This window comes from Podarcis vaucheri (assembly GCF_965113315.1).
Source record: "Podarcis vaucheri genome assembly, chromosome: 4".
Classification (NCBI taxonomy): domain Eukaryota; kingdom Metazoa; phylum Chordata; class Lepidosauria; order Squamata; family Lacertidae; genus Podarcis; species Podarcis vaucheri.
Window position 1 is genome coordinate 26,916,250 of NC_138762.1, and position 121,756 is coordinate 27,038,005.

At 44.2% G+C, this 121,756-nt stretch overlaps 2 protein-coding genes across 2 annotated transcripts; one reads left to right on the forward strand and one right to left on the reverse strand.

Annotated features, from left to right (window-relative positions):
* The first annotated feature begins 1,196 nt into the window (after positions 1-1,196).
* LOC309531038 (uncharacterized protein) lies at positions 1,197-100,807 on the forward strand. The gene is made up of 5 exons (XM_082220363.1): positions 1,197-1,635; positions 12,536-12,760; positions 28,525-28,632; positions 51,582-51,654; positions 100,784-100,807. Exons 1-4 carry the CDS (start codon positions 1,584-1,586, stop codon positions 51,608-51,610), a joined length of 414 nt encoding a protein of 137 aa, XP_082076489.1. The 5' UTR covers positions 1,197-1,583; the 3' UTR covers positions 51,611-51,654; positions 100,784-100,807.
* AMER2 (APC membrane recruitment protein 2) lies at positions 70,560-83,874 on the reverse strand. The gene is made up of 2 exons (XM_082220287.1): positions 80,939-83,874; positions 70,560-80,761 (listed from the first exon to the last, which is right to left on the reverse strand). The coding sequence occupies exons 1-2, from the start codon at positions 81,807-81,809 to the stop codon at positions 79,878-79,880; spliced, it is 1,755 nt and encodes a 584-aa protein (XP_082076413.1). The 5' UTR covers positions 81,810-83,874; the 3' UTR covers positions 70,560-79,877.
* Positions 100,808-121,756: the final 20,949 nt, after the last annotated feature.

The window sequence follows — 121,756 nt, forward strand, 5'->3', positions numbered from 1 at the left end:
TCTCCCAGCTACATCTGTACTATGGTCTGGGTGCCACATTTTAAGAAGGACATTACCAAACTCGAGTTTTTCTGGAGGAGGCTTGCCAGGATTGGGTATGTGTATTGGGTATTGAGGGACGCGGGAGGCGCTGTGGGTTAAACCACAGAGCCTAGGACTTGCCGATCAGAAGGTTGGCAGTTCGAATCCCCGCGACGGGGTGAGCTCCCGTTGCTCAGTCCCTGCTCCTGCCAACCTAGCAGTTTGAAAGCACGTCAAGGTGCAAGTAGATAAATAGGGACCACTTTGGCGGGAAGGTAAACGCCGTTTCCGTGTGCTGCTCTGGTTCGCCAGAAGTGGCTTAATCATGCTGGCCACATGACCTGGAAGCTGTACGCCAGCTCCCTCAGCCAATAAAGTGAGATGAGTGCCGCAACCCCAAAGTCGGCCATGACTGGACCTAATGGTCAGGGGTCCCTTTACCTTTCTTTTATGTGTGGAGTTCAAAGCAGAACAATGGAAAGGACTAGGTATGCTTAAGCTGGGGAAGAGTAAGGGGAGACATAATAGCAGTTTCCAGGTATCTGAAGGGCTGTCAATTAAAGCACACTGCTACCCTGCAAATAATCCTGAGCTTTAAAAGTGTCCAGGTCAGGCTTGGGCTTTATTGGTCAACTGTCAGCTTGGCCTTGCCTATCAGGCTCTTATCTGTCTAGACTATAATTCCAATGCCAGCTGATCACCATTAGGTTTCAGTACCACAGTTTCATGTCTCCCACTCCAGCTGACTCCAAGGCTGCCTATAAGCCAGCATCACAACACCTGTGTTTGAGACCAGGCCTGTAAGTGCACATCACAACAAGGACCAGAGCAGATGACAGGCCCATTTTATGCTTCAGATGGAGATTTAAAAGCCTATGTGAGATGGCAACTCTCCCTCATGCTTCAGACAGGCTGGTCACCCCCTCTTTTTGTTCATTTGTTTAAGAGCTGCATTTACACTTAAGCATTTCCAATGACTGCACAAAGTATGCCTTAGAGAGAAGCAATAAGAGGAGCTTTTAGGAGCAAAGCAGAGCTCTGTATATAGTGCTATAAAGATAACAGCTATTCTTATAGAACTACAGAACCATCCTAACCATGCCTATTCACAAGTGAGTCTTCTTCAACGGGGCTTACTCCCACGAAGTAAGGTTAGGACTGCAGCCTTTGGGATCTGCCAAATCTACACAACTCTATCATGTTCAGCATCAAGGGATGGGCATTAAAACAGTCAAGGGGCAGAAACGGCTCGAGAGACTTTGGTAAGGAATAAGTTGTTCCCTTGTTCTCTTTTCCTTTCATAGCTAATGCTTTTGTTTCCAGGACAGGATGCAAGCCTTTCCACCTTTTATTGCAACCTGCTGCTGCATCAGTCTTAAACAATAGGCTTTGAAAGGCGTAACTTCTCATTCCTAACGGTCCTAACTGTCAAACACACAGAGAGAGACTGCTTTGACACCAGGCACTGCATATATTTAAAAGCTGGCAACAAATTCGTATTACGCTCCAGTTGCCTATCAGGCAGAGGATCTGCTTTGTCTGTTTCACAGGAACGAAGAGTGATGTTATTTTGGCAAGGCATTTCAGGATTTATGCCAGGAGAACCGTCATCAAGTAAGATAACATATATAAGCAGCCTCAAAAGCAGCCAGTGTTCAAGGCCATCAAACCAAGGCTATGAGCACATTGTCGGCTTACAACACAGCTAGGTTGTTCTTTTTCTCAATTTGGATCAAAGCTGGTTTGGGGAGAAATGCATCAAAGCACAGTGTTTCATAAGAAACGACAGGATAGGTGTGGATCGCGGCTAATATCACGTGTACACCAATTCCCAAACTGAGAGCACTAGGATGCAGAGTAAACAGGGTTGTGAACACAGCCCAAGACACTATGAGTGCCACTTGCAGCTGCTCAAACTGCTGCCTGATAGATTTACTCATCATTTACCATGCCTTTTGCACTTGTGTTTAACTCTCAAATACAGGTTGAGCCAGAAGTCTAGGAATAGAACTCTAGACTTAGTGGTCACCTGTCCTCAGCGGTGTAGCTTGTCCTGCAGCAGGGGGCGGGATGAGCCACCCATGGGAGCGGGGCTATTCATGCCCATGGGGGCGGGACGAGCCTCCCCAACACTTAGAGCATCTCCGCTGCCTCCCCCTCAGCTGCTGGGCGGGCGGCTGAGGGAGAGGCAGTAGGCAGACGCAAGTCCCATGCTGCCGTTTCAGTCAGCGCGGAACCTGCAGGCACCTAAGTCACCACATCACTCCTAAAAAGTTCCATTAGCCCATTTTTAAAAAAAAAAACTCATTTTGTCACTCCCCCTCAGTGATGACACCTGGGGTGGACCCTTCCTCTTCCTCCGCCACTGCCAGTCCTGCCTCAACCTTCAGTTGCTTCACATCTTGTGGCGGGTGGGGTGGGGTGTTCCTGCTAATTCTATTGAGTGAGGCCTTGGACTTCTTCCCCAAAGCTCTTGTAAGTAAAGGTAAAGGGACCCCTGACCATTTGGTCCAGTCGTGGCCGACTCTGGGGTTGCGGAGCTCATCTCGCTTTATTGGCCGAGGGAGCCGGCGTACAGCTTCCAGGTCATGTGGCCAGCAGGATCAAGCCGCTTCTGGTGAACCAGAGCAGCGCACGGAAACGCCGTTTACCTTCCCGCCAGAGTGGTACCGGTTTATCTACTTGCACTTTGACGTGTTTTCAAACTGCTAGGTTGGCAGGATCAGGGACCGAGCAACGGGAGCTCACCCCGTTGCGGGGATTCGAACCGTCGACCTTCTGATCAGCTCTGTGGTTTAACCAACAGCACCACCCGCTTCCCCAAAGCTCTTGTGGTGGGGCTCTAATTACTAGATGAGTGGCAGCATAGCAGGCTGAGCGATCCTAATACTTCAATATGCTGGGGAGAGAGAAATACACCACTGCTACACTGACAGCCTATCAGGACAGTTCTGGCACAGTGTGTGTCGTCGTGGCACATTCTGGGTTGCTTCCAAGATAGTGCCAAGGACATTGTTCCATTGGTGCAAAGATTTCTCCCTGCTCAACAGGAATGTTTTCCCTCTCCACTCCCCTTGATGCCACAGAAGATCCTACGGCAGGAATGGAATAGAAGCTGTTTTTGTTTTAAATGTGAAAGAAATTAACAGAAAAGTCAATCAGGCTGCTATTATTGTTGGAGATGCAACTGCAGATATCATTGTGGGTGTGACTTCAGGGTTATTTCTGTTAGTGAAAGTTACAGTCAACTAGCTGGGGGGGGGCAGGTGGAGGTGTTGCTCAGCAAACCATGCAGAGTGGCATGATGCTTGCCAATGTGGCACTGTGCCCTGATTGGCTTTATAGCTCTGAAGGAGTTTTCCTCTGCATGTTTGGTTGAATGCTTCCTTGTTATGTACAAGGCCTGATGTAAGAAAGACAAAGACCCTCTGCTGCTTTCTCCCTCAAATTATACAGTTTTTGTTCAGGTTCTTCAGTAATATGTAACCAGGATTTATTTTCTTTCTGAACTCAGATTGTGTTATTTGCAAACAATTGTAGGCACACTTACTAGGGAGCAATGCCCAGTGACCACAGTGGGACTTCCAGAGGACACATGTTTGGTTTACTTAACTATTTTCATTGAGAATACAAAGAGAAAGGTGTAAAGCTTGTCTGTTTTGCTGCAATGTTTGAGAAATGTATTATCACGTGGTCAAATTTTTTCACTGCCTCCTAGCACATTGCTGGAATCTGCTGCATCATGATTGCTAGGTTATAGCTGACAGAATGGCACAGTATGGTGGAAGAGGGGGAATCCAAGCACTTCTATTAATTTACAGCTCTTCTTGTTGAAATTTCTATTCTCTCGAGTTAGATATTGACAAATGCACACTCTCGATCAAAACTGACAGCAGGTTCCACAATCAATCACAAAGTGACCAGAACACTGAAATAGGTAACGGTGCAATCCTAAACATGACTAGTCAAAAGCAATTTCTACTGAATTCAATTAGGCTTACACCCAGTGAAGTGGGGTTAGGATTGCAGCCTAAGGCACTATTCCATATTTGGTATAACTTGTGCATTCTTGTTGCCTAAACAAACCACATCCATATTTAACATCAGCACTGTTGCCTACAACTAAAAGCCACAACTATGACCCACTAAGCTGTGTACAAACAAGAATAGACAGTCATTGCTCTCAGCAGTATGTTCTCCCAGAATAAAAGTGACAGAGAACACAGATTCACCAGGAATCTCTCCTATACAGTTCCCAGTTGGAATAAAAGTGGGGTGGAGGGTAGTTGTGTAGTAGTGTAGATAGATGTGTGTTTGAGCTCAAAGAGATTGTTGCTGACTGGTCTCCTGCATAAAGTAGGTTAAAAGTTATTTAGTGTGTTCAGTCATATATTTTAAAACATTTATAGCCACAGATGTACTAATATTCATTTATTTAATGAGAGTACTTTTAGCTTGCACTTCATCATACGATCCCAGAGGGGGTACATGCAATTAAAAACACTAAGAACTGTTCCAGTGCATTAAAAAGAGCTGGTAAAAACAAAACAAACTCAATATCAATGCAAAACACTATTATAATTACAGGGGGGGAACCTACAGCGCACACGAGTAACCAAGAAACGGCAAACAAATGGGTACGTCTTTACCTGACGCTAAAACCCAAAATATTCCCCTTTCTACTGTATTACCAGGAGCTGGCTGACTCAATCTACAAAAGAAAATTGGCTTCACTTAATACTCCTACTTACAATGTATTTCATGCTAATTGCATACAGTGTACGACATGATGCACATATATGCTGTGGGTTATGCCAAAATATTATTTGTCAGGCATGCATTATGTTATTCCTGAAACAAGTTTTCAACCACAGTTTTTAGGTAGCAGAAATTCTACTTTCTAGTAGAAAGCAATATTATAGAGTACTGGATAGAAATAAAGCAATTTTAAAAATGAAATGCAACGAAGACAGTTATTTAAAATCCTTTTCTTTGCAATGTAGCGAGAAGCCGGACCATATTACCCATGTATTCCAGACAGCTCCTCTCTTATTAACCTTTTGAAATGGCAGTCCAAAAGCACAGCCTCCATTCTGCTTTGCACAGTGAAAAGACCCCCTTTTTCGATTTGTACTATCGTTTCCTAAGACGGAAACCCGCCCATATGGGGCATCTGACGTTAGGAGCTTGGAAAAACAGGCTTCAAAAGTAAGCAGACAATGTTAGGTCCCTTTTTTTCACATTTCTGGCTTTTGCAAATTGGAGGGCTCTTTTCATCTTCCATTTCAAGGGAGACAGTTGTGGCCTGTTGCTTTGTTTAAACCACATGAATAAGTCCCATCCTCCGCAAAGGAAAAACCAGACCACTCAGACAATTTCCCAAAACAAAGTGCATACAATCCTTTCCTGCAAACCAGAACATTATTCTTGAACGGGCAACCTTCCGCTGTGATCCACTTCAGCCTAGCTGTAAATACCAATGCTGAAAAAGCGACCTTTTCTGACAAGCCCTTCTGCTCTCTGCCTACCTTTTTGGAGCTTACCTTCCACGCGATGGAGGGGCAGGCTGCCAAGGTGAAGGTAACTTTCTCTGTCACCACATTGAATGTGACACGAAACATGACGGCTCATACTCATGTGGTCCCGAGGCCCAGGTCAGGGGAAAAAGACAGCAACACTTGTCTCTCCCTCGAGAGCAGGCTGACTGTGCACTTGTGCCACACTGCACTCACGCATTCGGCAACCCCCTAACCTATTGATCGAAGCAGGAGCCTCAGAGTGCTGTGTAGGCCCCACTATTCCTCAGCAGCCTTTCTTCGTGTGTGTGTGTGTGTGTGTGTGTGTGTGTGTGTGTGAACGAACTAATCAGATTAGCTGGTTTTACCAGTCTGAGTGGAGACTAACAGGTTAGCCAAACAGTTTGCATGGGGGAAGGGAGGAGAGATCCGAGTACAGAAATCAAACTGGTGCATTTATTGAAGCAGGGGAAAACAGACCTCCTTTGAGAATCGCTCCTTTGTCTCTCCTCTCAGTGTTGACACAGAGCCATGACATGCATTGTACATTTACACATGCTCTGTGGGGAGCTGGGCTTCTCTATGGGCCTTGTCTCAAAATCTGAGCGGCTGCTCAGCGCTACCGAAGTCTCCTGAGGGGTGACCTTTTTTCTCATGGGATCTGGCTCTTGAAGGTAGGGAAGGGCACCTGTCAATTTGGGTTTCTCTTATGTTTCTCATTTTCCCAGTCTTGAGTTCTCTACATTTCCACTTCAGTTTGGGATTAAAAAAAAAAGTCCTCATGAGAATCCAGTGAATTTCTCCTAATGTTTACTTGCAATTTTGCCTAATATACACATTTTAGCAAAGTGAATTCCTCTAATATATATATAATATACACATTTTTGCAAAGTGATTTCCTCTAATATAATGCATTTTAATGCTATTTTCACTAAAATAAGCATGTTTGTTTGTTTACATCCATACTCCATCTTTTGTCCAAGGAGCACAGGGAAATGTACACATTTTCATCCCCTCTTCATTTTATCCTCACAACTATCTTGTGAGGTAGGTTAGACTGAAAGCTAGTGACTGGCCCAAGGTCGCCCAGTGGGTTTCTTAGTTGTATGGTGATTTCGACCATGGTCTCCCAGGTTCTACTCCAGGACTGTAACTACTACGACATACAGGGTCTTACACACACTTCAGCCCAGTATATTCAGGTTTGTACACTACTCGGTTGGAGAATAGCACTGCAAAACTCAGAGAAGTGTGAATTTCAAAGGATGGCTGCATTTCAGTTCAAGAACTGTTTTGTGAATTACGTAGGTTCACCTTTGAATGTGAACCAGATGAAATTTCTTTCCCCTCCGTCCTTACAGGAGACCTTTAATCTTGGACCTTGGGCACTTGCACAAATAAATCTGTGTTAATATAGTGAGAATGAGAAACACTCTCTGTGCAGGAATATTGGAAATGCCATGTGATTAGTTCTGTTCAGTGCTACAAAGCATTATTCACAGCTGGTAAAAATGTACATGAGAATATCTAACTGACACTCACTCCAGGCATTGACCCCCTCATATATCATTTGTGGAAAACTTACAATCATTCCTTAGGGAACGTGTTAGAATATAATTATACTGATAACAACATGCATTTTGCCCAACTAGTTAACCTAGTCAGACAATGACTTTTAAACATGCATTGTATTGTGGACCATTAATCTGGTTTCCATTATTCTTTTTAAACCAAAACATCTACTTTCATTAGGAATGTGGCTAAGAGACTTAGTAAGGAAAAATAAATTATTTGGTTCTAATCTCACCTCTGTCATGTGGGCCTTTTTGGCTGAATAGCACAGAAATTTTTAAAAAATTAACTTTAATAATGATCTCACTAAGTGCCCTTTGTCAAGCCACCACCCTCTCAGCTTCGGTCCTCTTAATCTCTAGCATAGGGATAATAATACTAATTAACAATATCCAAGTTGCAGTGAGGATTACAAAATACTGCATGTAATATTTAAATACCACAAAGCCTTGGATAAATGCTAAAGATTATTATTTTTCAGTGGCTTTCAAATTATATCCATATTATATTATTAATGCACATGTCTTCCCTTAAATAATCCTTGGAACTACTGTTTTACCCCTTGAGGAGCTACAATTCCCAACACCCTCAAACTACAGTTCCAAGAATTCTTTAGAGGAAGCCATGTGCTCTAAATCAGTGTTTCCCAACCGGTGTTCCGCGGCACACTAGTGTGCCGTGAGACACCGGCTGGTGTGCCGTGGGAGGGAGGCGGGCGAGTCGGGCGGCGAGAGGCGGCGGCGGCGAGGATCCGCGTCGAGCCGGGGGCGGCTCCGCGGTGGTGGTGCCGAGCGGCGGGGCAGCGCGCGCAAAAGGGAGGAGCGCGAGACAGCGGAGGAGGAGGAGGCCGGCATGTCCGGGCAGCAGCAGCAACAGCAGCAGCAGCAACTCCCGGCGACGGCTCCTCCTCCGCCCGCTATCGCCGCCACCACCACAACAGCCGCCGCCGCCTCAGCTGCCGCCGTCCCTCAGTCCCTCGCTCTGCTGCCTCCTCCCACCCCGGCAAGGGGAAGGGAAAAAACGTTCATTTTGTGCGTCCCTCCCGGCGTGACGCTGCGCGCTGACGTCACGGGGCGGGGCTTTAATGGTGGTGTGCCGCGAGATTTTTTTCCGGTAAACAGGTGTGCCGTTGCCCAAAAACGTTTGGGAAACACTGCTCTAAATGGGCTACCTTTCCAGGTTGGCGAGCCCCATCTGCTCCTCACTTCCCTCTACAGCATGTGCAGAAACCACCTTCTTGACCATGGGACCCACTACTGGTCTTGCCCACTCATGCATAGATCAGGAGAAAACCTTTTTCAACCTGGGGGGGGGAGCACATTTCCTTGCAGTCAATCTTCCTGGGGTCATATACCACTAGTGAGTGGGGTAAAAGTGGATGTGGCCAGACACACACCACTCTCCATCCCCCTTCTGGCCAAACAGGAAGCATTATGGCAGTTCAAGGACACATTCCACCAGGTCAACTAACTAGATGAGGGTGCAGGACAAACTGTAGCCTCGGAAGAGTCCAAGGGCCAGATAGAGGGGCTTGGAGGGCCACATTTGGCTCCCAGGCCTGGGGTTCTGCGGCCCTGTTTAAGACAGCTGCAGGTTACTATTTTATTATGCATCTTATTTATACATAGGCAAGCCTGTAGTTCACAGAAAGCTCATCATCCTCTCCTTACTCTTTGCCTTCTATGCTCACCTGTCCTACTCTATCCCTCTGAAGATGGTATAATAAGGCTCTCCGGCTGTTTCCAGCCTTGCGAGGAGTCCACCTGTCAGGTTTCCTGGGCTGCCTGCAAGGGAGATTTTCCTTGCTGCATCTCCCAGCACGCTGGAACCGAAATAGCAGCTGAACACCCTGGGATGCCACAGTAATAGCTGAATGTGTCTTGCTGAATATCCTTTGCCCATCCGTATGGATTAAGCTACGCTGTTTTTGTCATTACATGTTTAAGTACAGCTCCCAAAGTCTCCCTCCCTCAAGCAGTTTAATCTTTGAGAAATCAATTTGGATTAGCACAGAAATGTAGAACAAGGTTACCAAGTAGGGGAAACCCACTAACCCATTTTCAAAGCAAATTTTCAGAAATCACCTAAGATACAAGGAGCAAGTCAATCCCTTAAGGGAAAGCTGAATGTCATAGGTTGCAGCCAGATCTCCCATGTATCTTCCTTTTCTTGAGTCATTTCCTTATCATCTTTCCTTCCAGGAGCCATTGTGGTGTAGTGGTTAGATTGTTGGGCTAGGACCTTGGAGACCAGAGTTCAAAACCCTGCTCAGCAATGAAGTGCACAGGGTGACCGTGGGCCAGTCACCATCTCTCAGCCTAACTTACCTCACTGTGTTGTTGTGGGGGTAGAATGGATAGGCGGGAGAACCATGTATGCCACCATGAGCTCCTTGGGGAAAAGGTAGGATAGAAACATAATACATAATTAATTAAATAAACATTCATCAGTTGAGGAACTAACAGGAAGTGCTGTGACAGACAGTCTACAGAAAGTTAATGCCATGCAACTGATCTGCTCCTCTTTAAGGTATGCTGACTGGGGCTGATGAGATCTGTAGCCCAAAACAACTGGAGGGCACAGGTTGGCAAAGGCAGGACTAGAGGTTCCAAAAAGATTGCAAATAGGTGTGGTGGAAGAGGGAGCCCCTGCTTCATTGCTTTGCGCAGTGCCACCACTGGTCACGAGTTCAAATAGTTAACACTCACCACTGCTTCCAATTACACTGGTACCTCGAGTTAAGTACTTAATTCATTCCGGAGGTCTGTACTTAACCTGAAACTGTTCTTAACCTGAAGCACCAGTTTAGCTAATGGGGCCTCCTGCTGCCACCGCGCCACCGGAGCACAATTTCTGTTCTCAACCTGAAGCAAAGTTCTTAACCTGAAGCACTATTTCTGAGTTAGCAGAGTCTGTAACCTGAAGCGTATGTAACCTGAAGCATATGTAACCCAAGGTACCACTGTACTTGTAAAGGTATGGCTCTGCAGTTATTTGTATATTTCCCAAACCCATTTTTTCTCCAGGAAGTCTTGTTAGGATCCCTCATTTCAATCCAAACTTTCATTTTTTATGTCAAGTGCAAGAATTCACAGGATGCTGCTAATAATAATAATAATAATAATATCATCATCATCCCCCTGAGGGGACTCAAGGCATTTTACAGATAAAAACAGGAACAGCTAAAAACATAGAAAAACTAATCATTAAAATGCAATTAAACATGGATAGAATAAAAACCATATACATATATAAAATCATAGTACCTTCTAGGTATTGTTGGACTCTAGCTCCTATCAGCCACAACCAGGTGAGAAGAGTTGTAGTCCAGCAACACCTGGAAGATGACAGGTCACAAACTTCTGTACTAATTCAATCACCCTGTTTGACTCAACCACCCTCTGCTTGGGTATCACCATTAATCCTGAAGCCTTCCACAAATCTGGAGGTACCCCCAAAGCCAGCATGCTTTTCAAGTTCATTAGATAAAGGATCGGCGGGTCTCTCTCTCCCTCTCTAATAGAAATCCCCCACAAAACCATCTGGCCTCACAGATTTCTAATTCTTGAGCTTTTTAATCACCTGAGATACCTCCTCCATGGAGCCTTCTTTGCTCAAAAGAAGTCTGTGCTACACTGTGATCTGACAGACTCCCACTCTATTTAGCTGTCGCTCAACAGCTTCAGCTACAGGCTTATCTGTAGCACATAAAGAGATACAGCAGACGGCAAATCAATGGCAGATGTCTTTTGCCTATAGATATGGTTCCCCATTTCATTCAAGTTATTTTGCATATTCATTCAAGTTATTAATGCAAGTTCTTTTGGCCTTATTCATGTCATCAGACATGTCGCCACTTCACCCTTTCTGCACATGTATGCTTATGCTCACAGAATTCACAGCATATTGTGCCAAACTAGTGTCTGAAATGTTGTCATGTTAACACGGTTTGGGCAGGGCGGGGGATATTCCATGTAAACCACAGGAAACTTACAGTGCATAAGTCAGGTGACTTTCCGAGACTGGAAACAATTTTTTTCTAGAACCAATATGAGCACTAAACTTCCACAAGATTTCAAGAAGAGAATTTTTCATCGAGGGGGGAAAATGCAAAACGGGTAAGGAAACGTTGGGAAGATGGAATAAAGTGATGTTTGAGTGCAACTGTTGTGTAAGACACCTTCATACGTTCATATACTTTGAGAGATAACATAAAGAAAATTCAAGTCTGAATTGCTAGAATCAACTCTACTGTGAGCAAATCCTGTTGTAACTCCAAAGCATACATAACCCTAAACCAGCAAAAGCTGGTCAATTAAAGTTATTACTTTATCGCCTTAGTATAGTCTCCGAGATCAACAAAGCAGCTACTTCCTCTGCCAATCCAACCAACTGTTCTGCACCCAGGAGGCCAGTCAGATTCTCAGATAATGTTCTGATTAATTACATTCTTGAGTGTGCAGCCCTAACTGTCTGAAATCAACAGATGTAGCACCACTGTTTGATTTAGGTAGATAAAGACTTCAGCAGCGAGCTGTAACTTTTCATATACATGAAGCAGCACATTTCAACTGCTAAATGTATTGTAGGGATAGAAGCTTTAAAACAAAACCATGGTGGCCTATGGTTGAAAACTCCTAAGCACTAGAAGGGAAATACTGAATGAACTTCCTAAAGCAATAGTCATGGCACTTGGGAGCATTTCATCCTAAAAGGCTTTGTTAACATCTTTTCCTTTGAAAGTTACCGTTACTTTCCTACTGTTGCATCTATTGCCCCAAGACAGCAGGAAGCTGACTACAAAAAGTAAAGGTAAAGGTAAAGGGACCCCTGACCGTTAAGTCCAGTCGCGGATGACTCTGGGGTTGCAGCGTTCATCTCACTTTACTGGCCAAGGGAGCCGGCGCTTGTCCACAGACAGCTTCCGGGTCACGTGGCCAGCATGACTAAGCCGCTTCTGGCGAACCAGAGCAGCGCACGGAAACGCTGTTTACCTTCCCACTGGAGTGGTACCTATTTATCTACTTGCACTTTAACGTGCTTTCGAACTGCTAGGTGGGCAGGAGCAGGGACCGAACAACGGGAGGTCACCCCGTCACGGGGATTCGAACCACCAACCTTCTGATCGGCAAGCCCTAGGCTCTGTATATTCTCAATAGCAAAAGCATGCCTGCATGAGTGTACGGGTTATGCTCATCTGTCATGCTTAGTTTTCAGTGCACTGGAAGAATCAAGGTCATAGTAGCACAGCCAATCTAGTCTCTGGTACAAATGCTTGTAAGTTGACCTGGCAGCCACCTGGTGCAGCCAGCGCACATGTTTGCTCTTGCTGGGTTACTCTGTACCAAGAAGAGAATTTCCCTCAGGACTTGACGGTTTCCCCAGAAGCATTATGAGAGTAACTGAGAAGGATTTTGCCTTGCTAGATTTTGGAAAAAGAGAACCTCATCACAGTGATTCAGAAGAGGGGACTCCCTGCTCTCTGTGCCAGTACTTGGGCAGCAAACATCATCATGTCTTTAGGAGCAAGAAGCAAGAGAGAAGCATGTGCTACAACCAGCAATTACCCATCACTGTTCGGATGTGGACACCCATCTCACTTCATTCAGCAAAGGTCCTCAGAGCAGGGACCTCGAAGATTCAAAGCTTTGGTAGGTACATCATATGGGAGGTGTGGTCTTCAGGGCCGGCACAGCTATTAGGCAGGGTGAGGCTGCCAACTCAGGCAGCGAGAGGCCCCAAGGCAGTGCTCCCATGGGTGCCCTGCCTGCCCCACTACTGACAGAGAAGCAGTGCTGGTATCGGTGCTGATTTTGGGTGAGATTGTGACAATTTCCATCAAGATCTCGCTGAAGTCACGCATGACTTCTTGTGCAATATTAGTGTGATCTCACCCCAAATCAGCGGCAGGTCAGGACTTCCCATTTCACCTCAAGCAGTGAAACAGGACACACTGCCCCCGGTGGTCTTCCACGCTTGCCCCAAGCTATTTTAAGGCTGACTTCAATCTGGTGTCCTCCAAGTGTTTTGGACTACAATTTCCATCAGCCCCAGTTAGCACAGCTCAGTTGGCGAAGGCTTGCCTAGGGTTTTAAAGGTTAGAACTAGCACTTTAAATTGGGTTCAAAATTTACTTTTCATTAGCAAATTCAGTGAAACCTATTTAATAGTTAATCCGCTGGACAATTTTGCTGCACTATACAGTGCAAGTGCCACAGTTCTTCTCTATTAACGTATGAAAACAATATACGTGTCGTCTGATGCCATCTATGATTACTCTGAAGCAAACATTAGAAGCAGAAATGCCACAGCTCAGTGGCAGAGCATCTGTTTTACATGCAGGCGCTCCAAGGTGCAATCTCAGGTGGGCGTAAGAATAACTCCTGCTTGGAACTTGGGAAAGATGCTGTTGGTCAGTTTAGAGTCAGATTATTCTAAGATAGCTGGATTAATGGTCTGGCTCAGTATAAGGCAGCATCCTATGTGGCTAAACATATCTCACTCATTTCAAAAGTAAAAGGTAACCATGTGGTCTATAAGTAAAAAAACAGCAACCCCAAAATCCGTATTAGGACAAGACCTCTGTTAGGACAACCCAACTATCACGAAGTAGTATGCAATATTTTGAGTTCTCCAGAAGTATTTATCAGGCTAGATGGTAAGCAAAGCAAATTTCGGAGAGGAGAGTTAGATGATGGTTTGCTGATTTCAGTGGTGCTTACATAGCATTTAGCTCACATTACAGAGCATGCTGTCTAGATTTGTGTGATGCATCTCTCTTACTGTACCCCCCTTGCACTCTACCCTCCCTCCACCAGCCTGTCTGAATATGAAAGCCGATCAAAGCCCATATGCTAGGGTTTAACAGCTAAATGAAGTGAGAAAAACCTTCAATTAGCTGAACACGATTTCATCTCAGAAGGCAAAATATTTCTTTCCTGGAGCTTAAAACTAGCAAAAGCTAATTCAACATACATTATGCATTACAATTAAACTTTAGAGACGAACATTACTATCAGCAAAATGAATTGGGGAAAAATAATTGAATCAGTAAAACTAATAAGGGGGGATGGGGAAAACTAACATTAATACAGTCAATTGACTTAGTTGATATATGTCCTGAGCTGAGCCCATAGAAAGAGGAACGAATGGCTTCCCTTTAATTTATTTGTGATCCTCAGTTCAAAAGTGCAGATGGAGTGTAGGAAATTTAGAAGGCAATGGGTGGGCAAGCAGGGCTGATGGGGGTCTCCATCCATGGTTAAAAAAAAAAAAGTTCCATCCCTCCCACAAACTTCTGAAATTGCTGTCGGGCAAGGGAAATCACTAATATCAAAGAACAGAAGGATACTGTTGGATCTTGAAGTTCAAGTTGCTAAAGGCATGTACGAGCATTAACAGTCATCACAGAATTGTAGAGTTGGAAAGGACCCTGAGGGTCATCACGTCCAACACCCTGCAATGCAGGAATCCCAACTAAAACATCCAAGACAGATGGCCATCCAGCCTCTGCTCAAAAATCTCCAATGAAGGGGAATCCACAACCTCCCACTTTAATTTGTTCCCTCAACAGAAGCCGAGGGAACAAATTACAGATAATGGGATATAACACCCCCTACTTTAAATTAATTAGAATTTGTTTAAATGATGACTTTCTGAACTGTTTTTATTAAGGATTTTCTTGTTCTGAAGCAACACAACTTTTAAAGTTCAATCCAAGCTATTAGCACCAGTAAGACTGGGGGGGGGGGAGTTGTACATCCATCCTCACCCCTTGGCTCGCTTGTTTTGTTTTTTAATTTTCATTGCATGGACTCATGTTCATGAGGGCTAAGCCCCTTTGGTTTGACAGCCTGAACAGTGTGCTGACACATGTCAGGTGTTTTTGTCTGCGAATATTTAACCAGATGCAGGCTCTAATTCTTTTTCCCTGTCTCCTAGCATCTGTGCACTGAGCCATCTGCTTTCATGCAAAGGGGTTGTTGTTGTTGTTGTTGTTGTTGTTGTTGTGTGAACTGTCACAGCTAATAGAGTCAAGCAAAAATTCAGACAGATTTCTAAAAGTTTACTAATTAAACTCTGGATTCATCTTGAAAAGTAGTTGAAATTCGAGTAAAACAAAACAAAAAAGGTCAAATCCTTATTAAAGGTAAAGGTAAAGGGACCCCTGACCATTAGGTCTAGTCGTTGCTGACTCTGGGGTTGCGGTGCTCATCTCGCTTTACTGGCCGAGGGAGCCAGCATACAGCTTCCGGGTCATGTGGCCAGCATGACTAAGCCGCTTCTGGCAAACCAGAGCAGCGCACGGAAACGCTCTTTACCTTCCTGCCGGAGCGGTACCTATTTATCTACTTGCACTTTAACGTGCTTTCAAACTGCTAGGTTGGCAGGAGCAGGGACCGAGCAACGGGAGCTCACCCCATCGCGGGGATTCGAACCGCCGACCTTCTGATCGACAAGTCCTAGGTTCTGTGGTTTAACCCGCAGCGCCACCCGCGTGCTTATTACTACTTCATTAATCATCAAATCACATGTTTGTAAAAGAGGAGCATTTCACAACTTGGGAAGAAGGAAATTGGGTGTTTTAAATGGAGACTAGGACTCCAAATAAGCAACAGAATACGCCTTTTGAATAATCAATATTATCCTATCTTAATATTGAAATATGATTTTAATAATCATATTTCAGTCAACACCATTCATAAGTGCATTTTCATCTAAGACCGGCTCTGTATGTGTGTTTTAAAACTGGTTACTAACTACATTTTAAAAGTTCCTGATTTTGGGATTACAACCATTTTATCAAGAAATTGATTATTTATATTATACATTGTAGTGAGAATGCAAGAGAAAACAGAAACCCACACTCATTGCAGTGGGTGCTCTGATGCTATATATTTGATTCATTTAATTCTAAAAGAATTAAAGTAGCTTTGAAAAAATACACACACACACACAAATGAAAAAAAAGTCCTGTATTTTTCTTTTGTACTATTGAATTAATGAAAATTGTACTAATGTTTTCTTCTTTTCTTTCTGTTCTTTTATTTCATGTAGTATGTTTTTGTATTAGCAATGTAAAAGGTTAAAAAAAAGTTCCTGATTTCTAATTGCTATGATCAGACTCCAGAGGAAGATACAGATGAACAATATTGCTTCCACAACAGAAAACCATTTTCATTACCGCAGAGAGCATCACAGTATTTATATACTAAACAATCTACTAAATCTCTTACATCCCATTTACTCTCCACCTGTCTCTCAGACTGAACAGCCATACTTGTAAGTAACACATAGAGTAATTAGGTAGCATACTAGAATTCAAATGGTTTAACACATTTGCTCTAGGAAGCTTGCCTTTCCTTGGCAATCAGAGCATGTTTAATCAAGGGAGGAGGAGCGCAAAACATATGCTAGATTAAGTAAATAAGAGGGAGATGTATTTGTGCTGAACCAATATTTGCTTTGAATCTCTGGGAAGCAACTGCATCATTTACCATGTTATCTGTTCTAAATAAACTAGGGGAATGCCTGTTGATATGATGAGTCAGGTTTGGTGTGTTTGGAGGAAGGGCATGTATATGGCAGCAAGCATATTGTTGAACAGAACACAGAGATCTTACATTCCTCACTGGGCCCTTGCTACTAGTCACTAGTAACGTGTCACCTTGTTACTTGTAAATAAATAAACAACTATCGGACTTTTAGAAGACATCTGAAGGCAGCCCTATTTAGGGAAGCTTTTAATATTTGATGAATCATTGTATTTTAATATTCTGCTGGAAGCTGCCCAGAGTGGCTGGGGAAACCCAGCCAGATGGGCAGGGTATAAATAAATTATTTATTTATTTATTTATTTATTAATTTATTATTATTATTATTATTATTATTATTATTATTATTATTATTATTATTATTATTACTACTTCTTTTAGTTTTGGCTACAGGACTCTGAGACCCCTCACACCTCCTTTCCAAAGCAAGAGCTTACTAGGCTTTGGAAAGGAGGCAGGAAGGCAACCCCTTGGCTTGGCACCCTGTGCAGGGAAACTGGTCACACTGCCCCTAAATCCACCTTTGAGACCAGTGAGGGGTGGGGCTTTGGGAGAGTCCGAGGACTGGACAGAGGTGCCTGGAAGGCTATATTTGGCTCCAAGGCCTGAGGTTTCCCACCCTTGAATTAGCATCCAAAATCTTTCTGAAGGTGTGCATGGCAGGTGAGATTAAAAAAAGGGAAGCCCTATGAAATCCAATCTTTATCTGCAATTGAGGTTACCTATATTTGAAATATAATCAAATATTGAGTGCAATCATTCACCACTAAAATGTATGTTTGTGTGGCAGATAAATTCTGAACAATATGATATTCATTCTTCCAAACAGGAAGCTTTTTTAAAGAAAAAACTCATTGTGGGCTCTACAATTTACAATTGACACATTTGAAGCTGGGGTGCGGTGGGAGAAACCTGTCAGAGAGCCAGAATTTAGCAATTAGCACTGAAAGAAAGTTTTTAATAGCTTGGAACAAAGGTCTTGTGTCACAACACAGCTCTGCAGCCTGGTGCAGAAGAAAGTGACTTTAAGGATGCCATACAAAATCCCCTCTTTTAATGGCTGGCTCACTAAAAGAAGCATTTGTGTATATTTGTCTTGCTTAAGAAGTAATGATGTAAAGAGGCACCAAGTGGTAAACTGATCAGCCATGACAGTAAAACCCAAGCTAATGAAAAATACTTCCCAATATTACTGCAGAACTTTAATAGTGTAGTCGGAAGTAAACCCCATTGTGTCCACTGATGCTTACTTTCCAGTAACTGTATTTAGGGCTGCACTCTTAAAGGACGTCTCCTTTGAAATTGTTGATAATTTATTTACAGATTGCAATGTAATGTAAGAACATAAGACGAGGTTGCTGGATCAAGCCATTGGCCCATCTAGCCAAGTATCCTGTTCTCACATTGGTCACCAGATGCTTGTAGGAAGTCTGCAAGCAGGGCATGAGTGCAATAGCACTCTGCCCATCTGCAGTTCCCCACAACTGGTATTCCGAGGCATAAAAGGGCATTTTTGACCTTGAGAACCTTCAGCTAGGAGCATAAGTATTTCACAGTGGGGCACCAAGATTGGCGCTTATAACTGAATATGAATACACATCATTCTGCTAGTGGAGCATGGTGGGAAGAACCTTGGGACTATGGGCAGTTGGTATTTTGGAGTGGAATTCAGCCACAAATTCAGGTTGTGCAGTTATAGCCGATTGACAGGTCTTGCACAACAAATCCACTTCCCCCAAAAGATCAAAACTTTTGAAGTAAAGAAAATGATGGGGAAATTTACTGGGAAGTGCGGGATATCAAATCAAATCAAATCAAATCTTTATTACGGTCATAGACCAGCATAAGTAGGGTGGAGCACAATCATTTAGAATCTATAAAACATTTTGGAAAGTTAAACAGTATTAAAACAGAGGGTATATCTAAAGAACTATAAAAATCGAAAAGAAACTAAAATAATTTGGTACTGGTATCAGGACAGAGTTCTGCTTCATGAAAACCATGCTGTCCTTTTCAAGTTTCAAGTTTTATTGCGGCCAAAGCCAGTGACACTAAACCCCACAAGATCAGACAAGAAGAAATCAACAACAACCTCAGAAAAGGAAAATGGTTACGCAAGGGAACTTCGCAGTGTGCCATTCAACAGAAGAGATTTACGCTTCCTAATTACTAAAGTGCAAAATTTAGCCACCTCATATGATATTGAGCTTGAGGAATCTTCCAGGAGGTATTTTCGGAGAATTTCAGGGCAGGATTCCAAATAATATTGAAGGGGTATAAATTTTGATAGAAGCGGTAAAATAAGTTGAACTCGTTCTTCACTATAAAATTCGCAGAATAGAAGAGTGTGTGTGACAGATTCTACCTTATTAGACATACAAGGGCAGAGACGCGCATGCATTGGAACCCGCGTGAATTTGCCGTACAGCACTGCTGAGGGCATTGTCTCAAAGCGGGCTCTAGAGAAAGCCCATCTATAGGCTTCGTTAGTGATGTTGGTTAAGTAAGGGGCAGCTGCAAAATTAGGCCAAGCTTTTAAACATCTATACGTCTCCGGGAGTAGGGCGCCTTCTTGTTGTAATTCGATATCATAAAGTCTCCGAGTGACAATAGCTTTTGCCTTGTTCAGAGTTCCAATAAAAAGATTTTCAGGGTTTAGACCAATTTGTTTGATCTTGTTAGTTATTTGCATAAGCCAAGGAGGATAGGGAACTGCGGCCAGGAAACAAGGTAATAGACCCTTAGGATTGTAGTGGATTTTCAGCCAGAGGGATATTGCTTGTACCCAGACTTTTAATTCCACTCTGGGCAGTCCTGCCTCTTGCCTCAAGACTGCATTAGGTGTACACTTAGGAGTAGCAAATAATGATCTTAAGAATTTAGATTGTACTGTTTCAAGGGTCTTAAGGTTGGCAGAAGGGTTAATTTGAGAGCCATATAGAAGTTGGGCTAAAGATTTTGCTTGGAAGACTGTTAGGGCCATCGGGAGGAAGCCCGCACCTTTCCTTCTGAATAATCTAAGGATAGCATTTGCACTTTTTTCTGCTGATATAGCTGATGTGGTCAGGTGTGTTGACAATTTGGCATTATAAGAGAAAGTAATGCCTAAGTATTGGAAGGTCTTAGTCTGTTCAATGGCGTTTCCCTTTACGCTCCAATTATCCTTCCTGAAGGAGCGGTTAAAATGTACAATTTTGGTTTTGGCAAAGTTGATTGTTAACAGTTCAGTGTTACATTGGTCGCTAAACTTTCCTAGGGCACGTTTCAGACCCACTTTGGTTTGAGAGAGAAGAACAGCATCATCCGCATACATTAAGACTGGTACTTTTCTGCCGTTAGAGAGCACAGGGGGGTGGGTTTCAATTTCACGGCAGCATGTGGCCAGGGAGTTAACATAGATGTTAAATAGGAGTGGGGCTAATAGGCATCCTTGTCTAACTCCTCTTTGGACTGGGATTTCTCTGGAGAGTCTGCCGTCCTGTGCAAGTCTTATCTGGAGGGTATTGTTCTCATGAAGCTTAATCATCAGAAGTAATAACCTTCTGTTGATACACATATTGGCCAATTTGGCCCAGAGCCTACTCCTGGATACAGAATCAAATGCTGCCTTTAGGTCCACAAAGGTGCGGGATATGAATATTAGCAGTGACCATTTGTCTGTCTGTCTGTCTCTGGTTTCTACCACCAAGGCAAGTAGCTAGGCCTGCAACATAGAAACAGCACAAGGCCTTGAACTTTGACAGTTACACTCTGACATCAACAGAAGCCATGAAAATCTTTTTCAAAGCATGAAATTTAGACAGCCCTATACACAGCATTTCTCCACAGATAGGTTTGTAGTTTCCTCTGTGTGTAGTAAAATGACACCCATCACCCCCAGAGGGGTTGTTTTCTGTTGCTTCTTGTCCTCTCAAAGGCACCCATGGTGCTACCTTGAGTGAGCGAACAGCAAAATAAGGGATCAGGTGAATGAGTGGACAAGTCAGTAGCTTCAGAGCTAGTGCCAGGCTATTTGGCACCCTAGGGGAGGCTAACCACTTGCACCAATAATGCTCTTCTTGCAACCTGGGGATAACACTTGTTTTGACACAACAGCCATGTACTCCCCTGCAAACAAATCCGGATGAATGCTCAATGAACAGGTTGAATGGAAGTGCCCTTATACTAGGAATACTCAGTTCAAATCCACAAAGCATACTTGGTGATCCCTGTAAGGTAGCTTAGTATAAGATTTATGCCAGTTGCTTGCCTCTCAAAACTAACCTACTTCAAAGATACAGCTGTTTTGAAGATAACATTGTGAAGGAACCAACTCCTAGGGGCTGTTGGGGCTTCGGCCCCCACAATAAAATATTTGAGGGGGCTGGGCCTGTGCGAAGTTGATGGGCATTCCCATTCAAATGGTGTGTGTACACTGCGCCATGTGATTAAGTATGTAGGGCGGGACTTACCTGCACCCCCATAATATTTTATTCAAATTGGTACCCCTGACACCAATAGCCTGGGAATTGGGTTCCACTATTACCAGGAGCACAAATCCATAGTGTTCACTTACCAGGATATGCTGCCTATGGCTTTCTCAGTCCATGTGATTCTGCATCACAGCTGCATGAGAGCAAAAGCAAATACTGAGCACAGAAGATAGCAGTCTGTGGTCAGTTTTTCAGTTTGCTTTTTATATGGTACGATGTAAATACCATGCTACTGCACTTTTGGGTTATTAGTAATGTTCATTAAATATATAGAGATCAACTGGAGATTAATCTAGTAAAACAGTTAGCAACATTGCCAGTGAAAAGGAATGCCACACAGCTGTGGCACCAAGGTGTGTGGGGGGTTAACCTTAAAGAGCAACAAACACAGGGCCCCTCCAGAGGACCTTTATTATTCAGCATCCATCCTGATTTGCTTGCACAATGCTTATGCGGTGGTTACACTATGTTTGGTACTTATTGAGCATTCATTCCAATTTATTCAGCAAAGAGCATTCATCCTGCATTCACCTTGATTTGCTTGCAGGTGTTTACACATCTTCGCATTAATCACTCATTCATCCTATGCTTTTCAGTCCATTTACCTATCACTTTCCAAACTGCAAAATGTCTGGTTATTTATGGAATGGGAAACAACGGTGGCAGGGGAAGGACACCAAGAACAAAGGGATGTTTCTGACCAAACCACAAAGCTCAACCTCCAGGGGCAACAAAGTGCAACACCAGAATAGTTTTTGTATTACCAAAGGTATCCTGCCTCGGTTCCCAGGCTTAAGCACAGCTGTGAAACTTGAGCTTTGCTGCTACAGAGATGCAGGATAAACAATGAAGAAGAAGAGTTTGGATTTGATATCCCGCCTTTCACTCCCCTTCAGGAGTCTCAAAGCGGCTAACATTCTCCTTTCCCTTCCTCCCCCACAACAAACACTCTGTGAGGTGAGTGGGGCTGAGAGACTTCACAGAAGTGTGACTGGCCCAAGGTCACCCAGCAGCTGCATGTGGAGGAGCGGAGACGCGAACCCGGTTTCCCAGATTACGTGACTACCGCTCTTAACCACTACACCACACTGGCTCTCAATGCCCCATAAATAAGGAGGGGAGGGGACCACTATGGGAATGAGCAGATCTGTCAGTTTTGGTTTCTCTCAGTTTCTCTTTCTCATTTTGCCAACCTCAAGTTTAATTTTCCATACTACCACATCAGTTTGCATTTTTTTAAGTCCACATGAATATTCATCAACACTTTACTGCAAATTTCTTCTAATATGCATTTTTTCTGTTCAATTTTGCCGCATATAAACAATTTTGCAAAGCAACATGCCGTAATATGAAGCGTTTTTGTATGTTATTTTCAGCTGTACATAATGCATTTTCAGCACACTTTAGTATATGCATTTTTGTACATATTACTTAGCTGGAGAAATGCATCACAAAATCTGGAGAAGAGTGAATTTTGAAGGGTGGTTATGTTTCAGCTTGCACCTTGTTTCGAAAAGTGTAAATTAGGTAGGCTCATCTAGAAAACAAGTCTCCTTCACATAGAGTTGTCACTTTACAGAGGCTGGTACTCTGTTTGAAGGGCTCTGTCCAGTCCAAATCCCATTTAAAGTTAAAGAACCACAATTTTAAGCTGGACAGCAGACTGTGCAGGCACACAACCACCAGGAAAGCTCTGTATTACATTCTATTTAAACTGAAGTAATTATTTCTAAATTAGCACCTACAGACATAAATGAATACAAGATGGTCGTTGTTGTTTTGCAAATCCGCCCCCTCCTTTGCCCTCTCTTTTTTTGATGGTTTAGTGGTCCCCCTTACAACCTGAAGAATTGAAAACCAATCCCTCTTTGTATTCTTAAAAAAATAATAATAAAAAAGCACACACAGAGAGAGACACTGGGATTATTCTCTTTTTCATTTAACTAGGTCTCATTTTGTTTTCCTGAAAATCAGTTGAAAATTTGTTTCCAATTGCACAATAAGATTTCTTACCTTATGGCTACTGATGTTTGTAATGGGTTGTGTCAAAACTGCTTCAAGATGCTTTTTGTTTTTCAGAGATGGAAGGCGCCAATGTTCTGATTACTTTGTAATGTAAAAAGCACAGAAGAGCAGGTGCTTTGGACTAGCTGGCCTGTGGACATGATAATTAGACATCCCTTTGGCAGCCTAACTTCCTGCACGCCACACAAACAGGCCTCAGTAGGGTTCAAGTAAATTAAAAGCGTTCACTAGGCCTTTTCATATATAAATACGGTAACTTTTATATATTTCTTCTAAACATTATCCTCTTCCTTTGGGCATTGTATCATTACAATGCAAGATATCTGAGGACATAGATCTATTCTATTTCCCTTTTATATATATATTGCAGGAGTTGGTCTAGATGACCCTTGGTGTGCCTTTCAACTCTACTATTCTATGTGTACATATTTATTAGCACTGTTACACTGATTTTTTATTTTTTGCTATTGTACGTTTTTCTCACGGCTTTTGCTAATTTTGTGCTGCTTTTATATCATGGTTCTCTTACTTTTATTATTGTATAATATTTTTTTCATGTGTGAGATGCCCAGAGGTGACAAATGATTGGGCAGGATAAACATGTCGAAATAAAATAAAACAAACAGGATTCAACAGGGTGGAACGTGAGACTACTACAGAAGGGCATAAGCTGGCAGAAGCCTAAGCAAAATGTAGTCAAAAAAATTGTCACTCAAGCTTTTGTGTGGTTTGTTGTGCAAATGTGGAACTGGAAGATAATGTCTATTCCATTCAACCCATGTTTACTCTGTGAGATCTCTCCCATCCCAAGTGCATGTGTATGGATTTGGGCTGCTAATGTTTCCCACTGAATCCTCACCTCACAGCCTCCTGTGGTCTGAGCTTAATTGGTTCATGAGTTAACTCTTTGATCAGAGAGCAGCATTGCACTTGTAGTGAATCAATCTATGTTCCTACGTAGGAACATAGGGAGCTGTCTTATATCAGCTGTCAGCCCATTGGTCCATTGTATACAGCAGCAGGTCTCCAGGGCTTCATACAAGGGTCTCTCCCAGTCATACCTGGAGTCTGAAGCTGAGACCATCTGTGTGCAAAGTAGATGCTCCACCACCAAGCTGTGACCCCTTTTCCAATAGTCCATACCTCAGAACATGGCCCATCTAGTCCAACATCCTGTTCTCACAGGGGCCAACCAGATATGTACCTGTGGGAAACCAGCAAAGAGGACCTGAGCATGAGAGCATTCTCCCCTCCTGCCATTTCCAGCAACTAGTTCAGAAGCATTGGTACCTCTGACCTAGTGACAAGTGCACATGATTGTGGTGGCTCCCTGAAATCTGTTAGTGTTTGAGAGAGGGACTTCCCATCTGTGACCGCTTGTTTCTGTACAACTGTACAACTACAGCTCATGTGCCACAAAATCCTTGTTTGTGGCAACAGTATGCAAAGCAGCTAGCTCTTATGGCATTTCAAGAAGCCGCAAGTCCTAAATGTCAGGCCCTATCCACAATACCGAGGGACGCGGGTGGCGCTGTGGGCTAAAGCCTCAGCGCCTAGGGCTTGCCGATCGAAAGGTCGGCGGTTCGAATCCCCGCGGCGGGGTGCGCTCCCGCTGCTCGGTCCCAGCGCCTGCCCACCTAGCAGTTCGAAAGCACCCCCGGGGGCAAGTAGATAAATAGGTACCGCTTACCAGCGGGAAGGTAAACGGCGTTCCGTGTGCGGCTCTGGCTCGCCAGAGCAGCGATGTCACGCTGGCCACGTGACCCGGAAGTGTCCCCGGACAGCGCTGGCCCCCGGCCAATAGATGTGAGATGGGCGCACAAACCCCAGAGTCTGTCAAGACTGGCCCGTTCGGGCAGGGGTACCTTTACCTTTACCTTTATCCACAATACCAAGATTTACGTTCTTCCTAAAGCTGTGCGAAAATCAGTGGTTCTCAACCTGTGGGCCCCCAGATGTTGTTGGACTACAGCTCCCATCACCCCTGAGCTCTGGCTTTGCTAGCTAGGGGTGATGGGAGTTGTAGTTCAACAACATCTAGGGACCCACAGGTTGAGAAAGGCTGTGCTAAATGCTTATAACAGTAACTTTTTTCCCAAACACACACACCCCAAACTGTTTCCGGTATCAAGCACGTTTTCTAAAACAAAATACCAAATTACTAAATAGAGGTAATATAAAATTTAGCAGGTAACCCTGCCCCACAAACTTTTTTGCCCTGCCAGGAAAATCAGCAAGTAGAGAGGCTGTCCCTCGCCCCTTCTTCCTCTTTCAGAAAAATCTGGCTACATAATCAACTATAGTAGGTTCGCACTGGAGCATAGAGCTTTGAATACTTAGAGGAGCAAACACTACACAATATCCTTGGAACAATATTGTCACCCAGGCAGAGAGAGGCAATTGCCCCAGATGCCCGGGGGCAGCACCCAGCCATATCTCCTGTGCCATTCCTTTCCATTAGAGATCAGAGCTGTGTGGCCTGCCATACTAGCCTGCTGCCCTCAGGTGCACCAAAGGGCACTTAGGTCACATCTACACCATACATTTCACACACATTTAAAACACATGGCTTCCCCCCGCCCCCAGAGAATCCTGGGAACTGCAGTTTGTTAAGGATGCTGGGAATTATAGCTCTGCCATAGGTAAAACTGCAGCTTCCAAGATTCTTCAGGAAAAAATCATGTACTTTAAACGTTTGGTATGGATGCTTCTCATATCCCGTTGCTGAAGCAGCATTCAATCAGCAGTCCAATCAGTTTCTGCACACATGAAATTGTTTGCTCCTGCCTCAGGCAGAACAATGTCTTGGGCAAGCCCTGACAAATCCATGGTGTGGTTCACTGGGGGAGCCCTGACGATGCCCATGTACATTTGACAGGAAGGCCAGCAGAGGACAGGATGGCTGGGATGCAGGGCAAGCATGCACAGCCCCACTCTCTCAAACATTGTTTGAGAAGCCTAGGACATCTTCTGAGCAGGACCCAGATTCTGCCATTGTCCTGCCTAGGAGCGGAAGCGGGTATATCAGAGCCCAGCATAGTATTTGCAAGATTGGAAATGGTCCACGGAGACTGGATTAGAAGGAACAAGCTTTGCTTACCAGTGGGCTGCTTGCAAACGACATATTGCACAAAAACGACAGTGGCCAGATCTCTTCCATGATGACTCTGTGACTCTTCTTAGCTTCCTTTTCCCGCTGGTTTCAACCTCAGCTGATCCCACTCCCTCATTCTACCATTTCTAAATCACTTCAGCTCCTGCTCACATTACACACACTATAGCCACCCCCGTAGCAGGTTTTGTGGGCTTTTCATTTTTGAAACCTACCGATTAAACAGCATGGTCCCCTAAACACAATGCCAAAGTCTTCTAAGGAAGGCAGGGACATGCAAGGGAAAAAATGGTCCCCCATCCTCTTCCCTAATTAGTTAAGCAGGAAGACTGAGCTGAAGGCTGAAAAAATATGACTTGTAAACTAACAAAGCCAACAGCTCTTTAGGACCCTCTCGGCCTACTAACAGCTCTGTGGTGATATCCCTTGAAGAGGTTGGTAGCGTTTTTGGAGGGAAATTCTCTTCACTTTTCCTAAAAGTTTTTGAGAAGTTGTTGAGAGAACCGCCTTTTGGTTGTGCCCGTTGGGGAACCTGACAGAAAGTTAACTGAGTGGAGTAAAGTTTGAGGCCCAGGCCATTTCAAAGGCCTCCGTTGCCACAGCAACCGGCCCCCTCCCCCACCCAGCACCACCAGGGCTCCTTGCCGTGTGAGCTTTGCTTTTAACGGCTTGGAGGGGTGCGTAAGTCACCCACCACCACAGCTCACAGTCCTTTGTACACACTGTCTGTCACTGGTCTGGTGAACTTCTTGCATCACCAAGGCTTCTTGTGCCACTGCATGCAAATGATGCCTCTTGGGAGAAGAAAGTAACCCTAAAGGGGACAGCCATTACAAAACCAGCATCCTGAAAAGTCGAAAAGCCATACCTACCTCTGGCAGGATCCTTCATGCTGCAAAGCGGATGATGAGCCTTAAAACGACAGGGGGGGGGGGTAAAGAGACAGACCTCTGCAACAGGCAAGGCAAATCCACAGAACACAGCAGGGATGGGCTACTAGTTTGCCTCTCCTACTTTTTGAAATCTGCATCCTCTGAGTGTTGCACAAAAACCTCAGGAGGGACCTGCCCCCCCCTCCAAAACAGATTCTGGTAGGAGTACCCCAAAACCAGATTCAAACTTGCCGGCCTAGCACACTCTAAAGCCAACGCCATTAACTACAGAATTTAGAAAAGAGAAAGACAAGCAAACTGAAATCCTGATTCCCCTCCCCTTTTCTTTTGCCCTTCCTGTTCTGAGCCAATACCAATGCATTGAAAAGGTGGAGCTTGCCTTTTATTCCCATTAATCCCCTAACAATAAGAAATCAGAGGGGGATTTAGAATTTTAAAAGATGGAGGCTTTTGAGAGGCACTGTCAACGATCATGCTAAACAGAGAAAGCAAGGTTTTGGATCTCTTTATGCTAAGTAACCAACACTGGTGGCTGGCAGGAAAAGAAAGCTGGCTAACTGCTGCATGTCCTCAGCTTTTACAAGTGAAGGCAATTTATCTTAATGTTCAAAGACCAAAATATAAGCATTCCCCGCCCCCCAACTGTGCTTGCATCACAACAGTGCTTGCAACACAAGGGGTTGCTAATGCTGTGTCCAAATGTTGGCTCATCTCTGGTGCTTCGGAGGTTGCTGGAATGCCAGCTTTGACTAACTGGAGTCACTCCACCAAAAGCCTAAAGCTCCAATGATGAGCCACTCCAGACATATAGCAACATGCATATGGTGGATTGCAGTAGCAGCTCCCCATCACTATTCAAGTCTTTAAGGCTAGGATGGGAGGTCTGTAGCCTTTGAGATGTGACTTTGATTCCCAGCAGCTCCAGCCAGCAATGCCAATAGAGGGAATAGGGCTTGTAGTCCAGCAACATCTGGAGGGCACTAGGAGTAATGGTTAGAGTGCTGAACTATGACCTAGGAGACCAGGGTTTGAACCCCGACTCAGCCATGATGGTGACCTTGGGCCAGCAACCATCTCTTAGCCTAACCTACCTTACAGTGTATCTGAAGAAGTGTGCATGCACACGAAAGCTCATACCAAGAACTAACTTAGTTGGTCTTTAAGGTGCTACTGGAAGGATTTTTTTTATTTTGACTATGGCAGACCAACACGGCTACCTATCTGTAACTGCTACCTTACAGGGTTGTTGTGAGGAGGAAATGGGGAGGAAGAAAAAACATATACACCACCTTGAGATCCTTAGAAAATAAAGGTGGCATATAAAGGAAATGAAATAAATAAATATGCCATTATTTACAGATGACAGACCTCAATTAAAAATAACCATGAGAAGGGAAAGCAGGGGCCTTGAAGTGATCAATCAGCGCTGGGCACTTGAACAAGCTGGTTACTGTCTTTTCCACCATGGTGAGATATATGGTTTTCTATTTCTGATTTCATTCTTTTATTTGCTGTGCTTTTTGTTTTATTGCATATTTTAATTGAGAATGTTTTAATGCCCCAGTGGAATGCTATTGTGCATTTTTATTATTGGTCAAATAGTTCTAAACAGCTTAGAAGCTATTTTGGCATATAGGTGTTCTATAAATTAATAAGAGATAAGAATTGTTTACATTAGAGTAATTGGTTGAAATGCAATTGTCATACTCAAAATTAACAGACTTGTTGCTTAAGTTAATTAATTTCAGTAAACTCTGAGTATGACTAATTGGGGCATCAACTATTATTTCTAAATGTGCAACTCTCTATATAAATGAGTAGATTCCGTGCAAATATGTGTCCCTTTTTTTTTAGTGGTGAGACAGTGCTTTTTCCTCTTAAAAATGTTTAGGGGTACTCTCATTTTCCTACTCATATTGAAATACTGCCCCTCAATGAGGCCAAACTTAGATTCACAAAATGTTTAGGGGTATACGTACCCCTGTGTCCCCCCAGAAAAAAGCACTGGGTGTAGATAAATGCAGTTAGCAGCAACTTGGTAGAGAAGTATTAAAAGCCACAAAGCTAGCCAGACAGGGAAACAAGAAAGATGACTGCTTTAATATGTTTTGTATCAGCTTGACTCAATAGTAAAGGGTCCCAGAAACACTGGCTGCTGTCCATATAAAAACTGCAACCTGCTTAAGAACAACTGAACTGTAGTAAAGAGAATAAAAGCCAGGAGCTTTGTTTGAGGTCTCCTCAGACTGCACCTCCTTTATTGAGTATGTTCTGCTCTGCTCATTGTCCTCGCTTTGTTGCATCCACTCTGCTTATTCTGTTTCTCCTTGTGTGTTCCCGAAAAGAAAAAGGAAAAAAAGTGGGGGTGGAGAGAGACAATGCAGTGAATGTCTTGGAGAGAGAGGTCAAGCCTTCTTAAGCAGCTGAAGCCTGAGAGATTTTCTCTTTGATTCCCAACTGGGGCACAAAAGCATCAGACTGCTCCCTCTTCCAATGACACTCCCACTGGCACTTTCACACTCTGCGAAACAAAACCAAAGAAATAAAAGGCTGTGGTGAAATTGCCAGTTGTTTAGTTTAGAGTTGGCGACTTCCAGCCTTTTTGCATCTTGAGGTTCATTTATATGCTTACACTCAACCCACGCTTCCAGGCAGTGATAAGTTCCAAGGGTGCACTAGGAATAAGGGAGAAATTTAGTGCTGTTTGCATTGTAATGAGAACCTCTGTCATTTGCAGTTTCCAAAACAATACACAAACAGATTTACCCTTCAGAAGTCATACTTCTCCAAAACCTGCAGTGCAATTCTCCACCCCCTGCCAAAAGTGTACAAAAAAGCGTATATGCTGAGAAAATGTACCTAAACATTAATATATTGGTGAAAATATCAAAATACAGTGTATTAAGGGAAATTCTTTGCAATGTGTGCTAAAATACAGACAAATTTTCATGTGGTTTTCTGTGGGTTTTTGAAAGTCACAAACTGCTGTGGAAATGTGGTGAACCAAACTTTACATTGGAAAAACAAACTCAGAAAAGTAAAAATGGGATTGAAGGGTGCACGGTTGCTGTGTCCCCAGACTACCCTCCATGAGCAGCCTTGCAAGGCTCGGGAGGGTGCAACAGCCACACGCCCCTCAGGTGCATGGCCTGCCATGTCCCCACAACACATCCCCCCAGCAGGGGCTTGCAAGGCTGGAATCCGGGCGGGGTGCTGCCACCTGGAGCCCAGCCAGTTAACAGTACTTGGGTGTGAAGCAAGTGTTCCCATGCCAGCACCCACAGCACAGCCCGACCCATGGTCCTTTCCATGAACATTGGTTCCTCCAATGCTGGGAGAGGAGCACTGGCATAGGCCTGTGGGGGGACCCCTGCTTCGCACCCCCTTCAAAATCCATGTCCAGCACCATGGCCCCTTCTGGCACCCCCCTTACTACGCCACTGGCTGGGATTGGTGGTTAAGCGCTCTCCCCACTAACCACTACTGTTTGTGGTTGGTTTGCACTGTCTCCCCAAGTCAAGGTTTGGTTTAGCATGTTTTGTGAACCAGCTCAGTGTGGCTGAGTTCCGAGATGAGCACAGTCTTGAGAGGATGAAAAGTCACTAAATAAGAAGTTCGATTTTCCTCAAGTGAACACTGCTCCTTAAAACACAGAGTGACTTGCAGCACAGGACAGCCCTGGGGACACAACCGTTCAGTTCATCCATTGCAAAACCAACACAGGCAGCTAATTCACTGCCTACCTCTTGAAAGGGACTTGAGGCTTTGAAGCTGGCGTCACCTGTCCACGATGTTGACAGCCATTCATCTGAGCCCACGGAACCACTTTGAAGTCTTCTTATGCCTCTGTTCACAAAAAAGCCCTTGTAGAGGAAAGAGAAGGGATCACAAAACGTGTTTTCTGTGGGTGTCCACATAAATATTTAACAGCAGTGCTCATTTCTTACCCCTTTACATTTCAGTTTGCTAACCAATATCCATCCCATCATCTAGGAATAGAAGCATTTTGACAGGTTGTTGCCCCGGTCTTGTTGCTGCAGGTTGTTCTACTTAAGCTGTGTTTGTGTGTGATATTTGTTTTCCGATAGCTGGTACCGTCACTCTTTGCTAAGTAAAGTGCTATAAATACATAGAACCCTAATGAAACATTCATCAGTATATAGCTGTTTTGATAATAATACCTGTTAGGAAAGCAAGATATGGAGAAACTCTACAGTTTTTTTAAAACAACACAAATCCAGCCAGGTGTTTGCTGATGGAACCTCACTGCTATCACTTCAGCCAGGAAACCTGTGCTGGCATTCATTGTGGCACAACTTGTGCCACTAAGGTCCTTTGCAGTCCAAGCCTATATGTTGACTCAGAAAACCCAAGGATTTCATTTATAGAGTCCCAGTCCCTGTAGCACTGCTACCAAAGGACCTTCAAGTCAGGAGCTTCCTAAAGCAAAACATTCTGGCAGCTAAAGAAGGCAAAAGAGAAACATTTTGCTTCACAACTTTAATATCTGTTATGTAAGTCACTGTAATAAATGTATAGTTTTAGTGATGAACTACATCCTTCCATGATCTAGAGCAAACTTTTTCTCACTCTTTCCAAAAACACATTAAGCTACAATTTCAGACTGTCAAAACTACACAAATACAGTGATACCTTGGTTTACAACCATAATCCTTTCTGGAGGTCCAGTTGTAAACCAAAACAGGTTGTAACCCAAGGCGAGCTTGTGCCAATGGGGCCTCCTAAAAAAATTGGTTGCAATCCAAAAAAAATGGGTTGCAAATCCAAAAAAAGGGACACACACTTCAGGGTTTGACATGGTTGTAATCCAAAACAGTTGTAATCCAAAACGGTTGCAAACCAAGGTACCACTGTATACGGTAGTGTGTAGAACATTCATCTGAACAGAGTTGTATTTTACCAGCAATATATACAGTACTTATATATTGGTTCTTCCAAAAGTCAATAGAAGGGCATTGTTCACTCATATTTTTAAAAAAATTCTTTTTGTCTTCCATCTCTCAGTATAACATCACTTGGCTAACTGTCCTATATGCCATACTTTACTTATCTTCACACATTAAAATTTTCCCAGTTCTCAGCTATAACAAGCTTGGCAGCTGTTAGAAATCATTGCAGGATATTCTTTCATTTTAATGACAATACTTTTGAGCTCATCACACACACACACCAATGCCACAGAACAGCACTCTTTCAGGGCCTTTGAGGGGGTAGGATGGGGCCCCCAACGTTTATTTTATACTAGTGCCAATGATATCTCCCCATAATGGGGTTGGAATAGTTTTGCATCAATGTTGTAGCAGTGCAGTGGACATTTCAGGTGTGGGGAAGAAGCCGTTCTGCTCCCCGACAGGGAATGCCACTAAAAAGAAAAAGAATTACAGCCTAGGTGTGCTCCAGGGCCTCAAATGCAACAAAGAAGGAATCCTCCCCCTTTGCAAGCCAAAATTTCAAAAGCATCCCAGGGTCACTCAAATTTTCCAGATATGATCACAAACAGGGTAATGAATGCAGGATTTATGCTTGAACAAAGAGGCTACTCTACACATAGGAAACGTTATTATTCTGCGAAAAAGGGGTGTTTCACTTTCCATGTTTCTTTTTATGGCTTAGATCCAGCCCCATGTTATGAACCTTTCAACATTACTACATTCAAGACAATACTCCACTTGTAGAGAGATGTCCGTGTAGCTCTCCTCCTATGAATTAAGAATTTCCTCTTATTTCTCTCTCCCTCCCTTAGTGACTGAACTGCACATGGAAGCCTTATTAACAGAATGCAGCCACGCCGAGCTGTCTCTGTACCAGCAGCCACTGATTTATTGTCCATACAGTTTTATTATTGACAGCAACCTTGCCCGGACCTGCTGCCCTCCAGATGTTGTTTCATTCCAGCTCCCACCATCCCTGACCACTGACCTTGATGGCTGGGGGGGTGATGGGAGCTGGAGTTCAGCAACATCTGGAAGACACCAGGCAGAGGGAAAGCTGATCCAGACCATATTTTGCTTTGCACCTTTGTTACTATCCCACTAATACCTCCATCTGATAGACATGGAGCAGGGAATAAGATACAGTTCATGGTCATACGTAAGGAATATATGGCAGAAGTAGCAGTGGCGTGTTTGGGAGGATACTTGGGCAAGATGCTCTCCATATATGTATGCTTACAATCCCTGTTTGAGCAGATGGAATAAGATGAGGGTAGGTCCGTAGACCCCATGGCTTGGAAAGTTAGTTTTAAAAAGGAACTCGTTCTAGTTCAGCATGCACACAAAAAGGAACTCATTCCAGTTCACATTTATTTCTTTACAAAATGAACTCATTTGATTCACATTCAATTCACAGTTCAATTCAAGTTCATCCAAATGATCCTCAGCATTCAGACGGTTACATGCCTCTGTGATGGAGTATAGATTACTGTATATCAAGAGGACCTCAAAACATACACAGAGAATGGAATGCAACATGTCTGATTTACTTTGCAACAACAATCACTTTAAGCCTGAAAGGTCCAAGAATCTAGAAGATGAACTTGAAATTGTTCACAATACCACCCTGAACTAATTCATTCCAAATACTGGAAGTCATACTGCTGTGCCACACTGACAATATTTCTGAGAATGCAGTATTTCTAACACATACATCAGGTAAACAATGTGGTTTGGCTCTTAACTAGGCTTCTGATGGAAGAAGCATCCCATGAGCAAAGCTCCACTTATGGAATGTTCCCATCAGCAGAAGGGGAGAAGGGGACGTTTACTGATTTATTCTTGTGTCAAGCAGAAAACAACAACAACAACAACAACAACAACAACAACAACAACAACAACAACAACAACTTTATTATTTATACCCCACCCATCAGGGATATCCAGTAGACCAGCTTCAGCTTGATGGTTAGCAATGGATATTAGCAAAAATTACCTCTCCCCTGCCTTCTGCTAGTGGGATCCTCTTCTGCATCTTGTTCCCAGCCATTAAAGGAAGGAGCCCTGCCATTCATAGCTGCCTAGTTAGGAACTAAGCCTATGTGTTCTGAAATGTGCTAGAAATAAAAGTAGCAATGAAGTACGCACAGGTGGTAGGTAGCGTGACAAAATTTGCAGAAAAAGCAAAGGAAAAGAACAGCAGCCACATTTGTTGCTCCCCAACCTCCATTTGCCTTATGGAAAAATCAGAGGACGCCCTTATAACCTTTGTTTTGCTAGCCTGGTTAAACAAAATGTGATTAGACACATCTATTCAGCAGTCCTAACCAGACTGACAAGACTCTGATGAATGAGAATGGCCTCAAGCATAGCACCCTTTCTTTTCATTGTCTGTGACTTCCCACATAAGCTGTCTTTCATGCCCTAATTCTCTATGCTGGCCCACAAGCATTTTGGGCTGGAGTATTTTGACAAGTTAATGAAATTTGTTGTGCACTGGGGTAACCTGGACCTAGCTGACACCACCCACCAAATTATACAATGCTGTCAATGTCACCCCTTTGGCAGGGTCTGATGGTCGTGCTACGCTGATGGAGTAATTTTGGCCTTACACGGACATTTCACCAGTTTGATTACATTTGTGTGACTCTTTCTGTTGGTATTTTCTCGCTTTTCCCAGGACATGAATGACCTAGACCATTTAACAAATCCCGGAACACAAAACAAATCTACATTGCAATTAGGAAGTTCACATCTTCATGATGACGGGAGCTGGATGATTCTGGGAGATCTTAAGAGGATGCTTGTTATTTTATTATTATTATTATTATTATTATTATTATTATTATTATTATTATTATTACTACTACCGTATTTTAATTCCCCATTCCTTTTTTCTGAGCAGGAGTCAACTGAACTGACAGCTGTATTTCAGAGCAATGAGACGGTGTCTTCCATTGCACATGAATGCAGGGCAGGCCAAGTGGGCAATACTCTGTCACCCAACACATTACCACTCCTTGCCCAACACCACATGTCTCAGCACCACTGAAACAGATGCTGCAATGCAATGCAGCATGGGGGTGACAGCATGTATCATGTGAGCTGAGAAATGCAATAAATGCCTCCTCAAGTATGTGGCCTAGGCTGGCTGTATTTCTGGCATGCCACTCATTCAGGGGCCATTTCCAGTGTCACTATCTGTGATTCTTTGGAAGAACGCATCTAGCAAGTACAGACAGCCACTGCCTCTGGCCAGTAACAAGTAAGTACCACTGGGGCACCCCTGCCTCCAGAAGGATGGGACTTACGCAGGGGGCTCAGCAGAACAGCCACTGCTGCCGCACCCTCACTACTTGCTGCCCGAGTCAGCCACCTTTCTTTGTCTAATGATAGAGCTGGTCCTGTAAAAGGCTTCATTGGATACTGCAATACATGCAGGGTGTGTGCATGGGAAGAGCTTGTTGCTTTACCTGAGTACAGTGATTCAAATTGTGCTTACTGAGACTGATCTCTTGCATGCCCCACCTTGCCCCTGCTCAAACGCAGCTCATGCCATGAAATAGGCAGGTCAAACATGATCTAAAAGAACAAAAATAGTATATTAACTGTAGGAGAATATGGGAAATGAGCTTTCCCCACACACACCAGTACCCATCACTTCTGATACAGCTTTCATCCAAAAGATGTCAGGCTTATTACCATAATATATGTTTTGTGCCCAGGAGATGAAAGTCTGGCAGGAAAAAACAAAAAAACCAAACCAAACAGCTGCTAGCAAGAAAATCTTATGATCAAAATGTGTTTATTTTTTAATTTAATTTTTTATTTTAAGTCTGAATGATTCATCATGTTTTTGTAAACTCCAGATGAGCTCTTAATTCAAAGCACATGGAGATTTTAGGAGCTGAGCTATTGTGAGTTCTATGAACAGAAGCTAAGCTTAGAGTTAGTAGCACTTAAGCTACGACTTAAGGGCACCTAATTGTTGGACTGTGGCCAGAATCTTTATAATATAAAATACATCTACTTCTGCTTTCTTACAACCAAACCCCTCCCCTGGACTTTTGGATAGGGTTGCTACCAGCATTTCCTGAAAGAGGCTCTGTGACTTCGACACTTTCATGTATGCCTACCTGGACCTTAAGAGATCATCTTCTGAGGCCGTTTTCAGGTCCCACCCCAAATGAGGGGTGATGGGTGGCTAGTGGAGGACTTCTCAGTGGTGGCATCTTGCTTGTGGAAGGCTTACCTTGTGCCAACATTGTGGTCTTTTCAGTGCCGAGTGAAGACCTTTGTATTTTCCTGGACTTTCAGTGTGTGTGTTTAGATCATTTGTACTGAGGGACCATTCCCTGATGCTGGTTTCACTCTGGTTTTATTCTGTTTCTGGTCTGGTTCTGTTTTAGATTTCAAGTTTATGTTTTATTGTTGTAACTATACAGTAGTACCTCGGGTTACATACGCTTCAGGTTACAGAATCCGCTAACCCAGAACTAGTGCTTTAGGTTAAGAACTTTGCTTCAGGATGAGAACAGAAATCGGGCTCCGGCGGAGCGGCAGCAGCAGGGTGCCCCATTAGCTAAAGTCGTGCTTCAGGTTAAGAACAGTTTCAGGTTAAGTACGGACCTCTGGAATGAATTAAGTACTTAACCCAAGGTACCACTGTAGTTTTAAATCCTTACTTGTATACTAGGTATACAACAAACATTGCAAAACAAATAAAGAGACACCTGATGTAACTGGACTTCTTGACAGGATTGCTGTTGACAAAAGGTTGCCCACTTTAGTATTTTAGCAAGAGAAACCGTCTCTCATGTAGGTGGTCTCCTCCACAGGATGCCATTCGCTGTCCATCACATGTCAAATGACAGCTACTTTGCACACAAAACAGCAAAAGCAGATGGCACATCCTATTCCCAGCACCAAGGAATGTGAGACAACCAATATCCTAGGACCACTTGCTTAATGACAGAGTACTTTTGAGCCAGCACTGGTTAATTCCAACCATTTCCCCAAAGCAGTGAATGGCAGCAAGCTCATCCAATCAGATGGCACTTCTGGGATTGTAAAAGGCTGAGGGAGGTTGCCCTTCCTCTTCACTGTTCCAGCATCACCCTGAATTGCTTGTTAGACAATTGCTTGTCTGAGCTCACTGCTGTTAATCTGGACATTTCTAGGCCTGCAGAAGCCTTGATTGATACCCAGATTAACAGCTGCCGCTCTTGACGCATTGTGGGAGTGAAGGCTAGCACAGCGCTTTGCATCTTTGCATGTTGTCAGAGTCACGCCCAGCAGAGAGGAATCTCCAGAGAAAGAGGAATTGGTTGCACCTGAGTCGCCAAGAAGTAGGAGGTGGAGCAAGTGATTAGAGCAGAGGCAGGGGAGGACGTGGCTTATATCTGGCCTTGGGAGGGGTCAGAAGCCAGTCAAGTCAACTGACTCCAATGGCAAAGGATGAGTTGTGGAAGCTTGGACTGCTGTAAACCTGTTATTGAGAAATAAACCTCAGCTGTTATGTACTGAAGTTCTCACCCTGGGCCAGCAGGGGGATACTGTAGATAGTTTTCACTCAGGTCCACATATGCAAATAAGGGATTGAAAGTGACGTTCAGTGATTGGATAGTTACAGAAAATTGTTACAGTTGCGTTGTAACGGAGCTCTATGTAAGCAGGCTGGCTGAACCCTTCAATTCAGTTCTGTTCTGGCCTGTGAATAAACAAGAGCTGTTTGAAGAATCGCTGTGTCGTCTGATATGTTCACCCACAACTTAACATCAGCTACTTAAACTGCCAGCGTTCCGTGCCTTGTGTAGGAGAAGTGCTAAACCTGACACATGTTATGCTGAGGCAGTTTGCAGCCACCACTGTCGCTGCCCCTCAGCATTGTTTAGGGGCATCTCAGGCTCCGAGGTCCCAAACTTAGATCTCATAGTCTGGCCCTAATGCAGGGGTGCCAATTTGAATAAAATATTGGGGGGGGGAGTTAAGCCCCACCCCACATAATTGAACACAAGACACAGCACACAAACCATTTGAATGACAATGCCCATCAGCTTATGGCAGGCAGCCCCCTCAAATATTTTAAGGTGGGGCAAAGGAACCTCAGCCGCTAGGAGTTGGCTCATATGGCAAAACCAGGGATGCTATTTACCAGTCAACAATGGACAACAAAGGGTGAAGCTGGGATACCGGGTCCATGCTTTTAATTAGTGTCAGAAATGTCAGCATCATTAGTCTTGTTCCGGACATTTCCCAATGTATCTTTGTAAACCTATACTTGATCCTAACATTAGATTACTGTATTTGCCAGACTTAGTTGACTTGGCTTTGAGAGATTTTGGGAAATGTCAGAATGCTTTCCTTCTGAAATGTTACCAATAATGGATAGAGCTCAACATTTATTCGGAGTTTCTCATGTTTACTCTACTGTATAAAGATATGATGCCCATTGGTGGGAATGGAAATCACATGTGCACTGGTTGGAAATTAGACACCAGCATCTTAAAACAAACAAACAAAAACACTACAAAACTGTGTGTGCATGTGTGTCACACAGGATAATACTTCATGCAGTTTACAAAACTGACTATAATCCACAAAAGCCTATGCCCTTAAAAAACAACAACTTGTTAGCCTTTAAGGGGGCTAATTTGTAAGTCAACAAAGAGTCTTTATTGCTTTTGCTGCAACAGACTGACCCAGATAACCCTCTAGAAACAGATGATAACTGGCCTCCATAATTGTCTTGCAGTTTAACAAGATCTGCACAAAACAGTAGTTTAAAACACACACACTATCTTAGAGGAAAGCCTTGGGGGGGACCCTTAGAAGTTGTATTTTACTACTGCCATCTTCTGGCAATAATAATAATTGCAGATTAATTAATTCTATGGGGCGGGGAGGGGGAGCAGCGACGAGCTTAAATATAGGGCACACCCTCACGATGCTCATTTGGGAGCAGCTACACCCATGCAGCACATATAGCCCCCCACAGGCCAAATGCAGAGAGGACTTCAGTCTGAATCTGTTCCCTGCCTGCTTAATTGACGGAGAGAATGGCAGGACCAGCGTGGGCAATTTGTGAAGGGCTGGGTGCCTGCTGCTAGTTCCTGCCTTTGAATGAGCCTTTCCACTACTTCGTATTGCAAACCAGGGACACCGGAGGCTTGTTCTAATAGCTGAAAATCCACGCAAAGCATTTTAAAATAACTTTCATCTCCACATATCTAGCAATTTGCTATATTTGAGGATGGAGTGGGATTCACAACGCTTAAAGAGAGTGAGCTGTGAAATCCCTGTGAAATGTTACCTCAGCCATGAACTCACTAAGTCGCCTTAGGCAAGCTGCCGTCTTGCAGGCTCAGCCCCCCTCGGATCATATTACAGTCAGGAACAGTCGGAGGCACCATGCCACCAAATACCAGTTGCCTGGGAACAGCAGCAGGAGGGGCTATGGACCTCATGCCCTGCCTCTGGACTTCCCAAAGGCATCATCATCATCATCATCATCAATTTTATTTTCATACCGCCCTATACCTGAAGGTCTCAGGGCGGTTCACATAAAGGATCACATACATAAAAATCAAAATACAAACGACAACCCAATAGAACCCCTCCTAAAAAGGGGTATAGGATGTAGATCAGGTCAGGCAAAGGCCTGGTTAAAAAGGAATGTTTTTGCCTGGCGCCCAAAGGTGTATTGTGAAGGTACCAGGCGAACTTCCCTGGGGAGAGCATTCCACAGATGGGGAGCCACTGCAGAGAAGGCCCGTTCTCATGTTGCCACCCTCTGGACCTCTCGAGGAGGAGGCACACAAAGAAGGTCCTCAGAAGATGATCTCAGGGTCCGAGTAGGTTCATATGGGAAGAGGCAGTCCTTGAGGTATTGTGGTCCTGAACCATTTAAAGCTTTATAGGTCAAAACCAACACTTTGAATTGGGCCTAGAAACTAATTGGTAGCCAGTGCAGTTTGAGCAGGATCGGTGTAATATGCTCAAACCGTCTTGCTCCGGTTAGTTTCTGAACCGTCTTTAGAGGCAGCCCTATATATAATGCATTGCAGTAATCTAACCTTGAGGTTACCAGAGCATAGACAACAGTAGTTAGGCTATCCCTGTCCAGATAAGGGCATAGCTGAGCCACCAACCGTAGCTGACGGAAGGAACTCCGGGCCACTGAGGCCACCTGAGCCTCAAGCGACAGCAAAGGCATCCAGTTGGCCACTGTGAGAAACTGGATCCTGTTTTAGATAGGCCTTTGGTTTCATCCTGCGAGGCTTTTCTCCTCTGCAATACACTGTGCTACCTTCCAAGGCTGCTGCCAGGATGACTAAGACCATGTGAAGCCAAGGGTGGCTAAGCTTTTTCAGCCTAAGGTTGCAGACCCTCCAAGAATCCCTATTTTCCAGGGACAGTCCCAGATTTACAGAACCTGTCCCAGTTTCTGATTTGATCCCAGAATGTCTCATTTTTCCTTAGAACATCTGTTTTCATCGGAGAAATGTTGGAGGGTGTGGTAGGACACCCCTCTTTTCATTGGAGGGTATGGAGTTATGCGACTCGAGCTAAGGAGATAAGAAACAGTAAAACTTTTACAAGACATCTGAAGGCAGCCCTGTATAGGGAAGTTTTAAAAAATGTTTAAGGTTTTATTATGTTTTTATATACTTTGGAAGCCACCTAGAGTGGCAGGGGCAACCCAATCAGATGGGCGGGGTATAAATAATAAAATTATTATTATGGAATAGGACGTCCCTATTTTCATGGGAGAAATCTTGAAGCGTATGAGGTTGGCATTCAAGGTTGGCCAAGTCTCAGTCCAAGCGCCATGTGCCGGCAGAGATTATGGGCCATATCGGTCACCAAACACTCACCTGCTCCCATGTGCACATACAGCACTCAGTATACATACAGACAACACATGTCACATAAACCACACACGTGTAAATATAGCACGTGCATTCCTCATGTATGCAGACCACATGCATGCAAGCCCGTAAACACACACCAAACTCACTCCCCATAGTTCACACTTCTCCTCCTCCTCTCAGTCCAGCACCATGATGTGGCGATCACAGTGCGAGGCTTGGTGGAGAGGTTCAAAAATCTCTAGTCTGAGGCTGGAGCTATGGTAAGCATAATTGTTGTCTCTGTCGTAGAATCATAGAATTGTGGAGCTGGAAAGGACCCCAGTCCAACCCTCCTGCAATGTGGGAATCTCAACAGGCAGCCCCCCACCCAATTAAAAACCACCCTTTCCAGTCCCTAAATAGAAGATGCAGCCATTCCCCCCCCCCCATCAAAGTGCTGCTCTGAGAAGAGAGGAACCTCTCCTTCCAGTCCAGTGCTGTAATGGGAAGGAAGATGGAGGCTAGTGGGCAAGCTTTAGCTGCCTCATGGCCTGTGGGGTTTCCACCCCAGCTTTAAAAACTCCAAAGCATTATAGAAATGTTTCTGTGAATGTTTAGTAACCTAGGAAGCCTTATTCCAAGTCCTCTATACCTGAAGGAGCGTCTCCACCCCCACTGTTCAGCCTGGACACTGAGGTCCAGCACCGAGGGCCTTCTGGTGGTTCCCTCCCTGAGAGAAGTGAGGTTACAGGGAACCAGGCCCTGCCCTGTGAAACGCCCTCCCATCAGATGTCAAGGAAATAAGCAACTACTGTATCTTACTTTTAAAAGACATCTGAAGGCAGCCCTGTTTAGGGAAGTTTTTAATGTTTAATGCTGTATTGTGTTTTTAATATTTGGTTGGGAGCCTCCCAGAGCAGCTGGGGAAACCCAGCCAGATGGGTGGGGTATAAATAATAAATTACTACTACTACTACTTACTACTACTACTACTACTACTACTACTACTACTATAGATTATTGGTCTATCTTGTTCACTATTGTCTACATCAGTGTTTCCCAAACTTGGGTTTCCCAGCTGTTCTTGGACTACAACTCCCATCATCCCAAGCTAGCAAGACCAGTGGTCAGGGATGATGGGAACTCCAAAAACAGCTGGAGACCCAAGTTTGGGAAACACTGGTGTACATGGACTGGAAGCAGGTATCTGACTGGGATCTTTCCCAGCCCTGCCTGAGGAACACCAGCGACCTGGGACCTCCTCCCTTCCCAGAATGTGCTCTCCTGCTGAGCTATGGCCCTTCCGTTCCATTGCCCACTGCACCATATCCCATGCTGCAATTCATTCTATGGGGATGATTGACATTTTCCACCGAAACGCTTCACACAGTCTCTCTCTATCGTGCTGGTGCAGATTTTTACTTTCCATGCCTGTTCTCATTGTGCTATCCCCTATGGGAGAGGTTTGCCGTCTCTCAAAACTGACCACTTTTGATTAAATTTAAGCTCGCCCTCCAGCTGTAACTCTCTTGGGCTAACCGTCCCTAATCAGTTTAGACAGGAACCATCTGTTAAACCCCTCGGTTACAGCGAAAATGCTAAAATCAAAGCACTAAGACCCAGTAGCCTTGCTGCCTGTGAAGTGTTCTGTAAGACCCAGTAGCATTGCACCACGAGAACCAGCTTCCCAGAAGTACCGAAGCACAAATCCTAAGAGGGGCACAAACTGTTTATCACCCTCATTTCATTCTACTTAGGACCTAGAACCTAGGTTCCCTTTTGGGGTAGAAATATATAACCTTCCTTAGCCTTCAGAATATAAAAGCAAAATTTTAAGGAAGTGGGTATTGTTTGCTTTGAGAAAATAATGATGGGAGCTGGGCTTAAAATGATGCCATAAGCAGATGGAGAGAGAGCGCATCTCTCTTATTTCCAATAATGGTTGAACTTTTCCAGAAGCTGGTAGCCACTGCAGAAAGTTGGATCAGTTTCAGTCCCCGTTTGTTAAAGCCAGTTTGCTGAATTGCACTCATGTTTCACCTTGCGTTCAGGTTACTCAGTTGTGTGATTTCCAAGGAGACTCCCATCCCAGTAACGGACATACGTAGCTTCAGCAGAAAAACTGTCTAATATTCCTTCAGACTGTTCTTTGCTCTTGGGGTTGCTGAATGCAGCTGATTGCTTGCAGGAGGATCAGCACACTTTTTAAAAATATGCAAGTAGCTTCCTTTGGTTTTAGGATCTGAGTTTTCCTTCTCCTAGATGGGCAACCTTCCCATGCTGATGAGACCCATCCACCCCTCATATCCCGCTATGGCATGTGCAGAAACCGCCTGCTTGACACAGCCAGAGGTGCATGCCATTGTCTCTTGAGACAGACAGATGCCAACAATAAGAAGCTTCCTTTGAATGACTTAAAGTTTAATTGGTTTACTCCTTACTTGCCTAGGGCATATGGAGGTAAATTAAGCCACCCACTCCTGGACAGACCAGCGTAGCAGTTACCCGTAATCATAGAGTTGTAGAGTTGGAAGGGACCCTGAAGTCATCTAGTCCATCACCCTGCAATGCACAAATCCCAAATAAAGTGTCCATGACAGATGGCCATCCATCCTCTGCTTATAAACCTCCATGGAAGGAGAGTCCACCACCTCTCATTGGAGTCTGTTCCACTGTTGAACAGCTCTTACTGTCAGAAAGTTCTTCCTGATATTTAATCAGAATCTCCTACCTTGTAACTTGAAGCCATTGGTTCAAGTCCTGCCCTCCAGAGCAGGAGAAAACAAGTTTGCACCATCTTCCATGTGATGGCCCTTTAGATATTTGAAGATGGCTATCACCATCGCCTCTCGGTTCCTCTTTTCCAGTTCCTTTAACCATTCATCCCCATCCTCCCTTCCTCCTTATTGCAATCAGGATGGGCTGGGCAGGAAGATGCAATTTACGTGGGGAAGAAGGTGCAGCAGAGTTGATTCTCCCTGCATGCCTTTCTGCCTATCATAATTCCATTCCCCCAGGCAGCAAAACAGAGAGCAGAGACAGCTCCAGTGTGTTCTGCTGCTGCTGCACCTTCTCCTGAGCTCACTTTGCTTTAGCAGGTCTCCTCTTGGAGAGAAAGAGGGTGGAAGAGGAGAAAGTAAGGAGCTGGCACCAGTGCTGAGCGGGGGGGAGGGGGGGAGAGAGACACTCTACACACCGCAGGGTATTACCTCTCTGGTGTCTCCCCTTCTGGGGCACCACTGGAGACCAAGGATTGCACCCCGCTGTAAGTGGCAGGTAGGTGATGGAAGGACCCTGAAATATACTCGGAGTCAAGTGTGGATTTCATTCTCTTTATTCAGCTCATAGTAGTGAGGAATGGGAGTTCCCCTGGAATGTCTGCTTTATATACATTATTTACACAATGGGCCCCACGTGATTGGCTAATTCCTGGATTCTCCTGTAGGCCATCAGGTTGCGGATTCACTTCCACCCGGAGTTGGATTGGGTGGCTCCTGTAGACCACTCTGACTGCTGCATTCTGAATCCTATTGTTCTAGGACCAATCAGACTGCTGTATTTTGGATCCTATTCAACTCAGTACATAACAGCTCCCAAGAGGCAGGGTAGCAAAGACCTCCCAGGGTGAGAGGGAGGAAAGCTCCCAGGTGAGAGCTGGGAAGGTCTGTCATTTTCTGTGCAGACCAGGATTAAGAGCTACTTTGACTAGAGAAAAAGATTCTGATTTTTTGCAGTTTCCCCCTGAATTTTTGATACTCTGCTCCTGATTTTCCCCGTCCCTCCTTTTTTATGTTGCTGTTATGAGAACCTGCATTTTATTATGGCTTTATTATGATCACATTTGTAGTCATATAATTGTTTTGGTGCTTATGCTGACATTTGTGTTCTGTGTTGCAAACTGCCCTGTAGTCTTTTGAGGAAGCAAATATATACAGAGAGAGATCTTTAATAAACAAACAAATTAAAGAGTGGAGGAGAAACTGCTTAGGGCTCTCTCTTTTTCTCCCTCCTCCCCCAGAGCAGAAAGCAAGGGAGGTTTGAGGAGAGGAGGAGGGGAGGTAAGATAAACCTTTCCAAGAAGAAAGCATCTGTGAGGAATGCCAGCACTTCCAGCATCCTCTCATTAAGGGTGGGGTGGGGCCCCCATGAATTTGCATTCACAACTCATCACTGAATGTTACAAAGAAGAGAGCAAGAGAAAAGGCTGTTCTTCCGCCTAACTTCCAGCCTGCAGAAAGCAGCAACTTTTCCACATCACTCGGTTGGCCTTGAACCAGTGCAACTTCAAATAGAGGGCTCCTTTAAATAGAGGACTGCCCTCTGTAAACTGGGACACATGGGGTCACTCTACTGTCACGGATGCTTTAGTTGAGATTCCTTCATTGCAAGGCAGAAGCATCGTGAGCCCCGCAGGGTGCCTGGGAGGTAGGCAGTGGCTCGGGTGCCCTGACTGCAGGGGGTTGAACTAGATAACTCTCGGGGTCCCTTCCAACTTTACAGTTCTATGATTCTATACTCTTTAAGGGTACAATGGGCCGCCTGTGATCCTCTAGTAGCTTGCCAGATTCCAAATCGCATCATCTCATTGGCCCTGCTGGTTGGGGGTTGATGGGAGCTGGATTTCAAGGACATTTTGACGGTGACTGGTTTCTCATCCCGCTTCTAGAGAGACCGGATTTTGGAGTGACTGTATTAAACAGTAGCAGCGTTCATTCATTCATTCAGATTTCTGGATTTCCACCCCTCCTTTTCTCAAATGAGCTCAAGCTGACGTACACACTTCTTGCCTCCCCTCCATTTTATTCTCACAACAACCCTGTGGAGTTGGTTAGGCTGAAAGATAGTGACTAGCCTGAGGTCACCCAATGGGCTTCATGGCTGAGTGCGGATTTGAACCCTGGTCTCTTGGCCCTTGACCAACACTCCTATACAGGGGGAGCTCCCTTTGCTCTGGCCCAGCTCCTGCCAAGCTAGCAGTTCGAAAGCATACCAACGCGAGTAAATAAATAGGTACCACTGTGGTGGGAAGGTAAACGGCGTTTCCATGCGCTCTGGTTTCCGCCACGGTGTTCCTTGCACCAGAAGTGGTTTAGTCATGCTGGCCACATGACCCGGAAAGCTGTCTGTGGACAAACGCCAACTTCCTCGGCCTAAAAGCAAGATGAGCGCCAGAACCCCATAGTCACCTTTGACTGGATTTAACCATTGAGGGATCCTCTACTTTTTTTTACCTAATCACTACACTACGCTGCTTCTTTGTAAAAAGAGTAAAACAGGGAAATAGCCTTAATGCAGTGTGTGTGGGGGGTGTCAGTGGAATCTTGAAATTAAGATAAGTAGAAGGCACATCTTCATTTTTCTGCTTAAAAGGTTTTGTTTTCCCCTATTTTCTTCTTGCTCGTGAACTGCCTGGGTTCTCTCAGGGCAGCAGGGGAGTTTGTGTTTTTTAATGGCCATGTTGTATGTATTCTGCTTAGTAAAATGCAGAATATATGTATATAACTAAAACCACTGGCGGAGGAAGAGTGGGGCGGGGGGAGTGCACTGCTCCCAGCAGCGCGATCCCGGTGGGGTTCCATCACGGCTGCCCCCCTGCCTGCGCTGGGTGCCCCGCCCCTGCAGGCGGCGCACCACGCCCCCAGAACGCGCACCACGCCCCTTTGGGCGTTGCACCCTGTCCCCGGGACGTGCACCAGCCCCTCCCCCACCTGCTCTCCGCCCCCGGTGCCAGAGCATGAAGCTGCACTACTGTCTAAAACCATGTATCCTCAAGACACAACAGTTTCCGCTCACCTTCACTGCAAGGAAACCAAAGCCTGGGTTAAGAGCCAGTGTGGCATAATGGTCAGAGTGTTGGACTAGGACGTAGGAGAGCAGGGTTCAAAGGGTGAAAATAAAATGGAGGGGATGTTTGGGAGCTGCACGGTCAGGGAAAAAACAATGCTGTCCAGGGCTGTAAAGACTGCGGAGAGAATAATTGGGTGCACTCTTCCCTCCTTGGATCAAATCTATGCTTCCAGGTGCTATAAGAAAGCTGCAGAGATAGTGCAGGATAGTGCACATCCCAGAAATGATCTCTTTCAGCTTCTGCCTTCTGAAAGAAGGTACAGGGTTGTAAAGACTAGGACTAGCTGCCTGAGAAACAGTTTCTATCCAAATGCAATTTTGGTTTTAAATGCAGTGTAAGGAGTCTCTATGGGAGTGCATTGTATTTTAAAAATGGGGTATCAGAGTTTTTAGGGAGCTAACCAGGTTGGGATAGCTTGGATAGCAGGCTTGTTGGTTTTGAATGTCTTATGTACCGGTAGATTTTTTCCCCCAATTTCGTTGTTCTATATGGGACAATGACAATAAAGATTATCGTATCGTATCAGCCATGAAGCTCACTGGGTGACCTTGGGCCAGTCACCATCCCTTAGCCTAATCTACCTCACAGTGTTGTTGTGAGGATGAAATGGGGAGGGGGACAACTGTGTACACCACCTTGAGATCATTGGAATATAAAGGTGGTATATACATGTAATCAATAACTAAATAAAGCACCACTGGGGTCTCTCACCACTTGGCTGTTAGGGTTGTGCACCACACTATGTTGTGTGCACAGCCCAAATATATAGAGAGGGCAAAGTTCACCTATGAAGTGGGTAATGGTAAAGTAAATGAGAAAGACTGCCCAGGGCTCCCTTGTCCTTCCACCCTGTATCACTGCACACTTGACTCAACTGAGCTCACGTTGTCTGGCATCAGCTGGAGATCCGGCCTGCAGACACTTTTCCAAAGCAGGGAGACAGATGGGTTATGTAAATAAGAACAACTCAAACGCAACAGATCTGTAGAGAGGAGTAGACAGAATTTCCCCTAGAGCCTCTGGAACTAATGGGCCGGTGACAATCATCACATAAAACTTACCAAGTGAGCTTTCAAACAGTACAGGAGAAAAGAAAAAAAAGTAGCCAGGATGAAAGAAAAACACAGACTTGTTTTGAAATCCATGCAGTGTAAAATTCTACTAGATTTGTATCTTAATTATCTAGCTGTTTAGAAGTGTTAACAATTAAGGATCATTATAGTGTAGTTTCCCTTTTTGTAATACTGTAATACACAAATATTTTGCTTTTCTGGGAAGAGGGTGGCTGGTAAAACCTGGAATGCAAACTTTTCTTTTTCAATAATCTTTATTCATGCATTCTCAATAGTAAATGCAGATAAACCGTCTCATTCAAAGGAACCCCCTATCCCCCCCCTTTCTCCCCATTCATCCCATATGTATATATCATCCACACAAGCTTTGTTCTTAATGCATTCTTGCCACAGCCCAGAGAATAGGCAGAGCTGGCATAACATTGCCAGGGTGTTATTCTGCATACGGATGCATATTGCCAGATCCATCCTCACTCCCAAGCATGATCAAGCCAATGCTAGGACCCACAGGTTGATGTTGGTCTCCTTCTTTGGTTGGAAGGGGCCCAAGGGTCATCTAGTCCAACCCCTGCAACGCAGGAATTTCAACTAAAACATTCATGACAGATGGCCTTTCATCCTAGGGCTGGAGGGTGGGGCACGGCAGGTGGGAAAAGCCATCGCCTGACAGGCAGCACAAAGTCTCTCTCCCCTCACCAAGATGCCCTGGCTGGTGGTGGTGCAGCACTGTGTTCCATGTGCTCTAATGGATGAGCCACCACTGCTTGTTAGGATTCCTTATCGCTGGGAAGGCCTCAGGCAAACATGCTTAGAAGCTTCCTTCAGACCTTTGGGCTGTATGTGTGAAAGTGGAGGGGTCACAGGGGGGGACAGGCATCTAGTGTAACAGGACATGTGGCCTCCTTGCCTGACATTGAAACCCAATTATCTGAGGAAATGAAAATGCACCGCACAATAACATGGTCAAATCATGCGTCGTGCTATGCTTTGTGTTAGTGGGGCACACCCTCTGACATTTCTCCAATGAAAATAGGGACGTCCCATTCCATAATGATTAGGGACTGGGTGGCACTGTGGGTTAAACCACAGACTTGCCGATCAGAAGGTCGGCGGTTCCAATCCCCGCAACGGGGTGAGCTCCCGTTGTTCGGTCCCTGCTCCTGTCAACCTAGCAGTTCGAAAGCACGTCAAAGTGCAAGTAGATAAATAGGTACCGCTTTGGCGAGATAAATAGGTACCGCTTTGGTACCGCTCTGGCGAACCGTGCACTGCTCTGGTTCGCCAGAAGCGGCTTAGTCATGCTGGCCACATGACCCGGAAGCTGTACGCTGGCTCCCTCGGCCAATAAAGCGAGATGAGCACCGCAACCCCAGAGTCGGTCACAACTGGTCCTAATGGTCAGGGGTCCCTTAACCTTTATTCCATAATGATTATTTTACTATTCATACCCCGCCCATCTTACTGGGTTGTCCCAGCCACACTGGGCAGCTTCCAACATATATAAAAACATAATAAAACATTAAACTTTAAAATACATTTAAAAATTAAAAAAATCCTTCCCTATACAGGATTGCCTTCAGGCGGCTCAGGGGTTGGATAAATCCTAACCAACATTTCTCCAATGAAAATAGAGACATCCTAATGGAAAACGGGACATTCTGGGATCAAATCAGAAACAGGAATGGTTTCCCTAAATCCAGGACCATCTCTGGAAAATTAGGGACACTTGGAGGGTCTGCTGGGGTAAAGGGAGAGAATGTGAGCTCTGGTTTCTGTTAGTATCTAATCTCCGCTGGGGGGGACACGGGTGGCGCTGTGGGTTAAACCACAGAGCCTAGGACTTGCCGATCAGAAGGTCGGTGGTTCGAATCCCCGCGACGGGGTGAGCTCCCGTTGCTCGGTCCCTGCTCCTGCCAACCTAGCAGTTCGAAAGCACTTCAAGTGCAAGTAGATAAATAGGTACCACTCCAGTGGGAAGGTAAATGGCGTTTCCATGTGCTGCTCTGGTTCACCAGAAGTGGCTTAGTCATGCTGGCCACATGACCCGGAAGCTGTACACCGGCTCCCTTGGCCAATAAAGCGAGATGAGCGCCGCAACCCCAGAGTCGGCCATGACTGGACCTAATGGTAAGGGGTCCCTTTACCTTTTAATCTCCGTTGGGATGTGTGGGAAAATCTAGAGGTAGGCCATCAATCTATAATGTCGTTCTGTTCATTGGTTCATCAGCAGCTGACACCTGTGAGAAAAGGGCCTGGTGTGTGTGTGTGTGTGTGTGTGTGTGTGTGTGTGTGTGTGAAAGAGAGAGAGAGAGAGAGAGAAATTTGAGAAAGTTGTCAGCCTGTGGTGCCTGACTGCTTCTTAACGGCTGACAGAGCATGTGACAGTTCAGTGAGCTGACAAGCAGAGAGTACAGGGGAGATTAATTACTTCTAATGAGTAGCAATGTGGCTTTGTTGAAAAGCGGATTCTGGAGCTAGCTCATAAAATGAGAGATACTCCAGCCCAGATTCATTATGATTTGGTTCTCCTCAGTGAAAACTTAACCAATCTTTGGTCTCTCTCTTTCTCTCACAAACACACAAAAACACACTGCTAGGGAATTTTATCTGGCTGATTATATAAAACACAGTAGAGAAGGAAGTTGATTCCAGATTCAACTTGATTCCATATTCAACAATCAACCAATCTGGCTGAAATTTGTTGTATCCTGGCTTTAGTTTCCTTTCTAGGATTGTCTCCTTGATTTATACAAATTAAAATTGTTATGTGCTGAAGTTCTCACCCTGGGCCAGCAGGGGGATACTGTAGATAGTTATGCAAATAAGGGATCGAAAGTGACGTTCAGTGATTGGATAGTTTTAGAAAATTGTTAGTTACATTGTACTGGAGCTCTATATAAGCAGGCTGACTGAACCCTTCAGTTCAGTTCTGTCCTGGCCTGTGAATAAACAAGAGCTGCTTGAAGAATCGCTGTGTCGTCTGATATGTTCACCCACAACTTAACAAAAATGGCTGTTCTAGGTACTCAGGAACTCCTTTACAGCAATGTAAATCAAGAGGAACCTCAGACCTTGCTGGGTCACGCTAGTAGTTAATGTCGCCTAGTCCCTGTCTTTAATACTGCTAGTAAATGCTTAAGGAAGTACAACACAACACAAAACACTCCAAACACAACACTTGCAACACAAAACATTCCAAAATCTGCAACATACTGTATTTTGACATCATTGGAAGATCTGATTTTCACTGGGAGGAACTTCTTCCTGTTTCTTCATTCAATATTAGCCACAGCTAATATTCCCTCTTTACTCCCAAAGCTCTGTCTCAGTCTGTGGTTTATGAGGACCAAAGAACACATTTACATTGGAGTTCTGTAATTTTCACTTAAAAGTAATTAACCGGGGGAGGGGGGGTAATTGACTAAGAGGAGCAGGGCAGAGGAAGGGAGTTAACAGCCATTTCCCCCAATCTAAATTGCACCTGAACCTCAAAACTACCATGCCCCCCTTAGGAATCCAAAACAGGTGCTTCTGTTTCCCCCTCAGCTGATCTCAACCCCAACAGCTCAGAGTGAAAAGGAATGAAATCCTTTGGATATGTTGCTGTGCTCCAATCCACACAGAGAGAGCCATGGGGAGAAGAGACAGCCAGTGTTCAGATCTGAAGCTCACCTTACTCTGTTCTTTCTAGGAAAGAAAGCTGCACTTGTGATCAGCTGAGCCTGATGCTCACAAGGAGATGAGGACTCACTGAATGGACTCAGGTGAGTGATCTTGTAGAAGGCAGAGGGAAAATCAGATTTTTGTATGTGTTTACTTGGGATTTTAAAGAGCATTTTTCTTTCAGGAAAGAAAGTTCAGGGCTGTCTTTAGCATATGCGCTGCTGGGGTGCAAAGATCTGCCCAGCACCCCAAAATTAACTTTTATTGAGCTTTTTTTGGGAGGGAAGAAGCCGAAACTGTTGATTTTTTTTTAGGGGGGGGGAATTCGCTCACCTGTTACAATGACACAGCAGAAAACTGCTTGACTCGTCAGGAATATTTGACGCTACAGAGTAACAGAACCATGGGGGAGGGGGACAGGGACTTCCACTCCCTTGCTTTTTGTTGCTGCCGATCGAGAGGCGCCCCCCAGAATTCGGCGCCTGGGTGCCCCGCACCCCTTGCACCCCTGGGTAAAGACAGCCCTGAGAAAGTTGGCAATCTTTTGTTCAAAGCAGGGACAGCCAATGTAGTACCTTCCAGAAGATGTTGGACTACAACTCCCATCATCCTGAATCACTGGCTATGTAAGCTGGGAATCATGGGAGCTGTAGCCCAATAATATCTGGGAGGCGTTATGTGGGCAAACTCTGGCTTAAACAATAATCCAAAATGGTTCGTTATAATTTTGGTCTCCAGCGCTATCCAAAAGAAAAACAGTGCTCACCACAAAAAGTATTCATCGATACATGCTATTTTATTTCCCACCTTTATGGTTTTTTCACCTGTTGAGTAAAAATGTTAGAAAGATACTAGATTACTAGCAAATCTTTCATTATTATTTTAATAGATAAACGACATGTAAATATTAAGCAAATTAAGATTGTCTTAAAAATAAACGTGTGAATATGTGTAATGATTAATGTACCATGAAAAATCTTCAAAATGTGCCTTTCTCCATGTGCTGAGGCCCATAATTGCTTGTTACACCTCTCCTGAATAGCAAAAGAGGTAAGATTAATTCCAGGGAAGGACCATTGTTTTAGGTCTCTTAGCACGTTAACGCTTATACATGTACTTCTGAATATTTTAAGACAGAAGATTTATTCTGTCTTGAAAAATCTTTGAGAAGCAGGACATGATGAATGTCGTCTAGAAACATTATTGATATTATCACACCTGTTAGAGACAGGATTAAACTTCAACTCAGCTCAAATGGCTGTAAGAATCAGTCCTCGGAATTGAACTTCAAGACTTATTGCAAGACCCAAATCATTCCTGAAAGGTCAATTTCACAACTACCATATTTTTCGCTCTATAAGATGCACCAGACCACAAGACACACCTAGTTTTTGGAGGAGGAAAACAAGAAAAAAAATATTCTGAATCTCAGAAGCCGGAACAGCAAGAGGGATCGCTGCACAGTGAAAGCAGCGATCCCTCTTGCTGTTCTGGCTTCTGGGATAGCTGCGCAGCCTGCATTCGCTCCGTAAGACGCACACACATTTCTCCTTACTTTTTAGGAGGGAAAAAGGGAGACTTATAGAGCAAAAAATACAGTAAGTTACAAGCACATGGAAATACCCACTTACCCACTTAGTAACATTAAATAACTGATTTAAAAAGCCACCCTTGTGTTTATCTAATAGCCATTGAAAAATGACGTTCTCACAGATCTATTTATTAAAATCGTGCTGGTTGTGGGATAACCAGCCTCATATAACCAACATGTGGTATTATCATATCACACAGGAAGCTGGAATTTGGAATACTCAGGGTTCTTTATACAGTGGTACCTTGGTTTACGAACTTAACCCATTCTGGAAGTCTTAAACCGAAACTGTTCTTAAACTGAGGCGTGCTTTCCCTAATGAGGCCTCCCGCCACCTGTGCCCTTCCACCATTCGGATTCCGTTCTTAGACTGAGGCAAAGTTTGCAAACTGGGACACTACTTCCGGTTTTGCGGAGTTCGTAAACTGAATCGTTCGTAAACAGGACTTTTCTTAAACCGAGGTACCACTGTACCATGTTTACTAGAGAAGCATAAAAGTCTGATATTTTTTACCTTTCTGCCTCAAGATGTAATGTATGAAATCTGCTTCATAACAGCTGTCAACCCAGGCCTGTGAGGTTTATTTTTTTCATAGCGCAATCCAATGCATGGCGACTCAGTAATGCTCCCTGATTTCAAAGGGGTTTGCTCCTGGGTAAATGGATCTAAGTATGGCGTCTCATATGGGACGTGGGTGGTGCTGTGGTCTAAACCACAGAGCCTAGGGCTTGCCGATCAGAAGGTCGGCAGTTCAAATCCCCGCGACGGGGTGAGCTCCCGTTGTTCAGTCCCAGCTCCTGCCCCCCAGCAGTTCAAAAGCACATCAAAGTGCAAGTAGATAAATAGGTACCACTCCAGCGGGAAGGTAAACGGCATTTCCGTGCGCTGCTCTGGTTCGCCAGAAGTGGCTTAGTCATGTTGGCCACATAACTCGGAAGATGTCTGCGGACAAACACCAGCTCTCTCGGCCTATAGAGCGAGATGAGCGTGCAACCCCAGAGTCATCTGCGACTGGACCTAGCGGTCAGGGGTACCTTTACCTTTACCTATGGCGTCTCATGTACTTGAAGCATCCTCAGACTGGAGTGAAGGGATGTGATTTACAACAGCAGTCAGAAATGGGTAGTATTCAACTAAGTTTTTCTCCGAGTAGACCTAATGAAATGAATGGCCGTGACTAAGTTAGGTGCATTAATTTCAATAGATGTACTCCGAGTAAATACACAGTTGAATACCACCTTGTATTTGTTAGGACAAATATAAATGTTTTCCCAAGTGGTAAGCAGAGAAGAGGGAAAAAGGCACAGAAGCCAGACATCAAGAGTTACAGTTATTCTTAACTAGTGTTCAATTATTTATTATGTCAATCTTGTAAAATATTTAAACCCATTTCTTCAGTGATTAAAAAAGGGGGGGGGAATCAGAGCACTGTTGCAGATAATGGATGAGATCCTTCTGCAAGGCACAGATGGAGCATTCCTTGTTTGCCTTCATTTCATTGGACAGAGGGTGGAGGAGACGCGTGAGCAGTGTTGCACTGAAACAGGGGTGTGTTATAAATAGCTTATGATAGAATTGCAAACCCAAATGAAAAATGAAAATATCTTTTAACTAGGAGAGGATTTTCCTAACTCTACATCACAATTAATTCTGCTCCAGCTTCCATTAGTGGCTGAGCACAGAATTGGATGTCAGCATCAACTCCCTGCATGCTTGCTACCTTTGCAAAAGCATTCCATATTACCCCCTGTTCCTAAAAGCATTGCTGTCATGCTACATAAATACATTTTTAAGAATTCTAGGCAGAGTTCTGCTTTGAGAGCATGGTGCTAAAAATAGCTCCTCCTCCCACAATGTTTTCATTACAGAAATAGGTGCAAGGCAATTGGATTGTGATCACTGGCATATACTCTGCCGGCAAACTCTACTGCTGGACGAATGGTAGGCAAGATGAGTACCTTAAGGATAAGTCTCACTCTTTATAAAATTGAGAGTTGCGGCTCCAAAGAGCTGGTTCATGGCTGAATTAAGCCATTATAAGGGTCACCAACTCCATTCGCCTTCGTGACATTAATGCAAGGGTTTGTGGTGGGGGCGTTTTCAGAGTAGACTGGCAGGCAGGAGATGTTCAAGCCTCTCCCTGCCTGCAGATTCTCACCTGCATGTCCTCATCTCCTCCAAACAAATTTGAAGGGCTTTGCCCAACCAGGCCAGGAGCAGGGAACCGTTTTCAATCCTAGGGCTGAATTCTCATCTCTAGAACCTTCTACAGATTCAGCCTCCTAACCTTTCCCTCTAAGTCTCTCTTCTGTGATGTATTGACACATGTGGGTATGGGACCACACATCCTCATTTTTACATCCTTAAAATATCAGTGACTTCTTCTCTTTCCATGGTTCATCTTGCATAACATAAACCCCTGCATGTTTTTCATAAACTAAACCATTCAGTATCCCATTATTACATCCATCAAAACTTATTTACACTGTTGAATTTATCTTGATGCTGCCAGCGTTTTCAGCTGTACACTGTTATTTCCCATTTATTCAATAAACGTTTTCCAATCTTCTCAAACATATGTTCTTCCTGCTCTCTTATTCTATATGTTAAGTCTGCAAGCTGCGTATATTCTGTCAACTTGGGTTGCCATTCTTCTTTGGTTGGGACCTCGCTTGTTTTCCATTTTTGGGCTAACAAAACACGGGCTGCAGTAATAGCATACATAAATAACCTTTTTTGACACCTGGGAATTTCAGTCTGAATTATCCCCAACAGAAAGGACTCCAGGTTTTTTGGGAATGTACTTTTAAACATTTTTTCCAATTCATTATGGATCATTTCCCAATACTCTTTTACCCTTTTACAACTCCAAGTTATCATCTGACTTGCCTTTGAGCCAGAAGAATTACCATGAGGAGATTTTGTGGGATAACCAATCACATCTAACCAACATGCTTAAGTCTAAATAATGCATGAAGGGTTTTAGACCATAGAGTAAGCTGTGCCGGCAGAATTAGCTATTCCACTTCCCCTTATTTGTGAGGAAATAGGTAATCAAGTCTTTGCTCCCCCCCCCCTCCAGTCTACCTGTGAATTCAGCGTGTGAGGAGGTCTGAGCTGGTTGTTCCAGCTCAGTCGCATAACTTTCACCAGCCTTTTTCATGTTCCTATACCATCAGTTTAGGAACTTTTAGCACTTTGTAACTAAGCTACATTTTATTGCCTGTGAGACTTTTTTGACTCATGTATGGAAAAGCATATGAATCTGACCTTTGGAGAGTTTGTGAGTAAATCATTTTTTAACTTGCCAGGCATGTGGTCTTTTCCTATGCTGGGGGTAGAGGGAAACTTTGGAAGGAACTTTTTTTAAAAAATAAATATTTTATTAAATTTTCACAATAAAAAACGTACAAAAACAGAAAAAATACAAAATCACAAAAAACAATACAATACAAAAATACAAACATTAAACACATCAAAAGAAAAAGAAAAAAGAGATAAAAACACATATAGTAATAACAACAAAAAACAAAAATTCCCTCTTTCTTAATTTCTCATCTTCAATTAACTTATTTTCCCGACTTCCTCACGTCTCCCGTTCTTGTATCCCTTTTTAGAAATTACTTCAACAAATTCATATCCTGTTACAGATAGGTAGCCGTGTTGGTCTGCCATAGTCAAAATAAAAAAATTCCTTCCAGTAGCACCTTAAAGACCAACTAAGTTAGTTCTTGGTATGAGCTTTCGTGTGCATGCACACTTCTTCAGATACACTGAAACAGAAGTTGCCAGATCCTTCTATATAGTGAGAAGGTGGGGAGGGGTATTACTCAGAAGGGTGGTGGGAATGGGAGATTGGCAGATAGCTGAGACCTGGTCTGAACAAAGACATTGGATTCTTATCTCATTATACATGACTAAGCCATTTTTCACCTTCTCACCCCTTGCCTTTTCCTGTAAGACCTATTGCAGTCGTTAAGAGTCGTCAACAGGCTCATCTCAGCTATCTGCCAATCTCCCATTCCCACCACCCTTCTGAGTAATACCCCTCCCCACCTTCTCACTATATAGAAGAATCTGGCAACTTCTTTTTCAGTGTATCTGAAGAAGTGTGCATGCACACGAAAGCTCATACCAAGAACTAACTTAGTTGGTCTTTAAGGTGCTACAGGAAGGAATTTTTTTATTTAAATTCATATCCTATTAATTTATCTATTGTTAATCCAATCTTACATTTTACTTTGTTGCTAAAGCCCCTGCGATTCATTTCAATGTCCTTAACATTCATAAATTTTACAGTATTTCTGCAAATAAATTTTAAATTTCTTCCAATCTTCCTACACCGTCTCCTCTCCCTGGTCTCGGATTCTGCCAGTCATTTCCGCCATCTCCATATAATCCATTAGTTGCATCTGCCAATCTTCCAAGGTGGGTAGATCTTGTGTCTTCCAATGCTTTGCGATGAGGATTCTTGCTGCTGCTGTGGCATACATAAAAAAAGTTCTATCCTTCTTTAGCACCGATTGGTCCACTATGCCCAGGAGGAAGGCCTCTGGTTTCTTTGGGAAAGTATATTTAAATACCTTTTTCAGTTCATTATATATCATTTCCCAGAAGGCCTTGATCCCTGGGCACGTTCACCAAAGGTGAAAGAATGTACCTTCAATCTCTTTACATTTCCAACATTTGTTATCGGGCAAATGATATATTTTTGCAAGCTTGACTGGGGTCATGTACCACCTGTACATCATTTTCATAATATTCTCTCTTAAGGCATTACATGCCGTAAATTTAATCCCGGTGGTCCACAACTTCTCCCAGTCCGCAAACATAATGTTATGGCCTATGTCTTGTGCCCATTTTATCATTGCCGATTTTACTGTTTCTTCCTCAGTATTCCATTTCAACAGCAGATTATACATTCTCGAAAGTGTCTTTACATTGGGTTCTAACAGTTCTGTTTCCAACTTTGATTTTTCCACCTGGAAACCAATTTTTTAATCCAAATTATAGACCTCTCTTATTTGAAAATAATGTAACCAGTCTCGCACCTTCTCTTTAAGTTTGTCGTAACTCTGCAATTTCAATTTATCACCTTCCTGTTCTCTTTGGAAGGAACTTTTAAAGGAGACAATTTTGGTACTCACTTGGAAGGGCTTTATATAGGCTTTACAGTCTATATTTCCATGCTGTACTTTGCTGCATATTTTGTGTTCAAAAAGAACAGGGACATCATTAGCGGATGGCCTGAGCCTTGGATCTTTTGGGTCCAGCGCCTGCTTTGCAGAGGGTGGGGTGGGTTATTCAGCAGCTATTTGTGCTCACGAGGTAGTTGAGCATAATGCTGCTTAATTCTAAATACAGAGGTATGTGATGCAAATAGGGATTGAAGGATGTGTCCATTTTGTTTCTATCAGTTTATGTTTTTTCCCAGTCTTAAATTCACTTCTCCACATTTCTGCAGTAATTTGTGTGTGAGCATGTTTTGTTTTGTTTTAAAAAACTCCTGAAAATTCATCAGCATTTTAGGGCAAAATTTTCGCAAGAAACACATTTTTGTATGTACAGTAGTTTTGACTAATTACACATTTTTGCAAGTCGCTTTTCCTAATATATACTTTTGCAAACACTGTTTGGTTGGAGAATAGAAAATAAGAGCAAATTTTGAAGGATGGCTTTGCTTCGGTTCTCATGTTGTTTTAGAAATTGTAATTTTTTTCCATTCTGCTTTAAATGTGTACTGAATCAAATCTCTGCCCTATACCTAAGCGCGCATAACATGTTCTTCCTTTCGCTTGGGGGGAAGGGGGGAAGCGCATGGGTTTTAAAATGTAAATCTGTCGTTGTATGATGAAATTACTGCCCAAGGTCTTAGCATTCTCTTTTTTATTTTTTTTATTTTAAATAAAAAGTGTTTTTATGAATGAAAAATAGTTGTAGAATCAATGTCTCTTTTTTTAGAAATTAAAAGAAAAAGAATGTGCTTTTCAGAAAGCTCATTCTTGGACCAGTGTAAATCTTCCTCTCCAGTACATGTAAAGTCCCTCATTAACAAGCTGAGCGTTACCATCAAGACACGACAGCAGCTGGCACTGAATCTGAGAATAGAATTATTCATTGCCATGGTTACCAGTACTGGAAATATTACCCTCTGCTATCACTGTAAACAAAGATCCTTTCAAGACAGTCTAAAAATCAGAGCAAAAACAATTAGTGAAAATTATACATTGTACAGGAGTGAAATTCACACATGCGGTAAGTGGCAGAGCTTTCTAGTATGGGAAGGGAAGAGTTCTCCTGTGATCAAGCCACTAATCCAGGATTAAAGGAGGCCAACTTTTGGGAAGCTGAAATGCAAGTTCGACACAGATATTCATCTGATCAGTGGAACAGAAGCAAGCCTTTAAAAATATGAAGAAGCTTATGATGTAACACAGCGTCCTTAGAGAACAGAGCCTAGGATAAGAGGCATGTTTCTTTTTCCTCTTACAATGCACTGAGATTCAGTGGTAAAGAAATCTCAGGAGTGGAATAGGATTGTTCCTAGGATGACAGCGTTGATTTCTTTCAAAGCTGAAAACCTGCATGAATGTAAATGAACTGACATCTATGTAGCCTCAGCCCTCATCATCACCACCACCACCTCTTGCCAAAAGCAGCAGCCGGAGATGAAATGATTGGCTTTACCTTTAGATGTGTTACCACCCGGCGATAATTTATAGTATAGGGTTGGGGAACCTGTGGCCCTCGGAATGTTGCTGGACTACAACTCCCATCATCCCTGACCAATGGTAATCATAGAATCACAGAAACACAGATTTGTACAGTTGGAAGGGATCGTGAGGGTCATCCAACGCCCTGCAATGCAGAAATCTTTCACCCAGCATGAGGCTCAAACCCACAACCCTGAGGTTAAGAGCCTTGAGCTCTACCAGCTGAGCTGGTAAATGCATCTGTAGGCACCTCTGCAAAAGCTACTGGGTAATGCTGGCTGCGACTGATGGAAGCTGGAATCCAACAATATCTGGAAGGTCACAGGTTCTGTGTAGTTTACTGCCTAGAATCAGATTCCAAATTGTAGTACTTTGGAAGACAAGGAGTCAAGAGAAGGACTTTTCATCATCCATTGTGGCAATCTTCCATTGGTGTTAAGCTACGGCCTCACTTCCTGCTTGCGCTATCTTCCTCCGATCATGTCTGCCCAGTCCAAGGTTCCTCAGCCCTTTAATCCTGTCCGGTCTCAGTCCTGCCCCAAAGCCAGACATGCCCTGAGCCCAAACTGCTCCTGAGAATGAGATCGCTATTGGGCCTGACAATATTCTTAGTCAAAGTCATCAGACAGCCCTTGGCATCAGCACAGTTTCCTTTCTCACAGGATTAATCAGCATTGGTTGAGGAAAGATTGAAAGTCAGAAGCGAATAAACTGAGAATGTCTTCCAGAACTGGACAGGGCTTTCGGAGTCTTTGAACCATAGCTCTAAAATAATCACACAGCTGAGTGTCTTGAGGTGATTGAAATGTTTGGGGGCTGTGGTTTGCCAGCAGTCTTGAAAATATGGAGGATCCTATCAAACACACGCACACAACCTCTGTCGATTTTGCACAGATTCAGATAAGAGGCCGCGATGCAAGACAGACAAAACCTGGCTCCTCTCACGCCTCTCCAGCAACATCTTTCTCATCTAACCTGCTACTCCTCCTTCAGTACATGCTAACTATTCTGCTGAGAGGATGCAAAAGCACAATGTGCGTCAAGGGGTACGGTTTGGTCTTTCCTTGTAATGTTCATTTAGAGGGATACCAATGAACCACTCATCAAGGGATTTATTTTTTTTAAATTGCATGTAGTTTTTGTTGGTTGTAAGCTTTGACCAAAAAAGAGGCTTATAAATATTTTAAAATAAACAGCCCAAAGGGTGAGGCTGTGGAAGGGAGGTAAGTTTTTCTTTCTTCACCATCCACAGCCCAATTCTATGCATGTCTACTCAGTCCCATTGAGTTTAATGGATCCCAGGTAAGCGTGTATAGAAGTGCACTTTATAACAGAGCCAAAGATCGGGGGGACGGCAATGCCGTGTTGTGTGTGTCATCAGGAAGGAGGTGCATTGTCAGGAAGAAGCCTTGCCCAGCTTCAATGGCTGTGGCTCCTCCTCTCTCATGCTCAGGAGGAGCTTACCTTTGATGCTGTGCCACGCTCAGCTCAGCAGTTCGGCCTCCTCCACCCCCCCAATTTTGGAGGGGCTGAGCCTCCTGCTAAAGAATATTGAGGGGGCTGACGACACCTCTGCCCTCTAGGGTTGGAGCGGCTGCCCTATAAATGGTGTGTGTGTGTGTGTTTCTTTCTGTATTTAAAATACTGGCCCTTTATCAAAGCATATGACACAGAAAATACTAGCAGACCAAAGCATTCCCCATAATTCAAAAGTAATTTAATTACCAATTTGGTTTCTCATGACATTAATTTCAGAACTGAATAATCCTTCTTCGTGCAAATGTCAGCAACAGGAAGTCAAGTGGACTGCAAAACCCCAGGCGCCGTATCTATAAAACCAGGAGACAACTAACCCAGACTAATTCAATTAGAGTTTGGGGATTTCAGAAAATGTAGCTTTGCTGAAACTAGGTATTCTAGATTAATTGAATTGTACATGGAGCTAAACCGAGAAAGGCTAGTAGTGGAAAGTTTCTGGGTTTCTATACAAAATGCTGCAGTTTAGTTTAACAGAATGTTGGGAGTTCTGAGTTCAAATCATCGCTTTGCAAAGAAATCGCAGGGTAAGCTTAGTCAAGTCACCATTTCGCTATTTCAGTGCACCATCCAAAAGATAACAGCAACATAGAGCTGCACAACAAGGTTTGTCTGAAATCAAACAAAATAAATCTGCAAAGCAAATCATAAGCATTACATAAGTGAAATGCTGCATACAGACCATATATTTTAAGTACATTTTAAGCCTCCTGTCAAGATTCCTGGGGAATTGTAGTTTACTAATCATAGAGCTGTAATTCCCAACACCCTTAACACTTAAAATATGGTTTCCAGGATTGGGGGGGGGGGGAGGAAAAAGTACTTAAAATGTATGGTGTGAACACATCCACATCCACCCATCTGAACCCTTCCCAAGGGCTGAGTACAGACCCAGAATTCTTTGTGCTGATGCACTGACCTGGGTGTAGCTAATTACTGTAGACATTTTAAGGCCACAATAAACCTATTCAGCCCTCAGTTCTAAAAACAGCCACATCTCTCCCATTGAGAACTTCTGAAGCCACCCATAATAAAAAAAAACCTGCACAATGTGGAGAGCCTTGGCTTGTGGCCCTTGCTTTAGAGTCCAGTTCCAAAAGCTTTGGGAATTCCTCTATGCCCAGAGCATCAAAGCCAAAGGCCTTTGAATTCTGTTGCTGGCTTTAAGGATTTCATTGCTGCTGGAGCATATTACCATTCCCCCGCTTAGTAAAGTGTGTGCCCTGTGTGGGGGTACGCAGGATGCCAAGCTAGAGGTAAGGCATGGATTCCGCAAGACATGCAACTCTCATGTATTCTAGGAAATCTTCACTGCTGAGTCCATCTAGGCTCTCCCACAAAACAAAGAAAATCAGCCGAAGACTGCAAATGTGTTCTACCCTCATATTGTTTCTGAATGTCAGTATTAGAGTTCAGCTTAGCCCCCCCCCCCGATACCTGATCCAGCAAGTGATCTATGCATATGACAGCTTTTTGCATATGGCAGAGGTTTTCAACCTTTTAGGGCCCATGACTCCCTTGACCAGCTACATTCTTTCTGCAGCACCCCTGGGGGGCTCAGAAGCCCAGTTATGTCACCCCTTGCCTGCCAAGCTGGCAGCCTCTCACCCTTTTTCAAACACCCTCCTTTGTGGAGGCACCATTTGCTTAAGGCAGTGTTTTTCAACCACTGTTCCGCGGCACACTAGTGTGCCGCGAGATGTTGCCTGGTGTGCCGTGGGAAAAATTAAAAAATTCGAAAGATTATTTTTTTTTAAAAAAAAAGTCAAATTTTCGATTGGGGCGCCGTCCCCGGAGGGAGGCGGGCGAGTCGGGCGGCGAGATGCGGAGCGGCGGCGGCGAGGAGAGGCCACCCAGCACGGGGCTCTCGCTGCCTGCCTGCCTGGCTGCCTGCGAGCTCGGCGGGCAGCGCCTCCGTCCGCAGCACCCGCCTCGCGGCTCTCATTCCCTGCCCCTGCCAAAGCTCACCCAGCCAAGCCGCGCTCTCCTTCCTGCCTCGCTTTGCTGCCTCCTCCCCCCCCACCCCCAAAGCTTGGAGGTTCCCTGGCGCCGGCCCGCAGGTTTGACCCCCTTCTCACACCTGTTCGCGCTCCTTGCACAGAAAGGGGCGGATGGGGAGGAACGGGGCTCGCCGCTGCCTCCGCTCGCCCTCCCCCCTCCTTCGTGCGTCCCTCCCGGCGTGACGCTGTGCGCTGACGTCACGGGGCTGTAACGTGGTGTGCCTCGAGATTTTTTTCATGAGACAAGTGTGCCTTTGCCCAAAAAAGGTTGGGAAACACTGGCTTAAGGAACTTGCAGACAGGGCTGCAGTAACAAACAGCTGTGCAAGCCTTTGGGAGGCAGAGATGCCAGAGGACATCAGACGATGGAGGGAAGGAAAGAAAGAAAGAGGGACAGAGGACAGTGTTGCCCGCGGCAGCAGTGACTGGGGACCATTGGGACTGGTAGGGCGGAACACATTCTTATTTATTCCCCATCCTTCCCCTGCTAAGTCCCACACTGGCAACATTGAGACTAAGGAGGAGGCAGCTGTCGACCAGGTCCACAGCTTCCTCAACCAGATGAATGGAGGCAGGCAGGTTTGGGCTGGCTACCTTTCAGGGATGCTCTCTGTTATGTATTCAGCGGTCTGTGTTTGCCTGAGCTTGAGTCTGGACTAAGGAATCTGAGCCCCTGTGTTCTGATTCGATACATGATATCCAATCACAGAACATTTCAGGATTTGGGCCACTGACATTGGCCTTTAAACTCTGAGTTATGATTCGCAGCTTGGGAGTTTATATAGCCAATCACATTGAGAGTGGGAGTGGTCCTGGCCAGCTCTGTTAGTTCAACAGTGGTTCTTCACTGTGTCTTGCTTTGTGGGAATCTACCTACACTTCACTCTCATTTGGTGGTTCCCAATTAGCTAAGTACTGCAACCCCCACCACCCTTTCTCAAAAGCCAAGCCATGACCCCCATGTTTGAAAATGTTGATATCTCTGTGGTAGGTTTTGTAATGTGAGTGGTGCCACCACATCTTCCAACATGTCCAGTGCAAACGTGGGCCATGCTCCTGCATGAGTCACATGACCCGTGCAAGAGCACAGTGCCCCAAAACTTGTGCCTTTGGGTGCTGTAATCTCACATGAGACACACATCCATCCACAATCTCATGTATTTTGAGGTGCTGCATTCTCACGTGAGCACAGCCACCCAAAGCAGGATGTCCTGGACAGTTGATGGGTTTGTGCCATGGACCCCCTGGGTGGGTTACAAGAATCTTCTGGGGTCTGGGGACCACTAACTGGGAACCCACACTCTAGTTGCATCCAGCATTGCAAATTCTGCACTGGGTACTGGGTTGAACTAGATGACTTCAAAGATCCCTTGCAACTTTATGGTTCTGTGAGTCTGAGAAAGGAAAAAAATGAGATGTGTAAGCTAAAACCTGCAGGTGTAATGAAGGCTGATAGTCATATCTAGGGGGAGGGGGAAAGCCAAATATTTGATGGTAGGTTTCTAGTATGTCCGTTTCGGTTCAGTAGTCACTGAATGCTTGACCTACCTATGCTATGAAGCTGTTAGCTTAAAGGACTAGGTCCAGAACCTTCAGAAAATCTGTGGCAGAGACTCCAGGTTTCTGTCATCCCCACACATGATTGCATCAGCTCTTCTTCCCTTGGGAATCCCTTTAATTCATTTTAGGCCCCATAATGGAGGTGAGCAGGCGGCCAGGAAAAGCTGCACCTTACAGAATCAAAAGACTCCAGAGGCCACACAGAGCCTCCATGAGGCACATTAATAGACTTTCAGGATAAAACAAAGCTGCTTATGTTTTTCATTTCACTGTAACTGAAGTTGCTCTTCCATGAATTGACCAACTCCCAATGTATGAATGGTGTGTGATGCACAAGCAAACTGTCCTTAGATGAACATATTTGATTTGAAACAGACCTTGATGGTTGCTGAAATCTTGGAGAAGCAGTATCTGACATGTCTAATGCAAATCACCAGCTTGGAGAAAACCAGATGTGACAAGATAAGGTTGAAACGAATTCCCAAAGGGAAAAGGGGAAGATTAGAAAGCTTGTTAAGAAACCTGCTACCATCTGGAAGGCAGTAAGAGACATAGATCGGTAGAAATTAGTCTTCCCAGGGGACAAAGCTAAGGTGCTTGCAGCTGCCCTAGCATGATCAATTGGTGGCGAGTATCACATATACCTGCATGTTCCAGAGCAATTTTAGACTGTACTGTGAGTTAATTTTATATTTATTAAGTTAACCGACGACACACAGAAACTAGATTATGTTTCCTTTTTAATCTGAATGTTAAGATAGAACAACACATTAACAAAATGGCATCCCAGCTGAGTTTTCCCCTCACCTTATTTGTATTGTAAGGATTATTTATGTCCTGATGAAATAAGAGAGTCAACATACATTGTTGAATCATCACATCATCTTCAGTTGGCCCTGGTCAGAAATGCAGTACCAGAAATTGCAATACCACTCTGGCAGTAGCACATAATCCTTGGGTTTACACACTTACTTGCCAACTATACATTTCTCAATGTGATAAGCATTTATACTCATCTATAATTCTGATGTTAATTATGTTGAATCATTTCCAATTTTCTGGAAAACCTGGAAACAGAGATGCAGCTCCTACACCAGCCGGCCCAAATTTAGTGCCCTTGGAAACCTTTCGAGCTATAACTTCTGTCAGCGCCAGCCTGTATGGCCAATGGTCAAGAATGGTGGAAGTTGCAGTCCAAATTATATGGAGGCTGCTAGTTTTGGGTAGGGTGTCCTACACAATTTCTCACATCTAACTCCTATGTATTTCAGTGACCAATTTTTATTTATTTATCTGGTCGGTCCACAATATCACAAAGCAATTTAACAATTAAAAACGTCAACATTTACAAGCAACTAAGATGAAAACGCAAGCGTTTGCTCCAGCTGCAGATTTACTGTGAAACAGTAATGGAAAGAGAATCTTTTTTTCAATGGGTGGCCCACCCAACTGACCTCCCTCCCTCTCCCCATTGACAACAACTTTGCATCTTCATATGCTGCTCATGACGACTCCTGGCACATTCGCAGTAAGGTAAAGGGACCCCTGACCATTAGGTCCAGTCGTGACCGACTCTGGGGTTGCGGCGCTCATCTCGCTTTACTGGCCAAGGGAGCCGGCGTACAGCTTCCGGGTCATGTGGCCAGCATGACTAAGCCGCTTCTGGCGAACCAGAGCAGCACACGGAAACGCCGTTTACCTTCCCGCTGGAGTGGTACCTATTTATCTACTTGCACTTTGTGCTTTCAAACTGCTTGGTTGGCAGGAGCTAGGACTGAACAACGGGAGCTCACCCTGTTGCAGGGATTCGAACTGCTGACCTTCTGATCGGCAAGTCCTAGGCTCTGTGATTTAAACCCACAGCACCACCCGCATCCCTTTGCAGTACACCATCCTAAAAACCTGGTAAGGGGGACTTGAGTGCAAGGAGCCAGATCAAGCACTGGCACATGGGGATGACAGTCTACAGAGGCTCAGGCTCTGAGATGGAATCTAAACACATATTAAAAATGCTTTTTAAAAAAAGTTTTGAAAAATATATTGAATTTGACACAGCTCACCATTGCCATCTAGTGTCGCATTTGTATAATGCACTTTACAATGCACTTAAACTGTTTTATTTGCAGCTGTATAGCTGAGTCCTGAGTCTATTTTGCACCATGTCAATGATGCAATAATAGTGCATTAATGGTGGGTATATACTGAACCATCCACACCTCATTCCACTTTATTAGTTGCTCTGCAATAATAACTACTTTGTTATTGCATTTTTGCCATCTGGTGGGGCACTCTTGCACTATAGCTCAACAAAAAGCCAGGAAAACCACCCCCACTCCCACCACCCCTGGAATGTTTCTGATAAGAAAAGTTACAGGACTTAAGAAGGAAGCTACAGGACATGTAGTGATTGAAAACAAAGCAGGATGTGCACCCTGAAACTTTTGCTGGCACAAATAGTGCGCTGTGTATAACCACCCCTATACCATCATAAGCACAAAGCATCAGGAATGCACTACGAAAAGGGTGTTTTGCAGGGGCCCCAGGTTGATCCATAGCACTATTTAACTAAGCAGTACTAGTGAAACTCTTCCCCTATTATATTTGTAGAAACTCACAGGCATACTCTTGAGATTTACTCTTGTCACGTTGGAAGCTGGCAGTTGTTTCCAGTGAGCTATAAAACTCCTCTCAAGAATGGCTGGTTTCACACAGACCTTTTTGTACAGACTCAAACAGGCGAGTCTTTTGCTTGGGTTAGTCATGTAGATCCTTAGAGGGGGGAAATATGCTAATAGAACTGTAAAGCAGTATTCTATAAATAGTGCCAACACTGAAGTCACTTGAACTGATGCAGAAATGGAAGGGTTCATATTGAAATCACAGTTCTTCTGGAAGCAGGGAGTTGACATTCACCTTTCTGCATTTACTGCACCGACACCGCCTTTTATCTGCAAAACCATTTGTTTTATGTTGGCTAAAGTGCATTTTGCACCTTGTGGATCTAAGACAGACAATCTGTACTTAACCACGCAAGCTGGCTCTGCCTATTTTATACAAAGGAAGTGGGGGGAGAAATTCTTCATAATTTTTTTTTTTTTAAAAAGCAGCTAGTAGTGAATGCCAACCATTGTTGAAGCAAACCTGGTGATAATGCAAATGAAATATTGAGTGCCTCGGAGGGAACAGAGGTACGCAGCTGCCTGAAAGATTCAACATCCAATTTTGCTGCAGCTACTTTGCTATTTCCATGGGAAAAGCCTGTGGCTTTTCAGTGGAGGGACAGCTCAGCACATGCGAAGCAATGTGTCTGTGGAGCTATTCCTGACAGTGAACTGGACAAGGAAACCTGCTTTCAGAAGTCTCCATCAGAGGACACATGGAGCACCAGAGCAGAAGCACATTATGTGATGGATGTATCTTGAGAAGGTGGATAGAAATGGAAATGAAATATTATTATTTATGGCCACGTTATTTCCAAACGTTAACTACTATAATACAATCTACTAATCTGAAAATCCTGTAAACTGCCTGAGTGGATCACTGGGCAACAAACATAAACTAACCTGCGCTCTTTAAGGGGAAAGTGGAGTATTAAATAACCTTTGCTACTGTATTAGTTTCATTGAGAACAACTCACGTTGCCTATAAATGATGCTCAACAGATTTCGTATTTGCACTTAGGCGAACACTACCATCAGTATTTTTGTACAAGTAGCAACTGTGGACTCTCAACTTAAACAGTTTCGCACATGCAAATCCAATTGCTTCTGTGGAATTTTGGAAGTTGACTTTTCTAGTATTGCAGGTGGTGTTCTCCATTTGGTTTTGCAGGCTGGTGATAGAATCTCAGCATTGTGATATATCTTCCATTTTTCTTTCTGTTTCTCATGGCATGGCACAGGGACATTCCGTTTTTGCACAGGAGAGCATGGCGGCCATTTGGGGCACCACAGTATTGCCCCCCAAAATTTCTTTTTCCGGGGCCTCAATCTCACATGGCACCCCAAAACATGCACCCAATGATTTAGCTTGTAATATGATATAAACACCAAAATATAATGTAAGCCATTAGAATAGTTCATAAGTAAACATAGATCAGGAATAGAATTATGCACAATGTTTGAATAGCTTAAGGATATCTTATAAACCACATACCTCACACTTTTGAAATATATGGTACTTCTACATATATTAAATAAGCCACATGCTATCACACTAGATAACAAAAAAAAAAAAAAAAAGAAGGCAGGGGATTCTTGTAGGTAAAAATGAACTGTCAGTTACAATGTGCTGAGCGCAAGACACCAAATCAATATTTTATAACAATACAAATCCATCTCAGTCAGCTTGAATCAAGCCTACTGCAGCTTTTTGGGAGGCAAGTTAAAGTCTCTGAGGTACTTTTCCCTTCAGGTTGTTAGCACCTTCTGTAAATGGAGTTTTGGTGCACTGAGAGGTTATTGTCATTAGGAGATTCATTTTGAATCAAACTCGTCTCTTACTTCTCTCACCCCATTCATTGGCAAAAATAAATTGCTACCTCTAATGGCAGCCATATTTTGTGTTGCATTTTATGATAGTCTTAGTCATAGTTTTAGCAGGCTGAAGTAGGTTTTTTAATGAGATCTTGGTGATATATAAAACGACAGATTCTACTGTCCCCGTTTATGGTGTGACAATGCTTTACTTTTCAATTCAGGGGACTCTCATGTGCACAGAGTAACACCTGATGGTTACACACCCAAGAAATTCAAAGAGTCTTGGACAGTGCAGATGCACAGCCAGATCGACATCAACATTAGCTACAGCTGCAGGAAGGTCCTTCCATACATGAATATCACTTGCTGAATCAGGGGAAACATCTGTGATTTCAACAACAGAGACATTTGCCTCATAAACTCTTGCTTGCACCCAATTATAATTGCCTCTAGGACAGAGGCGTAGTAAGGTCAGGTGGTACCTGGTGCAAATTTTTTTTTGGTCACTCACCCGCACATTGCAATTTTTGGGAACGTTGCCCAGAGTTGTTGAGCTTTTTGGGGGATGGTACTCCAAAGTTGTTGATCTTTTTTAGGGAGGGTTGGCCATGAAACAGATACGCCTGCAGATCACACGAATCCGGCAATCACATAAAACCGTGTCAGCGCTGCCAGCCGCCCACCGATCGCCAAGATCAGACTGCCAATCCCATAAAACCACCCACTGGGAGGTGTGAACGCCGCCTGCTGGGAGGGTGGCAGGCTTATTGCCAGGCGTATCTGTCTGATCAGCGGGCAAATTTTCATGACAAGGATCGCGCCAGTTGCAAAAATCCGCCTGCTGGGGATGCAAGCACCGCCACGCCGATCTGCCCAGAGGGATTTTGTCACCCACCCCAGGCATGACACCCTGGGCAGACCGCACCCCCCCAGCCCCCTTGTGACGCCCCTGCTCTAGGATTCAGGGCTGCTTAAGCGACAGATGTGGGTAAGAATGAATGTTCTAAGACTATAACTTTGTCTGGAGTTGTAACCATTTCTGTAAAGGCAGCTATTTATTTAAAGGAGATAAAATATTTTTTTCTTCAATGTGTTTGTGTGGAAAAAATACGACTGAACTATGTTAATACTTCAGTGGTGATTTCTTTAATGCAACACAGATCAAAATAATAATAATAACAACAACAATACTATATTGATGATGGTGGTCCTTACAGTCTCAAACCAACATCATCAATTTGCTAAATAATATTTTTATGTGGACCTGGAATTAAAAGTTTAAAAGGAAAGAAAAAAACATACTTGTTAACAAATCACAAAAATCAGGGCAGGCAGAGTAACGCAATAGACAGCACGAAGGATTGACTTATTTGAAAGGATTGGATCCCGTTTCTGCCATCACAAGCTAAATTAAAAATGGCAGTGATTGTGTTAGCTTCAAATTGAACATGCTGAACACCAGGGTCAAGTCCTGGAGTGGTTGCTTGCTAAAATGGAACAACAACAAAAACGGAAAGACACGATTTGCATTTAGATCAGAAAGAAAGATTACCACAACAATATACAAAACCGTGTGGAATTCTGTATAACAGTGAAACAAATCTTTAAATATAAGTGGAGGTGTGTATTTAGAGATTGTTTTATCATTTGCCTTGGAAACCTCTTTTCTCTGGTGCCATATTAAAATACAGAAAGTTCCTGTATTTCAACTTCAGTGGCGCATACTCAAAACCAAAAGCTTTTTTTTTGTTGTTGTTGGAGATTCATTGCTCCAGAATAACTACCAGTCCCTGGATTATAAATTTATGCCACACGTGCACAGATAGTGAAAGGAGGAGGGACCTATTTACGATTATTAAACTACCTTGATGTTGCATGTAAAAGCTTAAGCTGCTAACTATTTTGTATTAAGTGATACCGAGTATGTGCCCCAAAGCTCTGACTACATTCGTTTTAGTCAGAACAATTATCTTATTAAGAGACAAATTATTTCCACCTTACTCCCTGACAACAACTGTAATTTGTACACTTTTGTACACCATTGAGATAAATCAAACACAAGCCAGCTGCACTATCTACCAAACACCACTGCTTTTCGCAGTGAAGAGTGACATCCCGTCCTAAACAAAACTGATCCTCTAACAACAGTACAGTATAATAGTCTAGCAAATCCTGCTTTTTTTTTCTTTTATGAGCTATGCAATGTCCCTTGAAGATGAATAAATTGAGGCCGTTTTGAGAAAGGAGCATGATTCCAACAATGAGGTAGTGGAATGACGTGGGCTTCTAATAAAAATGCACTGACAAGGATGTTCATCGAAAATGCACTGCTGATACAGTGTGACATGCACAGGGAGAGACAATGCATGTATAGCCTGCAGTATGCACTGGCTGCGGAAAGAGAACACATATTTGGCAAGATGAGGGAGGGAATTCCTCCCCCCCCCCGGAAAATGCACTTCTGGTTGGGTGAAAGGGAACGGGCATGGAGAAAGCATTGCTGGCAGCAAACAAATTGGATGATGGATAAACAGGATCTAATCTCTGCTGGCTGTGGAGCAAGAGGGATGTGCATGGAGTCTACACTGCAGGCAATTTGAAAATACACAGCAGCAGTGAGAGGGAGGCATGTTAAATGTGCTCCGCTGGCCCTGGAAAGGGTGTAGATGAAAACTACTATGTGATATTGGAGGAGAAATGAGGTCTGCATGAAGAATTCACAGTGTGTAGAGAGAAGAGGAGTTTGTGCTGATGGAAGTGTGAAGAACTAGTTGTTCCACTATATGAGCAGACAATATTAGCCAGTAACACTGACAGACCATAGAAGAAAAACTCAGCAGGTTAGGAGGGATTTCATAGGCAGACACATATGGAGGTACCTAGATTTTGACAATAAGGTTACAAGCTCTTGCATATGTTTAGGCTCTGTCCATCCCACTCAAAACAGTGGGATTTATCCCTACCAAGCTAGGGATGTAAAAAACAGACTGGCACAATCCCATAACTGATGTCATGTTGGAAATGGCATTAAGAGAAGTGTAGGCACCAGTGATGAAAATGGATGACATGTTTTATAGGGATTCCCATATGGTTTTTCTAGTGCTCAGTGATGCATGCGAGTGAAATGTTATACCAGAACTCCATGTGTTCCCAGCATTCTGTCCTTGTTCCTTCACACTTCTCAGCTACATTAGTTATGAACAAAAAGTGTTTCTCTGCCTAATCAAGCCAATCACCTCCAGAAGATTCTACAAAAATGCTGTGTGCAGGATGAAACTTGTCAATCAGAAATGGAGGGAGAAAGGAAGAATAGACAGGATTGGAAACAACTTAAGTCTACCAGGAAGGGAGCCCTATACAATCCAGATTTGCCCTAACAGCTCCTACACTGAAAATAGGCCAGAACACCTCTAAATGTTCTGCCTGTGGATAGTTCACAACTCTCATTACAGAGTTGGAACATAAGGTGGCTTCAACATTATTCAATGATTAACTCAGGTTCACGCTTGACATAGCCAGTCCTGACAGTACCTACATGATACACGTGTTTTGAAACATATAAGGTGTGCACCCAAGCCACATGATGTTTGGACCAGCTCTTTGATGAGATTCTTTGAAAGGCTGACTTCTGTTTCAACATGTTGAAGATCTGTGACGGGAGCTCTCAATGTCTTTTCAATTCTATGAAAAGCAGCCATGATGGGGTCTCTGAATTGGGCCTGTGGGGGATCTAACCCTTTATCCCCACATTGAATTCTCCCTTCCCCAAAGCTGCTGTTATTGTGGTGGGGAAGACTTAACCAGCTTAAGCAATGAAGCTTGCAAGTTTCCTCCTCCACAGCTACAAGCAGTTTCTGGGGGACAGGCAGTGATGGAACAGTTACACTCTGCCTTCCCCAGGCTGTGTCCCCAGTCCAAACTGGGCCTTTCTTCTTTTTTTGTAACAAAATTGCAACTCCTGTGCAATGTCTAATTTGGATCCTCCGTTGTTTAGTACAAAATTGCAATATGCCAATAATTCACCGCAGGTTTCACAACATCAGCAACTCTTGTTCCCAGATTACAGTACCATCTTCCATTGCAGTCAAGGGCAATAACATGAGCAATATCTACCCCAAGATTATTTTAAAATGCACCCATTTCATATCCAGCTCAAAATGGTAATAAATAATGTCAGTATAGTTATATATGGGCAAATGGGTGATTTTTGCCTTAAAAATAGGCACAGAACACACTGTTCCTCTGACCTATGTGAAATATCTCAATACGTAATTCTCTTGGAGTCTTTATAGGATCAGTGTATATTTTTCCTCATCTAGAGTAAAGAAAAAAATACAATAATTTCATACCAACAGCATGTGCTAACCGCCCCATTTCATTCATATGTGTGCATACACACACATTTTTACTGTTAAATAAATGTCTAGCATCTAAATTTATGGCACAATCAAACTGCCTCATCCACAGCTTTACTGAAACAAAAAATGAGTGCTTTTTTGAAAACATGCCATTTAGTAGGATGAAAAGCTGAGGAGCCAAATCAACAGCTTCCTTTAAGCTTGGGCAGTCCCATAAATTTGCAGACCAAGTAACAGTTTTGCTTCACTAAGCAAAGCATGGCAATTTGATTTCTCTGGGATAGTGAAGCACTATGATGTGGGGGGAGGGGGGACGGACTGGCCTCAGAATCAGACATTTTGAAGACTTTGGTGCAATATCATTTTAGTCTAGATAAATAATTCAGTAGAGGCCATTAAAAATTAACCAAGGAAGGAATTTTCATAGGAGAAGCATATGAACTGAAGCCAACCAATTCTGTTCATTGCTAACCTAGGAGGTTTAACGGGCAACCAATTCAATTCTTCAGTAACAGTAAGCATGTGTTTGCTTTGTCAAGACAGGGCCTGTCTTAAATCTACTGCATGTGCTTTATTCCTATGACTGCTAATGGCTGGAATCCACATACCATTTATCCCAGGCTACTCAAATCAATTGAATTGCTCCAGAATAAGTGCATTGTGGACTCCTGCCAATGAAGCAATGCATGTGCACTGAGATGAGAACCAAGTCTTTGTCTCAGATGCAGACCACACCTCTGGCACCTCTTTACAATCTATGGGAGCAAAATAAGATCACACAGAGCAATCCATGCCATTAAAATAAAGCTCCTGTTTAAAAAACATATGCCACAGAAAATACTGGAAGTATACATAATAACATAACATATTCTAAGAACATGTAAAAGGTACCAGGTGCAAAGGTATAAGTGCAAAGAGTAAAAAATACCAAATACCTGATGTAGCATACTCTTTTCATGTTATGTACAGGGAAACAACTGTACAAGCATCATCCCAAGCAGAAGTCTAAACAAATAAAGCCTTCTTTGAAGAATAAAAATAATAATAACATCATTATTAAAGAATACAGCATCTTTGGGATCTGGAAGATCATTTCTGCCTATCAAGGCTGTAGAAATACATGAATTTCTGTTATTAAAATGCACATCTCTACAGAATGCCTCTAGCATGGTCACTTGAACATGGTTCATTCCCTTAATTCCAGCACTCCAGTATTTTTCTCAATCACCAGAGTGCTCTACAGATCACAGAAGGGAATGAAATACACCTAACACGTTTGTTGAACATCCTCTTCAGTGCATTGTCTTAGGCACTGCTTATTTTCTAGTGTACAAATATAATCTTCTTATTAAAAATAAAATCATCATGGTCAAAATTAGTGGCAATTTGTAAGCTGTGGAATTAATGATTTCAAAATCATTAGCCACTCAAGTCTATAATTCGATGCACATCCGCCTGTAAGCAAGACCACTGAACAGGACTTCCTTCAGAGCCACCACACACCAGATTGCACTGCACAAAATGGTGCTTTGTGAATAATTAAGGGTCAGTTCTTAAGACCCTGGTTCATGGCAGCATGTGGGTTGAGTGTATCACTGCTGATGAGGGCAGGGCAAAATGCAGGCACAAATGAAAGGCTTGGAGCTGGTTAAATAAGGAAGCATAACACACCAAGTCAGCACTGATACAGTTAACTCACATGTCGTTGGTGCAATGTGGTGCTTCCACAGGCTATGTTTTGGAAGTGTGGGAAGCACCTTACGTTGCTTCTCTTCAGGTCAAAGCATCATGTAAGAATTGAGTTCCACATATTCCTGGCTACTGAAAGTGCCTTGGAGTTGAAACACTGACAATAGTTTGATGAGTTTGCAGTTCTGAGACAGACATGTATAAAGATCATTCTCACATGACCTGTATGCAATCACACAAACACCCTATGAATGCAATGTCTGCAAGACTTGCCCTACGGACACTACATTCATGCAGAATATACCACATCTTTAGATTGTGGACTCATCCCTATGTCCACAGAGCCTTGCCCTGATTCATAAATCAGCCAATCCCCTTACTATGATAAAACAAACAAACACTCTTCTTCTCCTCCTCCTTTTCAGGATGATTGTCATCAACTTATAAATACTACTAGCAGACAAATGAACAGCTACCAAAATGAGTCCTACCAACTGGTAGCTACAAACTGGGCAAACAATGTTATTATCTTTCTGATCCCCTCCACAGTTCACCTAAACAGTCGTGAGTTTTAGGAGAACAACACTCTTGTTGATTGTAGTGAATAGACTTCCAGCATAGTAAACAAGGTAGTTTTCACTCCAAACTGACATTACAAAACTGTGATCATTCATACATCACTGGAGTGTTAACAAAAAAGATATTATTGCTAGTCAGATGTGTACATGGTGCTACTCCCTTACCAGCAAAATTGTGTGAGCACTGTTGGTAATGGAAACTGCTCTGTCATGCACAATCATTGTTAAAAGTGTTGCTAATATCCCTGGAAGATACTGAGAGTGATTTACACTGCTCCCATTTTACTGTGACAAAAATGGTTGTATGTGTGATGCCTTCTGTGCTTGCTAGCCTTTGAAAGAAAAGCAACAACTGGATGTAAAATGAAAAAGCAAGAAAATGAAAGACAACACAATTTTAATGGCACATCTTAGTCATAAATGGAAGGGGAATTTTATCTATGGTTACTCTATTGTTTCTTCATACATAACAGGCTACAGATCAACAAAATGCATATGGTGAAAAATTGCAAGAGAGATAAGGACTCCCAAATGGCAACGTTGTTTCATAGGATTTTAAAAGATACACCACTGTTCTGACCTGCAGCTAACTCTTCCTGCATATTACAACATCCTCTTTCCAGCTCAACTTTCAGCACCCTGCAGCACTTCTCTACACAACTGCCCTTTTAAACAAAATGCTATAATAGTTTTGCATAAAAAGCATGCAGAAACAGCATGATCTTCACTGATGTAAAACAATGAATAGCTGTTTATTATCCAGCTTGGAATAAAATTTTGTGTCCCTGGATTCTTTCCTTCCAGAGTATTACAGCCACAAGGGGACAGTCTGTGTAATTTGATGTAGTCTCAGGGCCTTCAATGGGAGGGACTACACGCACAAGGGTAAGTCAATCATTCTCCATCCCAAATCTACAAAAAACACACAAGCACTCAAGCAGAATCAGGTCAAATGTGAATCCCATTCTCAGGCAAAGTTAAATAACTGTCAAAATGATTTGGCAACATTTGCTATTTGTACCATTGGTCTGTTTGTCTGTGCATGGAAGATTATGTGCCCTTCAGCATATTACAGAAATGTGTGCATGTATTGTATGTGTATCCATAGGAATATACATGCATATGTACAATATGAATTTGTAAACGGCTGCACACCTGCAACCACTCACAAATACATTCTGAGAAAGTATACAAAATAAACCCACCTGGGTTCATTAGCACTCTGCTAACATGTTTTTTTTTTTTAACTTGGGAGACCCATTGATTACCACTGAACTACTTATAGCCAATTAATGCCAATTATGCATGCTTAGAACTCAGCTTTCAGGGTCTAGCACACAGCAACAAAGTAAATATGGGGTGAAAGGCTAGGTTATGACCATTGCCTCCCTCCTCTAGGATAATGGAAGACATGGCCCACCCCAACCTTGTTACATGTAATTTGCAAAAGCAGTTTCCCCACTATTATCTGGGATTTCTGTGGCCCATAGCCTGTATCTGCATGGTTGCAAGCAATAGACATTATTGACTGGGATCCAATGGTCTGTTTAAGTTCATGGAAAGGCTTTGCTGTAGCCTAATGATGATTTGGTTTGAACTGCTGATCCCCATGCCATATTACAAACTGCTTTAACAAGCTCTTGCTCTCCCCCTCAAAAGCAGTTTACTATGTGGCATGTGGGTTGCTGTTTAGGAACATATGTCTGAAGTCCCCTTAGGATCACAAAACTTTGCTTCATTGTTGACCACTGAGACCACAGCGTCACTAGCGTCACATGCCTAAAGGGATGGGGAGTTGGGAATTATGTTTCTTGTCCACTTGCTCATCCCAACCCTCCATGTGACGTGGCAAATGACTTATGAAACTGAATATACTTTAAAAAGCAGTTTGTGACAACATATGGTGATCAGCTGATCAAAGTAAAAAGAAGAGATAAATCCCACATGGCTTACTCAAGCCCTTGCACATGCCTAAAATCATCCTTGGGAGTTTGACCTTTGTAAATAAACATTCCGGTTCTTGATTTTTTTTTGGCAGTTCTGATATAGGCCACATTAATGCAATTGAAAATCAATGTGATATAAGCAGCCTAGCTGTGGGCAAGAATACAACCATTATATGTTCTAGCTTTTCTTCATTGACCTTAATGCTCTTATTCAAATGTATATTATGTAAACCAATATTTACTTATGGGAACTTAAAAGGGAGAGGTTAAACGAACTCTTATAATTGATTTTCGGAAGGAAATTTAGAATTTTCTACATCACAAAATATATATCGTTTTTTAAAGTAAGTTTTACTTTCTTAAAAAATAAATAGGACCTCTGAAACAAGCTCTTTGCCTAGTGGTGTTCTGCTTTATTAATTTACTTTTGTTTAAGCCCTGTCATATTAGACCACATTGGGGTTGTTTCTATCTTGAAAATAAATCTTTAGGCACATCATGTGATGCTGCTTCACTGAAAAGATGTCAATACAGCAACCACTTTTCAGCAGCACTGCTTATATTCAGTGGCAACAGACATGTCTGTTTTGTCCATGGTGATAAAACTATTTAATGGACTAAGAATTCGCCAATTTTCTTCTCTTTCTTAAAGGAAAATAATCTTAAAGTCTAAAAGTTGGTATGTGTGTGAAATACAAACTTTCGCACAGCAAATACCAAAAGCTAATTTTATTAACATTTGAAAACAAACATTTTAAAAATTGGTTTGCAGCCTCAGGCTTTAGCTCTGCAAGTAGTAAACTGAAATTCTTTTTTTTAGAAAGTCCTGAAAATAAGGGGTTTGCAGCGAAAACACCATTAGATCCTTGGTTCCAGTATTATGCATGCTCTTGTAAGATTAACACAATAGACTTGCCTATCCTTGGATGTTAGAGCCAATATAAAATTTTGCTCTGGTTACTGTACTTTTAAGAAGGTCCATACATTTAGAACTGTAAAATTATCAAGCTATAAAAACTAATTTTGTTTCAACTCTAGTAAATACAGAAAGACATTTTAATTTAAAAAAGCTGTAGCACTAAGAGTATCATATGCATCCATCTATACATGAAGAACCATTTATTGTATAAATGTTGTAGTTGTCTCTATATTGGCATTTAGGAAAGTTATTCCCTTGAACCTGATTATTTTGTGCATTGGAAAAATATTGGTGTAAACAACTGAGAGTTCACTAGATGTCTTCATTATTCACTTACACTAGGACAGATCCAAAGCAAACAGACAGACAAACAAAAATATATCTTATTATAGAAATCCATCTAACTTGCTAATCTACCTTTCACAAGTGAGTTGAATCTGCTGCTGGTTGACAGTGCTCTTTCTATCTCAGGTTAAATACCTGGGATTTTATGGTTGTTGCTATTACTCTGCTTGACATTTTCCCACAGTTAGAGCAAACATTTCTCAGTATAGGCTAAAAACATTTAAAACAAACAAATGTAAAATTATATATACTGGAAAACTTCTTTTGGTCCTCTCTTTCCCAATTTGTGTCTTCTTTGAAGAATTCATGGCACAAGTTTGCATTATTATATTTTATATACCTAATCAAAGTCCTGCTTCCACAAAAGACATGGAAAAGTGGCTTCCCGAGTGGTTTAGTGCTTCAGAAAAACAGATACAAATGTTAAAAAAGTGCTCAAAAAGAATCTAACTTTATATTTATATATATATACTATATATCAAGATGGACTTTAGAAGCACACATCCCTTTTGTTCACAGAAAGGGCACATGTAGGTGTCTTCCTTTAGATGATGCCAAACTGCTTATTAGCAGGTTTCTGCAAGACTGACACACCCATATTTATCTCCTTCTATTTTTTGGCACTTTCATGATATGTGGCTGTTTTACCTGTTGTCCCTGCTAGGCTCCGGTAACTTGCCCGGTGTACAAGCACTTTAGAAACTGGGATTTTTGTTCTAGGGATCTCACTTTTGGTAGGCTGGTGGTGTGCAAGATGATGGCTATTACTGGTATCTGGGCCATGACTGCCATGTGGCGACGTAAAATGCTTGATACTGATGGGTATCTTGGAGTCCTTGAGTGAAGTTGTATGGGTTTTGACTGGGCATGTTGTTGTTACTGGAGACAGTGGCTTGCAACAAGACACAGAGGTGACGTCTTCTGCAGAAGTAACTGTGGCTGTGTTTTCATCTGGATCAGCATACAGATCATAGAGAGCATCCCCACTGTAGCTGTCCCTGGGAATTACCTCTTTCTGGATACTGTTGGCATTGTCCTCCTCTGGCCCAGGTGTTGTGGAATCCCAATAGCCTTCATCGCTGCTGGGGATGGCTTCCTGTGGCTCCTTTTCCTTACACTTCTGGTCATTCTTGTGGCTGTGGTGAACCGGAATCTGGTTGGAACCAATGTGCTTCCCAGTTGTCGATGCATCCTGAACCTTTTTGGTACAACCGCCACCTTTGGAGCCCTCGAGGGATTCTTTCCCTCCCCCCGGGGTCTCCTGCGGCTTCTCCGCTTGCGACAACACATCCCAGAACTCTGGGGCGCACGTGTCCCCCACCTGTTCAGGGCTGGCCATCTCTTCTCCTCCTCCTTGATAGGTCACCACGCTGGGGGGCTTTTTGGAAGCCCCTGCTTTGCCAACCCCAGGGGCGCTCTTGTCGCTTCCACCTGCGCCACCGCCACCGCCGCTGCCCACGTCCTCCTCCTGGTCGGCAATAATGTCCCCACAGCCTGTAAGAGAGTCAAAGCTTTTCAGTGAAGTCACGTCAGCAAACATCAAACAAATACGGTCAATGGACGGCTCAGAGGGTGGATCAAGAGAGGAAGGGTCAGGGGCTGCCGCCGCCGCCTCTTGGCTGCGTTCACACTCGGGTTCAACAGGGGGGGAAGGCTCGATGGGGATGTCACCTGTTATGGCGCCGTCCTCCTGGGTCCCTGGGCCATCTCCATCTCCGGGGGGCGGCTCGGGGCGGCTTTCCTGCGCCGGGGGCTGGATCCCAGGGGGCTCGGCTCCCAGTGGTGGCGAGGTACGTGGGGTGGGCTCCCTGGCACCGACGTCCTGCTGCTCTTGGGTGGGCACGGCCTCAGCGCTGGGGTGGGCCAGCAGCAGCATCTGGTCCCCACTGGCCACCCCAGAGGGGGTCTGGGGGGCTGCTGCAGCAGTCGCCGCCGCCGCCGGCGGGGGTCGTGGCGCCTCCTCTTTGATGCACTCCAGGCTGGCCGTGAGGGAGCCGGGCCTGAGGTGGCTGGCCTGTCCCTCGGCGCCGTCTCCGGCCTCGTCCTCCTTGCTGGGCTTGTCCCTGCGGTGCCACCTCATGCTGTTGAAGAGCCCCTTGAGACCCCCGCGCCCTTTGGGTCTCTCCCCTTTGCCGCCTTCGCCCGAGCGGCCGTTTTTGCGCAGCAGAGAGAAGAAGCGGTGGGACTTGCTCGCCGCCGAGCAGGGGGAATAATCCTTGGGGGCTCCGCTGCCGCCGCCGCCGCCGCCAAACTGGTCGTCCCCTCCGCCGCCGCCTCCTCCTCCCGGTTCCTCCTTCTTGCCGCCTTCGAGCACCACCTCGGCCAGCCCGTCGTGGGTCTTGCTCCTCACCATGCCCGGCTGCCCTCCGCCCGCTCCCCCGCCTTTGCCTTTGCCGCCGCTCCTCACGCCGAAGATGCTGGGCATGGCGCCGCCGGACTTCCTGCGCTTGAACAATTTGAAGGCGGTTTTGTTGAGCTTGCCCGATGGCGGCGGCTGGTCGCCCACCGCGCTGAGCTCGGCACAGTCGCCGTGCACGTCCATGGCGGCGGCGGCGGCGGCTGCCTTCCCCTCCTGCAGCTCCCCGCCGATGCCTGGTTCCTTTCCCTCGCTCTCTCGCTCGCTCACTGACAGCCTCCTCGCTGCTGCTGCTGCTGCTGCGGCCGCCGCTGCCTCCTGCCCGTCACCATGGCAACCCCGGCACGGCTAAGCAGCTTTTACTCAGCCCTAGGCCTGGGCCTGCGCCAGGCCTCCGCCGCCGCCGCCGCCGTCCATCCGCTCGCTCCGCAGCCAACCTGAGCTGTTACAGCAGCCCACAATCAAAGCCAGAAAGCGGGAGGGATGGCGGGAGGGAAGGAGGGGCGAAGGGAGAGGCGACTCCCCCCTCCCCTCCCCACCCTCCGCGGCTTTCCAAAAGCGGGGAGGGGGAGGGCTTATATAACTTAATCCATTTGGGGCTGCTGTGACTGCGGCTGCTCGCTCGCTTAGCATATGCCTGGGCAGGGACGGAGGGAGGGGGCTGCTTTATTTGGGGCGCATGAGGAGGCTGTTGCTCACACACCAGAAGTATTGGGAAGCAGGGGGGATGTGGATCATCCACCAGCACAATTCCTTTCCTCATGCTTTTAAGCTCCTGTTTTATTCTCTCCCCAGCACCTGGCTTCTTTTTATTTAAAGGAAGAGGTGGTGGGGCTGAAGCCTTTCTTCACTACAGCACACCCTCAAGTTTCCCAACTCCATTTTGGGGGGGGAAAGATACTCTGCATATGCTTGAAGGCACTTTCTCAGAAGGAAGCCTGAGCGTTAGGAAAGAAACCGAAAGGGTCTGATCCAAATTGCATGCTGGAAACCCTTTTAAAAAGCAAGCATTGCAAAGAGGGGATGCATCTCATGTAGCCAGAAGGATGGAAACAAAGGGTGCATTTTATTACACAGCAAGTCTAATAAACTGGGCAACTTTCATGGGGTCTGGTGGCATTCCTTCTTCAAAAGCCTTTCAGAGATAGGTTTCCCTACAACCTAGAACACATTTCAGCATCAATAGCCAAATGCAGAAAGAAAACATACAGGATTTTCAAATCCTCTGCCCATGTTGCTAGTAAGGATGTGAAAACAACTTCTCAGTTCATCAGAAATTTCTGGAACAATTAAAATAGTTTTGGTGTGCATAAATAGTCCAATGTTAGGTACAAGTACAGTAAACAACAGCAACCTGTACAGATAATGCAAAAAGTAATTTGATTCAGAGCTCAGTCCTGTTATCCTCCAGAGTTAACAGCAGCTGGCGGGGAGGGCTGCATCAGGAGAATAATGCAGGAGAAAGAGTTAACCACCCCTCCCCCTAGGCTCACTTCTCCAGTCACTGCTTCTTCCCCCATGAAGGCTTTAAGATAAAAACAAAAATGTCAGGAAATCCAGTCACAGATCTCTCATGTGACATTGACAAAGTCCTTTCTTGCTTACTCTCCTGAACAGTTACGGGCCAGCAAACTCTTCCAGAACATTTTGCATCCACAGGATGTCGGCTTGAATAACTCCCACGAGGCATGCTTGTGAATTTTTTTCCTTGTGAATGTTTTATCCATGTAACTTGTTCAAAAATGAGATCTGAGGCTAGATTTCTACGTATTTCTGATAGATGTAATCATTTCTGAGCAAACTGGGGGGATGAAACATTCCTGTGAAACGATTTTCTCCACTATCCACTACATGGAACAGCTGCATTGGGTGTGGCCCTGGAGATATGTAGGAACGGGTCCTTTTGGGAAGTTAGTCTCCTGAATTCCTTTGTATTCCCATCTTCATAGGTTGCGTGACAGACTATATTTGCAAGAGACCATATCAGACCCATTATCATAACCAATTATCAGCTGCAGTATCCCTGCCCAAAGAGCTGCTTACGCCATATCAAAAATGCAAGCTGAGATTACTGCTTCTATTGTTCTGTGTAATGAGAATCACGAATGATTAAATAACATTTAAGTACCACAGAAGAACTTATCTTGTGTTTTAATACCCACTATGCTTAATGCACTCATTGGAAGGACAGATCGTGAAGCTGACGCTACAATACTTTGGCCACCTCATGAGAAGAGAAGACTCCCTGGAAAAGACCCTGATGTTGGGAAAGATGGAAGGCACAAGGAGAAGGGGACAACAGAGGACAAGATGGTTGGATAGTGTTCTCAAAGCTACTAGCATGAGTTTGACCAAACTGCGGGAGGCGGTGGAAGACAGGAGTGCCTGGCGTGCTCTGGTCCATGGGGTCACGAAGAGTCGGACACAACTAAACGACTAAACAACAACATCAAGGGATCCGTAGACTCAAAAAGGTCCACCTGGCATATGCCATAGAAAAGCTGACAATCAGTTAAGTGACAAATTCTATTGGCAGTGCTTTGGCTGTTCACCACTTTTAACAGCTAGCATGTATTTCCATTAATTCATTTGGTATAGGAGGAATGCAAAGTAGTGATTTTGCCTCCTGGTCATTTCTATGCTTCCAGCAAACCACTAAGGAATACTCTATTCATACAGTTGTTCAGGTACTGGGTCAAGGAAAGCTTACTTGCCAGAATGAGAGTGATAACAGATGTAGAGAACAAACAGATGAGCTGACAAACCCATCAAGTCATAACATTTTCATTATTTTTAGTGTATACGTCGTGTTGTCTCCGTCATTGCTTAGTGATTCAGAACAAAGTTGTTACATAAGCAAATAAAATGTAACATTCATGGAAAATAGAGAAAACATATTTACTTCAGAAGTTGAATGTTGGCGGCTGGTAGTCATGCAATACAAAAACACTGTGCACCTGGAGCAGAGGAGGAAAATTGAGTGTGATGTTTATTATGTTTATTATTATTATTATTACATTTATATCCCGCCTTTCATCCAAATAGTTCAATGTGGGGAACGTGGGTCTCCCCATCACCATTTTATCCTTACAACAACCTGTAAGGCAGATTTGGCTAAGAGACTATGCCTGGCCAAATATCACCCAGTTACTTTCATGGCTGAGTGGGGATTTGAAGCTTGGTCTCCCAGGACCTAGGCCAAATCTCTAACTGCTGCATCACACCGACTTGTGTTGCTTACATTTTTTCCTTTCTTCTCGGCCAAACATGACTCCTAAAACACCTTATAGCAAGATCAAACCATGACTAATCATGCATTATATTTTTAAAATACAGTGTAATTTTAAAAAAGAATGAGATCACCTCAAAAATACTATAAATAGTATCAGCACCACTAAACAATCAGATAACAAAACTCTCCTAAAAAGAATGTTTTTTGTCAGCCCCCCGAACATGCAAAATGCGTAGCCATCCAGAAATCTTAAGGCAGGATGCCACAAGGGAGAAAGCATTTTTTCCTGGCTTGCCACCTGTAACTCAGTAGTGGCCCAGGCATCCACAAAATCTTAAATGAGGGGGCTGGGCCACGTCAATATTCCACAGCCAGACGGGCTCCATCGGGCCCTCCTGCTGCTGCGATGGGCTCTGGTGGGCTCTCCTGCCGCTGCAGTGGTCTCCAGCAGGCCTTTTCGAGGGTGTGCTGTGGCTTCTCCCAGCTAGTGATGTCATGCATGGCACACTGGGCATCCACCATGTTGGGCAGAACCCAACACACCTGGTGGGCAGTCACTATGTGGTGGGGGGAAATTGAATTGTCTGAATCCATGTTTGGTCAGAACCAGGGATTTCCATAGCTTAGTGGCCTTGTATTACGCTAGAAGCAAGTTGTTTTTAATCAGTATAAGGAAAGTTAAACATCAGGTATAGGATAGCAAAATGGCAATATTGGGTTGTGATCCTGAATACATTTTCTTACAAGCAGTTGAACAGAAATCAATGGAATCCCATTTCTGTGCTTCCAAGTTAATGGGTCAGTGATGTGATGTTTAATTGCTGCTATTTATGGAATTTCTGAGGGCATTAAGAGATGTGATATAAGCAAATATTTGCAATAAGTGTACAAAGTGTAATAAATGGCATTCATTCTATCTATGGGGGCAACTGCAAGATCCTTTAATGCAAATAGTTTTTGTGTGCGTAATAGGAGTATTTATAGAGTGGTAATATTGCTCCATGTTATTAGCTATGGGGAACTATGTACATCTGAAATCTGGGTCAGATAGTGTGCTTTGTAAATTTGCCATAGGGCTTGTTTTTTATTCTCAAGGAAGAAAAGGCTTCTGATGTTAGGTCCAGAGGTCTAGCATTCGTTGCTCATTGCCAGCAACCCACCCACAGCTGCCACATTACATAATGCAGATATTCACACAAAACCATTCTTTCAAAGCTCAAGTAAACAGAAGCCCATGCTGGAAAAGCGAACAAAAAAGGCTCACAAATCTAGCTGGAAGAAACTGCACAATGTAAGTAAAAGTTTACAAATGACGAAACCTTATTGTGCAGCATTTCTGTCTGATGGTGTATGAGAGGATTAAACGGCTCGAAATCTCATGAAAAAGGTTGGTTTTCTTGTGATTGTGCACAGACACCAATGCTACTACCTCCAGGTCTGGGCTCCAGCAGGTTCCTATTGGTGGTGGCAGTAGGAGTGGTAATATATTATTATGATTATTTACCACTTTTAAAAAGAAAACTCAAAGCAACTTACAATATAATACAAAAACCAAAACCAATATAAGACTAAAACAAAATAAAAGCTAAGTACATTCACATACCTAAAAGGCAGTCTAACACATCCAGTGTCATGATCTAAGTCACGTTGTCATTGTGAGCAACCCAGAATTTTAATTATCAACACTACTGCCTATGTCAGATGCAAGAACTGTATGTGACCCTCCAGACAGCTCTGTCTGGCCCTCAGAATTCTCCCCAGACTGGTCCTGCTACACACCCAAGTATTTTTACCTGGCTAGCAAGTGTCATTGAATTGTGAGAATGCCTCTTGCTTGTCTGGGTGAAGGATATGGATGACGAGTATGTGCATAAAATTAGCCTAATGTATACAAGATGAACTTTACATTCATTGCTTTGTCTACTTTTGCCTCTGGCCCCACTTATCACTGGCATGTGGCTCATGAAAGCTTGCTCAGATGCAGCCCTTGTATATTGGAGTGGGGAATGCTTTTCGGCTCAAAGTGTTGTTCCATGGCATTGTGGGAAATTTAAACAATGGGCAGCTCCCAGGCTCAGCTGCCCAGAATGGGAAGCTCGTCTCCAACATCAGTGGTGGGCTCAGCCAAGGCTCTTTGCCCCCACAGCTGCCCTTGGATGCCAGGTATGGATGCCAGCCCTGATATATACACAAACAGATCTGTGCCATATCAGTAAATGGTGCCAAGATGCGTGCACAAACAATCCATCCAAGGAAGGTCTCATCTACATTGATATGGAGGTTTGTGGGAAGTTTGGCTGTGGCTGTCCAGCAGTACCCTTTTTTGGGGCCACACCCTATTGCTGTCCACATCAATGTCTGCTATCAGTTCCAACTGCTGGTTTCAGAAAGGTCAGATGACTTCAGCAGGCACCTGCTGCCCATTCATGTGTCCTCTCCCCTTGGGTCCAGACTGCACAACTGTCCCAAGAGAGAGCACAAGGCACGTGAAGACAAGAAATGACAGCAAGGAATTTCTGGGGGCCAACAGTGGGTTCCCATCACAGAGGGAGCCTTGGCAGGTGCCCAACGATGCCTACATCTGAAGCTGGCCCTATCTGCTAAGGCACAATGGAGGGAAGACACTAAATCATTAAAACACCTTTTGTATACATACACACAAAGGGGTTCTCTTCTATCTTATAGAATCATATAATTGAGTTGGAAGGGACCCTGAGGGTCATCTAGTACAACCCCCTGCCATTCAACCTCTGCTTTAAAACCTTCAGTGAAGGAGAGTCCACTACCTTCTGAGGGAGTCAATTCCTCTGTCAAACAGCTCTCACGGTCAGAAAGTTCTTCCTGATGTTTAGCCGGAATCTCCTTTCTTGAAACTTGAATCCATTAGTTCATGTCCTATCCTTTGGAGAAAACAAGCTTGCTCCATCTTCCATGTGACAGCCCTTGAGATCTTTGAAGATGGCTATCATATCTCCTCTCAGTCTCTTCTTTTCCAGGCTCAACATAAATATCTTTTATGTCCTTTTTCAATTGTCTGCTGAGGACAAGCTCTGAGATGCAATTTGGTTAGGAAAACAGAAAACAACAGAGAGGATTGTTCTGGGTAGGAGAGCTGGCCTTGCTCTGATGATAGAGAGAGTTGAAAGACTTGGGTCTGTCTCAACCACTTTAAGGAATTTGGCACGTGTCTCTAAGTAAGCTGTATTTTAGCCTGTTACTATTATTACAATAATGATGATTTGGTTTGTATTTCAGATATTTGGTCCATAAGTCATTTAAGGGATTTAAACACTAATGTGGGTACCTTGAATTGGGTCCAGAAATGAATTGGCAGCCAATACAGCTGCTTTAGAACAGAAGTTATGTGGGTTCTAAATGAATCTAACCAGTGCTTTTTTTCTAAAAAAAAATGTTTAGGGGGTACTCTCATTTTCCTACTCATATTGAAATACTGCCCCCCCAATGAGGCCAAACTTAGATTCACAAAATGTTTAGGGGTACGCGTACCCCTGTGTACCCCCAGAAAAAAACACAGAATCTAGCAGTAATAACCTTACAGGGTTGTTGTTCAGAGCATTCTCCTCACAGACTTAAAATCCTCAGAGCAGTTTAACAACCAGTCCTGCTTCCCAGGAACACTTGGAATTGTAGCTCTGTGAGGGGAATAAGGGTCTCCTAATAACTCCCAGCCCCCTCCATCTTTTCTTCTCAGCATCCATTGTCAATGTCCACTGAGAGCCCTGCTGGATTCTCTCTAGTGGGTCTGCTGCATGGGAGACCTTGGACCAGATGCTGTCCCTTGGTCCAACGTACCTCACATAGTTGTTGTGAGGGGCGAAATTGAAAACTACCGGTATGTGTCCTACCCTTGGCTCCTCAGAGGAGAAAAGGATAAGAATGTAATAAAGAATATTCCATATAATGAATATTTGTTCTACAGTCAACCAGCCTTCCTTCGTGGTTCCTGACCTAAAGGGAAATATTGAAACATCAATTATTAGAAGTACTTCTTCTCTTGAATTCCCTCCTTCCGGCAACACATAGTGTGTATTGTCTTAAAATTAAACACCCGTTCGAAATATTTTCCTGAACGGTGGGACTTGCTTCTAATTAATATGGCCATGTATTGACCTGCTACATTTTATTTAAACTCTCTCTGATTAATCCTTCCATAGCACTGTATATATTGTGACTGGACCCTCTAAGAATGTGCAGTACCCAATCTTAGATTTATTTCCATAAGGATTATTTACCAGTGTTGGGATTTTAATTTCTTTCATCTACTAACTAGATGGGGAAAGACAAATGGCTAAACCAAACAAGTAAACAAATCAGAACCCGGGAGATACAATCTGCTTGGTTCTTTGCATGGCTGCAGTGCTAAAGAGTTATGTAAGGACAAATCACTCCCTTAGGAATGACTCTTTGCTATACATCCTTGCTTGAAAAAGTGGAAGACAGCCCTTTGTGTTATATATTGTACTGTCATTCATGTTAAGGTCCTCCTCTTAATGGCTTCTTCCAATAATATATATCATAACAACTACTGTGTACCTGAGTATGAAGATACATATACATATTTTATGAGGTTAGGTCACACTCTTATGTCACTTTTAACAGCCATCAGAGGGGTAAGCTACAGTTCCCATGAGTCATTGGGGGAAGGCGTGGCCATTAAAGTAGTGTAAGAGTGATTTAAATGTAGGCCATGCCCATTATGTGAAGATGCCTTGATTTGGATAGCAGCTTAGCATCTTCCACTCCAACAGTCAGTGGCTTCCCAGTGTCCCAGGTAGATGTCTCAGATACCTTAGATCAGTGTTTCCCAAACTTTTTTGGGCAACGGCACACCTGTTTAATGAAAAAAATCTCGCGGCACACCACCGCGGCACAGCCCCGTGACGTCAGCGCGCAGCGTCACGCCGGGAGGGACGCACGAAAGTGAAAGTTTTTTCCCTCCCCCTTGCCGGGGAACCTCCAAGCTTTGGGGGTGGGAGGAGGCAGCAGAGCGAGGGACTGAGGGACGGCGGCAACTGAGGCGGCGGCTGTTGTGGTGGTGGCGGCGATAGCGGGCGGAGGAGGGGGCGGCGGCGGGGCTTGAGGAGCCGTCGCCGGGAGTTGCTGCTGCTGTTGTTGCTGCTGCTGCCCGGACATGCCGGCCTCCTCCTCCTCCGCTGTCTCGCGCTCCTCCCTTTTGCATGCGCTGCCCCGCCGCTTGGCACCACCACCGCGGAGCCGCCCCCGGCTCGACGCGGATCCTCGCCGCCGCCGTCTCTCACCACCCGACTCGCCCGCCTCCCTCCCATGGCACACCAGCCAACGTCTCACGGCACAGTAGTGTGCCGCGGAACACCGGTTGGGAAACACTGCCTTAGATATCTATTTAACTGGGTTTAAACCTGGGACCTTCTCCATGCAGTGTCTACTGCTCTCAGCCCACTGAATCATGGCTTTTGTTTCTGTGTATATGGAAGCAGATACAAGAATCAGAATCTACTTAGCTACATTTGTCTGAATGTGTTATAGACACCCATCACCAAGAGAGCAAAAGGAGCTTGTATGGATTTTTACATAGGCTTTTTTCTTTTTTGTTGTTGTAATGATTTAATTTCTGACTTATTTATAGCGCTTTTAACCTGTTTCGAGATCCACCCTAGATCAGAGATGGACAATGTGTGGCTCATGGATTGCATGTCACTCTCAGCCTCCCTGTGTGCAGCACTGTATGCCCATTACTACCAGAGGTAGTAAGAGTGTCTCTTACTGCTAGTTCAGTATATCTCATGGGTGGGGATAAAATGCGTATACTAGGGTTAAGATGTGCACAAGAACTTTATTGTCACTTTCCAACAAGAACAGAACAAGAAATTCTTCCCTTCCCCCAGCTATAACTAAGTCCAATGCCACCTAGTGCCTGAAATAACTACTAACAGTATCCACAGAGCCAAGACCATTAGCCCCATCTTGCAGATGGGAGGGGAGGGGGTGCTTGCTGAGACGGAAAGAATAGTGCCTTGCCTAAGAACACCTAGTGAGATTGTGGCTGGAATATTTGAACCAAATATGTCATAGCCACTACTGATCTACATCCGCACTCCCTTATAACATTCTTCACACTGAAAACTTCCCTAATAACTGAACCATAGCCATTTTGCTTGGGGTTCTGCTCTGCAGAGCACATACCATAATGATTAATCCAGTCCTGACCTTAATGCTCAAGTCATGTGGTTAATTTTGCCTTCTGTTGCTGTGCGAGGTCTACTGAAACAAATGAAAAAAATGCCCAAGGGCATCTTGTTGTTGTTTTTGTTTATTTTGTGTATTTCCCTTGCTGCCCCTTATGCCTTTTAATCATCCGAGCTGCAATTTCATTTATGTAAAAAAATGAAAGGATGGGGAATAATGCAGGTAGCTTTTCTATAAATGTAAATGCTGTTCTCATTGCTGTAGGATGTTGTGGATGAGGCAGCTGGCTTAGAAGGATTACATGAATAGATGGGAAGCAGTTCTGAGGGTATAACGTGTGGAAGACAGCTATCACAGCCAGTGCTTTTTTTCATCTGGATCGCGCCAGAGTGCAGCTCCAGCACCTCTCAGGTGGGTACCATTGTGGGCTGGTGCTCTCCCACCTGCTTCTTGCATTTACATACTTCTGAGTATCCCAGAACAAGCATTTCAAGTCAAAGTACAGTGGTACCTCGGGTTACATATGCGTCAGGTTACATACACTTCAGGTTACAGACTCCGCTAACCCAGAAATAGTACCTCGGGTTAAGAACTTTGCTTCAGGATGAGAACAGAAATTGTGCTCCGGCGGCACGGCGGCAGCAGGAGGCCCCATTAGCTAAAGTGGTACTTCAGGTTAATAACAGTTTCAGGTTAAGAACGGACCTCCGGAATGAATTAAGTTCTTAACCCGAGGTACCACTGTAGAAGCTGGCCAGAGTGTGCGAGTCTACGCTTGTTTTTAGATCTACAACTCCACCTAGCTCCTAGCCACTCCTAGCCACGATTGGTCAAGCTATGGGGTGAGGCCAATTCATATTTCCTTTTCTTTAGTCTGTCTCCTGTGGTGGACTTTAAGCTTTCTAGCCAGGCTTCTACTGTGCATGTGCATGTACACACACTCACAAATTTGCATGAGGGCCCTTCCAAGCTGCCCTAGCCATCCGCCCGAGTCTCAGAGAATGAGGGAGGTGGGTGCGCATGTATTTGACCTGCGCCAGAACCAGGGGTTACCCCCAAACCATCTAAGGAATCAGCTTGCTATAGTTTTAACACTATTATGGGTGGTGAACGCGGCTGCTGTCAAACCGACATCTGTTCAGGGCTGCTCCGAGTGGCCCTTCGACTTACTGTAACAACTTCATGGTGAGTTCTGGCACCTATTTTTCTTGGAAGAAAGCTCTGTCATCCATCTTGCAAATCTCCCTGGGCTTTCCTCTGTGTTCCCAGGCTGTGCACTTACTACCATTTATCCTGGCTTCAGTGCGCTCCCACTGCCAACTTGAATCTGTGTGCACACCACCACTGGCCGCAACGCAGCACTATCTTGTAGTTTCTTAAGAAAGACGGCTGTTTGTTGGGCTTTCCCTCCAACCAGCTTCAATCGGAAAGGAAAACTTAAGCCACATTCACTTTGCAACGAAGGTGAGGCGTTTACATCTGAGGCGGCCATTGCTCATACGCGGATGACAGCTTCATGAACAGGAGTCTAGGGAGACGGTGTTGCAGGGGCAGGGAAACTAAACAGGTAAGGTGCATCGGTGTACAGCAACACAAAGATGAGATTCGAAACACAGCTGGGGGAGGGAATGACCTCATTGTGTTTTAAGCCACTAGTTGTGTACATAGCCCTGGAGAGGATGCTGAACTAGATGAATCATTTCTCTGACCCAGCATGGCAGTCTTTTGTTCCTGCATTCTAGCTGGAATTGCATGATTGCTGCCTTGAAAGAGAAATATGCCTGTATTGCATAGCAATGCCGCAGCCATCTTGACTGCCACATCCAGGCCAAGTAAAAAAAAAAAGGGGGGGGGTTATGACTACCAGGCGCAGCTGGTTTTTCTTTTGCATCCTGCTTTGATCAGTCTCACAAAGTAGCAACAGTTTCCAGGGAACTCAGACATGGTTTGTGTCTTTTTAAAATGATGCCTATATCCACTCCACTGACCTCTTTAATTTGATGTCAACAGAGGGACTCTCAGTGCTTGTGAAAGGCACTGATTGATTCATATAAGCATGTGGACACAATGGATCTGCTAGTCCACACACACACACACACACACACCTACAGCCCCAAACAGAAGAAGCAGTAGGATTCCTGGCAGATGATAGTCCAAGCTCTTCTAGATAGTATCTATTGACACAGATTTCATAATCATTCCTTTACTGAACTGATAGTAAAATTTACTATGGTTTCACGCAGGCACAGCTATGTGTTTGAGGGATACTCTACTCTTCAAGCCAGAGATAGCTAACATGGTGCCCTCCACTCGCTAGAAATCTTTTTTATCTAGACTGAGCCTTGAAAATCTAACCGTATACACTTCTTTCCAGGGGAAGTGTTTTTTTTAAAAAAAAGTCATGCTGCAGAGAGACAACAATTCTGTCTCCAGCATCATCAGATAATTTGTTGTCAGGATGATTGCTATCAAAATCAGGGCAGGTGCAGACATGTGTCATTCCCAGCTTCCCAGCTGTCATCTTTCCCCCTTAGTCCAATTAAACAAAAGCAAAAGGAGAGGTACTTTATCAAATCTGGCGTTGCTTTGGGATAGGAATCGTTGGCTTTTGTATGCATGTTTTTATTTAGGGATTCAAAAGCAGTAAACAACAAAAATCCTCTTCGAATATTTGGAATATGTGAAACAAAAAATGCCTTTTCCAGGCAAAATATTCATGACAAACCCCCGCAATTTGAAGAACACATGGCAATTTGCAGGGTAATCATTATACCCATAGCTAGAGCTCCAGGAAGGAGGAAGGGAGAAATGACTGTGAGAAGTGAGGTGCAATTCAGATGTTTGTGAAGAAAAGAACAATAAGGTTTAGTCGATTGAACATTAACCAGGGAAATCTGTTGTTTGAACTCCTGCTCAGCCATAAAGCTTGCAAGATAGACCTTGCATTAGGGGCTTATTAGACTAGTCTTGGGAGCCCTGGCCTCTGATCTCAGCTGCCCTCTGTAATGAATCCTCAGGGCCACGGGTTGTCACATCTTCCTGACTAGACAGCAAAATGTTCTCCGATCCTGGATCAACTCTGCTCACCCAGATCGCTGGTTGGCTTACCTCCCTAGGGTGTTCAGATGAACCTCAAACACATGGGACCCTCAGCCAGTTCCTGACAAAGTCGACCACGGGTTCCAGGCCTGCTGCCAAAGGGCATGGCATGGGCACTGCTCATTTGGCTTGTGCCTTGAGCTTCCCTTATACAGGGGATGAAGGGGGTTTTGCTTCCTGGGGATGCAGGTTGAATCAGTTGCTGGCAGCCACTGGAAAACAAAATATAGGGTCCCTCCCCAATTCCTTACAAACTGCAGTGCTGGTTTCTCTGTTACATAAGCAGGGATGGAGGAGTCAGCCTATATCTGGGGCATGTCAGTTTCACATGTGTTGATTCCAAAGTATATTCCATCCAGTTTCTGCATCAATCTGAATTTTTTAGAAAAGCATGAAAATTTGCGTTATTTTTGTTTGTATGTGGGTTTTTTTTTAAATGCCTTTTCAACCTATGTTACCATAAAATATGCATTTTTTACTAATTTTAATCAAAACCAGAATTTCTATATGCATTTTGGTTCACTTTTTGAGTCAAGAACTATATTGCAAAAATTTGGAGCAATGCAAGAACTGATAATTGCTTTCCAATCTGCACATCAGTTTAGAATGTTTGGATCAGGTTGGTTTGTGCAATAATGCAGCCCGAAAGAAATCTTCTAACATTAAAAACAACAGCCACAAAATTTATCCAGAGAAATCTACTCGAATCATCCACCTGTTCAGCGATATCAGTAACTGTGGAGTTTATGGCGAACAAAGTAAGCTAACCCCTTTTTTTAAAAAAGGTGCATATTCCATCTGCAACCGATGACTGCCCAGTGCGCATTGGAAGTCCTCGTATGTAAAAACTCAATTTGGGATTTCCTAAAAAGACTAATACAGCCTGAGCAGTTTAATCCTTGTTTGGTTTATCTGTGTTCCTGAGCCTCTGAATGATTTAACTAGTAACCCATATTTTAGCACGCCTGGATTACTGACCTATTAACCTAAAGATGTTGTTAATCTGATTTCAATTAATGATTTGAATGCCAGCTTGCTTAGGCCATAGTAAAGAATGTTTTAATTTTGAAAAACAATTTTCTAAGATTGATTTTTAAAACTAATATACTTAAGCCCTGTTCTTATTGGGTTGTTGGTTGTGTAATATTCATTCATTCATTTCTTTTTAAAAATATTTATATTTTTCAGTGTTACATTTTGGGAAGCACACAGAGCTACCTCATCCCCAACTCCTTTGGTTTGGTGTGTTGTGTCTATGCAGATTTGGTCCTGGCAGATCTGTAGGGAATTCCTCATGTTACGTAGCTCCATTCGCTATTCCTCAGTGGACTCTGAGGATAGGCGACTGTAAAATGTGGCACTTGAAAGTTGACTCCCGGTTTCCCATATGTAGCCTGACTTGATCATGAAGATGACAGCTCCCCCTCCCCCTTTGTCAGTGTTTTTAATTATGATGTCAGGATTGTTTCTGAAGCCGAGGCTAACATCGCATTCTACATGGCTGAGATTATAAATGACGCTGTTTGCTAATTACCGTATTTCTCCATGTATAAGACAAGGTTTTTTGAGAGCCGGTGTGGTGTAGTGGTTAAGAGCGGTGGACTCGTAATCTGGTGAACTGGGTTCGCTTCCCTGCTCCTCCACATGCAACTGCTGGGTGACCTTGGGCTAGCCACACTTCTCTGAAGTCTCTCAGCCTCACTCACCTCACAGAGTGTTTGTTGTGGGGGAGGAAGGGAGATTGTTAGCCGCTTTGAGACTCCTTAGGGTAGTGATGAAGCGGGATATCAAATCCAAACTTTTCTTCTTCTTCTTAAAAAGTTAGTAAAAAAATGGGGGGTCGTCTTGTACACGGACATCTGGGGGAAATTTTAAAATATTTAAGCATATGTCTGGGATTTTGGCTTGGGCAAGCTGAAGCGGCCCCTCCTGCTGCCGGTCCCCCCCCCCCCCCGGGCTACATGCTGGTGATTGGCTCACCTCCTGAAGCCCATGCTGGTTTGGCCAGCGGATTGAGATCAGCTGCCACTGCCGCCACTGTGAGCTGCCTCAGCTACCTCTCATTGCCCTTCTTTCCTTTTCCTCCTCTTCCCCTCTCAAGCTCCCACCCTGCCCCCAGCTCAATTTGCTTGACGGCATGGCCACTGCCTTCCCCCAGCTCTTCCTTGGCATCCTGCTTGGCAGCCTGCTTCCCCGCAGCAGCAGCCACCACCGAGGGGGAACGTGTGGTGCCCCAGTCGCTGCCTTTGCTTCTGCAAACTTCTTCTGCTGGAAACTGCTCCTGCTGCCTTTGCTTCTGCACCACAGTGCACTGCATGCACCTCATACTGGAAACTTTGAGGGCGATCACCCCCCAAAAGATCAACAACTTGCTTCCACCAATCGTCCAGATTTTCACTTCTGCTTTAGGGTTTCATTTTCTTAATTATGGGTTCAAAAAAAAAAGGGGTTGTCTTATATATGGGGGAGTCTTATACATGGAAAATTCGGTACTTGGGCACAGCTGCAGAAGCACTCTGTGTGTAAAATCAAATTAAAAAATCAAATTCAGTGTTTTGACTATCTGGAGTGCCCCATACAAAATTCTGCTTTCTTGTGCACTAAGAAGATGTTTTCTGCATGTCACTGCACTATCCAAAATGGTGTGCTGGGAAGGTGCACTCAGGGCCGGCCCAAGACATTTTGCTGCCTGTGGCAAAGGACAAGTCAGGAATCCCTCCCATTTCATGTACAAAAATGGAGCAGGCTGGCAATTTTTTTTACTTCAATACAGGTGATGATGTGTTCCACCACATGTAAAGGCAGCAGGTGGGCTTAGGGTAGGACCTGTGGCACAAACAGCTCTGTCCTCCACCATCTGACTCCTGTTCTCTATCCCCTGACACCTGTATTCTGGGGCAGCTGCCTCACCTTGCCTAATGGGAGGACTAGCCATGTATTCATTTGTTAGTGAATATGCACTCAAGAAGACAGCTTATTTTAATTTAATTTAATTTATTAGATTTCTTACCCACCCTTTACCGCAAGGTCCCAAGGCAGGTTAGAATAATAAAATATACTACACCTCCCCTTACCCCACCTGAGCAACTGTTGCACTAATGAAACAGCCATATTAAAGGCTACGTTTATTTTATATAATGTGTTATTAATAACTGAAGTGAGAACAGGAGAAGGACTGCCAAAACTCTGAGAATTGGACTCAAAAATTTCTATCTCTGAGGAGGATTAGAGTACCATGTTGGACAGAATTTCCCCACAAAGCAAGCCTGGCTTCATTTAAGGAAATCTCTACAATTCTCAGAGTGTATATTTCCCAACATGTATATTTGGCAAAATTGCATACATAAATGTGCATATTAATATAAATTCACACTAAATTTCATGAGGACTTTTTAAAAATTGCAAGCTGAATTGGAAATGTGTAGAACTGAATTTAAAACTGGTAGAAGGAGAAACTGAGAAATTGAAATTGGCATATTTGTCCATCCCTACCTGGGAGTAAGCCCCACTGAATTCAACAGGACTTACTTCTGGGTAGACATGGCTAGGATTGTTCTGTTAGTCAATAGGAGTAGAAAATGGATATATGCATACATGGAGCCATATGGACAGCATGTGGAAACAGCCATGACAGGAAGAGACCTCTAGGCAAAGTGGAGAACTGTTTCAAAATATCTGAACCAGATGGAAAGCCAGAATTTGAAGCTAAAAATAAACTAAATTGGTTAGACCTAAATCCTAATCCCCTCCCTTAAAAGATATGGGTACCTCAGATGACCCACAGATTGTAGATAGGGTTTATATAGGCTCAGCTAGACAGACATATTGCCACCCACAACCTTCATGGCTATCTTGATGTCTAGTGTAGAATCTCTGGAGTGAGGAAAGCAGGTAAGAGAGAACAATCTGTTTGCAGACAAGATGTGGAAAGTGATCACAGCAGAGCGCAATAGCAGAGGAGCCTCTGCCTTGGGGTTAGCGATGGGGAGAAATTCAAATCAGTTTGCATTTAAAGGCAAACCTATCTGATTTCCACTTTCCTAAATGATGCATGAACTGAAACACAGCCATCCCTCGGATTTCTCAATTCTCTGAATTTTGCAGTGCCATTCTCCAGACGCGTAACATGTATGAAAATGGCTAAAATGTCCATAAAATGCACATATTAGTAAAAAAAAAAAAATAATAGTATGCAGAAATGCATTCTTTTTGAGGGAAGTGCTTTGCAAAAATATATATATATTTGTCAAAATTGCATACAAACGTGTCTGTTAGGAGAAATTTACTGAGTGATGTATTTATATTGTAAACCACCCTGTGATCTGTGATGGTATAGAAATTTAATCAAAAAGAACAATAGCAATATGGACTTTCCTCTCTGGACTATGTTTGCATTACTTAAAGTGACTTTGCTAACACCTCTGTAGCAAAAAGAGGCCCGCCACTTTACTGAAACCTCACTGCTTCCAAGCGTGGTGTGCTGAGACCTACTGCTGTGTTAGGTGATACAGTGGTACCTCGGGTTAAGTACTTAATTTGTTCTGGAGGTCTGTTCTTAACCTGAAACCATTCTTAACCTGAAGCACCACTTTAGCTAATGGGGCCTCCTGCTGCCGCTGCGCCGCTGGAGCATGATTTCTTTTCTCATCCTGAAGCAAAGTTCTTAACCTGAAGCACTATTTCTGGGTTAGCGGAGTCTGTAACCTGAAGCGTATGTAACCTGAAGCGTATGTAACCTGAGGTACCACTGTATGTCCTAATATTTTTTGAGCTGCTGGTTAAAGCTGGAAGAAGAAAAGCACACCTTGAAATGGTGGCTGATACCTACGAAATCCGTTTTAGGAACATAGGAAACTGTGTCCTAACAAGTCAGACCACTAGGTCCATCTAGCTCAGTACTGGCTGCAACTCCCTGTGGTTTCAGACTGGAGTCTTCCCAAGCCTTACCTAGAATAGCCAGGGATTGAACCTGAGGTCTCCTGGGGGCGAAGCAGATACTCTGCCACTGAGCTAGGGCCCTTCTCTTCCCTAATGTGCCTTTTCTTCCCCGAACAGCTTTAGAACATTAGGAAGAACTTCCTGACAGTAAGAGCTGTTCGACAGAACAAATACGTCCACTCATGCTAACTCTCTGCCTCCTCTCTGTTGGTTTCCCATCTGTTTCTGCCAAGAAATCCTGGACAAGCTGAAGAGGTGAGAGCTGTGAGCTGCCTCGGGAGAACAGGTGGCTTTCCCCCCTTTGTGTTATCTGCCATCTGGGCAGGTTCACTCAAAAGATTTGCCTCTGCTGGAGACGTGTGTGGGTCTCCTTCATGTGGTTTGTTTCTCATGGAGCAAAGGCGAAAATCGGCACGACTGCTCCGCTCCACAAACACCTCCACTTTCTACCCAAGCGCCCAGCTTTCATCTGCTCTGTCTGGCCTGCGACTTTGATGTAGAGTTAAAGCAGCTCTGAAACAATATCTGGAGCACTTGTAGAAAGGCATCCAAGGGTGAAAACACACTGCAGGAACAAAAGCTCGGCATCGCAGTTCGTGGAAGCTGCTAAAAAAGAATCTCCGCGTTGTGTGCCTTCCTGTAGTAAGTGGGTAGACTGGTTAGGATAGAGATGATGGTTTAGATTAAGGTGGTGGGGGATGGACCATGCAACTACTTCTACATGCCCCAGGGAGCGTCATAAGCAGTTTGTGATTTGGCATTACTGAGGTGTGTGTGTCTGCTGCTTAAGGAAAGAATGTCAAAATTCTGCAGGGCATGCCAGAGACTGTGGTGTGTGCACCTAGAGTAGTCCTTTGAATAGTGGCCAGTGTGTAATTGTATCAGAAAAGCAAATGGGATCGGGGCCAAACTGTTATAATGGCTTTCAGCTCATGGTGTTTGTGGTTTTCCTAGAGCATAATCGTTACTAGAAATTGGAGTGTGTATGAAATATTCATGCACACACTTGGAAGTGAGTTGAATGAGGAGACACTGGCTCTTCCAGCATGCACATCCTGCTAGCTTTCTCTTGTCTGTTCCTTGAAATCAGGGGCCTGGTTTTGCTTCTCTAAACTAGAACTGAAATGAAGGGTATGTAGACATGAGCGGTTTCAAACATAGAGGTAGTATCCCCCTCACCATGTTTTACATTTTATTTGTACTTGCTGTACACACTAGAGAGAAAGCAAGGTCCTCTTCACCCAATGTGCATTACCTGATTTGGTTCCCCGCACCTGCACTCCCCACCCTAACTCCTGTTCAAGGAAGTTTTCATCCGCACACGTGCAATGGCTATTCAAATTGTACACACCTCAGCTTAACCATGGCCTGCATTTCTCAAATTGGATGGAAGCTGGTTTGAGGAGAAACACATCAAAGAGGAGTGCTTATTGAGAAACTACAGGATACCTATGGATTGTAGCTAACATCTGTAAGACTTGTTCAACAGAATCCCTGTTCTGGACCTTGTGTATGAACTTTCCACCCCAATAATGAGTTACAAAACTTTACTGCAGAACCATCTAAAATCTAGTTACTTTTTGTTTTGTTCCTGTAACTTACTATAACACATTGCACTCACGCAGTGTTCAGTCTTTTATGCAGTTCAGTAAACTTTCCTCTCTCTGATCCCAGAGAGAGATCCTAAGCTTGTTTATCATTGCAGAACCTCTCTGCTGCTGCTGCTGCTGCTGCTGCTGCTGCTGCTGCTTCTACTACTACTACTTGTCTCTGACTTCTCAAGTTTCATCTCCTGCTGTGAGAGCTCAGCTCTGATTTCCAGCAATGAGTCATCAGGTAGCTTAACTCACTAAAATTGAAAAACATCAGCCCTCCGCTTTCACCCGCAATGGAACCTATCGCTTAAGGTAAGCTTCTTTTTGTAGCATTCCAAATACAAGGCATTCAAACACAGCATTTTATGTACATTAAACTTAAAACTTTAACAGCATCATGTTTGCTTGGATTCAAACACCAGCGGTCAAAGGGTCTCGTGTCCTAGACCTCAAGCGACAGTGTCCAAATCTATTTCGTCCGTAAAGTGCCTTGCAATGTTGCTGAGGGTGTCAGATCAATGCTTACTTGGCCAGATTACAAAAGCCCTTTCACCAATCAGGAAAGTTCTACTGGATGGCAACTTTCAGACAGAATGGTGGAAGAACTTTAAGCATGTGTGTGTGTGTGTGTGTGTGTGAGAGAGAGAGAGAGAGAGAGAGAGAGAGAGAGAGAGAGAGAGAGACTGGGGCAGCAGTTTAAAAAGGCCTTAGTAAGAGTCCCATACTTTATAGGTGCTCTTGTAAAGGGAGGGCAGAGGGAGGCAAGAGCTCAGGAAAAGTTAAAAGGAAGTACAGTGGTACCTCAGGTTACATACTCTTCAGGTTACAGACTCCGCTAACCCAGAAATAGTACCTCGGGTTAAGAACATTGCTTCAGGATGAGAACAGAAATCGTGCTCTAGTGGCATAGCGGCAGCAGGAGGCCCAATTAGCTAAAGTGGTGCTTCAGGTTAAGAACAGTTTCAGGTTAAGAACAGACCTCAGGAACGAATTAAGTTCTTAACCAGAGGTACCACTGTAACACCCACAGAGAAAGTTCCCTGCTCGAGACCATTGAAGCCTAACAGAGGAGCTTTTGAAACTCAAGTATCAAATTCTTTGATATTGAGCACCAAATATGATGAAGCTGTAGCCTTAGGAATAATTAGGCCTGTTGTTTTCAAAGTGGAAGAGGGATGTGCTAATGTGTGATTTGCTTGGCACTTTAATGCTGTAAGTAGAGGACTGCAATATGGGGATAATAATGCATTAGTTGCGTGTGAAGTGCTTTTGAACACTCAGAAACACTAAATAAATGCTAAATATTTCACACTGTTCTTGCTAGCTTGAGCTTGGGCTGCCAACTTCTCAGCAGCTTACTTTAGCTGTGCCTCTAAAAGGTAAAGGTACCCCTGCCCGTACGGGCCAGTCGTGTCTGACTCTGGGGTTGCGCACCCATCTCGCTTAAGAGGCCGGGGGCCAGCGCTGTCCGCAGACACTTCCGGGTCACGTGGCCAGCGTGACAAGCTGCATCTGGCGAGCCAGCGCAGCACACGGAAACGCCGTTTACCTTCCCGCTAGTAAGCGGTCCCTATTTATCTACTTGCACCCAGGGGTGCTTTCGAACTGCTAGGTTGGGCAGGCGCTGGGACCGAGCAACGGGAGCTCACCCTGCCGCGGGGATTCGAACCGCCGACCTGACGATCGGCAAGTCCTAGGCGCTGAGGTTTTACCCACAGCGCCACCTGCGTCCCCTAGCTGTGCCTCTACCAGCAAACAAACCTGTGAGCAACCAGATGTTGTTGGATTATGGTCACATCCGTACCATACATTTAAAGTGTATTTATCTGTCTATTGCATTTATATCCCGCCTTTTCCTCCAAGGCACTTGAGGTGAAGCCCATGGGTCCCCCCTCCCCATTTAATGCTCAAAACAGCCCTGTGAGGTGGGTTAGGCTGAGAGGCCGTGGCTGGCCCAAGGTCACCCAGTGAGGTTCATGGCTGAGTGGGGATTTGAAGCCCGGCCTCCCAGGTCCTAACCTGACACTCTAACCATCATACCACACTGTGACACTTTAACAGAGAACCCTGGAAACTGGTAAACTGTATTGTCTAAACATTTTGATGTTCGCCACCCTGGGCTCCTTTGGGAGGAAGAGCAAGATATGAATTTTGAATAGATGTAAGAAAGAAATCGGGCTGACTTACATTGTATATAAGAGCTTCTGCTTTGCATCTCTCCTCAAGATTACTGGGTATATTCCTCAAGGCTCCTCAAGACCACCACTTTTGTGGCGATCACACAAGGTCCCCGGACATTTAACGGTCTATTGATCCCCGCTGCCACCAGCCAGTTACTCTCTGGTAAAACACTGAGTCCAGTCAGTTGTTAAAAGTGAACCCAAAAAACAAGTTTATTTTACAAACATTAACAAGTTTATTGTTTCTCAGATAACATTCCTGCCAGTATCTTAATTTTAGTTTCTTTACCCACCTATACCTTCCTAATACCTTCTGACTGATTATCTCAACTGTTTGACTGACTCCTCTTAAATTCTCTCACTCTCTCACACCAGACTAGCCCAACCCACAGACTTATCTTCCCTCTCTTGTCTATCTCCAGACTGTCTTCTCAACCACTTTTACTCTAGCTCCTCTTAACAAATTCTCTCTGTGCTTAAACCTTATATACAGTTAACTCTGCCCCTTGGGTTCCCATTGGTTAGTCATTTTACAATTAGTTAACCCTTTCCCTATGAACCCAGTATGATATCACACACATAGGAGGGCAAACACCACACTCCCCTACGCAGTGGTTGCATCTGCACTGCTCAGTTGGTGCTGATAACGCTAAGGTGGCAGGTTTGATCCCCATATGGGCCAGCTGTATATTCCTGCCTTGCAGAGGGTTGGCTAGATGATCCTCAGGGTACCTTCCAACTCTACAATTCACCATCCTCATAAGACTGAGTTGAAAAGCCCCTGAAACGCAGCCAGCTTCCTAATGCTGCCCTCAATCATTTGTAGTAGTCTCTGTTTCCTGAAGTGATAATCCATTCGATAAAAAGTGTCTCTGGTTCACAAAGGAGATGTTGATCAGTATCAACAATGGATGCCGCTAAAGAACATAGATTGAAATGTATGTTATACAGTTGTGCTTTCCTTAAAGAATGAGGATTAAGAGTTTTCCCACTGTAAAGAAATCAGATATAGGGAGACGGATCTCATTAATTAAGTGATACAGAAATTACCCAGTGCATCAAAGTCGTCCATGTAAAAATATGGGTTGAGATCCAATGAGCAGCTTTCAGAGGTGCCTAAAGACTTTTCAGTTCTTTCCTTTGATCAGCAAATTCTCCCATTGCCATATCACAAAAGTACTTTTGAAAGTTCCCTGTGTTTTCAAAAGGGGTTCCTTGGCATGGGGAGGGAGATCAATAAAAAGCAGCCTTGTAAAGAGATTATGTTTTAATCAAACTCCCCTTGCAGCCTTTGCTTGCAAGTTGGTCTAGAGCAGCAGGATGCAAATACCACTACTGATATCTCGCTATCCTTTCCATCCTTTCTTTTAAAAAACAAACAAAAACAAACCACATTTATTCATAAGTTACAACACAGCTTTCTCCACTGCCATAATACCGCAGAATGATCACTCCAATCCTCAATCCCACATCACTGTCATGTTGGCTTGCCAAATACCCTCAATAGGAACCCAACTACTGATCTGGTTTACTAGACAGGAACGAGCCAGCAGTAAATCACACTGTGCAGGTTGGAGTTAACTCTTTATTAGCAAAAGCACGATATGCAAAGGAGTCTCAAGCCTAATGAGAACAGCAACGCATCTCCGGTAGGTCTTGCCCCCATGAAGCAGTTGCTGAGACTGAAGGTCCCTAGCTCCCCACAGCTGCCTAAGTCCCCTCCTCTCCAGGGTTCTTTCCTAAGCAATCAGAGACTACATCCGTGTGTCGTAAATCTCTCCTCTGCCCTTTTCATGCCTCTTCTGGTTCTAGCAGACAAGGGGGCAGGGGAGCTTCTCGCAGCAGGAGGGGGAGACACCCGTGACTCTTCACCAGCTTGACTCATCTCTACCTCTTGGCCTCTCTCTTCCCTCCTCTCTTGCTTCAGCTTCTGCCTCTGATTCTGGACTTCTCTCTGCCACAGACTCTCCCAGCTCACTAAGCCCAGTTGCCTACTCAGCTTCCAACATCTCCTCTTCCTGGTCTTCTCCCTCTGACTGTTGTCCCATCACCACTCCCTGGAAACTAAGCCTTCTTTCATTGGTGGTTCCCCAGCTGGCTCCTGCTAGCATTCCTCTGCATCCATCCAACCAGCCCATGACAGTTCGCTACATCCTGGTGTTTATTTTATTAATGAATCACCCTGCCTTTTCCCTTTTGGTCTCTTTGACTTATTCTAAATAAACACTTTCTTAGATTTGCCTTTAGGGTTGAGAAGTACATGCTATGGCAGGTTCAGGTCTTTTCAGCCCAGCTTATCCCAGCAATGGGAATCATCCTGTACAAAGCAAAAGGCAGTGTTTCCAAACACACCCACTCCAGCACTGAGGTGGGGAGGAACGCTGCCTTTCCCCCTTAAAGAGCAGGGAAGGAGCTTTGTCTCTGATCTCAGTGTGGTGGTGTCTGGTGCTCAGATTGGAGATCTGGAAATGCTGGTTCATGTGTGTGCCTCTACATGTATGTTTTTGAATGTCCATGTCTGCTGAGTGTATGTGGGTGTGGTTTAATGTGCAGTGTGTGTATATACCGGCATATATTGGCCATACCCACTCCTAAGGTACCATCAATGTGTCCCCCAAACTGAAAAAGATTAGTCAGCCCTGATTTATGCATTGTTCCACATATGCTGGGAAACTGAGATGAGGGTCTTATGTATATTACCTCTTATGACGCATAAAGAGGAAATACAGCTCTGTGCACCATGCATTGCTTTGTTGCTCAGTTATTTCTGAAGTGAGTTTCTCCCACGATGCTAACAATTGGGGGCTGTAAAGAATGAAGAAGTAGTTCAGGGCAGCCTTGTATGTTGTATTACTGCCCACCGAAGAGAGCTAGATTTATACTTGAATGCTTCACAGCCACAGGGAGGGGAGACATTTCTTTATGCGCTAAGTCTAAGAGAACCACATTTTCTACAACAGAGCGGGCTATAATGAAACTGTATAAGAATGCAGGAATACAGCAAACACTCATTAAGCATTTTAATATATTCAGTGCTTCTCCTAGGTCTGATATACCTGTGCCATTGTTGAATACATGTCCCATTTTCCCTCCTTTGGGAGAATTTTAGCTACAAATGATTCCTTAGACATTGAACATGATGTTCATGTTATTGGCAGTGTGATAAACATACAAATGACTTGATCTTGTGGTCCCAGCTCACGTGAAAGTCTGCTCAGATATATTCTGAGAAGGCACGAGTTTGTTGCAATCACCAGATGGGCAATAACTGTGCATTTATTTCACACACGCACATATTGTTCAGAAAAGCCTTGCAGTTATTGCTCACCATGGGCGCAGTCCAACACAATTAAGTCTCACTGATTCTGCTATTACATTTATATAAACAGAGCTTGAAGGTGCAAGCATTTTATTTTGCTTTTTAAACTCAGGATGTGAGCAGCTGGGTTCTGTGTACTTTATGGATTCCCATAGCAGCCAAATGCAACTGAGGATTCAGCTACATTAGTAAAGAAAAAGCGTTTTATCTGCGACACCAGACGGCGCTGTGGAGTTCCATCTTTCGCCAATGTGATTACCCTTTTAGAGGTTTACAACGCGTTTTCCTGAAACGCTTTTTTTGATGTGTCTAGATCCAGCTTTAGTCACCTGTTCAAAAGAGGCCACACCCAGAGCTTGATCAGGCATGCAGATTCCAGGTTAACTTCATATTTGATGGAGGGGGAGATGGAGATGAGCTCTGCCCCATATTCATCCTTGCTGCCATCCATCAGTCGGACGACTGTGTGAAACAGGGAGCCTTCTGTGCTCATGAAGGCATGATTTAGAATGGGCACAGGATGGTGCAGTGTGGGGGGGGGGCTGCACTGCTCACCTGACCTGCCTCCAGCCAAGTCACTGTCATGCTCCTGGGCTGCCCTGGATGGGAGGAAAGGGGGAGCAGAGCGCAAAGAGTTGGTTTTTTTAAAAAAAAAATACTTTGTGTGGTCGCGTCTAATCTTGCCCCTCTCTAAAATTTATTTATTTGTGTGTGCTTTTATTTAAAGAATAAAATAAAAATCAGGATTAAGGGGTTTCTCAGGACAGTGGAGGGCTTGTATGCTGTGTCCCATTGGTGAAGTGGTGGCGGCACTTGAGAGGGCATGCCCTGTGATGGGGTAGGGGGCAAAAAAATGGGTTGAGAAGGGCCAGTTGGGGGGGAGTAAGAAATGTCCCTCTTTTCATCTAAGGAATGTTTAAAGGTATACAATTAGAAGAGGAGTTTGGATTTGATATCCCGCTTTATCACTACCCTAAGGAGTCTCAAAGTGGCTAACATTCTCCTTTCCCTTCCTCCCCCACAACAAACACTCTGTGAGGTGAGTGAGGCTGAGAGACTTCAAAGAAGTGTGACTAGCCCAAGGTCACCCAGCAGCTGCATGTGGAGGAGCGGAGACGCGAACCCGGTTCACCAGATTACGAGTCCACCGCTCTTAACCACTACACCACACAGGCAACTTAGACATGTTGCTTTAAACAGCCAGGATGGTCAAAGGCCAGTGTTGGCATACATGTGGTTGGTCTCCTTTCCCCAAAGAGTTTGATCTTGGGGAAGAGTCAGAGCTCAGTGGCAGAGCATCTACTTTGCGCAAAGAAGGTCCAAGGTTGCATCTGTGGTATCTCCAGGCGGGGGTATCGCAAGGTGTGTGTGGGTGTCGCGGTCTGCCCAGGGTGTCATGCCTGGGTGTGTGTGTGACAAAATCCCCCCTGGCGGATCTGCATGCCGGTGCTCGCACCCCTGGCGGGTGGATTTCCACAAATGGCGCAATCCTCAACGTGAAAATCCACCCCCTGATCACGCAAATACGCCCAACAATCAGCCTGGCAACCCTGGTGGGCAGTGCTCGCACTCCCGGCTAGCGGCACTGACACGGTTTTATGTGATCGCTGGTTGGATTTGAGCAATCTGTGGGCGCATGTGTTTCGCGGCCAACCTTCCCTTTAAAAAGCTCAACAACTTTGGGGTAAAGGTAAAGGGACCCCTGACCATTAGGTCCAGTCGTGGCTGACTCTGGGGTTGCAGCGCTCATCTCACTTTATTGGCCAAGGGAGCCGGCGTACAGCTTCCGGGTCATGTGGCCAGCATGACTAAGCCGCTTCTGGCAAACCAGAGCAGCACACAGAAACACTGTTTACCTTCCCGCTGGAGCGGTACCTATTTATCTACTTGCACTTTGACGTGCTTTCGAACTGCTAGGTTGGCAGGAGCAGAGCCCGAGCAACGGGAGCTCTCCCTGTCATGGGGATTCGAACCGCCGACCTTCTGATCGGCAAGTCCTAGGCTCTGTGGTTTAACCCACAGCGCCACCCACATCCCTAACTTTGGGGTACTGTCCCTTAAATAGTTTAACAACTCTGGGCAACGTTCCCAAAAATTGCAATGTTGGGGGGGGGGTGACAAATTTTTTTTTGCTCCGGGTACCACCTGACCTTGCTACGCCTCTGTCTCCAGGCACTGACAATACTGAGCTAGAGGAATTGACTCAGCATAAGGTGCCTCCTATGTCCTTCAGGCCAACAACCTGTAAAGTATCCACTGAAGGTTGGGCCAGATGGTACCACAGTCTCCTCCACCTCTGATCCGTTCCGCTGAGCAATTTTCTCTGGGGTGCATCGGAATTTTCTGAATCTGATCTCACTGAGCAATATACATCTGGGAAATGAGTATTTGAAAGAGAGAAATAAAAAAGAGGGGGAAACCTGCCAAGCTCTTAATATCCATCTGGCGTTTCTATTCAGCTTGGCTTGTCATCGGCCATCATGTTGTCTGTTGTCTTTCTACTGTGCTTTAGGGAAGACCCATTTCTGGCAACACTTGTAACATGTGCTTTTGTCTGCAGAGACAAATGATGTGATATAGGCTGCTTTTTAACAGATGCTCCCGAAGAAGCGTACAATAAAATAATAAAAAACAACAACAGCTACAATGTCATCAGGAGTCAGAAAAAAACAACTAAATTCCGCATTGAAGGCCCATCAGGACACTGGAAAGAAAAGATGTTCCCAAACCACAATAGGCAATCTGATGGACCACAGTGCTAGATGAGTAGAAGTGCCAGATGAGTTTTTAACGGTGCAGTGCTGGACAGATGTAAATTACTGAGAAGTTATTCCTACTGATAACTTTTTCTGGCTTCTGAAAAGCAGAGAAGGGAAAAGGCTTAGGCAGTGGGAAGTCCAAAGCCTGGGTGCCACAACTGAGAATGCTTTGTCTAGAGATGAGGTAGAAATTTGATTCAGTTCGCAATTAAAGGCAGTCTTAGCTAATTCATATTTGTTCAAAACAATATGTGGACCAAAACACAGCCAGTTTTTGAAATTCACACTTCTCTGAATTGTATAATGCAGTTCTCCAGCAGAGTAATGCATACCCTCCAACACAACAAAACACAGCCCAAATCCAGGTCACAATCTTCTGGGTCCAAAATCCTGTGCGAGTCACTAGCCCTAGTCATACTGTAGGTAAAACTGTACATGCAAAGGAACCATTGGGAGCTTTGGTGTGTGCAGTCTGCATTCAGCACCATTTAAATTTGGTGTGAATTTGGTGTTAAATTTGCTGCCTCCTCCCAAGGTCAGAACCACTCAAGAGCTTCCAAGTCTATGCTTGTATCTTTCCCAAGACAGAGACTGGCTTGTGATTCGAAGGAAGAAAGGAAGGAAGGAAGGTCTCAGCATTTCCTGTTGTGACCATTAGCATTTAGCAGGGCAATTTTGATCCCACCCCTTTCTGCACCACTTTTTAATAAGTCTCTCCAGGACATATACTAATTCGAGAACTGATGGATCAGCTGTAAAACTTGATTCATCAGATAAATAGTCAAATTCCCAGTAGTGCTGTTCTGGGACTTTGAAATGTGTTTCTCAATGCAAATTAGCAGAGCTGTGCTTGCTATAAACTTCCTGATTTTGACCGTCCTGCATCCAGTTCATTTCTTGCAATCCATTAATCGTCAGGTTTAGGAGTCAGGATCTAGGAGTCAGGATCTAGGAGTCAGGTTTAGGAGTCAGGATCTAGGAGTCTTGGTTGACCACAAACTTGACATGAGTCAACAGTGTGACGCGGCAGCTAAAAAAGCCAATGCAATTCTGGGCTGCATCAATAGGAGTATAGCATCTAGATCAAGGGAAGTAATAGTGCCACTGTATTCTGCTCTGGTCAGACCTCACCTGGAGTACTGTGTCCAGTTCTGGGCACCACAATTCAAGAAGGACACTGACAAACTGGAACGTGTCCAGAGGAGGGCAACCACAATGGTCAAAGGCCTGGAAACGATGCCTTATGAGGAACGGCTAAGGGAGCTGGGCATGTTTAGCCTGGAGAAGAGGAGGTTAAGGGGTGACATGATAGCCATGTTCAAATATATAAAAGGATGTCACATTGAGGAGGGAGAAAGGTTGTTTTCTGCTGCTCCAGAGAAGCAGACACAGAGCAATGGAACCAAACTACAAGAAAGAAGATTCCACCTAAACATTAGGAAGAACTTCCTGACAGTAAGAGCTGTTCGACAGTGGAATTTGCTGCCAAGGAGTGTGGTGGAGTCTCCTACTTTGGAGGTCTTTAAGCAGAGGCTTGACAACCATATGTCAGGAGTGCTCTGATGGTGTTTCCTGCTTGGCAGGGGGTTGGACTCGATGGCCCTTGTGGTCTCTTCCAACTCTATGATTCTATGATTCTATTCTATGATTCTAGGTGTGGACTCATTGTTTTACTCTCCCCAGTTCTGCAGGATGCCTACCGGGCAAGGAACCGTGGCTCAGAGGTAGAGGATTTGTTCTTTGTGTGCAGAAGGTCCTGAGTTCAATTGCTGGCATCTCAAGGTAGAGCTGGGAATGTGCTTTGTCTGAAACAGTGAATAGCTGCTGGCAGACATTTTAGTCAGTACTGATCTAGATGGGCCAATGGTCTGATGCAGCATAAGGCAGCCCCCTATGTTTCTATGTGTTGGGTTTCCTTACTGGATGAGCAGGCCTGTTTTGAAGTGGGAAGGAGCCTAGAAAAGTGCAGGTGTTTTCCTCCCTATGTAAATTATATCTTCCAGGTTCTCCTCTTCTAGCTCCTTCCTCAAAAGAGAGAAAAAGCCTTTCCCCCACCCCAGCAGAACTGAAATGCTTTTAACAGTAAGACTGCATACCCATCATGCATTCTAAGCACATATAAAGCACACGAATCCTGGGGATTGTAGTTTGCTAAGGGTGCTGGGAATTGTAGCTCTGCTAGCGGCAAATTATAAGTCCAAGGGTTCTTTGGGGGAAATCATGTGCTTTAAATATATGGTGCCTACACAGCCCTAGGGCATTGGCATGGCTATGTCCTTACAGGACTCAGGTCCATAAAGATAATTTTGCATATACGTGTACAGATGGGGCGACTTTCAGCCCTGTACAGTGGGAGGAAAGAGAAGTTTAAAAAGGAGTAACATAGCAGACGATCTAGGGCCCATACAAAGGAGCCACAGTTTGCCCCACCCCCGGATATCTCCTAACAATGCCCCTGGAGTCAGTGGCGTAGCGTGGGTTCTCAGCACCCGGGGCAAGGCAAGTAATTTGCACCCCCTAACCCGTGGATTTTAGCACTCGAGTCTCTTCCACGCCCCCCCATGTTGCGCCAGGTGCGACAGGCCCACCCTGCACCCCCCACGCTACGCCACTACTCCCACCACAAGTCTTCAGGACAGCCTTCCGAAGGCTGGTGCGGGGAGAAGGTCTCTCCGCCCCACTGCCAGCCTTCGGAGGAGGTCCGAGGACAGTGGGGTTCCTGCTTCCTCGAGGAGGGCCGGCCAAACGCGCCCCCCCAAATGTTGCGCCCGGTGCGGCCGGCACCCCTGGCACCCCCCACGCTACGCCACTGCCTGGAGTATTGTAACAAGCAAATGTTTATCAGATAAAACTTTCCTCAACCATCACTGATGTAGGAAAGGTACAACTGATGATTTTTTTGTTCATCTGTTGCTTTAACCTTTACCTTTCTACCCTGGCTTTTGACACTTGAGGTATATTTTTTGGACCCTCCTTATTTCTGTGATTGTAAGTTGTTTTGAACTGTTTTTAACATTAGGTTTTACTTCTTGTAACCTGCCACGAGGCCTTATGGTGAAGGGTGGTCTAATAAATCGTCATCATCATCATCATCATCTAGGAGCTGTGCTGGTGAGGAAAGCACAAAGGGGTGCCACATCCACAATCTTCTTAACTAAGAGGAAACACTATGTCTGGATATCTATTCTATTTTCTGAAGCATGCATTGAATTATGCAAATATAACCCTTTGCTTCTAACTGAGGGATTAAAGTGCTTTTTAAAAAGAGAGAGTTCTTTGTTTAAAAGAAAATGCAAAAGATAGCTGCAATTACACACACACAAGTTTGGGTCTCCTCAAACCCCATGAGATCCACTTCCAAGGAGGCCTAGATTGTGGAATCAAGCTGTATGTAAATAGGCTTCAGAAATGGGACGCACAGTTACTCCCCAGTTACTACACGGGTGAAAGCTTTCCCCCTTCTTGTTTGCTTTCCAGCCATAAACAGTGCTGTTTCTTCAAATTAACTGTGCCTTATTAGTTTGCTAGAGCTAATCAATGCTGATTTGATGCAGCTGTGAGATGCATCTTCTTCAGTAATGGGGATTGGACCTGACGGCAGGCGGACAGGGGCAGAGGGTGGGTTACCTGGTTGCCACGGAGGGAAAACATCATCAGATGTCAGCCTTGCTTATGACTTTTATCCTGAAGTTCTACAAAAGTATTCAAAGTAGCTTACAGAACAAAACCAGACACATATAGCAAAAACAGAATAAAAACAGAACTAGCACAGATCACTAAATAACTCGGAATGCTAAAACCAGAAAGCTAAAGATTGGGGGGGAAAAGATAGCAATCAAAACTCAAGGTCAGCAGCGGAAGATGAACCAATGGCTCACAGTGGCAAGAAAAAAACAAGTGAACGGAATCTCTCCAAAATGGATATTTTAAAGCCTGCATCTTTGCTAACCTGAAGATTGCATGATCCTTTCCTTTAAGTCTTTTTTATCTTTGTTTTCTGTGAATGGAGAGTTGTTTCCTGTTACTTCTGGAAACTCTGTGAGTAAAATTTTCACTCATTTGCAGATCTAAGTGTCTGTGATTTATTCTAGCCTAAGTATTTTTGTTAGGAATGGTTGTTTAAAGGCAGATGAGGGCATATGCACATCTAACCAAGTTTTAATGTTCTTAGAAGAATAATCATTGAGCTTAACTCTGCTATGAGAGAGTATAATATCTCTCTTCCAAACCTCTCTCTCCAATAAATAAAGTGAGAAAATCATGTTGTTGTTGTTTAGTCGTGTCCGACTCTTCGTGACCCCATGGACCAGAGCCCGCCAGGCCCTCCTGTCTTCCACTGCCTCCCGCAGTTTGGTCAAACTCATACTGGTAGCTTTGAGAACTGTCCAACCATCTCGTCCTCTGTCGTCCCCTTCTCCTTGTGCCCTCCATCTTTCCCAACATCAGGGTCTTTTCCAGGGAGTCTTCTCTTCTCAGAGAAAATCATAATCAAGGGCAATATAGCATTTGCTGCCCTCCCCCACTCCAGTTCCAAGTACAAAAGCCAACCAGATTTGCTGTGACCCAGTGACAGTGCAGCATGTTCCTCAGTACCTGAGGGCAGTACGCTAACTTAGAGGGCAGAAGGCTGGCCATGCGACACCCACGCATTTCTGCCTTCCAGCACCCTGCTGCTGATTGCTCCCCACTTAACCTAGCTGCTGCTCTCCCTACCCTACCACTGCCTTACAGGTGGCTGCCTCACACTGCCCAATGGTAGGGCTGGCCCTACCCCAGATGGAAAACCAGCAAGCTCTGCCATATCCTCCTCTCCTCTCCCACAAGATGCCATAATGGCCATCAACATGGATGGCTATGAAAGAGGATTAAACAAATTCAACTGAATACAAGCAGAATCCTTTCTATGGGGGATTTGGGATGCACTAATTCCCCCTGCAACCAGTTTCTACCCATTCCCCAGCCACCTGTACATAAAATTGTGCATATACTCAGGTGATCCTATTTTCCAACTGACTAGCTGTTCATTGTGCATATAACAAGTAGCCTGAGCACAAATCTGTACATCAAAATCCTAATCCTTATCTGCTCCCATTTTATATTAATGTACTGATGGAAGTTATTCTTGAACTGAGTTATTGTACCCACCCTGGAATCGCTTGCAATGCAGCGAGGAGTGGGGGGAGCTAAAATCTCTCTCTCTCTCTCTCTCTCTCTCACACACACACACAATTCCCTTCCCCTTCATATACAATAATGCTTATGTGAGAAGTAAATAGCAGTTACAGTATGCATATGGGTACAAGATGCAAACAGTATTCAAATTGTTATACTTAATTTCCAGTGTTGTGTGGGTTTGTACAAAGTACAGTGGTACCTCAGGTTACAGACGCTTTGGGTTGCAGACTCCGCTAACCCAGAATAGTACCTCAGGTTAAGAACTTTGCTTCAGGATGAGAGCAGAAATTGTGCTCTGGCGGTGCGGCAGCAGCAGGAGGCCCCATTAGCTAAAGTGGTGCTTCAGATTAAGAACAGTTTCAGGTTAAGTACGGACCTCCGGAACGAATTAAGTACTTAACCCGAGGTACCACTGTATATGTTACTATGTCTTGCTTAGTGACCCGTTGATGTCCAGGCAGAAGCAGAGAGGATCCTCAGGGTGTTCCAAACCAGCTCCTTTCAAATGGGCTTTCATTGTAGACTTCAGCAAAAATGTGTAACTGTATATATCATCTTCCCTGCCTGTGGAAATAAAACAAACTCCCAGTGGTGTTAGATGAGTGAATGAGGCAAGGATCTTATTTATTTGAAAAAGCAAAATTAGGGTAGCATTGGGCTTTTCAACTCCTTCTGAAGCAAGAACCCTGGGTGTTTACAGCGCAGTCCTGATCATGCCTATTCGGATGTAAGGTCACATCCAGACTACTGTAAAGCACATGGCACCCCCCTTTAAGAAACCTGGGAATTGTAGTTTTGTCAGGGTGCTGGGAATTGTATCTCTGTGAGGGGTAAACTACAGTTCCCGGGATTCTTTGATGGGAAATAATGTTATTTATGGCATGGATATGACCCAAGTTCTATTGGATTCATTAGGGCTTACTCGCAGGTAAACAGAGTTAGGATTCATTAGGGTTGAGCAACTCTCTTCAGCTATAAAGCTGGTATGCTCTATTTTCATTAAAGAGCACAAAAATGGTATGTAATAAATCAAACTAATTGTAGGATTTGGTTAAAGGCAAAAATGAAGTTAATTCAATTTGGACAAATTTGTTAGTTTCTTCATTAAGGTCACATGGAAATTTAAAACTCTAATGTCACTGACTATAAAATGATGGGGTGGTGCAACCGACGGTTTTGAATTGAACGGCTGCTTTTCCTCTGCTCCCAAACTGTGTCAACAGAGAAGGTCCATAAAAGCAATTAATCCTCTGCTCTACTTACAAGTGAATTAAATTCCGTGACTATCAGAAGAGTCTGCTGATGCGATGCTTTTGCCGACGGAGCAAGCAGAGTGGGCATGTGGCAATTCTCCAATGCTTGCCAAAATAGCTCATTTACTTTATGCACCAGTTAGTAAGCTGGTAGGAAGAACCAATCGATACCTGTGGCACATTCCATAAACCAGAAAATATTTCAGGCTTGTCATGTTTGATAGAGAAAGCAGTGCAAAACTGCACAGTGAACGTGAGGAAGCAGAATTCCCCTCTAAACCTTGACAGATTGTGTCATTGGGAATTTACACATTCTTCTCACAATACAAAATGCATTTGAACAAATGAGGGGAGGGTGTTTATCCCATATATTTTACCCCCCAAAATTAGCATGAAACTCTATACTGCTTACGGGGTAATGTCTTAAGCAAACTCCTCAGTGCCTGACTTTTTGGAGATCCATACCTCTGCTACCCCACACATTTCTCAAAATTGTTGTTTGCTTGTTTATGCTGTGGTCACTATAAATTGTCTTCAGTTGCATAGCCCTATTGGATTGGTAGTGTTGAATTTTAATACAGTGGTACCTCGGGTTACATACACTTCAGGTTACAGATGCTTCAGCTTACAGACTCCGCTAATCCAGAAATAGTGCTTCAGGTCAAGAACTTTGCTTCAGGATGAGAACAGAAATCGTGCTCCGGCGGCGCAGCAGCAGCAGGAGGCCCCATTAGCTAAAGTGGTGCTTCAGGTTAAGAACAGTTTCAGGTTAAGAACAGGCCTCCGGAACGAATTAAGTACTTAACCCGAGGTACCACTGTATGTGCATTTAAAGTTGATTAACGCACTCTGTTTCAACAAATCCACTTAAAAAACAAACAAACCACAGCCTTTTTTCAGTCAGGAAAGTGGTGGTGAAATGCACTATAAAACTGTGGGATAAACTAACAATTAAGATGTACATACATCCAGCAAGCAAATCATTATAGATGTTCCTTGTTTTATACACTCCCTGCAAAAAAAGCAGAAATAATCCTCAATAAAGACTGGACCCAGTCTAACCTCCACATAAGCATTGTGTAAGCAAAGCAGGATGTCACATGTTAGTTGTGCAACAACATATCGAGTCCCAAAACCAGGGCACACATCTTCCTCCCTGTGCTCCAACGCAAGATTACGGAGCCCAAAATATGCACTTTGGAATGGGTCTATGCATGCACGGCACCTCAAGACACACATTTTGGGGTGCCACATGAAATTGCAGTCCCCCAATAAGAGGTTTTGTGTGTGTGTGTTAAATCTCAGTGTGAAATCGTGTGAGAGCACGGCACCCAAAATGGCCACCATGCTCTCATGAGCCAAAACCGGGTATCCTGTTTTTCCCAGGACACTTGCTGGGTATGGTTATGTTGTAGATATGGTGGGAGCACATGAGCTCAAAGACAAATTCATAGAGGGCGAGGCTGTCAGTGGCTATTAACCCGGATGGATATGATTTTCCTCCATTGTTGAGGCAGTTTGTTCCTGAATACTAGCTTCTAGACACCTCAGGAGGGGAGAGTACTGTTGCACTTAGATCCTACTTGTGAACTTCCCATGGGCATCCGGCTGGCCACTGTGAGAACAGGATGCTGGACTAGACGGGTCACTGGCCTGATCCTGCAGGATTCTTCTTCTTCCTACTTTCCCCACCATACTTGAAAAGAGGCTCACTTAGGAAACTGCAAGATCTGATCCCAAATCACTATGCAATTATGATGAGTAGAATTTTTAGAAAGCATAAATTCTGGGAACTGGCACATCGTGGCTCAAACTTATAGCAGCAAGGGGTTAGCAGAGTGATGTATGATTAGCCATTTTTATACTGTCCCTAGTGCACGCCATTTTCATCTCACCAAAAGGAATAATTTCCTCTCCCCACCCCCAACACGCACTCCATTAAAGTGTCTGCGTGTTATATATTGAGATGCAAAGCATTGATGGGCTGGCTCTTTTACAATCGAGAGCCTTGAAAGGAAAGAGAAAAGGCAGTGTTTTTCAAGTTCACTAGCTCATGAAAAAGACCGGAGAACTACAAAAGGGTGGCACTAAATCAGTGGTCCTAAAAGGAAGTGGGCTTGTCAGAGGAGCTTACAGTTATAGACTGGAATGGTTTTTAAAAACAACCGCCAACACAATGCGTCTTTCAGCATGCAAATGCTGTGGAAAGCATCATTCTCCACCCAAAAATAAAACACTGCAGACTGTGTGAGAGAGAGGATAAATAAATACACCACACATATTTGGCAAAGGTTCTTTTGGAAAAAAATGAGAAGGGAAGGAAAATCCTGCAATTGAACAAGGTGAAATAAAGGAAACCCATGTCAAAGAGAACTGAGGTTTAGATGGAAAGTCAAAAGGACACATCCAAGTTACTAAACTCGCATCAATGCCTGCAGTTTCGAAAGTAGGACATGGTACTGCGTTAGTTTTAAACCACTGTGTTGGAAGCCACCACCAAAGAAGGATTTAAAGACGTCTTTTAGAAGCAAGCAGATGTGGAGGGAGAGGGCGGGGAGGAACAGAGGAAAATATGTAGAAACAATTGTGGATTATGAAGCAGGAAAAAAGGATCATTTGAATAACTGCAGATGCTCTTGAATCACTCATCAAGACAGAGAAAGAGTCGTTGGAAAGGTTTGTGGCTGGAAAAGGGAGGTTTATTCAAATGGCATGAATTAAACCACTTTAACTCCCCTGGGAATTTTAAGTAGCTGAATTCTCTTACTCAAATTACACCTTAGTATTCTGCCACACAATCCTCGGTAGTTCTCAAGTGCCATCTCACCCTTTCCCCCCCTTACAGAAGCCATGCACACTTTCCCTGTGAGGACTGCTGTCCATTGGAACTGTTAGGGTGAAAAGCGGGGAGCCCAACAGTAGGGGGAGCCAAAGCACACAGAGTCAACTTGTTCTAGTTTTGTCCCCATCCTCCCTGCTGAGGTCTGCAAGGCTCAGAGGAGAAAACTGACAGCCAGGGGCATCCCCTGGGCTGGTTATAAGGAATAAAACAGGCAGGTGTGGGTTAACTGAGGGCAGAGCAAGGTTGGTGAGGTAGTGCCCTATTTGCCTCCATAGATCAGCTTCCATCTACAGTGGTACCTCTGGTTACGAACTTAATTCGTTCCGAATGTCCGTTCTTAACCTGAAACTGTTCTTAACTTGAGGTACCACTTTAGCTAATGGGGCCTCCTGTTGCCACCGTGCGATTTCTGTTCTCATCCTGGGGCAAAGTTCTTAAGCCGAGGTACTTCTTCCAGGTTAGCGGAGTCTGTAACCCAAAGTGTTTGTAACCTGAGGTTTTGTAACCTAAGGTACCACTGTACTTTTTATGCTGTGTTCCAGTGGCACAAATATGCCAGCTGGGCTTAAATAATGTGGACACCAGGCATCTGCCCATAGGGAGCCTCAACCAACTCCTCCTTCACTGATACAAGGTGTTGTAAGAACGGTTTATTGTTGGCCAAGCTCTAAAGCCTTGTACAAGACTCACTTGTCCTTTAAAGTTCTAGGCAGTAGTCCAGTGCCCACTGAGTTAGAATAATAATAATAATAATAATAATAATAATAATAATAATAATAATAATATATTTGTACCCCACCCATCTGGCTGGGTTTCCCCAGCCACTCTGGGCGGCTTCCAACAAAGATTAAAAATACATTAAAATGTCACACATTAAAAACATCCCTAAACAGGGCTGCCTTCAGATGTCTTCTAAATGTCAGGCTGAGAAAGCAAGACCTGTGGAGACTTTGCTACTGAGTAAACGTGCACAGGGTTAGGCTATCAGGCTGCAATCACATGCGCGCTTGCCTATGAATAAATGACGTCAAAGAGCCTTCCTTCCACGTAAGCATGCATTGGATTGCACTGTGAAACTCCTTGAACACAGTGGTGGCGAAATAGTACACTCAGTACACACCTGATAACATGAACCCCCTACATTGCTGAACACCTCCAGCACAAGCCCTGCTGCAATGGACAGGGGCTGAATTAGAGCAGTGATCTTGCACAACTCCCGAAAGAATGGAGCAATTGAGCTTTTTCGCTTACCTGGCTCAAAAATACAGGTGACACTGCTTTCTCTTCTGCACCTTGCCCCTCCTTGCCACATCTTGTTGATCTTCTCTGGTGTGCATACGAATGTTTGTGTGGTGCAGTATTTCTAAGGCTGTGTGCATATTAGCACCTTAAAACACAGCATCACCACTGTGTTTCAAGTCACTTTTGCATATTGCCATACCCACCAAGAAGGGGGAGATGATATCCTCGTCCGATCTGCATCACCCGTTTCCTTTCTCCATACCTGTTCATGAAGCTGTCGTCTGCACATGTGCAATGGCTAGCTCAGATGTACACACCTCATCTTAACTGTGAATAGAATGTGGCTTAAGTTTTCATTTCAGATTCAAGCTGGTTTCCCAAGAAACTACAGGACAGCTCTGCATCATAGATTATGTCACAAGGGAGCAGTGGGAGAACACTGAAGCGAGTGTAAACACAGCCAATGATGGGGCTGGGTACACAGAGTGGACAATAGCTTCCCACTCCTTCCCTGGCTGCCGCAGAGTGTGAGGTTAGTTCATGGGGACAGTGCATCTTGGATACATATTCTTCATAAGAATCTTTTGCTGGACATCTAAAGGCCATCTAGTCCAGCATCCTCTTCTCATAGTGGCCAATCAGATGCCTATCGGAAGCCCAAAAGCAGGACCAGAGTACAACAGCACTCTCCAGACTCGCTGCCATTAAAATGTGCCCAGATTCATCATCTACTGCACAGCCTTCACCTCACCTATTTATTCCAAAAGGACATGCGCATGAAAAATTGGGATATGCAAGGAAGGGATCCTGCTCAATGGCAGAACACATGGTTTGAATGCAGAAGAGTCCAGGTTCAGTCCCTGCCAAATACCCTGGAGAGCTGCATTGGACTACAACTCCCATCTGCACATGTTGCCTGGGACCTGAAGGAGCTGTAGACCAACACATCTGGAGAACAGGTCTGTTGCACACAATGCTGGCCTGAACAGTCTGATAAAGCAGCTTTTTGTGGTTTCTGCGACTTAGTTATTCACCACTATCCAAGCTTATTCCAAGGGCCATATTTCTTTTAAGAGCAATCCTAGAATTGGAAGGGATCCCAAGGATCATGTAGCTCACCCTCCTGCAATGCAGGAATCACAACTAAAGAATCCTTGACAAATGGCCATCTGTCCTCTGTTTACAAGCCTCCAATGAAGGAGAGTCTACCAGCTTCCAAGGTAGTTTATTCCACTGTCAGACAGCTCTTGCTGTCAGGAAGTTCTTCCTAATGTTTTGTCAAAATCTCCTTTCTTGTCATTTGAATCCATCAGTTTGGGTCCTACCATGTGGAGCAGCGGAAAACAAGTTTGCTCCATCGGTTAAACCACAGAGCCTAGAAGGTTGGCGGTTCAAATCCCCGCGACGGGGTGAGCTCCCGTTGCTCGGTCTCTGCTCCTGCCAACCTAGCAGTTCGAAAGCACATCAAAGTGCAAGTAGATAAATAGGTACCGCTCCGGCGGGAAAGTAAACGGCGTTTCCGTGCGCTGCTGTGGTTCGCCAAAAGCAGCTTAGTCATGACCCGGAAGCTGTATGCCAGCTCCCTCGGCCAATAAAGCGAGATGAGTGCCGCAACCCCAGAGTCGGCTATGACTGGACTAATGGTCAGGGGTCCCTTTACCATTTCAAGTGGTGTGACTAAGAGAACATCACAACTCTATCCGTAAGCATCTGTGGTGAAGAAAAATGGCAACAGTAATAATCTAAAAGAAATTCCATGGCAGTGTTTGTGAGAAGGGGCAGTAGCCAAGTCTTGCCAGCTTGGCTCTGTTCCTTCTCTGGATTTAGCAGCTGTAGGAGCCTTTGTTAAGCACACAATGGACGCCAGTATCAGAATACTGTGTTATCTCAGAGTTTTCCAGATGTGCTATATTACTGTGGGAGTCTGATAAAAGAAGTCTTTGGGAAGAAAGAAATAGCCACGGCAGAAGGGAATACATAATACCATTTCCTAGGACTTTCTTCCATGGTGGGGCCAAAGAGGCTCCCTATCTTTTTTCCAATTGCAGCCCGCTCTTTGAAGCACACAGCAAGGTGATTGTTTTGATTTGAAAACCGCAAAGGTGGGCGAGACGAGGGAATGGTGGGGATGCTTCTGCCTGCCTTTGTGACGAGATGCTTTTAGGTTGCTGCGTTTCGAGATTGAGGTCACTCGTAATTGGATACGTATAGAAAATGTACAAGCTCAGCAGAGCCCTCCCGCATTGGCTCGCCTGCCCATTTGGCAGCTGTCCTACAAAACTGAACGGCTGGAAATTTAAAGCTCCAATTAAA

What these genes read in the sequence shown, in the direction of transcription:
- LOC309531038 (XM_082220363.1), top strand. Translation starts at nt 1,584, where the DNA reads ATGTTATTTTGGCAAGGCATTTCAGGATTTATGCCAGGAGAACCGTCA. An exon ending in GCCAGGAGAACCGTCATCAA is followed by an intron (nt 1,636 to 12,535) that starts GTAAGATAACAT and finishes TTGCCTTGCTAG; the next exon opens with ATTTTGGAAAAAGAGAACCT. An exon ending in CTCGAAGATTCAAAGCTTTG is followed by an intron (nt 12,761 to 28,524) that starts GTAGGTACATCA and finishes CATTATTTACAG; the next exon opens with ATGACAGACCTCAATTAAAA.
- AMER2 (XM_082220287.1), bottom strand. Translation starts at nt 81,809, where the DNA reads ATGGACGTGCACGGCGACTGTGCCGAGCTCAGCGCGGTGGGCGACCAG. An exon ending in GGAGGACGGCGCCATAACAG is followed by an intron (nt 80,762 to 80,938) that starts GTGACATCCCCA and finishes ACTCTCTTACAG; the next exon opens with GCTGTGGGGACATTATTGCC.